Source organism: Vidua macroura, chromosome 1, assembly GCF_024509145.1.
Source record: "Vidua macroura isolate BioBank_ID:100142 chromosome 1, ASM2450914v1, whole genome shotgun sequence".
NCBI lineage: Eukaryota > Metazoa > Chordata > Aves > Passeriformes > Viduidae > Vidua > Vidua macroura.
Genome location: NC_071571.1, coordinates 107,344,516 through 107,488,694, shown reverse-complemented (window position 1 = coordinate 107,488,694; position 144,179 = coordinate 107,344,516). Strand labels below are relative to the sequence as shown.

The 144,179-nt window shown below is 42.0% G+C and overlaps 2 protein-coding genes and 1 long non-coding RNA gene across 7 annotated transcripts in view; 1 reads left to right on the top strand and 2 right to left on the bottom strand.

Moving 5' to 3' along the window:
• The window catches only part of TMEM241 (transmembrane protein 241), a 54,776-nt gene extending 10,377 nt beyond the window's left edge, over window positions 1-44,399 (top strand). The window contains exons 5-16 of one of the 5 annotated variants that reach the window (XM_053987126.1): window positions 2,601-2,678; window positions 4,071-4,096; window positions 5,759-5,810; window positions 6,556-6,604; window positions 8,629-8,674; window positions 9,685-9,720; window positions 15,901-15,935; window positions 17,263-17,332; window positions 20,022-20,115; window positions 40,588-40,652; window positions 41,211-41,234; window positions 43,681-43,731. In XM_053987126.1, the coding sequence (XP_053843101.1) occupies window positions 2,601-2,678; window positions 4,071-4,096; window positions 5,759-5,810; window positions 6,556-6,604; window positions 8,629-8,674; window positions 9,685-9,720; window positions 15,901-15,935; window positions 17,263-17,332; window positions 20,022-20,115; window positions 40,588-40,652; window positions 41,211-41,220 (561 nt within the window). In that variant the 3' untranslated portion in view covers window positions 41,221-41,234; window positions 43,681-43,731. Of the gene's footprint in view, window positions 1-2,600; window positions 2,679-4,070; window positions 4,097-5,758; window positions 5,811-6,555; window positions 6,605-8,628; window positions 8,675-9,684; window positions 9,721-15,900; window positions 15,936-17,262; window positions 17,333-20,021; window positions 20,116-40,587; window positions 40,653-41,210; window positions 41,235-41,263; window positions 41,345-43,680 lie in introns of those variants that run through there. The other 4 variants (XM_053987119.1, XM_053987110.1, XM_053987101.1 and 1 more) reach the window with 4 other exon arrangements.
• LOC128812630 (uncharacterized) lies at window positions 30,562-32,925 on the bottom strand. The gene is made up of 3 exons (XR_008438778.1): window positions 32,820-32,925; window positions 31,706-31,843; window positions 30,562-30,833 (listed from the first exon to the last, which is right to left on the bottom strand). It is a non-coding gene; the product is annotated as an uncharacterized LOC128812630 (long non-coding RNA).
• Window positions 44,400-58,821: 14,422 nt separating the features above from the next.
• On the bottom strand, window positions 58,822-129,359 carry CABLES1 (Cdk5 and Abl enzyme substrate 1). Its single transcript, XM_053987079.1, has 10 exons — window positions 128,833-129,359; window positions 95,535-95,606; window positions 93,177-93,269; window positions 86,358-86,435; window positions 76,443-76,542; window positions 74,770-74,926; window positions 73,862-73,965; window positions 64,237-64,343; window positions 63,128-63,335; window positions 58,822-61,584 (listed from the first exon to the last, which is right to left on the bottom strand). The coding sequence occupies exons 1-10, from the start codon at window positions 129,357-129,359 to the stop codon at window positions 61,444-61,446; spliced, it is 1,587 nt and encodes a 528-aa protein (XP_053843054.1). The 3' UTR covers window positions 58,822-61,443.
• Between the last annotated feature and the right edge of the window lie 14,820 nt (window positions 129,360-144,179).

Below are 144,179 nucleotides of genomic sequence, written 5' to 3'. Positions count from 1 at the left end.
TCTTCCCTAAAAAAAGTAAAATAAATTGGGGTGGCATTTATTTTTTTTAAATAACAATATTGCTGCTGTTATTCAGTCTGCAAGCTCAAATCCTGCACTCGTTCCCTTCTGCATTCTGTCAATATATCTTAATGTAACTCCAAAACCAGCTTGCCCCTGTCACTTCCTCAGCCTTAAGGAGGATCAAAAGGGACTTTTTTTACCAGATTCTGATTGTAGTGATCCCTTGAAATCCCAGTAGAGAGAGCAGAAAAGAACAGGAGGTCTCTGTCCTTGTAAGCAAGGTTGGGGGCCTTATCTTGGACACAGATAATCTTGGGAAACCACAGGCATGTGCTCAGAAGCGCCATGCTCCCAGATCAGTTCTCTCTCAGTGTGATTGCATTTACTTCCTCTTGCTTCCTTGTCAAAGAAAGTTCCACTGGGCTTCTTTGGTGTAAGGTAAGCAAAGTCCCACAAGGAAAGCCTTGTCTGGAAGCCTTGGCAGCAGCATCTTTTCTGCTTGCTCACATGGGTGGTGGAAGAGCTAAAAGAATCACATCCTTTCTGTTATTTCTTCTTACTTCCTGGTCATCCTGAAAGTTACTCTATTTACCTCCTGCTCCTGCTCTGGTCATTCATGAGTGAACTGTACTGGAGTGGCAGAAGGGCTGTGAAGGATTTTGATTTGTATCCCAAACTTTTCTTAAGGTGCCTCTCACCTTAAGAAAAAAACCTTAATGGTTTTTGTTGTACGTGAAATGGGAATTTAGAGATCTAATTCTGTGGCCATTTTACAAGGTAAGACAAAGTGAAGAGCAGTCTTAGGCTATAATTATTATGTGCTGCCTTGTAGTGGAGCTAAATTCAATTCTATGTAGAAGCTTTACTTACAATAACTTTGTCTACAACAATTTTATGACAGTGAAAATGAAAGTGGACTCTTCCAAACTCATAGCTGAATTGGCTCATCTCCACAGCATATTTTAATTAAGTGGGCAGAAATTACGTGTACTTTTATTATCAAATCCAAAGAGACCCACTTTCAAACACTCCTGTATACTGGCAAAGCTACAACTTTAGTCTCTGTTTGTGCCTCTTCCTAGAGGTGCTGGCAATCTCTCCAGACCAAGGATTTAGGACTAGAACTGGAGGAGGACTGCTTAGCTCTGGACTGTGATGATTAAAAAAAGTATGCAGAGCCATGACAGGAGATTTGTTCAGAGTGCATTCACCCTACCTTTCTTAAGCATTAAGCCCACTCACAAATTTAAGAAATACTTGTATCAAAGGCAATAGACATATGGAGAAGGTTAAGTGGGCTAGGCAAACTGGAGCCATTGTTGGCTCCAAAACATGTTTAGAAGAGCCAAAAGCAGAAGGGAGGAAAGAAAAACCCAACAAATTGGCTTTCACAAAGGGAAGAATTTAAGTTTCCTGTCAACTTTCCTTGTTTATGGGTATTTCTTGTATTTCCTGTTACTGTGTCAAGCTCAGAGTACTTTTATGTTTAATACTTCTGGGTTTATGTTCTCAGTTATCCAGCAACAGAGATTGGTTTTCAGTACTGGTGAAGCTGGGTCCAACAACTTCATGCCAGTTGTGTTGGTGTGATTTCCATTCTTATTTTGGTGTGCCTGTTGTGGCTATGGACCCACCCCAGTTGTCATAATGACTTAAAATGTTTAATGAGCAATGCTTGTCTGGCTTCTTTTCTTTAACATCTAAAGAAAATTACAGAAAATATACAAATTCCCATTTGAGAGATATTTGTGGGTTCTATCACCTGGTACTTAAAAGTTTGGACATCACTGAGAAATCAATCCATTCTCTGCTACTGTGATTTAAATACCATACACAAGTAGGGAAATACTGCTTCCTAAAATGGCTTAGTCTTTAGATTATCTCAATCAATGCAGAGAATTGCTTCTGTTTCAACTGTCTGAGAGACCATCGATCTGATTTGGAGGAAGTATTATGAACCACTAATTCTAGTTGGATTTGCCTGGGGCAATGGGTGTTTGATTCATTATTGTTATCATTGGGGTTTGTTTCTTAATGATTTCATGTTGGGATGGTGTCCAGATACCTCAGTGGGTATAATTTCAGCATCATTTGTGTATGAACTATTGCATTTCTATCCTAATTTTGGGCAGCTCTTCCTAGCAGTGACTGAAAGCAATCACCTAAAATTGTCTTGCCCACAAATCTGTTGCTAGGAGTCACACTGTATTCTTAGTACCAGCAGAGAGAGATGGGACAACAAATGAGAACTGTTTGCTGTGATGGCTGAAGATTCTGGATCAGAGAGGGAAAACTAGAGGCCAAAACCTGGAGCAAATCTCACTGGGGTATCTGGGTACAAACAAACTGACTGAGCACTCAGCAGTGGGAGACACAGCAGGCAGGTCTGCAGGAGGGTCTGCATTTAAAGATGCCTGTGCCCATGTGCTAGTGATTCAAATGGGTTAAGTCTCTTTTAGGTGATGTGGCATGGGTTTACAGCTTCAAAAACAAAACCCCAAACCACAGACATGTGGGACAGCTGTTTCTAGGAGGAGTGCCTATGTGTGTGACTGCTCTGGGTTGATTTGAGCATTTTTGTTCTCTCCCCATGGCAGCCAATCCCAGTGTTCCTCACCGTGCACAATGCAGCAGAAGTCATAACCTGCGGGTTCCAGAAGTTTGTGCAGAAAGAGGTAATTGATCTATTAGTCAAGGTAACTCCTGTGATAGAACTGCCCCAGAACAAGATACCTAATTTCTCTTAATACAGGCATTGGTGCCATGTACTTTTGTAGACTCACTGTAATAGCAATTCATTAATGAGACCCTGAGAGAGCTTTTTGCTGTTGACAAGTATCTATACTGATGTTTCCTTTCCCCTTATTTGATGACATACTGCAAATACATATCACCAGCCTGATCTGCATTTTTAAGACTGGCTTGGCCCTGCTTAGTTTTTGCTTTTGAAAATTAATATTTTCTCTCTCTCTCATGCCCCACATATAAATCTCATTGTTTGAGCTGAGAGGAATGAGGACTATGCCCTTAGATCTAATCAGTATAATAGATCTTGTGTATTGTATGATTACAGATAGGTCACATCTCCACATAAAATGCAGGAGGAACGGTGCATTTTTGAATTTGTTTTGAATATTTGAGATTCTGCCCCTATGAAAGTCAGGAGAAAAACTCTTGTACCCTTTTGTAAGAACTGGAGGGTTTTTTTTTTCTTACAAACTGTATTGGGGAGCCTTCTTTTTAGGCTTTTATTTGAAATGTTTTTCTAACTGACTACAGAGTTGTTGTGTGAGCTAACACTGGGAAATCATTCATCACAAAGTTGTTTCTACAGTGGCCTCTGGCTTGCTGTGAAAGGCATCTTCCATTCATTATAACTGTTTTCTGTATAGAAGACAGATAAATGAGTGTTTACTTCATCTAACAAACAAAAGAGATCACTAAGGTTATGCCTAAGGGACATAGCAGTGTGTACCATGGCATGTCCCTGTGTCATTGTCCTCTGATTAGTGTCCCTGTCAAAGTGTTTCACATTTTCCTTCTATGTCACAAGCTTATGACTCCTCTCTTTAAAAACAAAAGCACTACAGATAAGGATAATGCAAACACAGGCCTAACAGAAAGCTCCTCAGGAATAATTTCACATCAAAAAATTGGGAAAATTTCTATCAAATCTTGAGTTTAGATCAAGATTTGTTTGTATGAGGTAGTACCCAATTAGGAAAACTCAATATTTGAGTACATATGTTACACAATTTTGGTACAATTCAAGTCAAGTTTGAGGAGCAGGTATAAAGTTCGTGTCTAGCTTTAAGTTTACTTGCTGGTAAGCAATCTGAAAATATAAATCAAGGTGAAGTAGGCTGATCTATAATCCTGATTCTTCTTTATCAAATTAAATTTTCTAAGCAGTGCTCAAATTTTGAATGCTGTTCATTGCAGATTTTATGTGTATGGTGCAGTAAGATCAGCTGTCATCACTTTCCAGTTTTTGGAAGAAGAAAACACTATTTTACCATTTTTATCATTAAATTTTAATGTTTTAATCATGCTTTCTTTTTTTACAGCAGACTTCTCATCTGAAAGTCTGTAGGTAAGCTTTTAAAACGACTCAGATTCAAATTCAGACTTGTTTTGGCTCCAGCTTCTGTATTTGCTTCAGATAATGGCACACCAAAACAATGAAGAATGTAAGGCACATTCCTGTGGGCAGTGAGCCTAAATTGCAACATAGGAGTAATTCAATATTTAAATTTTTTTTAGCAATTGCTTGAATAGTTTGATATGTTTTTTCCCCTTACAAAAATGAAATTAATGTTAAAACAGCCTATAACAATGCTTTTGGAAAGTCTTGGAAGGTTTGAACTTCCAGTGGGTAATCATAAACAGTAAGAGAAAGAAAATTAGTGTGTTAGAAAGTAGCTAAAAATTTCCTTCCTTAGAAATGAAAGGTAAATGAGATCCATTTCTGCTAGAATCATTCATAGGAGGTGGGAGTCAGTCTCTTCTGCCATGTCTCAAATGAAGGGACAAGAGGAAGTGGCCTTTAATTGCACCAGAGGAGGTTCAGATTAGATATTAGAAAAAAAAATACACTACAAGCGTGGTTTGGCATTGGAATAAATTGCCTGGGAGATGGTGGAGTCACTATCTCTGGAAGAGTTTTCTGGATGTGGCACTTGGGGTGATTATGGTGGCACTGGGTTGACAGCTGGACAAATGATCTTGAAGATCATCAACCTTGATGATTCTGTGATATTAAGCTGCACAACTACCAGCCCTTGGTGGCCCTGGTAGTTTAGGCTTCAAAAAGGAGATGGAAAGGGACAAACAGAAATCAACCAATCATGTGTTAAAATTTCGATTCTATGCCCCCACATCCCCTTGAAGAATGGATATTTGCTGTCTTCCACATCCTGTAATATTTTAGCTGTACTTTAGAATGGATAATGTTGGGTTATTATTTAGTGTACTTAGAGGTATTATCTTCCTAATTTCTTCCTGTTGTTTCCATTATCTGACTATGTGGCCTTGTCTTCACCACTGGATTATTGTCAAGGATACAATTTAAAAAATAATCTTTATTCTGTCTTTTCCCATGCCCTTAGAGAGTAGGAAAATAAGCTGCAAAACATAAATTAATATGTTACTACTGACAGTCCACTGAAATTCCACAATGTATTCCCCGTAGCTTAAAGAAATACTGACTCAGCCATAGGTTAAGAATTTATTTAGCTTAAGTTGTTGGGCTAGGAGAGGACTTGTGCTGTCCTTAAGACACTTCCAATGTATACCAGTCAATTCCACCTTGCTCTGTGCTCTGGAGTAACAATGTCACTTGTGATGGACTCACATCTGCTGGAATTGCTGTAACAGCCAATTAGTCTCAATGAAAGAACTTTTTGGTAGTCATTCAGCCAGAAATTGGCTGATTTTGGCTTTTTGAAAAAGCCTAGGGAAGCCAGATGGCTAGTGAAGAAAAATACTCTCTGCCAAAAAATCTTGTTTTTATCACTTCTGAGGTGTTTTGTGCTGCTTCTCTTCCCATAAAACTTTACTGTGTGCAAGTTATGAAGAATGCATTATGTAAAAATTTTGGTGGCAGAAATTGTTTTTTAAACATAGAATAAAAAAAATTAAACAAGTGAAGTGTCAGTGTAAAATTGAGTGGAATTGCCTCTACTTTGCTGGGAGTAGAAATCCAGGTTGAAAGCTTTTGGTCTTGCTTTATATTTTTTCTTTCTCTTCTCCCCAGTGTGTTGTTCCTCCTGGCAGCAGCAGTGTGCCTTCCTTTGTGTGACACACAGGTGAGATCTGCTTTGTAAAGCAGCTTGAGCTAGGCCTTGATGCTTGACATCTTGTTAACATATGAGGGATGCAGCTTTTACTGGTAAGCTAGAGTAGGATTCCTGCAAGGGAATTGTAAATGTTTCTTGTTGCTGTGTTGTAGTCTTGCTGGGTTTACTGTGATTGCATCATGGTAAAACCTCTGAACAGTGTGGACATACAGCTCTTTGGTGAAAGTGGTGGCTGGGGAAACCACAGTTTTACTTCTTAATAGTGCTTACAGCAAATCACTTAGTTTTGAATTAGTTGTGTGTACTTTCAGGAATTCCCTGAATTAGTTTTGCATTCACTGTACACGCTTTCTGTAGCTACCTGAGAAAGAAAGGAGGTGCCTCCAGAGAGTGCTCCATTCAGGAAAGATCTAATCATTGGAGAGTCTCTTTTGGAGACCTAGGAAAGCTGGTTCCTTGCTTTACATACCTCAGTTAATATCTGAAGTCAGATGAGTCTGGAAATTGGTGTACACATCCGAAATAGAATTATCTTTGCTGAGACAAGCTGAGAGCCTGCATAATTGGCATATGTCAGGTTTCTGAGTGTGACAGGAAGAATTTCAGTCTTCCTAGTGTTCTTTAGTCATCTTCCCTTTCTTTGTAGCACAGCTCCCACTCGCTGTACTTGCTTTGCAAAGCTAACTGCAGGGGAATTGCAATATGTATGTATACACGTTCGTGCTTTTGTTTATGTAGATGTTCTTTATTGCAGTTTGATCCAAATGGATATTTATGGGCTCTAATTCACTTGATCTGTGTTGGTAAGTAATTTTCTTCTAGAAAAAGAAATATGAAGAGTAAATGTGTTGGAGAAACCAGCTTTTTTATGAAGTTACTGATATTTGAGACTCTATACGTAAGAAATACTTGGAAAGAATGGAGATCAGTAAATATAAGAAAGTGCATTCTTATTATAGATTTTTTGTTCAAAACAACAATAGAACACACTGCATATTGCAGTCTGTTAACTGTGGGGGAGAAAATGCACATGCAATTTTAATCAGCACTAAGCTTTTCTGGTTGTTTTTTGATGGTTGCCTATTGAGAGAGACTTCTTTCTGAGGGGAGAAGAAACATGAAAAAAACAAGCAATAACTTGTACTTGGAGCTTTATTGCACACACAGATTTTATTTGAAAACTGTCAAAAATATACTAAAATATCATGGACTATGGTCCCAGAGGAAGGATGTTGAAATGTTGCAGTTTTTTAGGCAATCATACGCATTAAAAAAAAAAAAAAAACACAACTAACAATGAGTTGCATAACCTATCAGGTTTTCTTTTGTCTTTTTTTTTTTTTTTTTTTGAGACCAAACATTGATTTGGATAAATAGTAGCTGTTCCCTGAAATGCTAGAAACAGTCAGACTAGAAAATCTGAAGAAAACAAGAGCAGTAATATTTAATAGGAGATTTTTGGGTTTTGGAGTATTTTGGTGGATAATAAGGGACTTGTATTTGATTCTTATCTGTCCTATATACTGAGTGACTCATTCATATGTTAAGTCCTGTCTGCAGATTAGAGATATACCTTCTTTATTTCTTCTATTCATACTGTAAAATTTTCTGGGCAGAGGTAATATGTTTATATGTATTCCTGTCTAGGAAGGTCTAGAGATCCCCATCTGAAATGTTGTTAACATACAAATAAGAAATCGTTTTGGTGTTTTTTTGAGAAATACCATATGGTAAACATTTGCTCATTTATATGAAAGTAAAAGCCATGGATTTTCCACTTCAAATACTTGTTTGCTGTGATGAGTGATGTTCTTGCTTTCTCAAAGCCAAGGAGTCGCATTTGTAAAGCAATGCTTGGTCATGGAGGTGGAAAATTGCTTAGAGAGTTTTCAGAATGCTTCATTTGTGTGTTTGAAATGTGTAGGAAGTGCCAACAGAATGTTTCTGCTCAAAATATAGCTGCCATCCATTTCTCTTGGTTTTGAGAGTTGATATTGCTATTGGGAGTTATTTGTGTAATTAGATTTCCTATCAGCTGGAATGAAGTTGCTACAAGAGAGGGCAAACAGATGAATTAACTTACTGCATAGTAAATCAACACAGATCATTACAGAAAGGACGTGTGTTCTACCCTTCAACTTGTGTAATGGAAGCAGAATTGAGGATATCTATTTCATAGTGTTCTATTGGATTGACTTTTTATATTCTGGTTTTCTCTGTGAATCAAAAAAATTACCCCAAAGCCTGGAAGAAAATATCTGAAAAAACAGAGCCTGAAGCTGTGTCATTTCTTCCATGAGTGCTCAAATCTTTATCCAGGACAGAAATGGAAGCTAACAAGAGGTAGATGGGTGGGTCAAGAATGTAAAGAACCTGAAGACACTAGAGCTGAGAGAACTTTAAATAGGAAAGATGGCTCAGACCCAACAGCTCTATGTAGATGATCATATATATCATAGAACTTGCCCTCAAAATGGTGTGGGCTCAAGAACCCATTCTGTGGCACCTTTCTGTATGTATTTACGCACAAAACCATGCACAATCACACAGTCTCTCCTTTGTTGTTGCTGTGAGCTAGGAGATGTCTCATCTTCAGAAAGACTAGCAGAACCACAAAGCGTGACTGTGCTCAGAGCTGATAACACTTTGAAAACCATTAATTTGAAGCAATAGGTTCATTTTACTCATGGTTTAGGAATCCTTTGTGCTGTGTTGCTAAACAGTAATTCAGAGGGGTTCCATGTCTGCCAGTACGACGGCCAAACAAGCTGTTGTTTGTCAGAACGATCGCATGATATGGCAATTACACGTGTCATTTCAATTACAGGGGCTTACAAAGTATTTCACAAGTTGTGGAAACCTGGATCTTTAAGGTAATGTGTTTTCTTACTCTTTCATAAGGGAGATGACTGTGATGTAGGGAGCTCTGCATGATCAGCAGGAGCTGGGCCACTCCTGGTTAATCATTAATGACTTCTCTTGCAAGACGAGCCTTATTTATTGTTGGTAGTAACAGCGTGTGGTTATTGATAGTTATACTGCTAACTGGAACATGGAATTAGTTTTAAACAGTGTATTATCCAAGGGTAATGACTCAGCCCTGGAAAAAGAACCCCTAATTACTGGCACAGGTGTTAAGGGGAAACATTAGTCTCTGTTCACGTGGAAAGCTACATGGTTTGAATCTGTCAGTATCTGCCTTTGTGACAGTCTCAAAAATGTTCAGCAGCTGGTGGCTTACCACAGGATGGAAATGGCTGAGTACCTTAAAAACCTTGGAACCTTGCACTAATCCCATGTGCATGTTAGAACTGCAACCACACAGTAGTAGTCTTGGAATCAGGTGGCATTGCATGTTCACAGTGCCTGTAATCTGCAGTTTTCTTTACTGATGGAGATGGGTATGTTGACACTCCACATGATGGATAATATACATGCATGGATAAGCTTATTTATTTCAAAACCATTTTCCATTTCTGGTTAAAGGGTCTAAATTTTAATCAGTCTTACTTTATCTTCACTTTAAATGAAACTCCTACTGACAGTAACAACAGAAATAATGTGTTGGTTAATTGTGGCAAGCACATTTCTCTCTCTCTCAGGATTTTTTATTGAGGTGCACAGAGAGAAATGTGCTTGCCACAGTTAATTGATAATTAATTGATTGGTGTTGATAAAATTATTACTATGTTATCTTTATAATGCATATAATGATAATATAATGTTAGTATTACCTAATATTAACCTTGTTGTATATTATATAAATTCATATAATGTAATATTACAGAATTAATGTCTATTACTGTTTAATATACTGATCTGTTACACCAAATGAAGTGCATTGCTGAAAAAAACACCTTTTTTTCTTTGCCTCCTCTCCCAGTGATCTGGACCAACAGTACATCAACTATGTATTCAGGTAAAATGAATAAGTCTTTGATACACCAGAGCTGGTTTTATGTGGTATATGTTTTCATTTTCAACCTTGGCTTGTTGAAGAAACTCATAGCTACCACTACTTAAATGCATTTATTTAGCAGGACGTTCACTGAAAGAGCAGTGCTAAGCTGAATGGCTTAGCAGCTGAATTTTTTTGGCTCCAGTTGTAGATGGACATGCCAATATACACCTGAGGAGGTAACGAAGTGTTAATTATGAATTTCTAAATACCGTGTGCACAAGCGATCTATCACTTCCAGAAATAATATTTACAGAGTAACTCCCTGGCAATACCCCACTTCAGAAAATAAAACTTGTACAAAATTGTACAGAAGAGGAGGTAGTGATTACAAAAGTACTGTGTGCAAAGAACATGAGCAGTAACTGATTGTTCAGAGTGCCATTAGTGGGATTGAGTAATTCTGACTTTCAGTTGTTTTTCTGATTTGGAGATAGAAGAGTGGCTTGTTATTTTGTAGCTAGTGAAAGAGTCTGAGTCACTGACCAGATTCCCCTGCTTTTTTAAATCCAGTCCTTTCTTCAAAGAGCCACAAACCAGGACATTCAGAGTACATGGCTTCTGCTAGGTTTTTGTGAGGCTTTATTTCAAGTAAGGTATCTAGAGACTTGATTCAATTCTCTTCCATCTGAAATCACGTCTAATATATGTTGGCCTCTTTTCTTGGGTTCATACCTAAAGTCATTTGGGAGCACAAAGTATGAATAATGAATTCCTTCTGTGGTCAAAAGGAGTGAAAGAGGGAGCAGGAGTTGGGAATAAGCATAACAAAAGTTAAGTTGTGCTAGTCTTTTTGATTAGACTCTTGTCTGGCCGCATGAAAAATCTTTGATAAAAGTACATCAGGGACACCAATGTGTGGCAGTTGCTTTCCTTCAATTCCCATTTGTCTTGTGAGCATAGTCAATATGATAACTCTGTATCTCTTTCTGTCTTAGTTCAATCATATCTCCTATTTCCGTAAATAAGTAATACAGGCCTCTGCCTTTGCCTTTATGATTCACCAGGGCCCCATTAATGGACAATATCTGGATATCAGTTTGCTTGAAGTAGGCTCTTGTTTAAGTCAGTTGTTGTTTTCCATCTACTATGAAATGCAAAGCAAATCAATTTTACACAAAAAAGGTAGGTGTGTTTATTGAAACTTTGGAAGAATTAGTCATGGAATTGGCAAATATGCTGCCACATGCAGAAATAACCTATGAAGTCTGGAATGAGATGTAGCTGTGTTGAAGGGAAATCATGAACCAAGCAGTAAAATCAATTGATTTTCATTTGACAGCTGCCTGACTGTTTCTCAGTTGTCATTTTAGTTGAAAATTGCATCTAGACCTGAATTTTTAAACTCAGATTTTGGCCCAAGGTCTTTCAGCTTTGATTGAAAAGTCAGGCCTGGGCTGCTGCTCTGTTAGTTCATGGTCTTGGTCCTTTGAAGTCTGTGAACTTGTGTCCAGCAGAGAGCAGGAGTCCCACATTACATCAAAAGTATAATTTATATGGAAGCTTTTGAAAGGGAGAAACTTCTCGCTAAGGAACTGTGAGGTGCAGGAATATATGTATTTAAAACTGTTCTTTTTACAGAAAAGAAACTAACAGACAATCCAACAATGGATTTATGCAAATTGGAAGATGGCTATTTTCAGCATCTGTTTAAGAGCAAAAATTTATTATCAAAGCTTCCAAAGTTTTTCTCCAAGAAGAGGCTTAAAGGTCAGCGTAGCTCATAAGATGATGGTGCAAAACAACTTGCTGGAAAGCAGGTGGTTTAAGGGAGATGGCAAACTGGATGCTTATTTGTTTGGTTTGGGTCTAACTATATGTCTATGTGTCTGTCTGTGTATACATGTGTCAGAAAAGTTCACAATCCATAGAATTTGGATCTTGCCTAGGGAAAACAAGCAGTACCATGGACAATGGGATAAGTGGCATCTGAATTCTTTTAGAGTTTTATTTTGTCAAAATAGTTAATGATGTTTGAAAGGGTATAAAATTTGGCAGAAATTCTCGTCTGCAACCTCCATGACATGTCACCTCCAGTGTCTAATGGGGCTGGAATCCTGCTGCAGGAGGAACTGGCAGGGTGTGCCTCTGTGTGAGACCCCTGCACATGTATTTATGTCGGAGACCACCGCCACTTCCCAAATCTGGATGAAGCTGTTCAGCGTGTTTGAGAGCTGTGTGGAGCTGTGTACACACAGCTTTACTGCACAAACTTAATTTCTGTAGAAAACAATCAAAACTGCTTTTAAATATCACTGACTAAAGGAATGTTCTCTGAATGAGCACTAGCTCCTCACAGGCAGCTCTGGGTCAGAATTACTGTAGACATGGATTATCTCTGTCAGAGGGTGCCCAGCAGTAAATTTTGTGACCTAGAAGGTGTTAAGGTATATGCTGTTTCCTCTTCTCAGGCCTTCTCAAGGACTGTTCTGGCCATGACAGGATCAGAGTTCCACCTCCAGGACAGGACAGTTTAATGTGTACTGGAAGTCTTGTCTATACAAGCATGATTGTATGATTCTATGATTTATGAAGGAACTTGCTAGTGTGGTATCAGTGCAACTTTATCCTCTTAAAATTATTGTCAATAGGTCTTTAAAGCTCTTTATTTCTAATCTAGATCAGACATACCAGACATGCAGCTGTGTGGACACAGCCAGATAGTGTTTAAAATCATCCAGTCTTTTAGGTTGGATAAGACTCTTAAGGTCATTGAGTGCATTAACCAAGCACTACCAAGCCCACCACTGAACCTTGTCCCTAAGCCCCACATGTCTCTTAAATACCTCTAAGGATGGTGGCTCAGACACTGCCCTGGGCAACCTATTTCAATGCTTGATTCCAAGGCCTTTTAGTGAAGAAATTTTTATTAATACATAGGGGAAAAAATAGAATTATTGTAATAGAGGCTGTTCAAAGTGTTTCTCAGTTCAGTATGAAAGCACAGTTGTACTCTACTGAGTGTAGAGACTGCCTGTATGAAGCAGATTAAAAGATCTGCCACAAATTACTGGGTGTTAGAATATACCAATATGTTAGAGGAAAAAAAAAAAAAAAAATATATATATATAAAGAAAAGAGAAGGCTCTGTTGGATGCTTCCAGAAGTGCAACTGAAATGAGCAGTTTCCTAACATATGCTGTCCTTACACATCATGCACTATTTCTTGTTCTGAAATCTGGAACAGTTTGGAAGAAAAGAACACCCTAAGTAAATGTATATGAATGGGAACTTTCCAGAATCAAACAGATCTGAAGAAATATTTGCTGATGTTGAAAGTCTGGTGTTCTTCTCACTTCATCACTTCCAATATGATTATTCAATGGCTTTTAAAAAGGGAGCCAGGCCAGGAACAAGTGTAGGAGGGAAAGCAGAGCTGTGCTATGCAGAGAAGGGAGGGGTAATGTTGTTTCTCAATGCCAGTTCATCCCTCTCCCTCGTGTTTAAGCATCTGGGGCAGTGAGGCAGAGAAGAGAGTCAATGTACTTCCAAGATCCTGCCTCTAATCCTCCAATCCTCTTGATCCCACCCCCTTTTTTAAACTGAAGTATTGTATTTCTCTGTACTCTGATTTCTGCATTAGTGTCCTACTACCTAGTGGTTTTTTTCTCGTAATCTTATATTTTCTTTTAGTCCTTCCTGTTCCCTCACTTTATATAAAAGGGGAGCCAGATTTCTCCCCGTTAGCTGGTGAGGGGTAGCATGAGAGGAGGAGTAGTAATGCCTGCCTGGCATGTTGAGGGAGACATAAATGTCTTAGAAGCAGGTTGTATCACCTCTTGGGCTTTCTCCTGTGCTGAGGCAGGTAGAGATATTTCACTTCATGCTAAGAACCTGCAAGAAAGTTTCAGTCCATCCCAATACCTGTTCCTGTCTGAAATTTGTTCACAAAGTCATGCCTAGATGGCCTAGCAGCCATTGGTGAGGAGAAAACAAATACAAGAGAATTTCAAATGAATTTGAATAAAGGGCACTGACAAAGTCATGAGGTAAAGGCTCTGCTCTATGCAGCAAAACTACATCTGGCTTCTGGAAGAGCTGCTAATCTGTCACTTTTGTGAATTAAAAATGCTGCAGTAGATTTTCTGCAATAGGGGAGAGCAGCTTTGCAGGCATAAATTGCTTTTCTTGCTGACAAAACCTGTTTTTATCCAGAAAGGAAAGCACGAGTGACCCAGCCATCAATATTGAGTACATGGGAAAAAGAGGAGCAGAGAAATCCGGCACGCAGAATTTGTTTTTGCTGCAGCCTCATATCTATCCAGGCTGTCCTGCTAGAAACCTCTGAATCCCTAATCTGGTTTTACAGCATCATCGTGTCTTTTTTACAGATGCTTCATTCAGAGCAGAGCTCCAGAGCAGCTGTAATGCCATCTAATCCATTTGCCTTAACCTGCCCTGCACTTCACAATTAAGGTTTTTTCTTCTCCTGTTATTTTGTTTGGACCAAAACCTGGGATGTCTGTTAGGGTTATCAATTCCTCTTGGTTGCAGAAGGAAATTTCTCTCTGACTATTTCCCAGTCTCAGTGGGTTTTTGTTTACAATGTAATAATTCAAAAAACAAGTGGAGAAATATGGTTTAGACCTACTTCTCATCACTGTTGATACAGCTTCACTTTCTCTGTCAGTCTCCTATTTCTCTGTTATTCAGTCAAAAGCAGTAGACCTTTGCTTCCTTTTCTCTCTTTACCAGGAAATGGAGGAACTGAGCCTGTTTATTGTGAATTACTCTTGGCATCCCTTTACAGGGAGAGCATCCATGTGTGGGGAGGAGGGGTAGGGCAAATTACCTATTGTAAGTGATCTGCTTTGCCTTGTTTAATACCTTTGTGGCAATAACATCTTTTAAAAACATATGTAAATATTGAGAATGTGAATGTACTATGCCATCTGATGCCTTTCAAAGACTTACAAAGTGTGAAGCATAAAATACCTGCCTGTCTGTCCCTCATAAACCTTTTCTTCCTTCAGCCTATTGTGTTCCACAGCTGATTTCAGTGACAAGCTTCCCCCCAGGGCTTCCTTGGCCATGGGATTTCCCTGCTCTTTGCAGTTCCTTTTGCTGCAGGTGATTCTGTGACTGGTGCTGGGGTCCACTAAAGGTTGCCAAGGGCAGGTCACCAAGCGTGGAAGCTTGGTCATGTTGGGACTAGCTGTGAGTGACCGGGTTTGGAAATGGTAGCTGTGTTAACACTGGAAAAGGGAGTTGGCCTGGAATGCTTGAGCATTCATAACATTAATGAATGTCTTTTTACCTCTGTAAGTGTAGTGCTTGCTGCTTACCAAAAAGCAAACTATTGAGATACTCTTTTCTTCTTCTCCTGCTTGTCCTTAGTGTTTGTCATGGATGTATGTTGTTGGTAACTGGAAGAAGCTGTAGCTCTACAGATGTGCATGCTTATCACATCTCACAGCACCTTGGAATGTTTTTGTAGCCCTCTGACCTTAGAAGCTATTTGGAATGAAAAATGTGAAAAAAAAAAAAAAAAAAAAAAAGATAAATTTACAAGAAGAATCAGTAACAGTAAAAAAGGCTCTGTACAACCTATAGTGGAAATTCAAAAGGGTGAGGTCTTTGTAAGACCTCAGAAAACTTAAGTGATAATACTTCAGATAAAGAACTGATCACTGCTGGTTTTCTTGTTCACTTGTATCTGGAAAGTGTGAATAATTTGGGCTGGTACTTGGTTTTATTTTCATGTGTTTTTAAGCTTGTCTACATGCAATATTCAGCATAATATGGAAGAACAACCATACATTGCAATTTTGGTGGTTTAAAAATGGGACAGCAGGAAAAACTTCTTTGCTGGGAGGGTAGAGTGGCCCTGGCAAAGTTACCCAGAGAGGTGTGGAATCTCAGTGCTAGTAGGTTTTTGAGAAATGCCTTTTTAAGACAGAACCAGAGGGCTTCATCAAATATTCATGATAGTCCTGCTTCAGGTCAGAAATTTTATTAGGTGACCCCAGACATTCCTTTCCAATCAACTTGTGTTTTCTTTTAAGTGGTATTTGTGTCTCAGTTATTCTACTTAACTGGAATAAGTTTCACCATGAAAAAACAAACACAAAACTGTCAATTTATAATCTTCAGCCCATGTCATATATTCTGTAGCATCCAATTAATTTTTCTTTTTTTTAGTGTAGTGCTGTTGGCCTCTGCATCCCATCCAGCAGGTACAGTGAACTGAGTTCTTCCTTTCTTAGGTTTCCATGTTGCTTTTGCTTTCTGTGCATGTTTTTAGCGACCAAACCCTTAGGATTTTAGCCCTGAATATGACCAATAATATGTTATCATGTAGGAAGAGGAGAGAAGGGTATATAACTTGGTGTAAGTTGCATGATATTTCCCAATACCATTCTTAGCTGTCCTTTGCAAACAAGCAGTATGGGACTGACAACAAAGAACAGTTTTTGAAGTGGTGCATGGTAAAGAACAAGGATTCCCTAAGCCAACATGTCCTCTTCAGCGCAATGTCCCAGCAGTCCAGATACAACTGAGTTTCCTTCTCTGCATTGTCACCATTGCTATGCAGAGATTTTTTGTGTTTTTTTTTTTTTTTTTTTTGTGTGTGTGTTGTTTTTTTGGTTTTGTTGTTGTTGTTGTTGTTGTTGTTGTTGTTTTTTGTTGCTTTCATAACACTGATCCCATTGCTTGGGCCCATAGCAGGATTTGAAGTAGCAGCACATCAGGTGGTAAACATTGAGAAATTTAGGATTTTATGGTGGCTACTATTCCTACCTTCTGGTGTGTTCATAATTAGGAGGGTAAAGGTGGTCATCTGTTGCTTTTGTTTGTTCAGACAGAAAAACAAAGAAGGAAGCATTTAAAGAAACATAAATTCTCCCTTTTTCCTGGTGGTGCAGACTGTGTATATAGGAAACCCCCACAGGACAGACTTACATGTTAAGTGAAACAGTCCTGCATTTCAAAAAGTTAAAGATGGAGCTTCATGCAAATCTGTAGAGCCTGAAGGCCAGAGAGCTCCTGGAATTGTCACTAAGAGCACCCAAGCCCAGGTTCCTGGAAATGCAAGTACTCAAGAGCTCTACTTAGACCTAGGAGAACTATTTAAACCTCTCAACATGCTCTGTGTTACAGAGTTCAAATGCCAGAGGGGGAAGCAGCCACCATATGTCTGTGTTTCCTGTTGTTTCAGTAGGAGCTATCACATGCTGCGTAATCAAAGAAGTGGATATGATACATGTCTGTCCACTGGCAACTGTTGCTTAAGCAGGACCTTCTGAATACTGGAAAAGAATAAATACTCTTAGGTATCCCTTTTCCCTTTTTCAACCAAAGGCAAGAACTGGCTAGAAGCAAGGTCAGAGAGAAATCATTAAACACACCAGAAATGTGGAAAGCATCATAAATGAAAAGTCAGCCAGCTGTAAAGGCTCAAAGGAATGTTAAACTAATAATGTTAATGTAATTGCTGTTGCATTGCTTGTAACAGTGGGTAATTTTTTTCCTACCTACTGAGTGTATTGCTTTGTCCCTCAGGTGATCTCTTCAGTGCCTTGGATTTTCCATTTCTGTACTTCTACAGGTTTCATAGCAGCTGCTGTGCCAGGTAACCTCTCTATAACAGGTCATGTAAATGTTTTCAAAATAAGAGATTCAATTGAGTTCCAGCCTATACTCTCAGTTAAAAACTTTGTAGCATGTAAAGCCTTATACTAGTTTCTACTGCCATAAGCCAGTAGAATTGCAAAGAATAAATCTTTGCATGTCTGTGGGTAAGCATTTGATGGCCTGAGATTCAAATGTGCTGAAAGTATACTTCCTTGAGTGAGTGCATTCTGATCGCGAGAGCTCCCAGTCACCAGTAAAATAATGTTTACCCAATGTAGTAAAGCTTCGATACATAGCATCTCTCAAACACTTCTGAAGTCAGATTAGCCCAAACTTGCTGTTTGCAGCAATTACTAAGTATCAGTCTTCAGCTGTATATTGGTGTCCATGGATTTATTTGCCTGTACATCTTGTTATTTGGCAGAATGTTGTTTTGGGTAAAAAAGAAAAGCTTTAACAAGCATTCCATTATTTTCAGCAGTAAAATTTCACTGCATATTGGCATAATTCTCACAGGACAACATAAATATGTTTCCTATAGATCTTAATTTTTTAAAAACTTCCTATCTTTCCCCCCCAGTCTTTTACCAAATTAAAGTAATTTTTTAAGAGTGGGGAAAAGATATTTTCATGCTAACTAATGGCAAAAATATTTCCTGAAAGGGATTTTCTGACTTGTATCTGAATTTTCTGTTGAAAGGGTATATTGAGAATGATTGTTAAATAATTTCCAATGTACATAGGTTTTTGTTATGTTTTGCCAAGTGTAGTCTATCCACACTACAAGTAACTTGCAGTTAGGTATTCTGTAGGTAGGTGAAATCTATTTTTGTTGAAGGTGAGGTCTAACTGCAGGCTCCAATGGATATCTGTCTAGCCCAGATATTCTTCTCATTCACTTCATTAGAACTTTACCTCTGTGGTAGCTTCCCACTTCTGTTTCCATTGGCCCACCTTCAGTACGTGTGTAGTAGATAGCACTGTACATTACAGGAAGGGGAAGGAATGGTTAGATGGAGAAACAAACATCTCAGTTGCTCTCCTACATTTTATAATCTAGTGTCTTTGTAGATATATGGGATTTGGAGGAAATACTGTGCAATGCAAGGTAAGGGCAATTCATGCAGCTAAATCTACTGCCTCTGCAGAATGTCTGAAGCATCAGCAGTAAGGTGCAAAGTGCTCAATTTATTTAATGAAATAAATTGCTGTTAATTGTGGCATCAATATTTTAGGTATTATATTTCACTGTTTCACCTTTTTATCTCTTGAGTTGCACTAAATATCTTCAAATCTCCATGACTGAGAGCCCTTCACAGCAGGGCAGAAGATCTGAAATAAACTTAAGCTACTGAACTCTTAAAAGTATGGGCAATGTTGGTTCATTGAAGTCACTCATTTCTCAGAGTGTAATGCTCTACTGCTCAGTGCTCCATTCTCTGCAACAGGTTGCTGAGTTTAGGCCTATCTTTTGTCATCAAAGCAGCATCTACTTCCTTGGCTTCAGACTTCACATACATCCCAAAGGATCTTGTGTTATGGCTCAATGCAAAAATTCCCAATGCCTTCTACTTCTGGGAAGCTATCTTACCCTGCTCTTTGGTGCCTGTATGGACATGCAGCTGAGCTGGAACTTGGCCACATGTGTTACACAGGGAACAGCACTTGGCTGGTATACTGGAGCCCAGCACAGAACATCTGACCTGAGGAGCCACCATTTTCCACCCTTTCTGCTGCTGTAGAGAGTGGACCAAGTGCATGGCATCTCTATCCAGAACATCATACCCTCTGTGAACACCAAGGCACCTTTTGCTTTACAACCCGTGTGCTGTGTTGATCCTATCTCCTTTCCCATGCAGCTTCCCACAGCACTTTTTAATTTCTTATGCCTCACAGTAATTTGTGCCTTACATATTTTGAAGCCCCTTTCTGTTCCCTGCTTGCTGGTTTACACTGTTCCACTGGTTCACAATCAGTGGGTTGTACGTATGTCACAAGTGAAACAAAATCCAGAGCCACATCTCATGAACTCCATAAAGTCTATTGAGATGTGGAACAAAATTTCCTTAAGGGTAGTCTTGGCTACAGGAGTTCTGGGAACTGCTGTCCTGTAAGACTTAAGAATCAAAATTCCCTTAATTGTCAGCAGAAAACTTAGGAGTATCCTGTTCCCAGCATTACTGAGCCATCTATTTGTTATACAGTAGAGATGTATTTGACTTCCTAATTGGAATTTTGGCTTCATTAAGTTTAAACAGCTTAAAAGCTTCAGGCAGAAACTTTCCAGTGGTTATTTTTTCAGTTCAAGGCTCTGTGGAGGTTGAAGTGCGTTAGTTGCCAAATATGTGTGGTTCCTGCTGAAATTAGCATTGCTGTTATTCAGAGCCATTTCAATGCCTGAAGTTGATATTTCACCTCATGTTTTCAATAATCTCTACTTTTCTGATTATGCAAGTGCATTAGACACCAGCCATAAGAGTGTCAGACTTGCTTTATTCAGATTCTAGTCATTGACTGAACAAAACACTAGGTGTACTGAACATAATGTAAGCTTCTTGTCCACCAGCTTTCATTCTCCAAATGGGATTAACACAGCAGTTCTTCATTAGGAAAACCAAGATGTCTGTAAGAGGTTGTTTAGTTGAAGTTAAGAGATTTTATTAACAAGCTTTCCCCATCCTTTGCAGTGGACTGTTGGGATTCTTTCTGATGTTGCACACAGTGAAGCTAAAAAGCAGCACAACCTCAGGGCAATACGCAGCCTGGAGTTTCCTTGCAAAGGTAAGAGAAAGACCCTCACAGGAACACTGTGCATCTCCCAGGAGAACTGAGGAATTTCTGTATCTCTCTCTTCCTTTTTGCTATTCCTCCTTGATGCTTCCTTGATTCTGTTTGTGCAACCTGCACGTAGAGCTGTGGCAACAAATACCAGGTGTGTAATATCCCAGGATCATTATCTGAGATGAAATACTGTGTGTAGACTGCATCTAATGGAACTGGGATGATTATTGCAGCTAAGGATTTGGACTATTGAATCCCAGTAATACAAACCTATACTTTCCAGAGTTTTTTTGGAGAATTCTTCTTCTGTGACTGTGTACACCAGCCATTTTGCACTGTGTCTTTCTTGAGCCAAGAGTTACAGCTAATTCCCTGAAGTTCAATACCAGAACTCTCACTGTTTTTGTTGCAGGAGAGACCTGAGGATGTAATTTGCCTTGACATTACCAGGGCTTTTGATGGTATGTCTCACAATATTTTTATATAAAAATAGAGTATTACAGTCTGGATGGGCAGACTACTAGAGGGGTAAAAAAAAGGTTGGAGGATCAGGTTCAGAAGGTAGAGGATAATGATTCCTACTCTAACTGGAGTCTTGTGGCAAGTGGAATGGCACAGGAATCTGTCCTGGGTCCTTTCCTATTTAACATCTTCTTTGAAGAATGAGAAGAGTGTACACTCACATTTTCAAGGGACACCAAACTGGAAGGACCTGTCAATAACAGTGGAGAATAGGGTTGCCTTCCAGAGGGATCTGGACAGGCTGGAGGAATGAGCCAACAGAAATCTTAGAAAATTCATCAAGGGAAGATGTGAAGCCCTGCATGTAGGAAAGAAGAGTTGGTGGCAATAATGGAGACTGGAAGACTGCACAGCTGGGAAGCAATTCTGTGGAAAAGCACCTGGGATTTTGGTAGACAGCAAGCAGGACATGATGCAGCAGTGTGCCCTGGCAGGTAAAAAACCCCAAAGTATCCTGGGCTGTACTTATAATAGGATAGACAGTAAATTCATGGAAGTGATCGTGACCTTCTCCTCAGCACTTGTTAGTTGACATCTGGAATAGGGAGCCTTGTTTCAGGTGCCTCAATACAGGGAAGGTATTGATAAATTGGAATGAGTTTGGCAGAGGGTTGCCAGGAAAGTCAGGAGACTGGATGACTTGCATTTTGGGGAGTGGCTGCTGGACCAGACTTGTTCAGCCTGGAAGAGGGACATCTTTGGGAGCACCTAAGAAACAGCAGCCACCCAGTAGCTATGGAGAAATCATCCAGAAGACAGATCCAGGCTATTCACAGTGCTGTGTAGTGGTGTGTGAAATAAACAGAGAGATTCAGATTAGATACAACGGAACATTTTTTCACCCCAAAGACAAGTCAGGCAAGGGCAGAGGCTGCCCAGGAAGGCTGTGCTGTTTCCGTCTTCGAAGATTTACAAGACCTAACTGGATAAAGCCCTTAGCAACCCAGTCTGACCTCCTGAGGTCCATTCCTTCTGGAATTACTCTATGATCTGTGGATCTGGGGTCTGGCTGTACTTTATTTAAGCTATTAACAACTCAGTTTTTAAATTATTGGTGGTGAATGCAGTCAAAAGAGCTTCTCAGACTCCTTTTCTCTGCTTATATTTTACTTAGTTTCGTCACTTTCAGCTAGGTCGTCTGAAAACCACAACCTTCCGATGTGGTTTGTGATCTCACCTTTCCTACTACAGTGAATGAAGCTGTTAAATTATCATCCCCTCACACACACCCCAAACCATAGATTTGCATAATATGCGTCTTTAGAAACTGTAGTCAAATTAGTCTGTTTTTTCTGGGGATAACAAGAGTGTAGTGATATGACTTGGTTTGTGCTTTGTAAGCTGCTCCCCACTGTACAAGTCACATGGCTTTTCTCACTACTGTGAATTCCTTTCAAACATTCTGACTGTGCAGATTTTAGTACCTTAGCTTTCTTCTTACTGCGTGGTAGCAAAGTCAACTGATCTAAAACTTGCTCTTGAGTCTTTTGTTGTTGTTGTGCTGGTTTTTTTTGTTTTGTTTTGTTTTGTTTTTTTTTGTTTTGTTTTTTGTTTAACATTCTGGGGTGGAGATTGTAATAGCTGGCTCTGATAGTAGGTGTTGTGAATGCGGGTAAATGGTTTTACATGTGGTATTTATGACCTACTGGAAAAAAATGCAAGCAAAAATGTGTTGTGAAATATATTTTAAGCATATTTGGGTCCATCCCAGTGGAAGTGGATCAGAGCCATAAAGTCTGGATTAGATCAAAATTTTCCCAGAGTTCAAGGGTTTCTAGATTGTGGGGGTTTGGCCATCTCTTGACATAAGTGATACAAAATTTGTTCTAGCCGCTGTTGTCAATGAAATTATGTGCCTTCATAGCAACTAAAAGCTTGTCCCTGTGTCACTGGAAGAATTTAATCTGTTCTTCAGCCTTAAAAGTGTATGCTTTTTAATGTACATTGTTTAATTATCTTGCTTGGAAGGTTTTTGTAACAGAGCAATTAGTCCTTTTCCTGTTGCAGCTTCTAACCCAGTGCTCAAATTATATGTCTTATCTTAAGTTTGAAGAGGGCAATAATAATGAATACATGGGATCTGTCTGTAGCACTAATAATTTTACCAACACTAGCAGTTTCCTGAATGTCTTCCACTAGTTTTAAAGCTTGCTACTTCACTTATTTTAGGGTTCTACCTTACCCATTTAAGGACCATGAGGAGCATGGAGGAACTGCTGCTCCAAGAGCTGCAATGCAGTTGATTTGGGGTTAAAAGTCAGTGAATGCTTGAAAAGTTTGGAAGCACCATACATCAGTTTTAGAATTGGGATCAAAGCAGAGACAGACACAGACAGGCAGAAAGAAAGAGCTGAGCTGGAGCTTGCCTTAAGGGTAGGGGCTGATCTACTGGCTCCCAAAAAACTCTCCCAAGGAACCTTGTTTCTACAAGGAACTATAAATTTATGTACTGTGCAGTTAAGATTTGAGTTCCATCTGTCTGATCATTAATACTACTTCCTGCAGGTGTTTGAAAATGGTAAAACTATGTACTGATCTAGCTCAGCATTGTCCAGGTATGAGGGCTGTGTCAGTCACATCTTAAATCACAGTAAGTGCAGAAAAGCAGCATAACTAGCACTGTAAAAATCTGCTTAAGTCTAAGTGTCTGGCTCCCTTTAAAAAAAAAACAGAAATGGAAGGAAGTTAATGTGGATAAAGAATAAAGATAGAAAGTATTTGTATCTGGACTTGCAGAATGGGATCCAGTGGGGAAAAAAAAAAAAAAAAACACCTCTGGTCACAACAACAGCTTTGTGTTCCCACATGAGCATTTTTCTTGGATTGAGTAGTGCCCTAGATCATCCTCCTAATCTCTCAGACTGACTGGAGTTTTCACCAGCAGTTGGAAAGGAGCAACGTTTGAGGCCAGAATATGTTTATCTTGCAAATGAGCCAAGAAGGGAAAATGCTGTAGTCCTCAGACAGCAGCACAGGCCTCTAGGGAGGTGCAGGGAATCGGAAAATCTGTTTTCCATTTGGATGCTTTGTACCTATGTGACTGAGGAGCTGGGGCTGAGATCGTTGTCACAGCTTCATTTCCAATAAATTAACCATGAGATCTGATCAGCTCTGCTTTGCACATCCAAGGACACATTCCTTATGAAGCCCACATATTTGGCCTCCCTGCCCTCTAATTTTTCATTCACTTAAAAACTGGAGCTGGGTTGTAACTTGTTGTTATGATCTTTACTTTGGCTGTGGCAACTTAATCAATGCATGAGGTTTTTAAATTCTTTCCTGTAATGATTTCTGACAGCTCTCATGTTAGGGCACTGCTTTGCACAGAGACAGATGAAGCACAGGTTTCATCTGTGTATAAAGTCCTGTGTGATAATTATAGTGACAAATGCTCTCTGCACTTTTTCTGTGAAAGTAAATAGTGTATGTATTATTCATATCTGTATAAATTCCTGAGAAATGCAAGAAAAAAAAATCAGTGAAGTGATCTGTATAAAAAAAAAGTTTTTAAGAAGTCCAAGAAATACTAAATGCTTTGTCATAGCCTTGCGCAGATTTAATCCCCAGAAGAGCAAGGATTTGAAGCTGTACTGAGATTTCTTGTTTTAATTTGAAAGCTGTGTTAGTATCCTGGGTCATGTACTGGAAAGAAAAAACTGGAGATGCTCATATATACAGACAGAAGCATCTGGTGAGAATGCTAATGAGCTCTAACAGTGCTGTCAGTGAGTTTGTTTTGATTAAGGTTGCCAATCTATATCTGGTGATGAAGCATGTTAGGGTCTCTAAAAGTTAAGCAGCAGAAATAATTTAAATTGTTAACAGAATGGAAAAATTGAGCAAGATACTGTTTACTTATGAATTTGTATTCTCGTATTATGTTTAGTGTTTTCCTAAAAAACTTGTACTAGGGAATTCAGCTTGTTTCCAGTAAGAACCTATTGAAGCAGCTTGTTATAAACAGGAAGAACAAAGGGGAAGGTCAGTGGATTTTGAAACATCTTTTTCTTCCTCCCTCACCTGAAGAAAGGAAATTCAATAACTGAAATTAAGTTGCATTGAGGTCTACTGATTTTCCTGTGCATGGGTTGGAAGGAAATATAGAATAATCGTATCAAGTTTTTCTATATTTTCTATATAAACATCCCAGGCACTGTTATGTAATCTATAATTTATCTGAACAGTGTTGGAGGCTCCCTAGTACATAAAAGCATCCTCTGACAGCTGCTTTGGTTCCTTGTTTGTTAACTTTAGATGTGTATGCCCCAGGTCATCCTGTATTTAATGCTGGCTGCCAGACATTGCGAAAGCAGCTTTGCAGGAGTGTCTGAAAGCATCTCTTATCTGTGGGTTCTGTGTACCAGCTGTACTTATACTCCAGCAGGTTTAGTCTTCCCCACAAATGAATAATGGCTGTTCAGAATCCCTCCTGCTATTCAGAATGACTCCTGTAGTCTTTGATTTTATATTTTCTGTCTGTGTTTTTGCTTCTTTGCTCCTCATGGTGTCTTGTAGAGAATGGATAGACTAGATCCCTCTTCATGTCAGTGCAAAAATAATTGATGATATCCATCTTAATGGTTGGAAAAATACTGATGTTTTTATTAAAGCAGAAATTCTCTTTTTTCTGCTTCTAATAAAATGGAGAGCCACAACTGCAGGCCTTCTGGGGCTCCTAGCCTTGTTATGCTCGCTGCACCTCTCTTCACATATAGCATTTCACATGAGAATTTTATCTGCTGTAATTCCAGGGGCAAACCAAAGAAGAGAAATAAAATGAATTCATGCTTTTTTCCACATTGTTGCAATCTTAAAGACTCTGACAAAACATTTGCTTCAATTTGTATACCTCTTAATTCCTTTCTCACTGCTGCTTAGCATGCAAGTGCTAGAAAATACTCTGCTGGGGGCTATTTACTTGCAGGAAAAGAGTCCTGCCATGGGTACTTTCTGAAGTAAATGTCTCTCCCTTGCTCTTCTCTGCCTTAATGGAACAGGATTCTGGAATTTAAAAATCTGTTTAAAATTTTTATATGAATATCATAACCAGAACAAGAATGTGTTTGGTTTTCTGGCACTTGCCCACTTGGTTATAATGTAGACTGAAGTAGTGTCTTTGCATGATGCTGGCTCAGGAAAAAGTGACAGTGAGATTCTTGGCTGAAAATCCCATTTATTTATTGGCTTGGACCTCATAAAGCTTTAGGCAAAAATGTCATAAACTCCCATTGAAATTCCATAAACACGGTGTGTTTTCATGCAGCGAAGATCCTGCACTTTGTGCAAGACTGTCTCAAGATCTCTGCTCACCCAGCCTGGGAAAACTGTGCAGCTGCAAGCCAAAGCCCTGTGAGAGAGGGAGAATTGTGTCCTAGACCCATCTGGACTCTACTGGTAGGAGCTCTTTGTGGCAACAGTGTGGTTAGAAGTGCATCTCTGATCTGAGAGAGGAAGGTTCTGTGACCCTCAAGTTCTCAAGGATTCCAAGAAGGGGTTCATAAAAGCAGAACTGAACTTGTTCCGTCTACACACCTTGTGCACTGTCATGTGTGTGGATGTGCACACATACATGGATAAAGACAATTAAAAATGGTAAAAATCCCTATTGCTTTCTGATTGGTCCTCACTCTATGAAATATGTACATTTATTCTTGCTACATATAGTTGATTCCTGTGAGTCACCATGAAGACTATGCAAATACCTTGGAAAAGAAAATGTGTTTCTCAGCTGAGCTTCAAGCAGAGAAGGCAATCAGTGTGAACTTCACTGCATTGTAAGGGTCTGTATAAAGACTAGTTGCTGAAACCTTGAAAATACCGGTTTAGGGTAGTTTCCATGGAGACATCTTCATAGTTACATTGTAGCAGCCAACACTAATTACGCCATATAATTGCTGGGGAGACGTCAGTCTCCATAACAACTTCATTGTGTGCTGCATGGCCACTAAGCTAAGTGACACAGGCTCCCTGGTGCACTGTTGCAATTTTAGGAAGCTGTCTTGTAAGAACAGGGGAGACTTGCTGGAGATTTTGAATTGCCAGGTAATGGAAAATTTTAATATTGTGAGGGTGGTGTAAATGGCTGACAGTTGTGTATCCACTGAAAAAGCCAGCTACACAGCTTTTGGGCATGACATGGTCACACAAAGTTATGTGTTGTGACTTGGGAGGGGAATCGCAGCACAATTTTCAGCTGTGCTTAATACAACAAATCCAGTTTCAGCAGACATTGAGCCCTAAGAGATGCTCTGAAATAATTTGTTTCCTTTTATCTATTATGATATCAATTTAAAGTGTATGTTTGGCACTGGCGTGTTCTTTAATGTAAAGCTAAAGGCAAAACCGTGAGCTTGGAGTATGTCTTTGGAAGATACTTTTCCATTCCTAGCCTTGACAAACCATCTCTATATGCTTGACAGTACAAAACAACAGTTCAAAAGTAAATTTTTTCGAATCTAGCAGAATTTTGAATTGCAGAGAATGCAGGTTTATTTGTTCCTCTGCATAATAGATTCCTAGTCTCCCATGTTTTTATTTAGTCTCCTGGAGTTACTAGCATATGGAGAGCTGAGGCTGGGAGATGAATCATTATTGTGACAAAGAGAAGTCAAAAGAATGAGAACTGTTTTGGAAGTCATTTCCGTTGCTAATGCACTGATGTAAATGCCAAAATTACATGGGAGAACTGTGCACTCTGTAATATACTAATGTTGAAGGCTCCAAAGCTAGCTAAGGCTGGGCTTCCAAAACCAAGAAAGATATAGCCACATTCTTCTGCTTTGCTGGTTCTCTGTTCTTTTCAAAATGTGCCCTGTTGATTCTTAAATACCTTCATGGGTGAAATGTTTTCAGGCTATCTCACAGATCCTGAGCCTTGACATCTATGGTAGACACTGGGTGTCACACTTCAGGTGGCTTCCTTCAGGAACTTCAGGTGCTGCTCTCTGAAACAGGTCCCTGTGTCTTTCTCTTCCTCCCCAACTCATACCAACTCTTTGCCAAACCTCAAGTGCATTCATTTCTCAGTCCATTCTCAGTCCTATACCTGTTTAAGGATTAGATTTTTGACTTTCAACAAAAGTCAGCAACCAGCCATAGAGCTCTAGGGAAGGCAGACTAAATGGATTATGTTCTGTTCCTGAAATATGTGGTACCCAGGGAAGTTACGTAGGCTTCAGAAAATCTCAGGAGGTGGCAGTGGGCTGTTCTTCACCTGTACACACGTCTTATAGCATGGAGAGGAAGAGTGCAGATTTCAGCTTTCTCTATATGCATGTTGCTGTGCATGGTTGTTCTAAGGGGCCAGAAGGGAATGGACCTGCCTTGCAGAGGCTTCCCCAACTCTTTTTGGAAATGGGGGGCCAAGAGTATAGTCAGCTATAGTCAGTTCTGTCACTGTCTTCCCGTGCATGGGACACACAGAGACTGCTGAGAGTGTAATAACCTTGTGACATTGCTCATAAAAGGCATTGCTCAAAATTGATCAACTGAATAAATGTTTTTAAAAAAATTTTTTTTCAAGTATCATATTTTTTAAAGTTTATGATGTAATATTTTGACCTTTTAAACATTTAATGTTTAGAAAGCCCTGGAAAGGCTGTCATTTTTAAATGGAAAAATAAAACCTTAAAGAAAATCAATTCTTCCTTGCAGTCCGTAGCATAATAACAGTAATAATAGCATGTCACTTTCTTTCCATTACATCATTACTAAAACAGCATAAACACACCAAAGAATGGCAATGCAGAGACTGTGCCTCTGTTATTCTTGTTGGGTAGTATGGAAAGGGGTCAGTAGGGAGATTTAGTTATCTTCTCTGGGAATTTTTTGTTTATGAATTAGGTTTTCCCAAAGGAGCTGTGAGATGGGAAATACAATAGGAAATGGACCTTATACGTGCATAGAAATACCAAAACTGTAAGTGTCATGTGGGAGAGAGGCTGATGGAAACTTGCTATTTTTGCTAGCAGATTTTTTAAAAAAAAACCTTGATTACGCATTCCAAAGTTTCCTATGCTATTTTGATACTGCTGATATCCTCCACAGAGTTCTGAATTAGTCATGGCAGAAAAATGCTTTACATCTGATAATGTTGACAAGGAACATAGGCACTTCAGGTGTGTTTATAGATTTTAACAATGGAAAATTGCATTGCGTTTCTTTTCACTAAAATATTCCCCTTAAGCTGGGCATCCTCGTTGGTTCTCACAGCCCCCTTGAACCTTTTCAGCGGCATTTGGGCTTTCCATACATAAGAAAAGCAGCATGCATAAGGTCTGCTCTCTTGTAGCAGTGACACTGGGGGCAAGGAGGGGTTTGAAGATGCACTCAAGAAATGCACAGATCTTGAACTGACAACAGCCTCAGTCTGCAATGTTCAGCATGAGACCTTCAGGCAATCTGGCATGGAAAAAGCAATCTCTGAGAATGTTGCAGCATCCCATTCAGCACACCCCACTACGGCAAAGGGCTCCAGATGTGATCAGTCTTGGGCTAGTCCCCATCTGGATCTTTGGGCCAGTTATGGCAGTGACTTCAGAGTGCACAGCTGGGTGGGTATTCACCTGCCTGAGGCCTATGTGGAAAATAAAAGTTTGCTATTGGATTCCTGGGTTGCTCAGGGGGCATTTACTGCTCTCAGACTTCTCATCTGTTTTGTGAAAGTTTTATCTAATGTACACGCTGCCTGCTGGAACCAGCTTTTTCTTTTCTCCTGGATGCCAGCTGAGCCACCACTGAGCTGCTGCTGTGGAGGTCATGGTTCACCTGTTTGGAAGTGCATCCTCTCCTGCAAGGCAGTTATAGTAACCGTTCCTGATTGATGCCCACTCATGGGCATCCAGCACTTGGGAAGAAGATAGTCATAGGCAGATGCTGAGCTCATTCCTTCCCAAGGAGCCAGCTCCTTTCTTGCCAGATATACATAGCAAACTGTCAGTTTAGCTGTTAAATTCACCACTTAAGTGTGACAACGAAAATCATGGTTGTTTCATCTGAATTATCTTCATGATCTCATGAGATGAAGAATAACTTGGAATGCCAGAAGGCTAGCTCTTGCTGAGCTTAACATGAAATGAAGTGTATTTTATTGTGGTAGTTTGCAGCAGCAGTACAGCTGACTGCTGCTCAAAACTGAAAATCAATACATCTCAAAACAGATAGAAAAAGTAATTGTTTTACACAGTGTACCATATTACTGATCAGTAAAATTCAGTGTCTGAAAGAGAAGATAATACTGAGACTGAGTAAAATAAAGAGAGGTGTATATTTTTTACAGGCTTGGATCTGCTTAAAAGGTTCCAGGGACTGAAGAAGTAGTAGACATTATATGGAAGTTTTTCATGGAGAGAAAGGGAAAGATTAATAACTTTCATGCCATGTAATGGCATGAGATGCCATTTTTGCCATCATGAGATGCAAGTTAGTATCAGCTAAGGTCAAGATACAAATACCTCCTTTTCTCTGATGTGCACATTGATGCCAGACTTGCTGCATTAGGGGAGAATCATAAATTCTCCCAAATCCTCTGCCATCATCCAATACTTGATTAAACCTTATCTTAGTCCAATCCAGTTTTTGTGTGCAGTCCTAGTAGGTAGAACTTTACAACATGTTGCTGTTGAAATGCTCATTCCATTGCACAAATATTTAATAATTCATAAAATATGAACAAGATGATGAATCACATTGCCCTGTCAGCTTCTGAACTTAGAAGTTTCAGGGAGAGGCTAAATGTCAGGAGCCATTTAAGGCCTTTGCAGTAATAAGGCAGCATATAAGCAAAAGAGCCTCTTTGACAGGCTGAAAAGATACAGGAAAAGTACAGTTAAGCATTATAATGCATGAAGCATCTACAGGAAACAGGTGGTGTTGGATCTTAAATTTGGTGAAATAGCAATAATGGGCAAAATGCTTCTCAGCAAATTCAAAGAAAATCAAATTTATTTGGTATAAAGAAGCCTTCTTGTGTCCTCCATTAAATGACTTCTGTTGTTCTTACTTGACAAAGCTTCAGCTGTATGGATTGTGCCTCTTGTTTGCAGAACTGACCTGAACAGATGCTGTTAGTCTGGAGCATGTGCACACACCTGTTTGAATCATGATTGATTGTGTTTCCATATCAGCAAAGCACACTTAGGAACAGCAATTGCAAGAATTGTGCAGGCTCTTCCCTTTGTGTCCTTAGAACTGGAACTCTGAAAGTAATAACAGTATCTGGATTATAGATGGGCACATTTAAGAGAAATATTTAAAATATGAGCAGAGGTACTGTTAAAATTGGGTTCTGTACTATAGCCACTTTATAGGCTGAAGATTGGTGTCACTGCTCAAGCTCTTAGTCTTAGAAGGGAAAATGGATGTTTTGGCCATTATCTCCAATAGTAGAGGGCAAATTATTCTCCTTGTGGCTTTGCCTTTCATCAGAAATTCTAATTGTTATGTCTGAGTGTGAAGTGGCTAGTTGATGTTCAGAAGGAAATCACTGCAACCCCCATAATTTTCAACCCAATGTGGTATTTTCCAAGAAGCAAAGAGTTTTGATTTTCTTTAAATGTCTCACTTTTTTTTTTTGAGGAAAGCAGAATAAGTTACAATGTGCTTGTAATAGTTCTGTCCTATCTCATCAGTCATGTGTGTTTATGTATTTCTGTGGTGTGTATATATATATAGTACCTATTTATATATAAATGCATATATAGATACATGTTTATACAATGATAGATGTAGGTCTTGCTGAAAAGGAAGAGTCTTGTCTTGCCTTGTTCCTCATTGATCACTAAATGTGACCATGATATCCTGTTTCTCATAAGAGGAGAGTTTTCTTACATAGGTTCTATTAATTACACTCTGTAATCCACATATCCTTCTTTCCTTACTGTTCTTTAACACTATAAGATGTTTCTGCAACCTAAAATAATCATCCTATCTTTGTGGTGGCTGTTGTAAAGTTTAAAAAAGAGAGTGACACTGGAGAGACAAAAAAATTAAGGCCAGGATTCAAAATGGCCATCTATGAGTTATATTTAGTCTTGGTATGGCTGAGACCGGCAAGATAGGTGCCACATACCTCGAAGAGGTGAAGGCAGAGGATTCTCTAGAAGTGATTCAAAGGCAAGAAACGAAAGCTTAATGGTTCATTTTCTCCTGCAGCCAAACTGCTGATGAGATGCATCCAGTGGAAGCACAATTGTTTGGCCACTTTTGTCTTATACGGAATCAAAAAATGATTAATTAATGATTAAGTTAGACAGCAGTTCACAGTTCTTTTGATATTCATATGATGCTCAGGTTTAAAAACTAGTTACTGTAGCATATTAATCTGAAAGGACTGTACATTGATCATGTATTAATCTGGTAAGACAGGATGCTTAATGATTTTAAGGAAGCTTTAAGGATGCAACCACCTATTGGTCCCACCTTGCACTTGCAGGATCAGCATTGTGGTTGTATTGGTCATCAAATACTGGAAACAAAAAGAACTTACAGAAAACAGCACTGAAAAAATCTTCATAAATATGATAGAAAGTAGAGGATGCATACCTAATTCTTTAAATACTGGAACTGCATATAAGTACCCAACCAGCAGAGGATTATCTTCTCTCTAAGCTACAGATATACTAGCTATATATATAGATAGCTATATATATAGACTAGGGCTAATTAAGAAATCTACTTTCTCATAGCAGTCAAAAAGCTAATATATAGAAATACTCGTCTGCAGTACAGAGATTATTGGTTTAGGCATTTGTAATGTAAAAAAGAGCAGCCACCCTAAAATATCTGATGATTTTTCTAGAGGCATGCATTTGTCCTGCTCTTGTGAAAATATTTTCGAGGGCAGGTTGCTGATTGTGTGTCATGTGACCTACCCTCTCCCTCTGCTTTTAGTATGTTCTGTATTTTAAACATAACATGTCGGTGATTTTAAGCTTTGTCAGAATCTATTGCTATGAAAAACAAATAGACTCATTTACACTAGAACTAAGTTTTGTCATTATCATTAGGCGTTTGACTGCTAAGTCATGTTGAAACACTGGCTGCTTTTGAGTCACAATACATGGAATTAATTGTGTTCCTCACCCCTGGAATTTACCATCATTGCTTTTATAATACTAAGAAAAAACATAAAAAAAAGAAAGATAAAATATAAAGAAAGGGCAGAAGAGAGTGACCAAAACCACCTTTTAGAAAATAGATGCTTTAGAGAAGGAGATGAGTGCAGGCATTTGGGCAAATACGAAATAAATGTTCTCAAAGAAATTTACAGTAGCTGAAAAAACTTCTGTGTGGCTGGATCAAAGCTGTGTGGATCATGAAGGTACTGACTGTCACCGTTGCCATGGTGCCACTGTTGCCATGGTGCCAGCATCACTGGGTTATCCTTTAAGGAGCAGCTTGTATTTGAGAAGGGTTAAAGGGTTTTCTTTCTTCAGAAGAGTGGAGCAGAGTCCTCCTATGAGCAATGTGCACCTAAGTATGCTGTAATGCATGAACTCCTTGTGTTGTCTGCTGATTTCATAGGCTGACAGTCTCCAGTTAAGTCTGTCAGGGGATGAAATCCCTCAGGGCATGCCTACACTTTGGTCAGGCTGAGGGTAACACAGCGGATGTGCTCAAGTTAAACTAATGGGCAGAATTGAGAGCGAAGCCTGTTTTGCTTTCCCCTTTCCTCCAATCTATTTCACTTTGAATTGTTTCTTTCCCTTGTTTGGGCTCCTCAGCTTTTCAGGTAGGATCATGGCATTGCTATTTCTTTTGGGAAGAGCCATTATTTTAGTGGTTCAAGGCTAAAGCTTCATTACCTTTCCTTGGAAAAAGTTGTGTGGCTGATTGAAACCCTTCCTTGTCAGTGGATTTACTAGTAGTGCTCCTTCAGGGGCTGCATTATCACCTGAAGCCCTTATGTTAAGCAGCAAATTTTGTCTTGCTTTTTGATTGGTAACTACAGACCCTGAGAACAAAGCTGAAAGATCTCAGACTTTGTTTCATTTTATTGATTAATACAACTAAATGAATATCTAGGGAGAGGAGACTTTAAAGGAGAGTTGGTCGGAGCAATTTTGCCTGACTTTGCTGTATCGTTTTTAACCAGAGATTGACCTTGGTATTGTAAAAATGATTTGTGAAGAGCCTTTGAGCTTCTAAAGATTTCATGGAAATCTTTGTCATTGCAATAAGCAGTATAATTGAAAGCTTCCAGGGAAGTTTTTTTCCTGTAGTAGATCATCCCCAAAGCTGATCTAAAATAAAATAAAATAGCAAATGCTACTTTAATTTTGGTCTGTTTCTGTATGCAGGATTCATTCAGATGCTTAATTCTGTTCACAATGGAGGACATCTGTGTAGAGTATTTGCAGCTGTTAACAGTGCTTTATTTTGTTTGATCACCATAGGAAAAAAATAGGGTTTTTTTCTACACACTTTGTTTGTATTTGTTTTTTCCCTGCCCTAATTGCCAGCAATCCAGTCAGACTTGACATTAGTTCTAGTCCCATCCCCTCTTTCTTGTGAGGGAGGGTATGTACCATGTTTGTCATATTTAGCAGGGGTTTTTGCTGCCAACTCATTGCAGATTTCCAGTGACATTACCAGCCTTGCACCATCAGTGAGCTTACAGGTGCTCCTTGGTTGCCTCTCCTTAAACATTGCTGACTTTCTGCAGCTTGAAACCTCACAATCAGTACCTGCTCTGTAAAAATCTCTCAAGTTTGGGTTATTTTAAAAAAGACTTGTCAGTATATGCTGGACCACTTCAGTTGGGGTTTGGACACCGGAGATCCCAGTCCCTCAGTGTTCTTCCATGTATTTGTCTGTCCCAGTCAATGCCTTGATCTGCTGATTCAGCTGGTTCTGTAGCTGCTGGATGTCTGTGAATGAAAGTGTTCTTGCTATGGTGCAGAGAATTTACTCATCTGGTAATGTTTCATTGTCTTAAATTTGTATGAAGGAAAGTAGAGGAGAGCTAGATGGAAATGGTTCGTAGACTACCTGAGATGGAAAATGTATGTAAAAAAAAGAGAAATTGTATTAAAAGCTTAGAAAATTCATGTGAATCAATGAATACAGAGGATGGCATTAAAATGTTAGTTGTTCTTTTTTTCTATTCTGAAGATTTTGGGGTTTTTTGGACATATTTCCATTCCTGGCATGGAAACATTTTGTATGCTCATGTAACATATACTTACTCTGAAGTAAACATATATACAAAAGAGATATAACTCTGAAATCTGTGAAATTATTTCAGTGCCTCTACCTCAAGAAAAAAAAATTATGTGTTGGTACTGATGTTTGCCTGCTGTAATTTTTATCTTTTTGGTAATACTGGATTATCTTGATGTACCTGTTTTCAGTGGCACTAACAATGATCCATTTCCCTGGCGATTTTTGATGATTATCTTAGCAGCTGGTTAAACCATGCAGAAGAGTGACAGAACAAACATTATGTCTATAAAAAGTTTGATATTACTTTAATTCCGACAGTTGAATGAAAACAAAGGTTATGTACATCAGAATCTTTTTCCTGATGTTTTGAGAAGATGACCCCGATGGTAAATAGAATGATTTATTTTGAACAGTGAGTGAACTTGATGAGCTGTTTCAAAACACTCTCTTTGGAAAAAATACGCGTCTTTGTAAGGACAGAAGTTTTGGCAGTTTGGGGAAGTGAAGTTACAAGGATTGGCTCTGTGTACACAAACTAAAGAAAACTTTTGTAAAGTATTCTGTGTTCACAGTGAAAACGATGACATTTAACTTCTTTGCAGTTTAAAAGTTTCAGAGAAAACATAGTTTTATATGGAATGTACAAGTAGAGTGGTAATATTAACAAATCACGACTATGTCAGGACTAAATCCCCATCTTTCCATTCCAGATAGAAAGATTAAATCAGAATCTAAATTTTGAAAATGTCCTCATCTGTGTTCTTGGCTATATAAACAATATCTTCCTGAACAACTCAGAAATGCTAAATATTCAAAATCTACAGCCAGCTTCTGCAGCCTGAAATCTTTCTCTGAAGTGATTGTGAAGTCAGGGCTGAAGGAGATCCATGATAGCTTGGTTAAGAATGACACTTTTATCTGGCCTGTGATGTTTGGTTTGAACTGATCGAAATTGGGCACTCCAGAGTCTGTGGTATAACCACAGCTGGTCAGTGGAGAACTCAAGGCAGCAAAGAATGCAGACTTCCACATTCCTCTATCTCCCAGGATCCAAATTTGTGCATTGCCAAGGACCAGGACCCCTTAGGATGCCATCTCCTGTCTTCAAGCCACATGTCAGACTTATCAGAGTTTTCTGATGTTGTATGTTCAAGAAAAACATCTAAGAGGGAAGCTGTTATCTTACCTGTTCTTAAGGTCTACAGCAAGAAATTCTCCAGACTTTATTTTTTATTTTGTTATCTGTAAACTAAATTAATCTCTTGTTCTAAAATAAATTCAATTTCCCGTCCTGTTTTCTTGAAACAACACTTATGAGACAAATTTTACTTTCTCTTTGGAATTTTTTTCATATCTGACCATAAAGTGATAGGGAGAAAGGAGGAAATCATTCACATAATGAGTTGTGCAGTGGTCTGTCTGTCAAAGTTCCTTGGGAACCCTTTAAAGCTAGTGGCAATTGTGCCTCCCTCCACTCAGGAATCAATAAAGCAGATTTAGAAAAAGCGGCCGCATCGGAGCACATTTTTTCCTATGCCTACTTTTTTCCTGTGCAGATGTGATTTTAGGTGCTGAATTTATCCCTGCTGTGCAAAAGGTTCTTCCACACATTGGGATATTTCTGTGTCATGGATCTTAGTCTGTTACCCAGCATTTCAACGATGCCATTCTTTTTCTAGTTGCCACTAATTCAGCCTGGTAAGGGGCAAACTCTAGAGCTCTGGAATTGAATTAATTTCTTTTGATCCCGAGGTTGAGTGCTGTGTTATCCGTGATAGGAGCTTATTAAATGTAAATGGCAATGTAAGCAATGTGTGGAATGTTTTATGGCACCTGAGCCTGTCTCTGGTTCCCAGAATAATGGGGACACCTGAAGTTTTCACCTTTTATGTGGGCACCTGAATTTGGCAATCTCCTGTAACCAATAAGTTTGAAATCTCTAACTGACTGAGTTGCTGTTTGTTTTTTCTCCTGGTTCCTGTTCAGCCCTTGTACAAGAGTATTTATGTGAAGAATACTGGAGTGTTTATGTGTTTTGTTGCCTGACTATTCAGGCCCAATCTCTTGTGTGGAGGGGATCAGCCCACTCCCCTCAGACTTAATCCCAGATAAGTATCCACTACAAGGATACACTTATTTCCTGCAATGCTGATACACATTGTAAAGAACTAGAACTGGTTTTGGTTGAGGTACAAAGCACAGTTTGAGATGCCAAGATTTTTGGTTATTTTTTAAATTACTTGTGAATAACTCAGTGATTTGAACTACAGAAATAGCTGGAATCAAGACAAATAGGTGTTAATAAACTGTTCCTTTAAAATGGGTCTTATTTTTGCAGTACAATGGAATGACAGAATAAACTTAGACTGATTTATTTTAAGTAACAATCTTGAAGGGAAGTTGTTTTGTTTTGTTTTGTTTTTTCATGCAAGGAAGGGTTTGAAATGATTTCTTAGGAAAAATCTCAGCTCACATGGAAATGTTTTGTTAAGTTATGCTACGCTTAAATTTTTTTCCTAATTGTCGAAAGCTGTGTCAGAATTTTGTAAGAAAATTTCCGGGTATGAATGTTTTTAAAGTAGCTTTCATAATACTGTCTGATCACAGTTCCTTTAAAAGTAGGCAGAGTCCATGCAACTGTTCCTCTTGTCAAAATAGTTGGTGTTCAACCATCCAGCCTGTATAATTTGATAGAATTAGTGACCGTATGTCAAAATCTTGGGGAGCTTTGTTCAAAATAGGCATATTATAGCTAATTATAATTTTCTTTTCCACCTCTTAGTTTCACAGATTCAGCATCAAAATATATTTGGAAATCATTAACTTTAGTTTGCCCTTTAACTTGCTTTCTTTTGTCTTGAAAGCTCATTCCTTTTACTAAAGTATCTAAATGCCTAGGAGGACAACTGTGACCTTTAAAGTGAAGAAAGAAAGATTACTGCACTTAGCTTGTTGTGAATTTATTTTGTTGGTTTTTCTTTTTTTTTTTTTTTTTAAAGGCCATTCAGAACATCAGTGTGGGTGGGGTTTTTTTCAAACTAAATGTGCACTTAAAACACTTCAGATAATACTGAAATGTACTTAAAGGAAAATTACCTTCTCTACTGTGTCCCTAGGATTTAGGTTCTTCCCTTGGAACAAATTACATTGTTAGCTTCTCTGAAAACTTGTTTTTCATTTTAAAACGTGTTCTTCTTTTAGATAAATCATCAAAGGTAGACATTTTAGCAATGTCTTTGCCTTTTGGTTTGTTTGTGATTTGTTTTTTGTTTCCTTACACACACTTCATGCGCTCTTCCGACCCACATTTTGTTTGTCTTTGGCACTGAGAGACTCTTACATAATTTCTCAAAAATACAACAGTGTTCAGCTATAATAGTCCAAAAGGCTACAGCCTGCATTTTTGCAGAGGTTTGGGATGATCACAGTAGAATGGTGTATTGTTTCTGATAGGGCCTGTTTTTGGAGGTTTCTTGAATGCCTGTTTCTCTGCCCTTGGCTTCTTCTCAAGTTTCTAATAAACAGGGCTCAACAAGGGAGTGGGTGACACAACTTTAACTTGTACCACTTCTCAAACACAGCACTTCAGCTTCTTTGAGGAGGTGAGCTTAAGGAAAAGAACGCTCTGTGCGTACCACAGCTGCCATCCTTTGTTAGTTTCTGTTTACATGGTCGGTAATAAGTATTGTATATTTTTATGTAATAATTTAGCATTAACCTAAAATAAGCTCAGTACAGTTAATTCCACAAGCATTCACACCAGAGTAAATGAGAAATGGCTCTTTGTAGGTCAGTGCATCTGCTGCACTCTTTGTTAGGGGAGATCCCAGCCCTCTAGAACAAGATGCAAACTATTTTAGAGCACTGGTTTTGAACTAATGGCTATTCAGCCTCACAGCTGGTTTTTAGGTAAAGTGCATGAAAGATTCAGCTCCTGAATAGTTAACTTCCACTGTTTAGAGTAGGTGTCAGCTCTCTCTGGCTGCAAATGAGACAGGCCACTGAATGTGCACAGTTGTAATATGATCTTGAGTTTTGAAGCATAACTCTCTGTTTGTGACTTGTCTCTGTCCTCTGTCAGTCTCTTTTGGGTGTACATGTTAAGTTGTATGTTTGCTTACATATATAGATACAAGGCAATAGATGTAGATACGTATCTTTGATTTTCCCTAGCAGTAGGAGCTCACTTTTTCTGTTGGCTTAGACCTATACAGCATTGCCTGTGCTGTACACTGCTGTGGCTGACAGTGTGAAAACACTGAAGTCAGATGAAGTTTGTATCAGGAGGTGTGTCTGTGGTTGGTACCAGCAATCTGGTTGCTGGGCAGGGATGGAGTGGGCCTGCAGTCCTGTGTTACCCTGTCTGGATCAAGTCCATCTCCTGCCTCATTCCTCTGACAGGGGCCTGGGCTACAGGCACATGGAGAACAGTCATGGTGAGTTATGGTAATATCTAGGAAGAAAAAAGCCATCTGCATGCCTGAATCTCCCTAAAGTACAAAACATCCCCAAAGAGGCCAGAGGAGACACTCCTTGTGTAGTCCCCACTGAACACCTTTGCTCCTGTGCCATTGCATGGTCTCACTGCTGCATTTAGATTGTTGTCCCCTCTCCACCTAACTCATAGAGTGGGACTGGAGAGAGGATGCACAACCTTCTCTTCTTCACCTGCCACTCCTGCATGTGATCCTGCACTGATTACACTCCAGGCAGATTCAGAGCCTGCCTTTTAAAATGTGGCCATAACAATTGTAGCAGGCATTGACTAACACACTGTTAGTCCAAGCTCTGGTGCACAGAATCTACTCTGAAATGGCATTTGCTTCCCCACTGCACATGTAGTAATGCTTTAACAAGTAATAGATTACAGAATGAAGTTTCTGCTGTCTCCCCTGGGAGTCAAGTAGGCAAACAATGATTAGGAAATCTTAGCTGATAATTGTTTAAATGTTTTGTTTCTTAATTTCATCTTTTTCCTTGGGCAATTTTGTATTAACCTAAATAGTTCCTTTCATTCCTCAGTGCTTGTGTTTCCCAAGTTTTTGTAAACCACTACCAAGTCTTCCTTTCCCACAGGCATTGCTTATCCTAACTGTTGACTGAAAATCAATCCCCCCATCTAATGACTCTGTCACTGTTCTTTGAACTCTTTCCATTTTACATTATCCATCTGGCAGCAAAACATCCAAAACTGCACGCAGGCTGCAGATGTGGTGGCTCCGTAGCTGCTGAGGCAGGGATCTGTTACAAACCATTGTACATCAGGATCTAGCTGTTTCTGGGATCAGTACTTGGAAAGCATAGCCATTTGTCTCTAGTTTCTCTGCCCAGGACACCTGGGGGTAATGAGAGACTTGTAACATAAACCTACTGAAGTTGTGTTGTTTTTCTTAACCCTGTACCCTGTTAATTTTTGTTTTGTTTTTATACACCTACAAACACATTTCAAGTTCTCGTTCTCCTCAGAAATATAAGGCTTTCCAAACCTGGGATCTGACTGCTCTCCCCAGTCTGCTGTCAACAAGTAAAAGCCAGCAGGCTTCTAGGCCAGGCCTGCTGGGATATGTGAGAAGGTTCCCTGCTCTGGTTCCCTGCCCTGCCTCTGCTGTGTCCTGGATTCTGTCTGAGTCAAAATCGAATTGTGATGTGTGACTATCGTACTATCTTCAACTAAAAGAAGAAGATACGACTGCACACATGGAAATTGAATTTCAGCAAAAATATTTTAGTTTTCATTTGTGATATCACAAGTTCACAAAGTGTTTTTCCTTCTTTTCAATTTAACAGGTTATCACAGCTAGCTTATCACCGTTCTTCTTTGTCATGACTGCCAATGTACTAACCATTTCTTGGTAAGTGCCTACATGAGCTTTTTATTTAACAGTAAAGATGAATTTTCACACAGTGCTTCATGTGGAAATATTTTTAAGTGTCAAGTTCTATTGCTGTCAGTATTATTTTGCATGTAAGGAGAACCAGGTGTGCAATGATGGATGCAGTACAGTTCAGCAGAAGAGTGTTTCTTCTGCCTCTGTGGGAGAACATGGACATTTTGGACATTAAGCCTCACCACAATTCACTCAGCACATTTTACAGTGAGCCAGATGGATCCAATAGGCAAATAAATGACCCATTCAAAGTCATGCTGCAATTTGGTGGTGGAACTGGAAGTAAAACACAGAAGTCAAGGTTTGCTGACAGCATCTTTTTAACCAAGAGGGTGCATTCAAGTTTCCCTAACACACTGTGCACTGTGAATGCATAAAATTAAACTGGAGAAAAATAATGATGATAAACTTTTTCCAGAGCTGTATCTGGATTTTGTAATGTGTGGCCACACAGTACAAATCTCCAATTCAGACTGGCCCCATTTACTTATGTGTTAATATGGATTACTATCTGTATTTTAGGTATGTGTAGTCTCAAATACTGAAGTAAGTTGTGCATTTTTTTTTGGCTCTAGGAAATACATGCTGCCTGTGCATGTCAGAGACTTAACCAATGTCAAAGCACCTACAAAGCACTCCTAGTCTAGGCCATTAACTTGCTGCTCTTCACCATGTTTTGCATGTGCTTGTGCAGGTCTGTCACATGTGTGCTAGAGGCAGACTTTGATATACATCTGTATTCACTGACATGTGCACTAAAGATAAATGTGTCCCTTTATTAATGTGTACCTTTGTTAATGTGAGCACACGGACCCATAGAGTTGCACACATGCCACCTGCCCTGTATGGACTGAAACTTCTATAAATTATGAACACATCTGTATGCTTAAAAGAAAATTTGCTTTAGCCCTTGGACCACTGTTACACTTTGATTGTCATAATTAAAAAAGAAAACAATTTTTTTTTTTTTTTTTTAAATTTTAATTTTGTTAGTGCTTGTGCATTGGCAGTGCCTTGACTTAGCAGCAAAGCTCTGGAAATAGTTTGTTGGATGATAGCAGCTGCAAAGTACTCATGAGAACATTAATCACTGAGGATTTTAGTGCTGCTCCAGTGTGGTCATGGACAATATCATATGTTCATTTTTGAACTATGGGCAAGTGCAGTTAGCTGTCACCCCACTATAAACAGAAGCTGGAGGGTTTGCCACATGGGAAAATGAAGGTAAAATCAAGGGCTGGCATTTAGCCGTGCTTTTTGCTCTGCTTCATCTTGAAGATACAACAGTGGTTTCCATTTGCCTAGTAATTTGGGCTGCATGGGCATGTGGATCCCAAGATTTCAAATCCTTCAGAAAGGGATTCTTCTTCTCTGATGTAAGACATATGATATTAAATAACAGCTCTGGTACAGGCATCTTTTTACAGAACAAGGCTGGGCAGTTTATTATCTTTTGTACATAATTGCCAGTCTCATTTTTGAAATGGTATGTCAGAGACAGATTTAATCTCTGTTAAAAATTTAGAAAACAACACAACTATAGAAACAGGAAAAAATTTCTAAGGTCTTCTGTATGTAGTGTTTTGTTTTGTTTTTTTTTCCTTTAGGACAAAGTGTATATTATCCAACCATAGATTCCAAAGGAATAAATGCATAGTGTTTATAACTGGAGCTGAAATAAGATATGGGGGTTAACCCTCTCCAGAAAAAAAACACTCAGAAGTTGTTACCAACTGCAGGTGGCCAGACTCAGTGGTTTAGATCCTTTTTGAAAAGCTTGCAGCCCTTGCAGTCTTTTGCTCCTTGTTGGTAATTCCACACCAAAGCTATTCTGTCTTCCCAGTGGACGTCACAGACTGTCTGTAGCACCTACTTTCCAGGGCTTTTTACTGTGTAATTGTAGGATGTTGTGCTGTTGTTATACAATATTTTTTTCCTCTCAGGAACAAGGGCAATTATGTGGTTTTAAAAAAGCTCACCAAAGCTAAGATTTAAGTGAATGTAATGCTATTAGACCAAAGAGCCTTCAGCTTTACATGCTTTTTTTTTTTTCCAAGGAAAAAAAAAAAAAAAGTACTCTTAGAAATGAACTTAACAGAAGTTTGTTTTGTTTATAAAGTTCAGTAAGGAGCTTTTCTGTTTCATAAGCTAATTAAGCCATGGGGCTAAGATGAAAGGTCAGTACACTTAGCTTTTCACTGTTCTAAAAGGGGAGAAGAGTCGGCATCTTACCATATTCCTGTCAGCTGTGAGAGATAACAGAGGACACTTGGGGATTATTAACTATTGCATGCATTGAGTGGGTTGATAGCAAATTTAAGTGAAGGTTTTTGTAAAACCATTCATCCTGACTTGGAGCCCTGCTCCTAGGCTGACTCTTGGGGAGCAGCCTTAGTGCCACGGCTGTGCTGTGAGCAGCACAGGAAAGAAGTTCTTGGGCACATGTGCCTTTTTGGCTGGGGCAGCTCCTTTCACCTCACCAAGAGAGGCAAACACAGCAATTTCTACTGGCCTCACTATGCCAATGGGATCACCCCAATATGAAAATGTTTTCCCAGATTTCACCTTGTCCACAAAACCTAGGCTTTACATCTCCTCCTGATGTTGTGAACTGGAAAGTTTTCAGGACAGAACACAAACAGAAGTTGCAAGAGGGAAGCAATGTGCTAATAAGGTTCAAACTCTCTTTCCTTCCTTCCCTATTCTTGCAGGTGTAGGGGTGTGCAGCTATTCTTGTAACTAGGGGCAACCTTCTCCATTTAGATTCCTGTCTTTGCATTTTGACTGAATAGCACCAGCCCAAAACCACAGGAAAGGTAGTTTCTGATGAGATCATTTAAATAAGATATTTTGGGTTTCAGCATTTTCTTAGCAAGGCAAAGGAAAAAAATCACCTGGGTTACTGTCTCTAGGTTGGAATATGTTTAGATGTTTTTTGTATCAAGTAGAAAGACTTACATGATGCTAAATTTGTGATATACTTTGTTTACAGCCTTGTGATCGGTGGAGTTGGAGAAGCATTGCTTGTTTACACTGAAAGGACAGGCACATAAAGAGGAACCAGATCTCACCAGCTGGAAAAGAGCTGACTTGCAGCCTAGAGACACTATCATGAAAAAAAGCAGCAGCAGGAATGAAGAAGTGCAACCAAACATGAGGAAAGGGATCTTTTTTTTTTTTTTTTTTTTTTTTTTTTTTTTTTTTTTTTAATTAAGAAAAGAACCTATGCTATTAATAGTGCTGGTTAGTGCTGGTAAGGGAGCAGCATAGTTGGCAAAGATGGTAACGAGCCTTTGCCTCAAAGCACAAGACCAACTATATCAGAGTGATGTGGTAAATAAAAAACTGCACTGTATCATGCTGATGGCTCTGTGTGAGCACCACTCAGTAGCAGCTTCTTACACAGGGAGCTAAACTCAGGAAAAGCAGCATTCCCCACGGGATGCCCCCGGTGTTCTTTTTTTTTTTTTTTGTTTGAAGCAGACAGCAGGTCATACCAAACAATGTATAAATTCAGGATCTGGAAGGATGGATTTTGCCTCCAACTGTTCTGTAAGCAGCAAGCTGCCACACACAGATCTCTAGTCATGTTGTCTGAACTGGCACAGGGACTGAGGCCAAAGGGCTTGTGGACATAATCCCCTTCTGGAACTGTGGCGGTTTGACAGTCTTTCAGAAAGGGAAAATCAGCAATAAATCTCAATATCTGTAGTGATTCTCTTTGTGAATTTTTTTCTCTCCCATTCGCTGAGATTTCTCTTGAACTCTGCCAATTTTTGTCAGCTGGAGGGGGTGGAGGAACACGTACTGTTCCCAGCAGTGGTTTGTCTCTTAAATTATTGCAAGAGGAAACAAAGAACATGAACCTTGAATGAATGGAAAGGAAATTAATCTTGAGGGTTCTTAAAGTAATTTCACTTCTGGTTGCTTAATGGCTGTTAGAAATTAGTCTTGATGTATTAGAGCCTGCAATCAATGTGAAAGTAATATTAAATGATGAGTTTATATTGTGGGAAAGGTCTACATGGTAAAAGGAACTTGAGAACACATCTTCAATGAGGAAAGGGACTTGTCTCACTTGATGTTAGATATGTAAAGTGTAGTCCCTTAATCTAAGTTGACCAAGTTTCCTTCATGGTCAATGGAAAGAGGGTTGCCCTCACAGAGATGATCCTTCTTGAATAGATTGCTGTGTTAGGAAGTGCATATTTCTCTGTAGATACAAACTGGCTAGCTAGTCTAGACAAGACAAGTGGTTTCTACAGAGTTACAGTTACCGGAGGCTTCAATCTAACAATTTCAACCAGATGGGCTTGAAAATATGGCTACATTTTAATTTCAAATAAAACACCATAGGTTAACAAAGAAGGTAAATTTTACAAATGTTTGCAGTCAGTTTCTATGACTAGAGAATTTTAGAAAGAGATTAGTTGGTTTTCAGAAAAAAAAGTTGCTGCAAAGAGAAGCTTATGAGAGAAGTGCTCTGGTCAATATTGTACCTAAGCTTATCTCAGTCTATCACAAAAGATCTCTTCATGTGGGTGTGTTGTCTGTGTACGTTGGGTCTCACTCTGGCTTGAGTTTGGCGTGAGCCATTGTCCTAGTTTAGGGCAAATTTGGGAGAAAATCTCTGGAAGGAGCCCCCAAAGCAAACCCCCCACGGCCCCTCCCCCACCTGGTTTGGGAAGAATTTCCTGGGAGAGAAGTGGAAAAAAACCCTGTTTACACCACAACACCAGGTGACAAAACTCTTTCACTGCTCTGAAGAGATGACAAATTCAGAAAGTCTCTCCTGGGAGTGGTCACTCTGTTATTGGTCTCCGGTGCTGGGGATGGCTACTGCAGGCCACAAAGTGCAAACTCTTGGTGTTTCTTGGTGTTTCCCAGGTCCCAGTGCTGAGCAGGTTTGAATGGTATTCAGGAAAGGGAAAGAAAAAAAAACAATCCAGGGTAAAAATTGGACTGCCTAGCTAAACTAACTAATAAGCAAAAGCAAGGGCAAAGCAAGCAAGCCAGCAGGCAAGCAAGCCTAGCCTCTCCTAGACACAGACCATGGGGGAAGATGAGCCAGCTGATAACAAGACAAAACAAACCTTCACTTTTCAGAGTCAGTCTTGAAAGGTACAGAACATAATATCAAGCATAAACAGAACACGATTGGGGATACAAGCACCATACCGTCACCCTAGGACAGCCGTTTTTTTGCCAGGTGGTAAAACTCAGGTTTGAGAATAAAGGGGGAAGAGAGGGACAAGCATGAAAAAATAAATGCTTGAGCTTGAGCACTAGTCCTGAAACCAGCATGAGCCACATGGGCAGTTGGGCTTGTACACCCAGTGAGCCATGACACAGCCAGCCATGGGTCCTCATGGCATTCCAGTCTGTAAATTCAGACAGTGCTTGGAGTGATGGCTGCAGTATTCTGGCTTTCCCCAGGCAATTCTCTCTGCCAGCCAGTTGTGGCAATGCAGTAGGATCCTTGCTGTGCCACCTTTCTGCTGACTTTGAAGTGAATAGTGACCCTAGGAGACCTCATGGAAGAGTCCCTGCGTGATTGCTGGGGTTTTGCAATCGGAGCTGGAACCCTTGCTGTGGGAAAAGCTCATCTTGTACCTCTCTTCTTGCATAACTTTCAAGGGTAGGCTGCAGTCTGGTTTTTTTTTTTTCCTTCCTCTATCTTGTCTGTGCTGTTCATAGCAATGTGCAGAACACCCATTTGCTTTCTTGCCGGTGGTCTCAGTGGAAAGGCAGAGGCCAAACCAGCAGCCAGGGTTGCAATAGCACTTTGATCAGAGGGCATCTTGGCATGGCTGCAGGAAGCTTGTTTGGCTGCAACAAGTATTTCTGTTGTCTGGGCTCTGGGGGAATTCACTGCCTGCAGATACTGCATTAGTATCCTCATGCACAGTGAGCCAACTGCCTTTTTATTTAACTCACACATGTTAAACAACACTGAACTGCTTAACTTCTGCTTGCATTTTTTTGTGCTTTAGTGCAGCATGTTTGCATTTCTGAGACTCTGCTTGAGGTAAGTAAAAAGTGCAGGTTTAAACTGATTGCTACATAAGCAAATCAAAGAACCACAGTTAACCGTGGAGTTGGGCTCCTCTGTCAAACACGACTGGTTCAGCACCCTCTGAACCAACCCCACCTGCTTCAGGTGAGAGTGACCTCTGCAGAGCAGCATGAGGCTCATCAGTCTTGCTGAAAACTCAGATTAGGGTGGAAATAGAGCTCAGTGGCCTTCAAAATCCATCTTTGTATATTGGGAGTTGTCTTTAGGTGTTGAAGGCACGGCTTGGCATCCTTCTTGCTCAGGCTGTGGCAGAGGGGGCAGCACAACCAGGTTCCAGTGTGGCATCTGCCTCTGGGAGAGTCCTGTGAGCCAAGGGTGAGTTCAGCACTGCTCACAGTGACATGTCAAAGGGTCAGCCCTGTGGTGGGGCAAGCGGTGGTGGGGAGAGAGCCCTTGGGGGACTTCTGGCTGTTGGAACAAGCGGTGCCTTTCTCAACACGTGTGTGCTGGGTTGGGAATGCCAGCCAGGAACTGGTGACCAGCAGTTGCAAAGCCCCGAGATGGCATCTCAGCTGCCAGTGCAGAGCAGGTCATACAAACCTAAAGGTCAGCTCTGGGAGGGCACCAAGATGACCCTGGCTCTCCATCACTGCCCTTGGGAAGGTGAATGTTCCCACCAGTGGCATCCAAGGGAGCAGAGACACAGAGCTGGTTGGGCTCCCTGGTCCTCACAGCCCTGGGTGAACAGGCAATGGCAGCAGAGGAGAAATGTGGGCAGGGCAGGCACTACTGGCTGCTTGCAGAGGTTGGGGACTGGAGGGGATGGGAGTAGAGCAAACCTGGTGATTTCCTGAAAAAGCAGTGCCCTGGTCTTTCATTCAGCTCTGCCACAGAAGGAGGGATGCTGCATAATAAAGAATACACTTCAGGGTTGTTAAAGTGATCTTCAAAGCAGGAAACCTCAGAAGTTCAAGCTTAAAATGGCTCTTGCAAGACTCACGAACAGTTATGTTAAGTAATTTGAAGCAGGAATATGCAAGGTTGGACCATTTATATCTAATTGACCTTTTTTGAGTCAGTCAAAAACACAAAGTGCCGAACACACAGCTCTGAGGAAGGAGGAGTTCCTTTAGGTTGCAGAGAAGCAATGAGACCGATTAAATGCCTGAATGCAAAGTGGTGGGTCTGTAGCTCAGCTGATACAAAACACTCCACATTTATCAGTATCCAGAATTTAAGGAATTTACTGTTCTTGGGTTGTCAACACATGAGACTAGAGAGAAAAAAATGGAGTGTGCTTGCTAGTCTTTCTAAAAGGCAGCAGATGCTAGAGGCTGTCCCATCATGCCCTTTTCACATCTACTGGTTTTGATCAAGTCACTGACAGAGATGGTCCTGAATCATGTCATACCTTTTAGATCCTACCTTGCTTACACCTATTTTCCAAGTGTCTTTTTTTTTTTTTCTTAAAAACTAATTGGAACAAGGCTTGTGTTATCCACTGCAGTGGCATGACTCATGCATGTGGCTGGCCTTCATCATAGAGAGCATCTGCTTAAAGCCAAGTGCCATCAAAAGAAGACTTGAAGAGTAAAGCTGCTGGATATGGACTACAAGTGGATTACAAAAATGCAGGCCACAAGGATTCTGTTTTGAAACAATCTGGATCCGGCAGCTGTAACATAACTTCCAGCAGAAAATGTTATTAAATTAATTAAATGACCCTGATATTTAACACTGAAGTGAATCTTTTGTTGCTTATTGTTGTGTTGGCAGAGAATCTATGCCAGTCTTTCAATAGGAGCTGAAAATCTGCAGAGCAAGTGATCTTAGCAAAAAGCAATAGAGAAACCTTTAAAATTATTTTTTAAAGAAGCTCTGGACCTGTTAAAATATTTGGTAAGGGATAGAACTGTGATTTACCATTACTCTTTGTAAAACCTGTGTCTGAGTTGGTGGATGAGTGTGTGTATATATATATGTTCATTTCCCACCCTCAAACAAGAAGATCTAAAGAATTCAAGAAATGCGATGTCAACATAGCACATGCTTTGAAAAGGATGCTTTATTAAGTATTGTAGAAAAGTTAGTTGCTGGGAGCTGTGCTGAGAGCTGAGGAAAGGTTTCCTCCAGCTCCTGTAAGCTAAAGGAGATGATGGGTTGAAGAAAACTCATGGCAAATTTGCCTTGCCCAGAGCTGAATGAACAGCTTTCAAACAGATCATCTGCTATTGTGAACCCGGCAACAGGCTCAGTGTGAAACTTTAATCCTGTTCCAGAGGATAGACACAGGGACAGGCTCATTTGGTTTGAAAAGAAGGTGTGGGTGAGGGGAAGGAGACTGGGGGCAGGACTAAAAAAAATTGAGACTGACATACTTTTGTACAAGTAGATAAAATAGGATGAGATTCTGCTTCTGAAAATGTGTTTCTTATTCATAGGTTTGGGGGGGGTGGGGGCTTCAGCTTTTCTTTGTGGGCTTGTTTTGCTTCTTTTAAACTAGGGTGTATTACAAATGCAAGTCTGTTTAGTCCCAAAAAGGAATTAGAGGAGCCTATGAAGGTTGTGTAACTATTTCCATATTATTTGCCTGGTTTGGGAAGCTTAACCCTTTTTTAAACTAAAGTGTCATTGTGTAAGCCTTGATTTCTTCTAGAAAATGGACTGGTTTTTGTAATAATGCTGGAAAAAAAAGTTGCACTCTCTTCTGGATCACCAGGATGGGGAGTATCTCTAATGGGAAGGAGTCACACTGCTCTTCTACCTTTTAATAATTGCCTTGGCTTCCACAGTAGGTGGGAGTAGTCAGCCAGCATGTTAAGTTCTTGATTTGATGGTACACAAAACTCCTTTGAAAGCCACACTGGGAGCATGATTAGTAAATTTTGTCTTTTGTTCTGTCATTACGCTTTGAAAACAGATAGCTCTGGACTTGTTCAGCTGTGAACTTGCTGCCCATATAGAGAAGGCTGTATATAGAAGAATATTGTGAAATGGCTGTCTCTCTCTTTGCGCCCCTGCCAGGCAATGGGTGAAATCCCATAGCTGCGCTCACAGATGTGACTGTGGGAGACCCTGTGACTGCTTGAGCTTTTCTGCTTCCTGTTTGCCATCAGCAGTCCTGTACCTTTCGTGACTCCTGACAAACATCAGTTTGACAGGGAGGAAAACTTACACATTCACAGGTGAAGCTGGTGAAGAAGTGGTTGCTCTACCCTAGGATTCATGCTGGTTCAAGTACTTGAGGGCCAGTACATCTTGGGAATCAAAGGCCAGGCCCATTTTCCTGTAGGAGTTTGATCCCTGTTTACGCTTAAACTTCAGATTTCTGTACCACTGCCGCTGGGGAAAGCTGGTGCACCAACAAGTTTGTTTATGCTGTAGTTGCAGGCAACGAGTGCCTTGTGATACTGTGTAAGAACAGCACCTGCCTGGAGCAAGCTGGCTGAATAAAACAACCAGCATAACCCTTTTGAAACTGATAAGGAGAAGGGTTGATGTTGTTTGGAGGAAATGGTTATTCAGATTGAAACTGGGTCATTAGGCAATGAAGATGGAAAGGAAAAGTGGAGAGCTAGGAATGCTGTTTGCCATGCATAAGCACAGAAGAAGTATCACTGACAGCAGTTAGACTAACAAGAGGGTTGGAGTTTCTGCTAAAAGGACTGTGTTTCAGTCATTAAGCAGAAAGGTTTTGGAGATTTGCAGATGTCCACTGTAAGGACTGTGTGGCTGTAATTAGCAGTCACATTGCAAAAGCAGAAAGCATTCATTGACTGGGATGGGAAACACCTGAAGGCAAATATTTCTTGAATCTTCCTTTGAAAGCTGTGGAGACCAAGCTAGTCTGGGTAATCATCCCCTCTAGCCCTGGCTAGAGACAGAAACCAAAAGGTTTCTGTTTCTCTGTCACATATCTTCTGGGACACCAAGGGATGTGTTTGGCCTCAAACATGGAAAACATCTCTTAAGGAGTCACTTCTCCTTTACTGATCACCTAGAAACTGGTCTGTTCTTTGCCTTGTCGGGGAAGAGGTCTCTGTGCCAGTTACCATCACAAGTTCACAAGTTAAAAAATTAACTTCTTTCAGGTTTGGGCAGGCAGAAGAAATTTTAATTGAGACCCTTTATGCCCATAATCTGCAACCCTGTGGGCAGTCCAATGCCAGGAAAAAGATTATCAGCATGTTGCAGAGGATGCTCAGCATGATCAGCTCTTATGGTGAGTTTTTCCATTTAAGCTGAACGACAGAAGTGACAACCCCATTTCAGTGTCAGTGGAGATCAAGCTGGAGGTAATGCTGTTATGTGACTCTGCAGGCATTGCCCTGGATCTCACCTGCAGCATTTGAACGACCCGATCTACTTGTGCAGGAAGCTTCAGCAGTTAGTAGAGAACATCCCCATTGCTGTAATGTAAGAGACAATACATTTTAGCAGGCAGAAGCAAACAGCCTCCAAGTTCTTCTCAGCTGCCGGTTGTCCCCCTGCCAAAGCCTGAGATCTGCAAATCACTCCCATAATGGCCACTCAGAAAACACAGTTGAACTTTCTTTCAAACATTATGTTCCTTTTGGGTGAAATTAATTGTTTTCCCTCATTTGGTGTCTCCAGTTATGGTCAAAGAATTATGATGTAGGATAGACACAGAAGCTAAAAATTTCAGCAAGGCAGCTTTTATTTCTTTATTATAGTTGTCTGTTCATATTGTCTTCAGCATGGGTGCTCCTTGGTCTTATTATTGATGATGAATAAGAACAGACTGTGCAGAGATTAACACAGATGGTTGTAGCCTCAAGACTTGATGAGCTGTTACCAAAGAAAATAAATCTCTACTTTGAAGGAGAGCCTTACACAACAGAATTTCATGTGGTTCAGCTGTATTCAAAGGGGAATATTAAAATTGCTGAGCAAAGAATTGAATGGCTCCTGTTGTGAATAGCTGTCTGTATGGGTAAGTTGCTTACCACAGTCTCTCAGATGGAAAAAACTCAACTATAGTGTTTTCTTTTGGGTTAAAACAAATAAACAAACCTATAAAACAAACCCTCTGTGATTCAGAAACGTTTGGAGAGAAGCAGCATAGCTCACCAGTGCAAATGCTGAATTGCAAAGGCAGCACCACTGAAAATTTTGACAGAGGAGCCCTTAAACTCCTGCTATAGAATAAGTGTAAAAGCTATAGAATAACTTCTCCTTGCCCTTCAAAATCCCTCTCACGTTTTTTACTCTTCTTGTTTCTGAAAACATGCCACAAAGGCACCATTCTGGTTCAAACCCCTCTTTGAAACTGTAGAAAGTCAGTTTTAAAGAAGTATATGCAGTGGAAAACAGCTGAGATGGCTGTGTAACCTCTTGCTGTTGGAGCATGTGGGGCTCCAACAGATCGTGGGAAATCAGGGAGAGTTTTTAGACTAAAGATAACTTGGGTCTAGTACCATGTTCTGCACCGTGAGCTAATAAGCCAGATCTTTTAAACTGATGCAAATGAAATCTTCTGTGTCAATCATGTTCCTCTCTTCCCTTTGTATGGGCTTCAGGCTAGATACAGCTCCTGTAAACAGATGGCTGTGCTGATGGGAATGTCTTAGGCTGTGACTTCAGCTAGCAGGAGGAAAACAAGGGAATATTATGTTGCACCACCTCCCAGTCCTTGCAATCATTTCATCCAAAAGTAAAGACTGGAAGGGTTTTGCAAGTGTTTGTGTTTTTTAGGGAAAGGAGAGAATGGAACATGCTCTTAACCATATTGGTCTCTCTGAGAGACTTCATGAACTCACTTCATGACAAATTCTTTCATGGGCTGGAGATTTGGCTGTCTTGCCTTAATAGGAAGGTACCAAGTAGCCCAAAGTATTTTTGACCACTCCAAAAATATGTTCCTGCTATAGAATTCTATCATCATTTTCCATGTAACAGTTTAAAAACAAACAATAAAGCAAGACCATGGCATGAGATTTCAGCTAGAGCATTCTTTAAGGTTTTGTTTTTTTGGGGGGGTGTGGGGGGGTGTGGGGATGGTTGTAAAATGCATTAAGTTTCCATTTCATCATACTGGTTTCACCTTCTCCTGTATTCTATGGTAGTTTTATATAAGTAGCCATAATTACAGTGATAGTTTTACTTTATAGCTACACTGTTAACTGCAAAAAAAGAAAAAACAGCATACGAGGACAGTATTGTTATTATCAATCACTGGGTTTAAAAGCTGCAATTTTGCTTGGTTTTACAGATTTTAATGTATTTATTTTTCCCCCTAGGAATCCCATTGCTAGGCTCTAAGCTTGGTTGGGATTTGAAAAGCCTCTTCACTGATTCACTGTCTTCTGCTCCATGGACAGCAGCAACCCAGGTGTAGATTGTTTTCCATGTGCCTTGATGGGCTTCCCCAATGTCTGATCAGGTTTTCAGTAAAGGTGACTTCTCTAAGCTCTTTATTCTACTGACACTGTAGAATGACGTCTTCGAGATTCCTACCACTTTCTCAAATCAGATGGGTGTCGTCAGATATGTCTCACATCTTTAAAAGGTGAACAACTTGGATGGTTAGCAAATGTGATACTGGTTCTATCCTATGTGTTCAGTTTTGCTAAATGTTTGAACTTCCTGCTGGTGAGGAATATTTTAATTCCATAGCCCTGTGGCCTTGCAGACGTTCGTGCTCCCTTCCTTGTGACCCAAGGATCTGCTTTGGGTCACAGACTGCCATTTCTTTAATATCTGTCTGCAATTATTGTGCTGCCACCATCAATTAAATTCTCCAGATATTTTTCTTCCTGGTCTCCTGCAGCTTTAATCTGAAACTTTCCATTTTCCTGTCCATGGACACCATCACAGCCTGAACAGGGTCCAATTTTCCATTAATGGACACAGCAGGCTTTTAAAATAAATCAGACAAAGGGTGGAGTCTGCAGCTCCAGATGCACCATGTGAAAGAGTCAGTCAGACCCAACTCCCAGCACTGCATCAGCTTCTTTCTGTTTATCTTTGTGCTTATTGAAATAATAAAAGGTGAACAAAAATGGGGAGAAGGGGAGGAAAATAAGATGCCTAAACAGCAGCAGTCAAGAGAAAAGTACATAACATGGAATAAAAGAGGAAATGGGGTCTAGTTCTTAATCCATCTGCACAATACATAATTTTAACTGTGATCTGAAATGTTCCTTAGAAAGTACATCTGAATGCAATGCCTCCTATGCTCCACTGACTGGTGGAGGTCTGACTTGGCATGATATTTCTCAGGTTTGAGGAAATGAAAGATTATGTCCTAGACAAAAAAAAAAAAAAAAAAAAAGAAAGTAATTTTTTCTTTTCTATTCGGGTTGTTGTCTTAATTTACCTCCATTCTGTACAGATACACAGGCTGTCCTGGTAGGCAGATGGCAGCTTGCAGAGTCTTGTATTCAGGAGATATGAATGAACAATTTATATTGGGGCTGTCATGGGAGATGAGCACTTTGCAGTTCTTGTGCTGGTTTTGTGTGTGTTGTCATCTTGGCCCATGGAAATAGCCCAGATGTTACTACCACAGTCTCTGCTGTGCATGGGAGGATGTTGCTCTGGAGGAAGGCATTAAATATTGAGCTTTCAAAAACATGCTGTGCTTTTGGAAGTTCTGCATGTAAATGATGCAAATGCCTTGGGGTTGCTTATTAAGCTGGAGTTGGTCTAGCTTTGACTAGAAAAAATATTCACAATTAGAAGAGACTGACATAGTTGCAACCTACTGATGTTTGGAGTTGTGTTGGACTTTGTCCACCTCAAAAGTGTAAGTCTGTGTTTTGATGTTTTGCTGAAATGCTTGTGTTCCATGAGGAGCCCCAGTGCAGTCAGTGCCTGGCTGCATTGTGGAGGTCAGAGCTCAGACTAAGTCCTCTTCAGACCTTGAAGGCAGAAGGAAGGTTGCTAATGGTTGCACTTCGATCATGCTGTTGATTCAGCAACCTCTCAGTTCTCTCACAGCTGCTGGGAGAAGAGAGGCTCACTTCTTGAGATGAAGATGATGCTGACTATATTAACAATAATGATGACTGGGTAGTCACTGCTTCAGTTCTCCCTTCTTCTCCCTTTTCCTCTAGGGATGTTACCGTGGACAATTGTGGTGATGATCTCTTTCTTCCCTTCTTGTCAGTGCTGTGGTTCCCTTTTCAAGGGAAGCTGAATGGGTGTGGGTGGTTGCACAGCCAGGTTTTATCCCAGCATGCAACTAAGAGGCAGCCAATGTATCCAGGTGGGAACCAGGCCCACTGTGCACTCCTGCCCTGCACTGAGGACAGAACTGCATCTTTCCCAATTAAAAAGGACTGCATGAGGCAGTTTAATTGACAGGTTATAATTGCTTCACAGTCTTAATTGAAGCTCTGAGCTGTGAGCTCTCACTCATAGATGCAGGGCAACATGAAGAAGGTGTCTGGGCTTCAGGCTTGTAGTTACAGATGAGCTGCAAGTGGCAAGGGACTGGGGGAACAGTGTGGTCTAGACCATTCATCCAACTCAAATGGTAGCAATTCAGTCTTTTTTGACTGAGTGGGATGAGAGCAGTTTAGAAATAAAAGTGTCTTATGTGTCTTTTTAAAATTTCACAGCTACTGTTTCTTCGGTATTTTTTTTTTTTCTGTTTAAACAAAACTCCCACCCCAATATTCAGACTTCTTTGGTTGTCAACAAAAAGTACCACTAGAAACCACAGCCTCCTGTTGTTTTCTGCATTATTTATATTTTTGCAAACATTCCTCCTTCCCTCACACAGCCTGTCAGACTCTTCAGCTCTGCAATTCTCCTGAATCTATTCCTGGCATGTTATCTTTCCTCCCCATCCAGAGTGGCTGTTTAGTTAAGAGCATGTTGAATTGTGAAGGGCTGGGGGAGGCCATCACGACTGTGCTGCTTCCCCAGCCAGTAATTGCCATTAGCATTCCTTGCAAGAAGGGAGCAAACCAGCATGAAAGTCTTTTGCTTACTGTTTGGTGAGCTTGCTCTTTTCTTAGCACTCTATAAATATGTTGAGATTTGCCATCTTACCTCCTTTTTATTTTAATTTGGATGTATGTGATGATTGGAGAAGTGCAAGATGAGGAGAAAGAGCTGAGAGCTCCCGGGAGAGCTGTGCACTCCCAGGGATTCCTGATACACAAATAGATGGGAAGAAACCTGGGGACCAGAACAGGGCTGGTTCTTTTAGTCTTCTGGTGTGGGAGTTTAAAAGCTGATGTCGTGCCTGTCACTTTTGTGCTGTGAAACACTGCCACTGTCCTTTGTAAAAACCCAGCACAGTTCAGTCCTGTGGGCAACATAAATGGTACACCAACAGGGGAAGAACAGGTGGCTTGAGTTAGTCTAGATGTCTCCAAACCCTTCCTTGCTGGAAGGCTTCAGCCTAAAGAAAAGTTTAGCTAAAGCTCTGCCTAAGATCTAAGAGAAAATCCCAATATTCCTCTCCTAAATCAATGAACAGAATCCATTCCTGGTAAACCAGTCTTTGTTTTTGAACATGGGTGATTTAGTACTGGTTTGTAAATAAACACTTCTGCCTCTTCATCCTTTTGCTCTCCCGGTTAACTCTCAAGAGTAAAAATCCTCCAGCTGCTGGTAAAAGGAAGCAATGGAGAAGAGGGAAACTTGCCCTTTGGGTGAAAGAAGGGATAGAAGGGTATAAAGGCTTGCTCATGGATGCTGCTGCATTGAAAATGAGGGAAGTTTAGGTCTTGTGTCAGTGTTTCTGAAAACCTGACTTGCACAGCTTCTTCCCCGGTGGTTGTACCCATTGATGTTAACCAAGAGAACACTTCACTACACATGGAGGCCCCTGGGAGAGGATTGGCTTTCTTGCCTCTACTTTCTCCTTTCAGTGTCTTGCTTAACTAAATTCCAGAACTTTGTTAAGGATTGCTGCTAAGGAGCACCACACCCCAGAGTTCACTTAGGGGAAAGATTTCAGTTTCAAGTTAGATGAAATACTAACATGAATTCAAAAAGGTACAAATTGGTCACCAATGGAATCTGACTGCAAACTGGAAGACTTCAGGTTTGAGGAATTAAGTCCTGGAGCATCTGTCTAAACAGTGTAACAGAGGCAAGGGACCTAGCTGTCTTAAGATGATGTTTAGCAAGGTTATGGAAAGGAGTGTATGACAGGATAGATGAATGTGTAGGGAGGGCAATTTATGACAGCAGCCAATATTTAGGTCTTGTTAAGGGCAGGATGTGTTTGCTGCTCAAGTCAGCAGCAACTTCTTGGTTCACCCCTGCCTTGCTTTGAAGGTGTGCAAGCTATAAGCACTTCTCTCTGTCTGTTGGTCCTGGTATTTGCTGCTGGGTCTGGGCAGGGTGTATGTTTGTTGGTTTTTTGCAGGGACTGCAGAGCTCTCCTCTGAGCTCATCTGGACCATCAGGTTCCAGGCGGAAGTGGGGGCCTCTGCCTGTTACTAGTTCTCAGGAAGTTGGTGTGAATCAGTTTAGGATTCCGCAAAGACCTTTTTGCTTTGCACACAACGTTCTGTGAAAGGATGCACCTGATGCTTTTTTCCCTCTTTTTTTTCCTCCCTCTTCAGTAGAGTTTACAGTGGCAGATGAACAAATTAAGTTCAAATCTTCTTCCCACACTCTCCTCCCTTCCCAAAGGTGCAACCTGGGACAGATTTCAGTCTCAGCTACTGATGTTGGCATTGTTACTCCGATTGCTCAGTCTCTTGCCTCGCTCAACTACTTTTACCTTGTTTGTGTGTTTTTACATGTTTATTGTGGGGCCTGGTGCCAAAATCCTTTAGCATCGTGGGAAGGTGCAATCATCTCTTAGCAAACCACTCCTCACTGCTTCCACTCAAGTCTCATGCTCTATATTTTAGGAGGCTGGAGCAATTAGCTGAAGTTGTGTCATTTAGATATGCTACAAACTATCCCAAATAAGCCACTGCAAGTTAGTAAGTAGTTTAGGAAAATGATTGCCAAGTATTTTTCTGTATGTTTGCATGTCCTGGAGTCTGTGTAAATCATGGCAATTTTCATATTGTCGCAAATATGATTTAAAGCTGTGGGTCTCCGGAGCGATGGGTAAAGGCAGGGAGGCAAACCTTTCCCATAACTTTATTAACATGGAATGAAAATACAAGTAAATGGGTGTGTTTGATGAGACCACCTAGACAGGCATTGGATTTAGGGGGTGTCATAGGTGTAAAAACATAGCTTGAATGCAAACACATGGTGGGCAATTGGGTGTGCAACACATGAATGTCCAAAACACAACTTTCAGCCTCCAAAGAGGAAGCAGCTGCTTGTGAACTACAACTGGCACATGGGCTGGTTGTAAGTTTGACCATCACCTGGACTAACCCCAAGCAGTGTATTCCAAATTCTCTTGTGAACAAGGGTGTCATGAGATACGGACAATGCTGGAGAGCCTGCCTGTGCCTCATCCTCTGGCATACTGACAGCTGGGACTCAGAGACCCAGCTTCTGGTTCCAGGTGCTGCGAAAAAAGAAGGGCTTAAAATCCCAACAAACCCAAAACAGTGGTCTGGGAAGAATGTTATGATCTTGAATGGAGGGAAAATGTTTGAAGTGAGGGCTCTGCAGGGAGCTGAACACCATTAGATGGCCAGAGTCCTTTGGCAAGCCCACCACTGGCTTATTAATAAGCAGCTGTGTGTCCCAGGGGGAGACAAAACCAAACTCCTTTCCCCATACAGATGAGAGACTGAATAATTTTACATACTGTCACTGGTGAAAAACAGTCTGTGTTTTTCAATTTTTTTAAAACTTTTATTCATTTTGTTTTTAGAAAAGGAATAAACTCTTCATGGTAGAGTGTACGGTATATAATTTCAAAACAGAACAGGTTATATGGAATGGATTATTTTCCCAAACTATTTAAAGTTGAACCTAAAATCATTTGTAAATCAACACTCATTGCCATGTAAGACAAAGGAAAACAATCAACATGTTTTCTGTTTGGTACAGATTTTCTCTACCTCTTCAGCCTAAATTTTCCCAGGGATGGGCAGAAAAGGGGGGCAAATCCTGCCCATTGTCCTAATCATAATTGTACTGACCAAGCTTTGTGCTCTGAGATCTAGCAACATATGGCTTTATATACGTTCCTAAGTGAACAGTGCAACATCATCACCACCTTAAGTGTTTATTCCACATTCAAACTGTAACTGAACATCACTCTGAAACCCTTTTCCACCCCCAAAACAACAGCGATAACAATGAGAAGCAGAAAGTCTCCAGCAATCAGATTTCATCCAGAAATCTGTGTAAACTGTAGATCAGGGTTGGGTAGCAGCACAGAAGGCAAAAGATATGACAGCTTGATTCAGTAGCATCTCTAAAGACTACTGTAAGACTGTCATTCTTTAGTCTGCATCTTGCAATCACAATTTGCTTTTTCCCCTGCAATGCTATAAAGCAATATAAGAAAAAAATGAGACTCAAAAGCAAAAAGTAGAAGCCTTCATGGAAAGGTAAAGCTTCTGCTTAGCCTTGAGTGGTTGCTGTTAGAAACAGATCTCCACAATCAGAAATAAATCTTGAATGTATATATACAATTTGGGTGGAAAAGGATATGGCCAAGGGTGAAAACCCTCCTAGCTGACCCACTGACTGTTTTGGATCATAGGTCCACACTACACCCTCTGCCTTTTTGGTCTGAATAAACCAGCAAGGCAGCCACAGGCTCCAGGTGCGCTCCAGGCTCTTGGCTCCACTGCTCCTTGGCTGTGTGGGGGCCAGGGGAAGGAGGAGAAGGAGGAGAAGGGAGTAAGATTGCTGTAAGGGCCCCCGTCCCCTCACTTTGCAGCTGGCTGAGTGACGCATGGGTTGCAGCGACGTGGGACGTTACACTGGGAAGGTTTAAGTACACACCTCCTCCTCCACAGTCCTGTTGGAATGTATCTATATCAGTAATCTGGTAAGTATTACTAATAACTGTAAGGTAGCATAGTCACCCTCCCCTTTAGAACTGGGGGGGAGCAATAGCATCAAACAAATTCCCATTTGTCCTGATGTGTAACCTTTCCAGATCCTGTAGAGCAATGGTATGCAGGCTTTTTTCATACTAGAAATTAAAGGACTCAAAGCTGGTAAAGAAACTGGATGTTTCCTGGCTTAACTGAAGGAAATAATAAAACTGATTAAAGTAAGAGTGAAAGAAAGTAAGCATTAGTGTGTTCGCATCCTCTGATATGTCCCACTTCTCTATGTTCTGCTCACAAGCCCTTTTCATACTCTGAGCAAGCATTCCCAAACTTAGAGAGGTAAGGCTTCAGCTGAAATCTCACAGTTGAGACTATTATTTATTTTATAGTTACCACAAATGTAATAACTTGACTTTAGCAGATCCATGTGGGGCATGTTGAGGACAAGGCTTGTTAAGTGAACCAGCACAGGAGAAGATTGGACAGGAGTGGAATCCCACATGATAACAGCAACTGAACAATATCCATCAGCACGGCATTAGCTTAGTGTGGATATAGCATCAGGAGCTTGGATAAAGCCTTTAAGCTTTCTGGGTGTCCAGTCAGAACCAGGGAAGCTGCAAGAAGTTTTACCATAAAACTCCAGCACTGCAATGTCTAAAGGAACTGAATCTCAATGGGCACAGATTTTAGGTTTTACACAGTCAATCCTAATTAAAACCCCAAAAGTATAATGGCTGATGCCCCTGCTGTTGGAGCCTTAAGACACCCGTTACACTGCTGAGCCCTACACTTTTTTTTTTTAATAAAACACTGTTTTAAGATAAAGCACAATAAATGTGCTTATTACGCACTCTAACATAGAGCACAGAAATACAACACTACAGAGTGCAAGTCTAACCATCTCCACAGTGGGAAAAGTGCGAAGGTTAAAAATATGCATGTGGCTTAACACAAGATATTTTTAAAAAACATGACACGGAAATCTTATACTAATGCTTTCATCTTTACCACAAACATGACTGAAAACTTAAGGTCAGTTGCTGATCCTTCTCTCGCAGTAGCAGTAGTGTAATCCTTTCAAAGTTGTACAATGTTGGAAAGATCAGAGAATAAAAAACCCCAAACGTCCAAAAATGATCCCATTTACCACTTTTCCAGTAGTTATGTTTTTCAAGGAGTAAACATGTAAGGTCACCTTGATCTTCACCATCAGTAACTGATACACTTGGAAACAGCTAAGCCAACCACCTCGACTGAGATCAGTTCGGTGTCGCACACACACACACACACACGGATACACACACAAATACCCCACAGGAAAAAGTGCACTTTCAATTGCTGATACAAAAATAGATTGGCACATTCTTTTTGACACAGTGAAGATATCTTCTTTAAAAGCTTTTTCACTTTAAGAAGTTCTCTTGGAATTTGCAGCAGGTCTGTAGAAAAAGCGCTACGAGAATGCACTCAGTGGGCTTCCAGGGTTTGTGTGATGGAGAGAGGGGTGGTCATGGAGGCTGCCTTTCTAATTTTTGCCTACTTTTATAGCTCTAGTCCCTACAGGTAGGGTCAGCTGCCACCCAGTTTCAGCACGTGAACTATTTACCAACAGCTCAGTCTTCACCTGCTTTGAGAAAGTAACAATACATAAATTTGTCAAAGCCAAGAGTCGATGCAGTATTTCCTGTAGCCAGAAAAACTGTTTTGTGGGGGAGAGAGAGTGAAGTGTTAGGAGTCTGATTTTGCATTTCCAGTAGTAACTGCGGCTTGGGAGAACCAAGCGGGAACAGTCGGGAGCCCCTTCCCCGCCGGGCAGCCAGCGCTAGGAGTTCTGCACCAAGCGTCTGTAGTGCGGCATCACTTCGTGCTCGGGAAGGTGGAGAGCAAACTCCAAGGCCACCAGCACCGGGAACTCAAAGGCGATCAGCTCTCGCCTGTTCAGCCGGAACTTCTCTTCCAGTTTCTGCAACCACAGCCGAGGGGAAAAAAATAAATTAACAAAAACGGAACGAGGGTTTGCCTTTCTAGAGCTTTCCCACAAATGACATTATTCAAAACACGCATGCTGCTGTCATTAAACTTCTGTCCTGACGGACTTGCATGGCTCTAGGTTTAGAAGATCAGAGCTGTGTGAACTGGATGTTCTGAATCCTTACTGTGAACACATAGAGCTCAGACAGCCATGCTATTTCTGACACGTTTGTCACTTCACTCTTTCCACTGTGAGCAGATACATCTTCTAACGATCACAGTGATTACCACTGCAGCAACAGGAAATTCCTAGCTTCATGCAAACATCAAAATCACTTGTGTAATGGAAGACATGCATCTTGTAATTGTCCACAAACTTCCTGCACTGCTTGAAATCACTAGTTTTCCTTTCAGCATTAGACTGTGCTGCAACGCCCTGATGGGGAAATTATTTTGCCACAATTTGATCTTAATACCTCAGAGGCAGAAGGTGTCATAAGAACAGTGAGAAACAGAAACTGCTATCCTCAGGGGGATGAGATGGGTTTTATAGTTGTTTTTGTGCTGTGCTGTACTAAACCTTCCATATGCTCTGCTGTTTTCACTGGATTTGGATGCTACAAGTAGGCAACCAGTTGCTCAGGGATATTTCCTCCCCTCATCCTCTTAGGATCTCCCTGGCTTGCTACTTCTCTGCCCACTGGGTCTACTGCAAAGTTCAATGTCTTATGGACCAACATTTCAATAATGCAAGAGAGGCCAGATCTTCCTATTTCCACTTGGCTGGTTTTTTTTGTGATTATTCAGAGGGCTTTCTAACAAACTGACTGTCAGCCCAGCTCTGAGACTGTGGGAGGAGGGCATGAGTTCAGTCCTGCCCCTATCCACGATCCCATGTCTCTTTCATTGAGTGAGCTGGTTGTAGCCAAATACCAAAACACCAGCCTAACTTTCTGTAGCATTAAATCAGATTGGTATCTCAGTGCTTGCAGAGGATTATGGCATAACACCCGCATGTTACTGCTTTCATGTGGAGTGGGTAGAAGACCAAAACACCTTACTCTAAAAAACACATCTGGAATGAGATGTTCTGATGGGAACCCCTCCTTCCGTTTTCTTGCCCAAAAGCTGAACTTGATAAATATAAATGTCTATTGGACTCCATCTGAAACTAGTATTTGCATTTAATTCCCAAAGGAGAATCCTTACTGAAACTCTTGAAAACATAATTAAGTGCAAAATTAATTTCCCGAGGGCTCACCTGTTGCCTTGTATTGACAAAATGATGGTCAGATACATCTAAAACTTCACAGTATCTGACAGCAGGGCCTTCTATCCCATCAAACAAGCTTCCCATGCCTCTGCAAGGACATTGATCACTACTACTTCCACAAAAATGTGTAACAAATATAGATATTTAGCTGGCTGTACATCTGGAAGCCTAAAGGAGAGCATGTCCACTGACAAATAGGCTTGCACAGACCACACACTGGCACTTCATGTAGATGGAACTCTGGAAACCTATGGATACGTACATCTATAAGATGCTTGACTTCATGTTTTCTGAGGTCACTGCCAATTTTGGCTGCTAAAAGAACACAAGCTCCAGCACAAAGCTTTCTATTCTGCTTGTTCAGCTTCCCCTTGAGAGCGAGCTTCTCAAAGTAGACAAAGGCCATGGCCACTGTGGGCTCTTCAAAACCACATTCTTCTTGAGCAAGCTTGCGCATTTCTCTCTTCAAGCTGAGTAAAGAGACCAGACAAGTATGCTGTGAGATGAGTTTTAAAGCATTTCTCATTTCACCCTAAGAGCCATGCTTTCAGAGATTCCTGCTTAGTCAAATGGAAGGGAAAACATAATTTACTGGGCAGATCTTTTTATGCTGTTTTGGGGGCACATTTCATGGCACACTTTTACATCACCAGTCACCCTCACTGCCCCCAACAGACAGTTGTGTCAAACTATAAAAGCAACCAAAAGAGCTCTGACAAATTTAGCAACAATATTTTATCAGAGGTCCTATGCTGCATACCATTTGTTTGGATTACTGGTGCTCTGTATGCAGCTTCTGCTGCTGGTTATGGTTGGTCAAATCCAAACTGACAGTTCTGTCCATGTACTGCAGCACTGGCTGGTTACAGACCAGTGTGGCTCAGTGTCCTTCTGGCCACAAGGGTCAAATGAAATTGTCATTACTTCAGTGGAGCAGTATGTCTAGACTGCTACACCAGAAACAGAGATGGAATATTACAACTTTGCTGTGAAGACAACTGCTCTTTTTGCTTCTGGCCAAGGCACAAAGCAGCACTTCTCTTTCCTCAGTCTCTTTTTAAGCCAATTGCTATGAGCTTAGAGACTCTGTTGTGTTATTTTTCTGGCTATTTTAATATAGTGCATGCCCAGCTCTCATCCTCGTCCCGTTAGATGCTGTGTTTAACACCTGACCAGTGTGTGTTTGCACATTCCTCTATCCTGTTTACTCATCCCAGTAATCCAAGCAGTCATCTGACTTACTCTGCACCTCTGCTGGTCACTGCTCCTGGAAGATCAATCAGTGCTGTGCTTCCCCTCACAAAGCAGGAATTGCACTGACATGTGAGACAGCTGCATCACATTGCAGCCTTATTGAGCTTTGCCACGTACCTTCTTATTTTACTGAGGGTAAGCTTGATGTGAGGGAACTTCTCTTTAAATGTCTCATTCATGTCCTTCTTGAGATCCGATGGCTTCACGTAGTCTATGACTGTGGTCTGTAATACATGTCAAGAAACAATTACTCTTTTAGTTTGTAACAAAGATCACTCAACTCCCAGAAAGAAGGAATACCAAACAAGTGCCAGTCAGTCCCAACTCTTTCAGCAGACAGGAAAATTAAGTCTGAACTAAGGCAACTATTTATTTGTGATTAACAAAACAAGTGACCTGTTCAGCACAAGCCTTGAACAATACACACCTCATTATCATCCTCTAAGTATTGCTAAGAGTGAGTTTAAGATAAGCATGGCTGGATGAAACCTACCTGAGAAGATAAAAAAATTCATCACAATAACTGATATGATGACCAGATTTTGGGGCATACCTCCATGCGGTTCCGAGACCCACTGTAAGTTTCTCTCAAATTGATTCTTTAAAGAAACCACTGGTACAAACTCTCACTTGCTGTAGCATACATTTATAATAAAATAAGCAACCAGTTTATATGGCAGGTCACTCAGTAGAGTGGAAGGCAGTAATGCTGTGTTAAGGCAGTAAATGGACAAAAGAGTCAGGACAACATTAAAAGTGTACAGTCTATTCCCTTTGAGCTTCCTATTCCTTTTTGTTACAACCTAAGGAACCTCACCAAGTTGCAGAGGGCTCTCCTGTCCAACACAGCCCCTGCATCTGTGAGTGTCCAACACTTTTCTTGTTCCCTTAGTCTCTGTTCAGGTAGCACTTTGCCCAAATCCTCTGTCACCATTCACCTAGCCAAAATCTAGCAGCTCTACAACAAAACAACCTTTATTTTGGGAATGTGTCAATTCTCTACCAAGCTCTGGCAGTTCTGCCCATTGGACAAAAGTGGAGAGGAGTCTCAGCTTGGGCACCTGAGGGATAGCCTGGTCCCCAGGCATACAGCCCCCTGCCAGCTTCAAGCATGTAAGAAAGCAGCAGTGGATAGTGCAATGCATTATCCTGATCATAAAATAATATTTCACTTCTGATTTCTGGTTTTGATTAATTTGTATTATGGCAAAGGGCTGTTAATACCAAACAAGAGGTGGAAAGAGGTATGCAAAACCCTTGCTGCATGTTATGCCTTTATAGAAGGTGGAGCTCTGCTGTAATGTATCCTCATGGGAATTGCAATCAGCCAAAAAGACTGACTGAATATGCCTTCAGGCTTTTTTTCTGCCATTAAAATAATATATGGAAGGGCTTGGGGAATACAAAGTGCAATGGCTCTAGAGAGAAAGCAGACAATTCCCTTTATCCAATCATGTTGTTCTCTGTTTCCAAAATAAGCATGAAGGAGAGTAAAACACACCAATCTTTTCCTGCACTTTACTTATGAGATATGGTACTGAATTATTAGGAAATTAAAACAGAGCAGAGCATGTGTTTCCTCTGAACAGTGCCCAGCAGTATTTGATGCAAACATAATAGAGAGGAAAAACCCAGGTTTTTGCCATGGGGTGTTGTTATGGTCATGCACATGCTTTAAAACATGGGCCATTCTGCCACATCAGCACTCTTCAGCCACACCTGCTTCCCTGCACGTGTATGGATGAGCCTGACTGCAGGTTCAGGCAGACAGTGCAGTGCCTCTGAGGTTAAAAATTCATAAGCTGCCTTGATGCTGAAGCAAGCCATGTGCTGCCACACCTGAATAAAAGGAAGAGAAGAGAAGACAGGAAGGAGAAGCCTTGCCCTACCCAGGGATCAGTGAGAAAGCCCTCAATGGAATGTGTGGGCCTGCCTGGTTTTAACCCTGCAGAGGTTGAAAGGATGTATGCATGCACCATGCAGCCGAGGCTCTTCACTGCAGACAGCTTCTCACATGCTTCATCTCACCTGGCAGGCTCAGACCTCTAAAGCAGAAGAATTAAGATCTTAACAACTACCCTTTTTCCTTTCTTTCCCTGGAATGTTGCAGCCGGCCTGCCTACTCCTTGGTATTGTTGCCAAAGGATCATCAGCAAGCTGGGTGTGCTGATGCACAGATATGCTGGGAGTTTTATGCGTTAAGAGGCTTCCTCTCAGTACTGCTACAAGAGAAACAAGCCACATCTAACTTAGACCACTGCTGTCTGCTGCTCAGGGTCCATAGAAACATGGGTCCTTGCTGCTCTTGCTTATAGAGCCAAGAGACACTAACCAGATACATCCTATTAAATGCAACGATGATTTTAGTTACTACCAGTATTTTTTGGTTGTCTTGGGCAATCCTATAAATAGTGAGTTCAGTGTTACCTTACAAAGCTACCTGACACCTTATTTCATGCTTCACTACAAACCTAACTGCCCATTGGTTGTTCTTTATTACCACAGAGCTCATCATTTTATCTTAATTAACTTGCCTTTAGCTCTCTCCATGTTATCTTCTTCTTTTGCTTCTGTGCACAACAGAAACCACTTCCCAACTGAAAGGGCACAGCAGTGGAGAGAGGGCCTGTCCATCCTCCAGGCTCAGCTGAAGGGCTGCACAGAAGTTGTGCCAGACAGCAGTTTCAGCTGCTTTCACCTCTAACAAGTCAGGGTGGCTCTGGGGGCCACTGAGCAGAGGGGGACTGAGCCCTGGGCTCTGCCACTCAGCAGCAGCAGCAGCCCCCTGGGATGCACCTTTCCCCATGACTGCTCTGCAGGCACCGACTTGTTTTACCTGGGACTCCTCCAGCCTGTGGGAGGTTTGCCAGAATTCAGCTAAATTCTCTTCAGAAGGAGAAAAGCTCTTTTTAAAAATTTCATTTAAAGCAAAGCGCTCAGAGGCTTGAGACAAAGCAGATAGCTTAAAACTGAGAACAGTAAAGAGGTACAGTTATTTTTAAACACAGAGATTTGTCAGTTTTGTCCTGTTGATAAGGATCTCCTCCTCTCCAACTCTGAATACTGCCGCTTCCTGCGAGACAACAGTCTCTACGATACAAATCACAATAATGAAATCCAGATGAAAGCTGGTGTGTGCTGGTTTTGATTCATGTAACAGGATAACAGCAGCATGTTTGAACACACTGGCTCTAAGGCAGCTGTCTCATCTTGTCAGTGCCATGCTGGAGAGCTCAGCTAACTGCCCCTATGCTCAAGAAAAGGATTTGTGCAAGTTTTCTTTTGTTTTGGTTTTTTTTGTCTCTTGATTTTTTTTCCCTTCATAGCTGCTGCAGAAGCTGGACTTTGAGCAACAGGATGCTGATACCTACAGAAATGCATCCTGTGCATTCAGGACCCTGCCCAGCAGGGAGGCAGGCAGAAGATACCCCCTAAAAAATATCTGTTGAGAGGTAGTTTAAAAAACAATGTTGGATTAGTATCTGTGAGTGATCAAATCAGCTTCCCTTTCAAATGGTTTCTGACCAGGCACCTGAGTACCCCTGTTGTTGGGACACAGCACTCATGAGGCTACACAGAAATCTTGGTCTCCAACCCTGATCCTGCCCAGGGCCCCTTATGCACCCTGCAAATAGCTTGCCACAACCACCAGCTTGCAACAACCCCCACTGCTGCCCCTGCCCACAAGTAAAGGAGTGGAGCAAAGCCACAAGAACCAGCTGGGATCTGACAGGGGAGGGCTTGGACACGACGCCATCCTCCTCTGCCTGCTCAGTGTTTATGCTCCTCTTCTGTTTTAGGCCACGCCACTGCCCTTGAGCTGCCTGCATTTCCCACATGAAGCTGCCATGTGAAGAAAAACACATGACTGTCTGTCCAGGACAATTCTGGTATTGCTTGTGTCAGGGATCTGATCAATACTGATGCTCCAAAGTTTTATGAAGGGTTTGCAAATATTTCTCTAAAAGGAGCACAGCTTTTCTCCATCCAAACATACTTTCTTATACATAATATTATTTCCTACCAGGCAGGCACTCTGTACTCCCAGAGCTGTCAGACAGAAGAACAAGGCACTGGGAACTACTAAACTGTCTCTCTCATAGTCTAATCTCCAATGTTTTTAACTTCTGTCATCCAGAACCGTCTGTCTCGTTTCTCACAGCTTATTTGCACAGAACACGTTTCAGTTCAGCATTCAGCAATTCTACTTCGTGGGCTCTGTTACGTTCTCAGTATACAAATCTGTGTATGTGTATTTTACTTTGGCAATGGAAGCTGCAGAAGACAAATGAAAACCTTGATATATGGTAGCTGACAGATGCCTGGACAGTGTGATAAATGCTTCATCCCAAGTCTCTACTCTGCACACTTTTTGCTTGGCTGGCAGTTTTGAACTTGGAGCTCAGCTTGTGTGTTATTCACAAGCATTTTCAAGCAGCTGCTTTCTCATAGGAAAGCTGTATATATAGTTTCATAAATATGGGAGGAGAGAGAATGCCTGAAATGGTTGGTAAGACTGGCAGGATGAAATATTGTAGAAAATAAATCCTACTTTGGCATGCAACCAGTAAAAGATGATCTAGCCTTGGATGCCTCTATCTCTCAGCTTAAGAAGGATAAAATCAGAATAAAATAGGTGAATAAAATGAAAGCTGTATGATAGGCTCTCTTAGCTGTTGTTACTGTGTACCCCTGATAAATCTACTTCACAGAAAGCAGACGGAAGACTGATACCTGAAACAGACTTTTGGCAGGTCACTGATAAGGTCTGAGCCACACAAGAAGTGAAAAGAAGTCAATAACTCTGCACTCTCTGACTACTTTAATGCATCCCATAGGTGACCAGCTACGTACCTATCAACTGCCAGTAACCTAATTCATATATTTATGGCTTATGATGCATACAATATGAGAAATCCTGATAGAGAAGAGACTTCAAATGAATGTATCTGTGATGGAAAATGGGAGTGATTCCGAATTATAATTAAAATTCTAAAAAAGGAAGCTAGACTAAAATAAGATGTTTCTGTTGTTACAAAGTTATTAACATTCAAGGATCTTAAACTGCAAGATTTTGAATTTCACAAGGCTAATAGTCTCAAAAGTGCCTCTTTGAAATTAACTACATGGAAGGACACCAGTTTATTTTATATTGTTAACACTCTGGAATTATTCTCAAAATAGTTATTTATTGGAATCTCAGCCAAATATAGAATCAAATGCATAGAGCACAGGATTTATATATGATTATCTACCACTGCTATCCTCTGCTCCCTGAGACTTTTGGGTACAAGGTCAGTAGCTGTTAAAAAAGCAGTCTGGAGATACTTAATATACAGCTACAGAAGTGGCTCAAAGAATAGGGTGACAGCACTGAAGGACGCTGGCTATAGTGGAGTCTGCCTGACCTTGGTGCTCCTTGTGACAGGCAGAATGGGGGAACAACAGACCAAATGCATTATATCATCATGCAGGGCTTTTGTTAGACCAAAGGGCCAGGGCAGCAAGCAGTTCTAATTTTAAAATCACACTGGAGGACTAATATTAAACAATGCAGCCTGGCTGTGCTCGCCACTAGCACGGTACCTGGCAAGTGCAGGCTGGCAGACAGGCACTGCAACAGCTCTGCAGAGTTTTGTGACCTGCTTCTTTTATTAGTGGTGTGCAGATGTCAATTTATTTTTATATAATTAAACAAACACACTGACATGGTAGCTCAGTATTCAAACCTAATTCCACATGTATCCCTTGAGCACATATAGATGGATATTTCAGGGATGCGACTACAGAATGGGTCACTCAAAGTCAACGTGCTGCTGATCTGGGCTTTTCTTCTTCTGCTTCAAGTTTTGGCAGCACACAGTGACCAGCTAACATGCTCCTGTGTTTCTGTGTTACCAACAAAAGCAGTACTGCAGGATCAGTTGAGCCTGTTGAGAATGAGTTTTCTAGTTCAGCACAGAAAGAGTTTCTTCTGGAAAGAATGCAGAGAGACCAGGGGGGCATTGACGAGTCTGTACATATGCTAGTCAACATGAGATTTGAGGAAAGAAATTAATGCTTAGTCTGGTAGATAAAGTTCCTGTTCTAGAGAGATTTAAGAATCTGCACAAATTCCTGTTTTAGCAGTATCAGCCAGGAAGACATCTGTTAACTATGACATGATGTTTCCCTTCCCCCCCCACCCCCCAGCATGAATTTTTTCTACCTCTTACTGTTTATACTGCAGCAGAGAGTGCAGACTCTCCTACAAAGACAAGACAAAATGAAATAATTTCTTCAGGGCAGACTAGAGTTTAAATATAACTAGTACAATTAATAGAACCCACAGAATTGGTATTGGGAAATTATTGAAGAATACTTTCCAGAATTGTCCCCTGACAGGCAATTTGTGGGTATTGCTTCTAGATATGCAACAGGGAAGTGTATGCTCTGTTAAGCCTGAGACTTCACTACAGAAAAAACCAAACCAAACCAAACCAAACCAAACCAAACCAAACCAAACCAAACAAGAACAAACAAACAAACAAACAAACAAAAAACAAAACAAAAAAAAACCCACGCAGAAAAACGCCAGAAAACCAACAACAAAAACCGACAAGAAAACCCCAAAAAACCCAGACTAAACCAAAAGTGCTTCTGCTTCCCCAGACCTATCCTCAAGGATGAAGCTCAGCTTCTCCTTAAAAACAGCTGGGGACTTGCAGCTAACACTTCTCTCCAAGAGTCAGGGCTAATTCAGCTCTGTAAAATTAAATACTATAAAGTCCATGTCAGTGATGATAAACTCAGGCGCCACAAAAGCTGAGCACACGGAGTGCTAGTTGCACGTATTTCTGAGTGAAGTCTAAACTGGACCACACATTTTGTCTGTCCTATGCCTCGGGATAAAGCCTGCAGTGTTTACTGATGCAGCATTCACACAGACCTCAACAGAGCTTTCCCAGCGAGCATAGAAATCCTGGCCTACAAAGCACAAGCCAGGCTCATGGGAGTAATAGCACTGCATGCAGCTCTATCCCGCAGGCAGTGACGCAGCCCAGCATCCACTCCTCTTCCACACCTTCCCCCCATTAATTGCTCTGACATCCATAAGGAGGGGTGAGGGGAATATCGACAAGCTTGCAGCTGTCAAGCATTAATGCTAAATCCTGGCCAAGTAACGAAACTTTAATTACAAGCTGCAGCTCTCCACACACAACAAAATGCTGGGCGCTGACATCAGAGCCGCTCTCAGCTGCTCCGGCACTTGCGAGAGGCAGCAATTACAGCCACGTTCCGCCCAGCACCGGCGGCTGCTCCGGCCTCTGCGGTTCTTTGGTGGAGGTCTGGCACTGCCGCAGTGGCTGTGCATGGCCAGGAAAAGACCACAGGTCTCTCGCTGGCCCCAGACTGCAATTTGCTTTAATTGCAGCGTGAGTTGATTTTTATATTTGGGGGGGGAAGAAAATGACTTGAAATTATAAGGCTATTATGCTCCTTCTCACACTGATGTGAACTGCAGGGAGAAGGGGAGGGAATGTCAGGAGAGTCAGGAAAGTCTAAAACAGATGTGAGTAAAGTCTCCTACATAGCCAAAATGGCCTTATAATCAGCTCTGTGCACAAGCACTTGCCCAAACTGAAAAATCCTACTTAACCTGCAAGCTCCCAGGACACTCCAGCACTACTTTTTCTCCTGTCTCTTGGCTGAAGGAAGCACCAGCACCTTGTAAAGTCTTTCAGCTGAGCACTGAAGAACAACCATCCACCCCTTAGTTTCTTGCAAAACCATGCAGCTCCTGCACAGGATCACAGCTATGTTGCTTTGGCTGTTGCCAGGCAAAACCCCTGCCAAGAGAGCCCTTGGCACCTGCCTGTGATCAACCTCAACAAAAGCAACAGAGCACTTAATGTCCTTCAACCCTTTCTTAGATTAGTGCCTGCCTTCAGAAAGGGAATCCCACAGACTCTCAGATAGTGCTGAAGAAGTGATGTCTGGAAGGGTACATTCAGGAAAAAAACCCTCAACTGTCAGAGAAGACGTTATTTCAGACACAGCAGTAATTAACCCTAGAGAAAATTAAAAAGCAGGGAGACCCCTGTCAATGCAAATATATTCTAGATAAACAATGACATTGATTTTAACAACTGTCCTTGAAGTAATTTTTCACCTTTAGGGCATCTAGTCATACCCCTTGTCAAATCCCCAGGCAGCTTCTTTTTACAACAGAAGTACAAATATACGACTTTGAAATGCTGTGGTCGACCAACATACAGAGAAGAATGGCACTGAATACGCGCTCCTGGATGGAGAACTGCCTTGCAGGATGCCATCCTGGCTGCCTCATTTTTACTCATTTAACCATGTCCATAAGAACATGAAGTTAAAAGGGGGTCAAAGATCTCAGGTGATTCCAGGGGACTTGTACTGCCTGGCAGACACTCGTGGCCTGAGGAAGGTCAGAAGAATAGCCACAACTGCTAGAGCTATGTTCCCTTTGGATGTTGGCTAACAATGGCTTTCTCCTTGAGGGAAGACAGTTCTCTGTCCATGACAGTAACCATATCAAAACCTGACAAATATTTTCCCACACAGATGTAGCTGCTATAAAAGGTTGTCACTTTGTGGGTTGGCAGCCAAAAAATAACTCACCAACCCTTAAAGGAAAACTGGCAGCAGGTAAGCGGAGGACACTCTGGACTTCCCATTTGAAAATCTAGAATAAACACAGCCTTAGAACTCCATTGAGCCTTTATGTGCAACAGACAGAACATTCCTGTTAGGAAGGAGATAATCTTCCGTCCACATGAAGCACTTAGAGCTTATTTTGAAGAAGGAACACCCATGAGCCAAATTACCCCTGGGGTGGAGAACATACAAAGGCTGTATCTTTACATACATTAGCAGTTTCTTAAATAATGTTTTCTGCTCCAAATGAAACAAGAACATGGACAACACTTTAGACCTCAGTGTTTCCAATCCTATTATATCTGTAACAGATAAGAGAAGTAGGTCACCACTTTGGGGGGAAAAAAAATATTTTCCCTACTGCCTACCCTGGATGTAGAATCCAGACAGATACATGCTCACATGTGTATGACTGAACTGCATTTAGCAACAGTCCTGCTAAAGTAATCTACAGACTTGGAGCAATCAAAAAAAAAAAAAAAAAAAAAAAAGGCTACAGAAGTATCTCACCACAGAAAACATTTAGTCAGAGCACAGACCACAGAACAATTATGTCTCTGTATTGTTAAGGATTGTATTGTTTGGATATAGTGGGAAATATACAGACTGTGCTTGTAATTGCTGCAATTAAAGGAAGGACTATCCCATGGTGAAATAAATACCTGGGAAACCAAGCTGTTCAGAGGAATGAATGATTAGCATCAAAACACAGTGTAGCTTCATGACTTCAGAAAAGCCCCAATGGGCATCCTCCTATTTTGTAATAGGTGCCAGTTTGAGGAAGTATAAATTTTCCTCTGAATGCCAGAGAATGAGTGCATTGTTTGAACAAGCCTTTCATCTAAAGCATTTATGAAATACAGCGGTAATAAAAGTGTTTGCTTTTGTAATACGTCAAAGAGTTTGTTTTAACATGTCTTGAGAAGTAACTGTCATTTAGAACAAAGCATTCTGAACAGCTCTTATTAGTAGATTAAAAATAATAACAGTCTTCTTAAAATATGGCCAAATGAAACCTCAACCTTCAGAATTTTGTTACGGGAATTTCTCTGTCCTACACAGAATCACTTACCATATATGAAGGAAATATTAAAACCCGCTTATGTTTGCCACATGGCCACTGAGGATCATCTAAAAGATTTGGGTCGTATTCAACAAAGTCTCCCAGGTCACTACCTATAAAACAACAGTTTAGAAATAGAATTTTGAAAGGAATTCATTACATCAAGACATCTCTGGACTTAACAGAAGTGGCAAATGAGTTCACAGATAATGCACAATATTATCTCCATGCAATATTTTTTGAAGAGATGAAAAACTGTTCTAAGTCTTGACAACTCTAAATATTTCTATATTAATGTGATTTGCCAAGACATAGAGGACCTAGAGCTTACAAATTACCTGTTAAATGTGAATTTAGGGCTTAGAGAACTGCAGAATTATATAAAGCTCCACAATGACTTTTATTCCCAGCAACAAGTTTTCATCTGTTCAAGCAGATGTTTTGATTTGTTTCATTTATCATGCCAAAATATTTTAAGCATATAGTGCTTTGGCTTATGTTTTGTGTCCAGTTTTGTAAACACAGCCCTTTCCAGCCTAACAAAGGTCACAAGTGGAATTTACACCTTCAGCTTATGACTACTGTGTTGCCACTGTAAATTTTCCATAGCAAAGGAAGGTAAGGACAAGCCTGCTGCAGGAGGAACAAGCAATGTTGTTGACAGGAGGAGGCACGCTGGGTGCCATCGGGGCTATCAATACCACGTCCTTGTCAGTACCAATGTGATTGTTTATTTAACTTCCATCCTCCACAAGCAAGCTTTCTAAGCAAATATGGAATAAGCTGTGTTCTTCACCCAGAACAGAAGACTATTTTATTTATTTAGTTTAAGCTAATGGAGGGACTAAAACACATGCTGGTCCTTTGCAATAACTGCCTACCATCAGGGTATTAAAAAGAGCTACTTGAGAAGTTACCTGCATCAATGCTCCCCTGGGTGCTGTTAGCTCTTCCCAAAGAAAGGCTACGATGGCTTGCATTGCGAAATTGGGAGAAAGATGAGGTGGAGTCTATTGTGTTCCTCCGAGTTCCCAGAGCATTGGTGGGAAATAGGAACTGTGTATAAGAAACGGTCTAAAAAAAAAAGTCAGAATGGACACACAATTACTTTCAGCCCAGCTTGGATGCAGTGGGATGCCTTTGGTGCAATCCAACTGGAAGCAAGAGAAGCCAAATTAATGGAGGATTTTCTGGATTTAGTAGTGAGGCACAGATGAATATAAACCAGACACCTACATTTACTTCAGTGCAGTCAGTTTATCTATGCAAAAAATGCTTTTGCGAAGGCATTAATTCTTCAGCAAAACAAACACACACACACACAAGCTCTAATACACTGGATTTACAAAATCCTACTCAAGGGTCAGATTTAAAAATATATCAGTTTGGTCAGGTTTCTTCCAGTGGGCCTTCTCTGTAGCACATTTCAGCAGCTTCTTTACTGAACTAGCATCATCTATATGGGTCCCTCAGCACACAGCTGCCAGAGGCAAATCACTTAAACACTGCTAAACTGAAGCACTTCCTCTGCTATTTTTCTTTCTCAGGACTTTGTCTGGCAGAGTCTTATTGATGTAATAAGTGAGCTCCAGTTCACAGCAATCGTTGTGGGAGATCATTTACTACCCCCCCCCCCCCCCCGCCCAACATGGACTAAGTGTGAATGAGTAACTTGTGACAAAATTATTTTTAGAGTGCACTGATTCTCTGCTTGTACCCCTGGCCAAGAAAAAGCTATGTCTTGCTTCTTGTTGGCTCATTTTCCAACAATAACATTGCATTGAAGAAAAAAAAAGAGTTTGAGACTCTAGACTGGTTTACGAGGAGGTCAGAACAGGTATCAAATAAAACATGTGGCATGTGAGCTTTCATTATTTATAAGCAGACAGATTGTCCTGAGGAATTTACAGCCTGTGGTCTGGCCTGACACCTGGTTAGGTGAGCACAACATGTGTAGCGGCATTGACCCAGGGCCTTTAAATCCATAGATGACAGCAGACTGAGTAAAACTGAATTGTAGAAAATAAATCAGGCTTTCAGAAGAAATGTTTTCTTCTATGACTAAAACTGCCTCTCCTCTATATATTTATTTAAAATCGATCAGTTCCCTAAAGATTCATATTTGCCTATTCTATTCAAGTGAATGAGCTTCCGTATTTTGAAAAACTCATCAGCTTTGTGCCACTGTCTTCCTGCTCTCTGGAAAAATATTAAGCAGAATGTTATTAAATACAATTGAAAGCAAACAGAATTACAACTACAACTCTCACCAGAAATTATTCTCAAGCTCCTGACAGTATACATTGCAGTGATACATCCTGCTAGAGCAAGGGGAAGGCTGTGTAATTCAGTAATGCTTTATACACTCATATATTGCCAGAGGCAAATTTCTTTAAGGATACAGAGTTGCCTACGTTGACAGCTTGGGCAGTCCTCATGTATTTCTGCTAAGCTTATTTACAGTTGCACATACTATAGTGCTTTAACTACTGTGTTACACTGCGTGTTGTATTTGCACTTGTTATTAGTTAAGCCATTTTCTCCCCTTATAACATCAAATCTAAGGGAGTAGGAACTGAAGCATCCCCACCTTCCCATCTGCTCCGAGCTCCACACCTTCAAGACCAATTATCTCTTTCAGACACACTCCAGTAGAATGGCACTGGCGTCCACCATCCAGCTTCATATCCCTGGGAAGCAGAAAGAAGAGCAGAAACAGCTCTTAATACACACGCCTTGTTCACCTTCCACCACCAAATGCTGAAACAAGGTGCAGCATTAATCCAGACATGCCAATGCAAAGCACATACCAGACAACTTTTCCTACGGGAAGCACTTTTGTTGTCTAAAACACTTTATAGAGAAAACCCCCACTTTGTTCATGGTTGCAGCTCATACCCTAGCCTATGGCGCAGAGCAAGGCTCCCCATCGCTGGGTACCTCTGACAGGACCTGGCACTGGGAAGGAACTGGAAGTCATCCACACTTCAGGTGAGACACAACAATCCAGCCTGAACTCTTGACTGCCAAGCATCCAGCAGGCAGGTGTTCCCAGACCACACACCCACGTTCCCCTACATGAAACGGAGGTCATTTCCTGTGGAAGATTCCAGGAAGGATTCTTGCTCCTTCGAGAACACAGGAGAGTGGCCAAAGCCCAGTGGCCCTTCTGCTGGAGGCTGACAGGAGAAAGCCAGTTTTCCATGACCCTGGAATGGAAACTCGGGGATCTACTTTAGAAGGACTGACCCACCTGGCATTTTCCATTTGGAGATAAATGAGATGCCTGAGACAAGCAGACTGTATCTCATGCTTTAGCATCATGATCAAAATGTGAGCAGAGGTAAAAAAGACTAGGAGCAAATCTGTGCTTCACAAATAACAGCTGTACAAAACTCCATAATATTTATTTTGCAATATTCTCCTGGCTGTTTGCTGCTAGGGTCCAAGTGTATGCTCAAAATTTCGTGTGGGAGAGATGCTGACATGGAGGTCAGAAGCCCTGCAGGCTCTTCACCCAGTTACAGGCTGGGCTATCTCCTGATGTGACATACAATACACCCTGTTTCCAACCTATCACACATTTTATTTCTCTGAAACGTGGCCATCCTGAGCCTCCAGTAATTCATATATCTCACTGCTGGAAAAATCCAACATATCTATCTTCTGGAAAACATAGTTCAGTGATAAAGGAAAAGACTGTATCAAGTTTCTAATCCCAACAAAGTCCTCTTAGTTTCTTGATTGGAGTTCACTTAGCACAGAGTCATATTATCATTCTTGTTTCCTGATATCATGTTACTGAGGGGTTGGACTAATAATTATGTAAAAATAGCTCTCCATCACAAGCATGGTATTAGCCTCTCTGCTCCTGCGCAGAAAGTGCTTAAAGGAACTATTTCTCACAGAGATAAATGCCAAATTTTAACTTTTTCAGCAGTTATCTATGAAACACAGACCCTGAGGAAGCCCCTGAATCCCAAAATGAAAACAAATATCTGAACTACCTGAAATCAGAACAGTGTAGTTTCTTTCCAATCAAGATCCTACAGATTCAGAGCAAGAAATAATGCTGTTACAACTCTGAAGACACATAATGGAGAAATTTTTTCATGTAATTAACAGACATGGATAGATAATTCTGCCATTCATCAAATGGAAATCCATCACCCTTTGAAGGGTCAGCACAGCAGCTTTAAAAAATAAAAAGCAGCTCTGAGGACTGGAAAGAAATTGGCTCTTTTGAAGCAGGGAGCAGGGTCAGCTGGCAAGTGCAAGCACACACAGGAACGATTCCTGGACATTAGCTGAAGATTGATGGACACTACTGCCTCCATTTCCCATCTTTCTGATGTTTCTAAAGAGGATTCTCCTTTAAGGACCCTGTGAACAACACTGCAGTAATTCTCTCTGTTTTGTGAAAGTTACTTGGGGTGTTCCCTTCTCCACATACGCTCTATATTTCTAGAAAGTATATGACTGCTTGTGTTGTAAAATGGAGTAATAAAGTGTTACTGTTTGGAGAAAAATCTGTCCATAAAACAGAGAATTAAACTCCCTCTCTTGAGGAAAATCAGTATAAACAATATGCAGTTTCTTATGAGCATATAAATGGAAAGGCTCATCCTGGCTTATACACATCCTCTTCTCTCTTGTAAAAGATCTTGGTTAACACATCATAAGGAATTCCTAAGCAACTTTACTGTATCCTTTTTGAGTTCCCTATCAGTATGATCAACAGCAAGCTAATGAAATTTTTTGCATGACAAGCCTTTATTTTTTTTGCTCACTCCTATTAAAGACAAAGAGCACAAGAAAGGTCTTGGCAAAGCTCTTGCTGGGAAAGCAAACCCAAAGGCTGCCAGCCCACTGCTGGGGGGAGCCCCAGCACAGCTGCTTCCTCCACACAGCCCCAACATCCCAAGAAAAACTAGGAAAGATATGGGGGATGTTTTCTCTTAGACCTCCCCAAATGGGTGAGTCGTGCCTGGGGAAGGGTCAAGATGGTTGTTTGGGTACAGCCACTGCACCGGTGTGGCCATCCACTGCCACCAGGTTTTTTAGGACATGTCCTTACAATGGCACCAGAGTCAAGGGGGCCCACAAAGCAGGAGCATATGGAGGACAAGTACTTCAAAGAAAAAACAAATCAAGCTTTCACTGTGTTTAAGTTATTTAAATTACTGATGGGACTGAGGAACTGCACAAACCACTATCCAGTAGTAAATGGTGCTTAGAAAATGCAGAGAAGGAACAGCAATCATTGCCAAAGAGGCATTTAAGTAAACTTCCTTCCTCCTCTTCCTCAGTTTTGATTTTCCTGCTTTATTTCCAAAAGTGCTTTTTAAGAAACTTCAAGGAATTCAAGCAGACACCCAAATCCAAAAATAAACCATGGGAACCTAATTTTACTACCTTCACTTTATTTGAGCAGGGAAAGCTTGAGAAAATGAGAAGATCAGGGATAAGATTTCCTTAGGAGGCAAAATACTAGATCTCAGTTTCTGACAAAGTTTGGGGAGTTACCCTGATTTACATCAATGTCAAGCTCTAGGTATTCTATTCATGGATACCATTTCTGGAAGATTGAGCAGCCTTAGAAACTACCCTCAAAACTAAACATATTGTCTCAGTTATTCATGTCTGCAGAATGTTGAGGAATATATGAGGTACAAGTAGCCGGGCTCACAAGCTGCAGACTGAGATGCAGATTGAAATGTAGAGCTCCAGACAGAAGCCTGAGAAGAGAGGCCATGAAATGCCAGCCTTTGGGATAACACAGGGCATGATGATGGGTGACACCAGCCAGGTGAAGGGACACTGGGAAACACAAGAGAGCTGGGAATTGCAGCCTTTTGGGTAACAAAGGAGATGAGAACCAGTGAGCCAGCAAGGTGGATGGACACAGAGAGGGGGGCGGGAGCCAAAGACTTGGGAGGAAGAGGAGACTTCTGGAGACTGTGAGGGTAAAAATGCCCAGCGGTTCCTTGGTTGGGAACCCATTTCAGAGGCACCAGCTCAGGCTGTTTCTGTGTTACTGCACCAAGAATAAATGGCTTTATGGAACGAGACATCTGAGACTTTGCCATGGGAAACCTGGGGTCAAACTGGTGAGGAAATCTGATCTGAATGGGGTGTGTGAGGAGTCAAGTGGGGACTCATTGGGTCACTGGAGCCACCCATCAAGAAGCAGCTTCAATCCCAGCAGTGAAAGTCTCTGGCATTGGAATGTGACCAACAGTCTCCTGAGTAGTGAGACTGGGTAGTTTCCTTAGCAAGAAAAAAAAAGAAAGTTTCTCCATCTAACAGAGTTCACAGATTTTCTAGGAACCATACCAGGTGACATGGGATCCCAGATTTGCTGTCAGATGGTGAAAAGTTTTACTGAGCAGATAGATAAAGATCAAAACAAGCAATCTCATCATGTCTTTTATTAGCCAGGCCAGGATTAACAGAGTATAAATTGGATGCTGTTACCTTCAGAAGTGTAACACTTCTTTAACGAACCAAATGTTATGCTTTGACGTGATCTACAAAGTCCCATGCAACACTCCTGCTGGGCATTGCTCTTTAAATGACAGTAACAGTTGAGCACTCTAACTTGTGAATAATTTAGGAGTCCATGAAATATTAAACAGACTTCCAGATACATGAAAAAGCCTTCTGCTTATTGCAAAAAGGAATCTGATAATTGTTGTTTAGAGATGTCAGCCCTCTGTGCCTGTATTTTATGCTTAGCTATTCCCCCCACACTGCTAAGATTTATTCTAAAAGCAAAAGAGGTTCATGAGACATCAAGAAAATATGCCATTCACATCCGTCAGTGTAAATAATTGTTACTTATCATCTCTGTTTATAGAGACAAGGACAATGAGAGCTCTGGAAAGGATGCACTGCTAGTCAGACCAGCAGCAGATCTCCCACTGCCTGAGACTGCCTCCTATAATTGATCAAGAGCTTTCAGATCCTAATGCCATTAGTGTTGCCAGAACAACTCCAGCTGCAATTTCCAGCGAGGAGCAGCAAAAAAACTCCTGGAAAGATGGCTCTAATGGGTCAGCCTCCTTTTTCTCTCTCCAAAGATATTTAGCTGTCAGCATGCCAGCTCTTCCCCTGATGTTTTGCCCAACACAGGGTAAAAGTTCAGAATTAAACTTACTAGCTTTTGGACATTCATTGGCCAATTTCAACCTAAGGGAATGGGGCAACTCACAACAAAGCGCAATGGTAGCTCTATAAAATTCATACATGAGATAGTGAGTTTTGAAATGTCCTATTGTGAGAAAGAAGTTTCAGATTTATGTGTCTTTCTGCAAAGCTAATATGTGCTTGGTTTCATTTTTTGTTCAATTTGTGAGAAGCAGGGAAAATAGGCAATAGTAAAGAAATACAAGGATATTTCAGCTTCCCTATCACAGGCTAAAAACAGATAGTTGTTCTTCCCCAGGCCTACAGAATGATACATGCTCAGGAAAAGCACTCAAGATTGATGACTTAATCAAAATTTCCTTACATACAAAATCTGTTGGCGAAGAACAGCAAGGAACTTGGTAACAAATCCGAAGGATGTAACAGAGTATCCTGCTTTGCTGTCTGCTACTATCCATATGGCAATTTAGATGCTCTCATTTCTCCTGTAAATATTGCCCTGTTTTCCACACTCACTAACTTGCCAAATAACTGATGGCAGCAAGACAAGTCCTTCTTTTCACCTCATTTTGCATATGGCTTTCTTACCCAGTTTAAACACTAAATATGAATAAAGATTGCAGAGTTTAGGAAAGAAGGCTGTTGGGAATGCCAAGTCCATGGACAAACTGATCATTTCGGTTAGATATTTATTTAGGGTGATTGCATTGAAAACTTCTTGATCCTGGCATCATTGAACATATTGTTCTGGCCAGCATTTAGATAAATCTGAAGTTAAATTCAGCAGTGACTTATCTTTAGAAACTGGATGAAGCTGGTTAGTAGCATTTCTGAGGAGGACAAAAATTCTTTTTATCTAGTGACTTGCTGCTTTACTTCAGAAGAATTGTCTGTTTCCTGGGCTTCAATCCATTTGATTACTCATACTGCATTATTTCCTTTAGCTGGAGGCAAGTTTTGTCAGATGAATACCTGTATTTTTGCCAAGACAGCAATATTCAGCAGCTATGCCTCCTGCAGGTAAATTTCTAGCCACTTAATGAATTCAATGCAACGAAGAAGAAAAGATGAGATTAACTGGCCATCTTTATAAGAATGTGTACTATCTGATGTTCTGAGTTTTCTGTTCTGTAGCTCATCACCTCCAGCCCTGCTGTCAGTCAGTCACTGCGAGCCCAGGTCTGAGTGCTCTTGTAAGACTAACCAGGCTGCAGTGCTGCATTTGTGTCATACTGCCAGTTCTCCTCCTCCCCCAGGACCTCCAGATTCATCTTCTGGACAGGACTTCACAGAAACTTGGAAGCTCTTAAAAGAGTTCTTACAACATCACAAAAAAATATCATCAGAATAGGTACAATTTCAACCTGTGGACACTTTTGCCATTGATAAAAGCAAGCCTAAAAAGTGCCTTTTCCAAAACAGATTTTTAAATCATGAAGCATAATGGTGTGTGCCAAAGATAAAAACCAAGTCTCATGTCAGAACTGTAAACCCAACTAACTGCAATACCTTTTGTTTTTGGAGTGAAATACAACATGGTACCTTCTTCCTCCTTTATAACACCTCTAACAGTGACAGACAAACATTGCCATTATCCTTTTTTGAAATTGCTTAGGCTATACTAATGAGGACTGGATTGTTCTCACTTGGCTGCAAGCGTCTGCAGACCATTTTTTGCAGGCCACCACATCCTACCGGCCACATGGAGCAACTTTGACAACATCTGTGAGCACTGCCAGAGTTGTACCATCTCCTTGGAAGCTGATGGAGAAGTGGTGCCTAGAGAAGCTCCAAGAACAGACAAGCAATGGAGAATTCTCCCCTGCCCAGGATATCTGCTTTTTCCAGAGAAGGGAGAGTTGAACCTGCTTCTTCTCCATCCTGGCTGGGGCCACATGGTGGGTCCACAGAGTGCCCTTGCACACACCACACTGTGGAGTGGAGTGGGCAGAAAGCTTCAGGAATGTTCCCAGAGAGTCTGGCTATAACAGCTCCTCTTTAGGGACTCAAGTGTCCGGAGCATGACCTCCCTAATGGCTAAAAGGATAATATCTGCTGTGTCTGATCCCCGTCTCCTGTCTCAAAGGGCTGAAATCCTCAAACCATCTGGAACCCATCTCCTTCAAGTCTTATTTAATCCATCTGCAAATGGCTTCACTCTTTGGTTTGCCATGACACAAATCCCCTCTGAGGGCCCAGAGCAGGTCGGCATGTGGGTATACACACCTGTGCTGAGGGTGCGTGTGGTAGGACAGCTACCTGCTGCTGACCTGAGGCATCTTCCCCTGTCCTGGAAGTGGAACAGTATCAAGGCTCAAGTCCATTTTCTGTGAGCTTCCACAGGGACAACCAACCTCTGACAGAGGTGTGTGACACAGCAGCTCAAGGGGATGCATAAGATGCACCTCTGCTAAAAATGGGAGGTCAACACCTCCAATTTTCTGCCCATCTACAGAACTAGATGGGGATTAAGGCTGATCTGTGGCAAGGAAGATAGTAAATGAATAGTGAGGCAGTTTCAACACCGTTCACAAAGCAGATCTTACATCTTTTGGAATATTATATTTAAAGAAGAAAGAGGAACCTGATATCCATTAAGGTTTCCAACACATTGAAAAACGAGAGGCAACTGCACAACCCAAACCTGCAGTACTAGCACTTGCCTCTAACCTGTGTATCACACAATGACTCTGTATCTTATAAAGCCAAACATTCAGGCAACCTTTCTGTGTCTGTCCAATTAAGAACGGAGACAATAACACTGTTTTTTCACATCACTACATGACTCCCCTTAGCTACCACTAAGGTAGCTGTAACATCAAGAGATACTGTAGGGCAAGGAATACCAGCAGGCAAGATGCTCAGCATCTCCTTCAGCTCCTGACTTGCAGTGAAGCTTTCCTTACATTGCTTTCACCTGGCTATATCTGCTCTCACACTTGCTCTGCTGGTCTAGATAGAGGAAAAAAAGTAAGCATTTAGGAAACTTATTCCAGGGGTACCTCAAACTTCATCCCCTCACGTACAACTACATTTCTCTCCCCAGACCTCCATTTGTATTGGTACAACCACTTAAAAATCATTGTTTAGAGGTTTTTTGGGAGGATTCTTGCTGTTGTAGTTTGACTTCTGCATGGAGAACAGGCAAGTGAGGGCCACAGTCTAGAATACACTTCTTGCACCTCACTGGTGAGGGGTGATGCTGCCCCATCCACACAGGACAGGTATATAGAGTTGTGACTTCAGAAGGTGCCTTTTACCATAATTTTATAATGGATCTGTTCTTGCAGACTGTATCTACCAGCATTGGTAGAGTACAGCTCTTCTGCACTGCCTCGAGTACAACATGGGCTGGCAGCCTCCACTAAACAGCTGTGCCTGGAGATTTCCTCACTGGCTACAGTGCCTGTGAGTTGGAGCAGAGGTGGAGAAGCAGCAGCAGCAGCAGCTCCACTATGTGCTCCTCTCAGACCGAACAGTTCCTCCTGCCTGCTCATCCATCCTACCCTCCCACTCCTGCCAGGGCTCTCTTCAGTTCAAATTTCAGATGTGTCCATGGCTCCCTGCAAGGACCTGCTTCTTTTCATTAACTGTTCAGTGATATTTGCAGAACAACCAGTTGGGACATCTTACCTGGGGACAGACATCAGCAATCCAGGGATTCAGAGAAAACAAAGCTAAAGGATGCTGTCATTACAGTACTTCATAAGAGTATCCAGTGTCTCTCCCCCCCTCCTACTTCACATCCAAAATGTGCAAGTAAGCAAGCAGCCTGAACAGAGTGGCTACAGTTTGTGCTATACTGCCTCATCTGTTCTTTGCACCAGCTGTTCCTGGAAGGAGGTGCCACTGAATTGTTTCTCTCTTCCTCTGATGCTCTGGAAGAAAGACAGAGGGCATTTTTTTAAATCTTGGCTTTTTAGCCAAGGGAACAGGGTTGGATTGTTGTGTACTGGCACCTGCTACCTTCTCATCCCATGCTCTTCTTGCTGTGCAAGCACAGTACAAGACATGACATGCTGAAATAATATTTAGTTTTGCAGCAGGGCTTGTTACTGCTGTAATTTAGAAGGTATAACCAGTCATCAGAACTTCAAAATGTGTTCAATTTTCAATAAAGAGGCAGTTTCCACAGGATGATGACCATAAAAGAATGACAGTGTACTCAAGAACAAAGAACAAATCTTCCAGTCTGTCAAGAATTCGCCTGATGTGTCATCACAGTTTAATTAAGGGAAAAAATTTACTGTAAGTGTGAGCAGAAAGAGTCAACCTTCTGACAAAGGTGCTTCCTTTCCTTTGTGCTTTAAAAATAATCTCCCTTTGTTTTGGATTACTGATGCACAAGGAGATTGTGACAAATCACTCTCCAGAACTAAATAGATGGCTGGAAAATATGAGCCAAATTTGTCTTTTATACAGTGGAAAGATTTGACTGTAGATGATTTGTGGATCTTTCAAAACCCCCTCAGTGTATCAACTGACTATTTCCCACACATTTTGTGCTCTGCAGTCACTGAGTCAACCACAAGGACTTCTCAGGTCTCTGGCAAGTGAGCATGGTGGCCATGCTATTCCCCCCTGTCCCAGGGTCACAGAGCTGCTGCCCACCAGCACTGCTGATCCCAGCCTTGCACTGCACCCAGCTGGCCATCAGAGTCTGCCAGGCCACGTCCTCTAGCCAAATCCAGTTTCTTCCACTTCTGTGATTTCAGTGGAAGAGCTAAAAGCCTTCTCAGTCTATGGAGAACTACTTCGTTCCAAAGGAACTTTTCTATCAGAGTTACAGTGTCTCAGCATGTCAGGGGATGTGAAGCAGCTGCACAGACAGCTATGAACCTGTGTAAAATCATCACCAAAATAATGCTTTCACTGACTGAATGATCTGACCAGTGACTAAAAGTAATAAATAAAAAAGTATTCTGTTTGAATCCAAGTGTTTCTTTATGGTTCGGGAAATCTAGATACAATAGCACTATGTTTGCATAGGAGAAAGAGACAGTGAAGATGGCTTATGCAATTAAAGTCATGCTGTCTCTGGAGTATTTGTTTTGTCAAAGATGAGTGAAGCCAGAAGAAACAATAAAAAAGTGCATTTTTTCAAGAACATTGATTTCATGGGGGTAATTTTCTCCAGCTTAATAATCAAAGATACCACAACACATATAAATAAAGTGGGGACTGAGAGCTGTAGTTTTAACCTGGTAATGGTCCACAAAGGAAAATACACCTAAGAGCATTTATCTCTTCTCGGAGCAGATATGTAAAAGCATTAGCCTTCATCATGCTGTTGTCTGTTATCAGGTCTACATGCAGGCCCAGAAAGACTATGCAGTACATGTATAAGTATACATACCCGACTTGGGTACAGTCTCGATATGGCAGCACTGAAAATATGCTACAGAAGGATCTTCTGCTGCTGATAAGGACTATTCTAAAATATAAAAGAAAATAAAAGAAATCAAAGACTAAAATTTAAAAATCCCACCACAATAAGCAAAGCATTAGATGTTACCATTGAAGAATTTGCAATCATAAAACTTCCATAGTGGACGATTTCTCCGTCCTCTTTTACATCTCACAGATATTGTGCTATGGAGTATTTACAGAAGTGCTGAAGCCTGTGCCACAGCAAATGAGCAGTGAATGAGTAGTAGAGCCCCATTCCCTCTACAGGCTTTCTGTGAAGACTATCTTGACTATCTTGGAATTCAGGACAGATGCTCTCCTAGTGAAAGAAATCTACCCACTGAAGCACGGGACCATTCTGTCAACTCACTACAATGGCTGAAACTCAACAGACAAACCCAGCAGCAACTCAGGTGATATACACCAACAAGTACCTCTGAAACACACTCTGGCTGCTGGTTGTGACCCTTCTCTGCTGAACCAAAGGATTCCCTTGATTGTCAGCTTCTTGTTCCTGAAATAGGCTTCATCCATCAACCAGGACAGGTTTGCTATTATGTTAAATTTTCAGATCCTTTCACTGTTTCCAAGCTTCCTCTTTTGAGTCTTCTCCAGTTTTGCCCCATCACCTTTCTTTCTTGGTCTCCAGGCATTATCCCTGACCTCAGAAGTTGCACATCTTCCAGTCTTACCTTTAAAATCAATGTCTAGCCATGACACTCTGCCAGCCTCTGTGCTCAATAATCACATTAGCCCTCTTGGTTATGATGTTGCATTGACACTCAGGCATAACCAATCCCACAGCTTCCTGCCACATCTGTCTCAGTCAATGTCAGGGCTGAATCCCTCCTCCTCTAAGCATGGCTTGCCTTTGCTCCTCATAGGCAGTTGGCCAAGATTTGGCTACATGAAGTCATACATCATCTGCCTGCAGAGAGCTTACCTCAGAATCCAGGACACTCTTAGAGTAGATGCCTTGTGTTTCTAACCAGTCTCCAAATCTCTGCAACATCTGCAAAGTCACTGTGTCATACTGTCCTGGTTTTGGCTCAGATAAGAGTTAATTTCCTTTAAATCAAATAGCTTGGAGCAACCTGTCTGTTACACAGCCACACTGCTGCCTTCAGCCATCAGGCTCTGACATATTAAACAACACCAAAACCACCCTGAAGTCAAGACCCACTTCCCATAAAACAGAGCGGGATGCCAGCTACATTATTAAAGTTCTGGGAGATACAGACATGCAAGAAGCAAAGAGAAGCTTGGTCAAGAAGTAAGATATAAAATGGCAGTAAGTGCTTACAAATGGACACTTTTTCCTTATTACCTTCAGGACACCGAAAATTGTACCATTGTACAACTGATCCTTCTTCCCTCTAAAGTTGGCTAACAGGCTGCACCATGTCAAATTCCTCTAAGACACAGTGACAGCAATTTGTGATGTTTTCTGACCTGTTTAGTGTTAGAATTTACTGATATTTTACCTTTCTAAAAATCTCCACTTGTGGTGAAAATGCTAGGACCTACCACTATGTTGGCTGTCAGGGCTATTGCACTTCCTTGCTCCGCTCTCCAAAATTGATTTTTCTGACATTGTGTCCCACAGATCTGTATGTGAGGATTTAATCTGAATCCTTTGTCCTGCACTGGTCAAAGCTGGACAAAAACCCAAGCAAACTCTTTTGCTCTTTGCTGTCTGAAAAGCAGCACAAGCACCTATGAATCTCATACCAGATACGCTGTTATTAGAACACTGTTTCCTTAAGGGACCAGCTTAGTCATCGTTCTTGGAAAAGGTTTAGCTCCCCAAGAGAGCTGCTGCACGTAATCCTTGGAAAAATGCAGAATGATCGATTTTCCTTCTCCTGGATTACTCCGTTATAGCAATCCTATTTTCTTCCTTAAAATTCCGTTTGAAAGCAAAGAGGGATTTACCCTTTCATGAAGAAGGGTTTCTAATAATAAACACACATACAGCTTTAGGAAGTTCTCCTGCAGCAGATGAAGTACAATTTCATTGTTGTCTGAATGCTGTAACACTCCTTACCTAAGTGAAATTTCAGATCCTTCAAGATGGTCTCACGGTGCGGCACTGAGTTACAGAGCAGGGAGGAATAATTTTTCCCATTTGGGAACAGCAATCCACAAGCAAAAAAACCCTGGCATATGATTAATTTTGTGCTTGCCACTGCTTACTGCTGAATGGCTGCTACTCACAACAGCTTGCTTGTTCACTGGAAGCCTTGTTTGCTGATGTATGAAACTTGGCACAGGTTTCGAGGCTGACATCAGAAAGCATCTTTGAATTCGGAAAACCACAGTACCCACTAAGCATATTATCCCCCTCCCTCTGGTTGCTTCTGGAAATACAGCTCTTCCACCAACGCCCTACACCTCCCTAAAAATACCGCTCAACTCTTAATACTTAAAAGAAAAACAAACTTGTGCTTCCATGTCCACAAGCAAAGACAACAGTAGGAAGTTACCATAGAACTGTGTGTATCAGAAAGAATCAGACAAGAAAGGAAATAAAAAGCACCAGCCCAGCCTCTATTTTTTTCAGATTTCTTTCCCTTGGGACCCAAGTATTGCCCCTCTTTCCATAAATCAGCAGATCCTCTTTACACAAAGATCTCCCAGGCAGAGCATGAGAGGAACCCACGGTGTCCACTGCTAGGATGCCACAAAACCTCATCTGCAAAGCTGCCAGGGGAGAGTGATGCAAAACAGCTTTAGGAGCTGGACTGGAAAGGAAGCAGGGAAAGCAGTGGCCAAATACTCATCATGGAGGGATAAAACAGCATTTTATGTATAGGTCTGATGACATGCATAGAAGCAAAAAAATTTCTGAAGGCCTGCAATGGTTTGCTGGGGCAGAAAGTCCAGAAACTTGCCACAAAGTATGCTTTGGAGAAGAAGTCGTGGTGGAAGTCCATTGCTGCTCAAGAAAATCAAATTATTGCTTATGGGAGAATAGTATTTTCTTGGATTTCAACTCTTCAACAAAGGGCATCTACGATCCTGCACACCTCTGAAGGAGCTATCTCAGAAGCTGTGTGAGAGTGTTTATATGCCTTAATTCCAATTGTGCCATCTAGACATGTTTAAAACCACTTCACAAAAGGTTTTCATTCTTTAATTCTCACATTTCACTGAAAAGTTGTGCTAATTATTATAGTTCAGAGTAACCATTATTTTGCAAGAGAATTCTGACAATGTGCAAAAGGTTATAAAAGCTAATCTTCCAACTTCTTTATGAAGTGTATACTGCAAAAAACCTTAATGAGCAGGAAGCTCTCAACAGAATCAGTAATTTGATAGACTTGAAGAATAATGTCTGCTTTCCCCAGCATCTGTCTAGGTTTCATTGTGTTGCTCCAAAGGGCTGCCATCAGACAATGTGATGTATATCACATATACCATCCACACGTGGAATATTGCAGCCTCTTTTCTCATTCCTGAATGATGATTTTTGACTGCCAGGGCTCTGTTGCCCCGCACACAAAGGTGAACACACAAACCATGGATGCTGTCAGGGTAGCAGTCCTCATTTTGGAGTCTCAAAAGTTCAAGGGCAATTAGAAGTTGGCTGAGAGTTCTTATGAACTGTGAGGGTGCCGCCAATCATCAACCTCTTAGTCTGCATGTGTGTGCAATTAAGAGGGCAGCAAAAGAGACATTTCATGATGGTGTCTGGCTTTCACTCAGATGTGTTTACTAACAAAAAAACTGAGAAAGCAATGGCATGGGGGTGGGAGAGGAACGTTGTTTTACTGCTTTTTATACCTGCTATTACATAACTCTCGAGTCCTTCTTGTCCCATTCTCACCAGTAACTGTTCAGCTGGCTCATGTTGCCGTTTTGGTGGCTCATTTTTGCTAATCTTCTGCTTCAGTGTTTATGGAAGATATCACCAATAAACCTGCTGAGTAAAGTGGGTAAAACCATATGCTGGTGCCTACCTGTGCTAGTTTGTATTTCAGGGTTGACTTGTCTTTGTCTTTAAATGGGAAAATTTATTTTGTGCCGTTTTACAAGACTGCTTTGCTAACATAAGTCTAGGAACCCTAATTTCTAACTCCTTTAATAAGCCACGACCTAGAAATCCAAAGAAACCGGTTTAACCAGTGATCAGAACTATCAACAGGAAGCTTTACAAGGACTTGCTGATTAAGCTCCAGTCTGTGTATTTTTCTGTATGAGCCTTTTCTCTGTGCTAAATAACTGAACTCTTATTTTAACCACAGTGGGTCCTGCCTTGCTGCAGGAGTGCCAAAGGCTGGACCCAGAGCATCGCTGCTCAACACATGTCATCCCTGAGGCTAAGAGGGGAACAGCTCTCAGTGCCACAGGACAAGGACACATCACCTTACAGGCTGAGAGATGCAAAGGCAGCTACTGGAGAGAGGAGCCCTGAGCTATCACTCACACTACAGTTTTCTTTGCTGTGACACAGTCACAAGCCAGTGAAACAACTTCTGAAAGTGCTGGCTATTTTAAAACCCAGTCATGAAATTCACCACTCAAAAATACATTCAGTGTGGATGTTTTCAAAGCTGGGTTCCTCATCTTGAGTGAAAGACTGACACGCTGTGACAGAAGGGTCAGGGGTTTTGGAGAGAGCTCAGAGCCTGACTCCAGCCCAGCTCAGCACCTGCATCCTGCACAACCATGCATGAGCCACCTGGGACAAGGTCTCAGGCACATGGAAAGGAGCCCCTGGAGGGTTTTATATCCATTACAACACCTGTGCCCCTCTGTGTCACAGGCAGCTGGGGAGGACACCAGCTTCAGAAGTCTTAACACACTCAGAAACACTGTTGATTTTAGGATGAATACACAAAGCAGATCCACCTGTATTTCTAGAGGTCCTTTTCATCCAGAATGCCTATTAACTCCAGTGACTACATCCAGACCCCCGGGAAAACCAGAGTGCACTCAAATTACTTACTGCTAGACATAGGGGTGACACAAAGTGTTAACTCTGCATTTTATTTTTAGCTAGCATCATTGTAGCTCTACAACCATAGGATGAAAACTATTGCCAAAACTCTGTCTCTCATTCTTATTGTATTTGTATTCTAGCTAAAGAGATCTTTATTATGATTGTGGAAATATTCTGGAAAACTGTGTCTGCTGATAAAGATAAGAAGCCAGTTGAATAACGGAAGCTTTCTCACAGCTTTCTTAGCAAGAAAAATATTCAGTTATATTGTCAGACATAATGACTGATCTTTGAATTAAGGTAAAATGTTGCATATATGCTACAAATACTTCTTTGCAAAACATCAAGAAAGGAGTTTACAAATCAAATATTTATTCATTCTTTTGCAGGTATTATCTCTGTCAAGTCTATGCCTAGATCTTATATACACATCTCAGAAATTTTTCTCTGTGAAATTTGCATAATACCTTTTAAGTATATTCTACTGTAAGAAATTCCCAGAGCATCTATCTACTTATGCATAAAATGGACTAAAATTAAAGGGTTGCTTTTCAGTGCTTGATTCCACATGTATTTCTTATAAAGACAATAATCAGCAGCTAGTCAGACAATAGTCAAGTCAATAGTTCTGCATGTGTCTGTTTGATACTACAGCTGGGTCTAAAAGCTGTTTCTAAAATCTCTTAGGGCCACCTTGCACAACATTCATGTGGATTACTACCTTTCACTGCATTCAATTGTACGTGTGAGAGTAAGTGAAGAAAATTTTTCTTGAGCCAAGTAACACCTATCAGAATTCAATTCATAAAACCTGTGGTTCAATGCAGTGTCAGAATTCCTACTGATGTGGTTCCATGTCTGATGGAAATCAAAGGCTACAGGCACAAATCAGTCCAACAGAGCATACATGTTTCTCAGCCATGGCAGTTTTATGAGAACAGGCATGTGCAAGGGTCAACGCTCACTGGGATACTTTAGTCTACATGCACCCTATTCAGGTGGCCTAGTTCAAAACTACTCAGATTTGGAAGAACAAGAAAAAAAAATCACGAAGCACAGGGAGAAATTGTCTTTGGAAAAATCAGAGAGGACAGATATGTTCTTTATAAGCAGGGAGTAGCCAGTTTCGCTTCTGAGCTGGATGGCACCGCAGTAGAGAACCCATTTTGCTGATGGATACACCTTCAGCAGATGGGAATACATCTTTGCAGTAAGCCAGGTCTCAGCCAATGGCTGCTGTACAGGTCCCACCAGTGCCTACGGCTGTAACCTGGGCAGTCCACATCCCAGCTCAGGGCATGCGGCAGACACATCCCCTGGAAGCCTCTCTGCCTACATGTGCCATGGAAACTAGGATCCCATGCCTCATCTTGCCATAACCATCCTTGGCTGTGCATTTACCAGCATGCTGTATCCACTAATAGATGTTGGCAGTATCCTTGAACCATTTCTAAACTTGGTCCAGGCAGGCAGGTTCAGCTGTGTTCCCCTCTCACACTTAGAACTTGGCATCATCCTTGAAGAAATGCAACCAGATTATGCCTAGTTTGCTCCAACATCATCACAGATTTTCCTTTTTTGCAGGTTATTTTGCATTAAGGAGACACAGGTCTTAAAATCTGTGGGCTAGCACTTCCATTTACACATACTTCTCTAGGGGACGGAGCATGCACTGCAGCCCGCACCCTCAGAGATTATTTGGCAAAGACCATTAGGTGGTGAGTGGCAATGGCTGTGCTCTTGCAGGGGGATGCTGATCCTGCCCCTTCCCTCACAACCCATGGGTTGCCTCTGCAGAAGCAGCCTTTGCATGCACAGTACCTGCCGTTTCTGGTATCGTGTTGCCGCATGTTCTTGATAAAATGAACCTTCTTGAAGTTCTTTGGTCTGGGTGATCCTGAGAGTGTCCGACATCTGAAAAATAAATCAGTTGCAAGGGAGGGGAGGGAGAAGAAAAAAAAAGTTCTCAGTTCCCTGCTGTACCGCCAAGAAGTCTACACAAAAGCAGGAAGGAAAGACGAGACAAATGATTCAAGTCACCCTGTGCTAGGAATCAGCAAGAACAATAAAGACAATAAGTCTGGAAACGCGACAGCTCAAACAAAAAAAAAATATTTAAAATAATAATGAGAAAAGGCACCATCCCCCTCCCTTCATGCCAAAAAAAAAAAATCATTAAAAAATCTCAGCAAAGTAAAACTTCCTGTAATCTGCCATGACAGCTTAGCCCAAGCTTTTAGAAGAAAAAAAAATTAAACCAAACCAAAACCTAGTAAATATGCAATTTTCCCCACTCACACCAACACCCATGCTTTTGTATGCTCCTCAGCTATTGATAAAGGAGCCATTGTGGGAAGTTCTTTCTTGTTTTAATTTTAGAAATATTTTAAATCTCCTAATTGCAAAGATAATTCCTATTTGATTTTAACTCTAAATATTACTTTTCACATTCCTGACAGTATACAAAACAACTGAAAATAAAATAAACTACCTCAGGAAAAAATAATCATTCTTCAAAACATTAAGCCTTAAATCTATTTTACATCTGAATGCGCTTTATAAATTGCAGTTACAGAAAGAAATTGCCAGAGGGAGGAGAGATGAGACAAACAGCAATATCCTCCCCCTGCCTTCCACCCTTGCTCTTTTTAATCAGCTGAAACCACAGCGCATGTGAAAGCTTCTCTGTTTCATCTCAGGGCTGTTTTGTTGCCAGGCGAGGCAGAGCTCGCAGGCACTGGAGATGAGTCCCGTGCTTGCAGCGCAGCCAGGGCTGGACCGTGGCTGCTGCATCCTCCTACGGGACGAGCATCCTCTGCCAGTGCACGGGACCAGCACAGTCCCTCACTGCCGAGCTTCCCTGAGCTTCCCTAACCTTTCGTTTCCATCCTCTCCCCTGCACAGGCAGAGTTCAGCAGCTTCTCAAGCCCATGAGGTTATTATCTTGGACTGAAACCACAGACCACTGTGCCAGTCCCTACCACTGTACCCAAACACCATCGTGTGGCACGGGCAGACCCCGAGAGGGGCACCCCATCACTTTGCCATTTCTGCCTTTCTCCTGCTAGTAAAGCCTTGAGATTCCCTCACCCTGTGATTGCAATTAGCCTTGTTAGCTTCTTCACAGGAAAATGGCACCAAGAGAGACATTCTACCACCAATTCTGCAAATTAGCAAGTAAAAATACTGCCTAGCAAACCATACTTTGTTTATATCTTTTACCAATTATACATGTTTGAATCACTTATGGGAACACTTCATAACATGCTGGTAAGCATGCAACAGTGAGCTTTGTAAAAATAATCAAACTTTGGTAATAAGCCAATTGGTACAGCCTCTGCTATCTTTGCTTTGAGGTAAGGAGAGACAGCCAATCTGCATGTGGATAAACAAGGCTGTAGGCTAAACACCAATATAAACCAGCTGAACTACAGGTCCTAAGATAAAGAGGCAGTCAAACTTAGGCTGCCGTCTTGCCGAACAGCTGACCTGGAAGCATTCCATGCACTGGTCAGATTACTGACCAGCCAGTTTCTGAACTGTTAAGCAGTTGCTCCATTTTCCATCACCCCCGAGGATTGCCTAGCGACTAATTACTGTGGTCCCCAGAGAAGGAAGCTGTGGTCTCCCAGATGCACAAATCAAACCGCACTGAAGTGGCCAATATAACAAGGATGGGAGCAGTTTTATTAGTGGGGTAGCAGTCACAAACCTACCAGCCAACACACAGACAGCAATGCTGGTAATCAAAATAAGCTTGCATGTGGCTCAGAGAATAGACAGTAAAAATTCATTAAAAATACTAGCCTTCAAAAACTTACTGTATTAGACCATCTGTACATACTTTTTAAATGTACCACAGATGTTAGGGTACTACTGACTAGGGACTAGTCATTCACATTGGTGACAACAAAACTTTTCTATTAATCAAATCTGGCATTTTAATTCCTGACATTTTGTCTAAATACTGCCTTTTTGTTTATTGACCTAAAGCCAGGGAATGTGCAATTCATATCAGCCACCACCTCGCAGGGCGTGTGAAGTTTTAACACTTTTACTCACTATGAAGATTATCTTAATGTGAAGACCCAGATACTTTTCAACATGAGGAGGGAGAGCAAGTCTGCCCATGCATGTGCTTTACAGACAAGAAGCCAGAGAGAGAGTAAATAAAATGACCTCCGCAGTGGGGCATTTTCCTCGATATCCTCCAGAGTCTCCAGAGAAGATCGCTGGGAGATCAGCCGACGTCTGCAGAAAAAGCAGAACACAAAACATTACTGCTGATTAGAGGGCACAAGGAAGTCCTCAGAGCTGTTACTGAGTAAAGATCACAAACCGCCCTTTACTAGCCAAGCCACACCTTTGAATACTAATAAATTTAGTTCTGTTCTTCTTATCTTAATCTGTTTGATTCCACCCAGAAGCAAACTTACTCCATATGAGCTGCTACAGCAAAGCAGAAGTTTCAGCTTTTCAACAGCTCCTCCTCAGTTTGTGCTCCCCTTCCTTCAAGGTTTTAACACTCATCTAACACAGTCCTACATATGCTGCAGTACAGCTGGCAACGCTACAAGTACAGAGCTCTGACAAAATAATGCAGACATAGATCCACAGAGACTGCCTGTCCTTCACACTGCCACAGGGACACTTCTCTTTGCCCCTTGCACTTTCTACCAAGCAAGTGCCACTTGTTTCTCCATGATGTCCATCTCATCACTCCTGTGAGGAGTGTCTGACGTGAGATGAAAGACGATAGTGCCAGCAATACTGGTTATAAAACAACAGTTTAAACAGAAGCGCTGACGATCCCCATGAGCAGCACAGGTGAGCTAAGCTCTATTTTATACCATTTTCCTATGTCTGAGTCACATCCTTCCTCCACCTTCAAAGAAATAATTATGGAAATCTTAGCATTACAGGTTTTCTGGCTGGTCTAGCAGGAAGGGAAGATGCCCCAGTACAGGCTTCGTTTTAGCAGCCATTGCTGGTGCACAACCTCCAAACACCCTGACAGCAGCATAAAACAAGAACTGCACCCAACCCTCCACAAAAACACCATAAATACCATAAATGAACGTGTAAGACACAGCCCACCCACAGGCACAAGAGAAATTAAGCTAGCAATCATTGAAGCTACTCCGTCATCGATGGGCGTCAAAACAGCTGCAACAGCCAGCAGAGCCATGGCACTGTGCCGCAGCACCCGGCTGGCAGGAGCTATGCCAGCACCCATCAGCCCCCAGGGCCATGGCTGAGGCACAGAGCACCTCGACAGAGACTTCATGAGTATGAACGACAAAAGTCTTCAAAGACTATCACTATTTCTTGCCCAATTCCCACTGAGCTGCCTTACTCCCTTGATCTGCAAGTGAAGAGTATCAAGAATGTCATGAGCACTCCCATATGCTTGAAAGGTGCTCATTAATTTATTTCTGGTCTGTATTTTCACAATAAATTGTTTTCTCTGTTGCTAGTGTAAGCAGTTTCTAATCCTTCCTGCAATTCCCTTGCCCCTCCAGTTGTGCTGCTAAAACTGTTCCTGCAGCCGTGCTGCAAATCTGATTACCAAAATGTTTTTCAGTTCAAAATAACCCTGAATTTCAGTGATTCAATTTGTTATTAATTCAAACACCAAATTTCTATCACTAACCCACAGACAAGGCATTTCAGGACAATTTGAATGTGCACGCAGCTTCTTGTGTTCTTAGAAAATCATAGAAAACCCCTCAAACAATTTATAGATCAACTAAGTGTGAAGCATAATCCTCTTATGAAAAATATGCAAACGTAAATCCCCTCAGGCTTTGTCTAAACTAGGATTTTAGAAGATTTGGTCCAAGATACGATATATCTTCAAAATGCTAAAAAAAAGAGTCTGCATTTCAGGATGTGCTGGCATAGACAAGGAAGAAGAGACCAAACCCCTGTCTGCAGCACCCATGGGTGCACCCATAACTCCATCCATAATCAGAGAGGACACAAGAATGCTCTTTTTGTGAGATATTCAGATCAGAAGGAGCTCCTCCTCCTTCTTCAGTTTCACTGATCCATAAGCAAAAGCTGGAATTTTCAACTACCAGCACCACTGGTAGGTGACATGGCAGATAATAGCTGTTGGCTTTTTAATATCTCTTTATACATCATTAGCTTAATAACACAAATAATGGCACGCTCCCATCTTGTGGTGTTACAACACCAAAAGCATACTTGGCATGTTGTTAGTCAAAGAGAGATAAACAACGGTACAACCTTGCCACCTTCTTCATACTAAATTTATCAAATTAGTCACTCTGTATCTCCTGTAGATGCCAGGTGCTTGTACAGCACCAGGTGCATATTCCAGCTGCCACTGAAGCCTTTTTCCAAGAGTCTCCTTGCCCAAAGTTATGCACCATCCTCAACTTCATTGCCGACAGTCTCTCAGACACGGGTTTGAAGATCCTGCACTTGCATCTGTCATTAAGGCAGATGCAGTAGGTGTCAGGAACACACACAACTGCATTTCACCAGCTGGTCATCCAGTTGCCTGCTGGAGTCCTCTGGCTTCCCTCACTGCTCTCAACTTCTTAAACCCAGCACCAGGGATGATGCCTCCTGATTTCTGCTTGCTAATCTCAAATGCAGTACAGGCTGGACGGGAATCACTGCCACCCCTCTCGGCATGAAAGACCAGCACTGATTTTGCAGCGTTTTGGGGACCTTACATGGCAAGTGAGTTGGCGCAAAGGAGTGGGGGAAACTCTTTGTTCACCCAAACTTGGGAGAGAAGCACTGATACCTGAGCTCCCTCTCAACTAGGGCATGATACAAGCAAAACTCTGGATAAATCCATCCAGGAAGAAAGGAAGAAAACACACATAAAAGGTACCGACACAGGTAGCAGTGAGAGCAAGGATATCCAGCCCAGACCCCAACCCAGCTGAAAACTGCCACAACCTTTCACCTCTCCCCAGCATTATTAGTTTTAATCACTTCAAGTCCCAGTACTGTCAAAGGAGCACCAGAGAGGTGGATTTGGAGCAACTCTGTTGAAATCAGTTCATACTGTCCAGGAATCACACCCTCTTTTCACTGAAGAAGCTCAGCTGCAATGAAGGATGCACAATTATTCCACTTTATCTTAAATCTTTATTTCCAGGCCTAATTAAGATGGCCTAAATACCAGTATTTTATAAGCTTTCCACAGCTGGATATTATACTAGAAACGCCAACTAATGAACCTACCTGCTGAGAACAAAGTCACATCCTGTGCCACAGACATGGGACAAAAAACAATTCTGGAAAAGGAAAGCTTTTGAAAGGATCTTCCAGGGAATACAAGAAAAATCAGTTTTCCACTGACTTCATTAAGAATTAATCACCTCAACTGGTGTTTAGTATTTAAATTAATCATATTTTTCTCTTCAGGCAAGCAGCCAGGGTTTGTCTATACAACTCCTAACAGGGTTATTTTTCAAAAATTGATTAGCATGCTATAGCAGCTGGTATATAGAGACACTTACATTGAAATAACCCAAACTGCTTCATATCACACATCACCATCACTCTGATGTAAAGCTTTGTTGATACCTATTTTGTGTTTAAAAATGCCCTATTTCAATAATAATTATGGGGAAATCGTTCTACTGTGGAGGAAGAATATATGCAGAACAAAACAAAACAGCAATATATGACACACAGGATTCAGGCTTTGGGTAAGTTTCTAAGCAGAAGCAATTTCAATATAAAATGCTTTTAAACTTTTGTAGACTAGATGTCAGACTAACACGAAAAACACAATTGACCTTAATAATCAAATTAAAGATGTTTCAACAAAAATGTTAATTTCTCCTTGTCCATAGAAAGCCTTAAAAATTCCTCCTAGCTTAATCACCACATCCTAGGTATACCTCAAACTCACCCTCACTCCCCACAGCCAATGCATACAGAAAAAGGCAGTTCAGTACTGGAAAGATGATGACCTCCTCGTTCTAATGATCAGCCCCTGCAGGACAATGGTCACAGTCACATGTAACTTACAAACTTCTTTGTTTAAAAACCAAATAATATCACTTTCCCTTCAATACCTACCTAAAATATTTTTTGTCTGTTTCCTTGCTGCTGGTTCCCTGTGCATGTGCCCAGAAATAACCAATACCCTGCAATCAAATTCCAAGTGCAGACCAAAGAAAGAAACTAAAGAGACATTTGATGCCATGGTATTTTAAATGGCTGTTTTCTAAGATACTCATGACCCTGCTTGCATACTGGATTTATCTTTGATCAGCTCTCTGAATCTCTGTGGAAGTTTCTTAAAAGCTAAAATGTTGTTTTCGTTTCCCCCTCTCCAAAGTCAGATTAATACATGGCTCGGTTGCAAAAATTAAATAAAATACAAGGGCAAAAAAAGAAACTAAATACAAGGAAAAATGAAAAAAGGCAGGTCTGTAGCCAAAACAGCAAATAGCCAAAGCAAGTAGATTGCAAATATATTCACCGCAACCATCCCATCAATCAGTGGAATATTATCTTTGCTCTCAGCTGCTGCAAAATACTCAGCTCAGTTATGTTAAACATACAAAATCTTAAGCCACATAGACAGGAGGTGATAAAAAAAAAGGAAGGAGCTGCAATCAGAACACTGGATAAATTCATCCAGGGAGGAAGGAAGGAAGGAAGCCAATGATAATCCAAGAGATAAGGCAAAATAAATCCATGTGTAATGACTTTCTAGCACAGCTACAAAATCAGGAAGAAAAAGATGTACTTTAAATACAACCAATTTCTATGAAAGTTGGGGGTGTGATTTTCCCCCTGCTTCTGTTAAAATTACAAACCTGTAACAGCTGAAGCCAGTGGTGTGGGTGCTGCTGGCTCCCAGAACAAAAGTCACCCCTTCAGGATAAGCTTCTTCACTTTGTCTGGAATAGCTGCATCCCTTCAGAGATGCATTGACATGAGACACACAAGTGCCAACCATCTGAACACCTTCTGGCTGCATTAACGCTGATGGGAGAACTTGGGAGGACAAAGACATTTCCAGAGCTGAAGACTGTTGGCAGCTCCCATGTCCACTGGGCTACCTCCTCCCTTCAGGTGGCCAGGCAAAATGGGCAAGAAACCTCTGGGCCATCAGCCTTCTGATCACAGCTGTGGTTACACTAATGTGGCTTGGAATCATCAGACAAGCACAGGACTGCTTGACACTTCAAAAATGTTGGATTCTTTATTTCCACTGTGCCTTCATCACAAAAAATGTATCCTACAGACAGAAACACTACCCTGGATAGGTGCAGAAGGGGAGTGGAAAGAAAGTAACCACAAACTTACAGTGATTGGGAATGAGATCAGGATACCTGTAAGGATATCTCAGGGCCTGCCTAGAGGCTTAAGTGAAGAGTCTCCCTCTGCATCCATCCACCTCTGAAAGGTGCCAGCTCCAGACTCAGAGAGGTCTTGCTCAAAAGCCAATCTGTCCTTTGCAAGCACTCCCTGAGGAGCTACCAAAACATACCCTGGATCTGCAGTTCCCGGAGGTTAATCCAGGCAGAGCATCACCTTGATCCTCTATGGGAACAGCAGCACTAGGGCTGGTTTTTTTTCCTTTGGGCTTCATATTGTTCCTTCCAGCACCAAAATGGCTTGACCAGTAAAAGGAAAACAAAGAGAATATTCAGTGAGATTTAAGACTAGGTTTCCAGGTAGTAGAATGAAAAAAAAAAAACCAAACCCACAAAAAGTAAATCTTATACATATATATTTATGTATGTATGTATGTATATTATATATTACAATATTATGGCTACAAACATATCCTGCAGGCTACTCTGAGTTTTGAGTAAGTCACCATTTGCCATTCTCATTCCTATCTCCTTTGGAGCTGGATTTGGTATGAACAGAAGTGCAGCTGCTGGCTCTCTCCCCACTCCAGGGCCAGGGGAGTAGGTATAAGCAGAGCTGCCAGACACAGGCCATGCCCCGTCCCCAGCAGCTCCAGCTCCTTTGTCACTCCAGGGAAACTTAAATGCCACGACTCTCCAACTGCTGCTCAGCCAGCCGGCTGAACGCCTCTGCCCAAACTCCCGGCCTAAGCTGCAACAATTAATTCACTCTTATGAAATATTATACAAGACATCAGCTGTGAACGAATCCCCATCCACTTCCTGACCCCTGACTTCATGCCCCAGCATGAACCCAGATGAAAGACCCGCTAATGAGTCACCTCTCACCCTCCCTCTGAAGTTTTTACTGGGATTCTTATGTCCCAGCTCATTTTCTTCCTGTCTTTTGCCAATATTAAAGGAAGACAAACACAGGAAAAACAAACCCTGAGACTATTGAAAATTATTAAGGGAAATAGAATTTCCAGGAGCTACCCAAAGCGATATAAGGCCGTTTTTAATTGTGTGCTATCATAATTATGCAGCAGAGCCATTATCTGCAAAGAACATCAAACTCCATTTAGGACTTCCACACCGTGCAGTGTATTGTCAATGCTGCCCTTGACAATAAGGGAGTTAAAAGCATCTGGCACATGCTGAAAAATGGCTTATTTTATTCATTCAGCAGCCCAACCCAAACACACAGAACATACCGAGAGCCCTCCATTTAGCTGTCACCTGTGTGCAGGCAGGATGCCAACACATGCTAAGACCACAGCTTTCTGCAGTGGGCTGTGAAGAAAGTCTTTGAAGCAGAGATCCTGAGCTAACAGGACTCTCAACAACCCGCTTTCCTGGGATATGCACTGCAAGGAGACAGACCTTCAAATCTAGTAATAACCAGGAGAATAATGCCATGCCAAATGTCTCCATCAACCTTTCGGGCATAAGCAGGAAGATGGACAGAAACAAAGAGATGACAGGAGAGCTATGGCATGAACATGGCTCCATGCTACACACTCCTCCTAAACCAGGGGTACCCCCTGCACTCAGTATTTCACCTGTATTGTCACCCAACTCCTTCTCCAAGCCTCATCCTCCCACAATATCCAAGGCAGAAGCTCTGAAATACACAGTACTTGAACTGCTACCTCCTGACTTGTCTGCACATAACATCTCAACACAAAAAACATTTACACTGCCATCCCAGAGGTAGGATATAAGTAAGAATTAAGTAAGAACAAGGAAAGAAGTTAAGAAACCATGAAGAAAATAAACACAATACCGAAGTATACCACTGACCTTTCACAATGCAACACAATGCTCTGTTCACAAAATATTCTGCAGCTTTACACACATGATCCTTCAATTAGCACACAAAATTCTAGCACAGCCCTGTCCCAATGCCCCAGAGGGATCATCTGTGTCTAGTTAAATCAAATATAAAATCAAGATTACCAGCACTCCAAAAACATAAGGAACCTTCACTACAAGTGCTGAGTAGCAAGCAGATCACTGACAAAGCATTTTTATAGTATGAATGTGTACATGCAACTGTGCAGAAAAACAGAAGGTATGGGAGAACAGGTTTTTTTTTACTTTTGTGCTTTTTTTAGCATCATGCACAATTCAACTTGACACACTATCAGTCTTTCTAGAAGACATGATTTCAAGAAATCTCTAGTGAAGGGAAAACAACTCCCAGTGTTTAGTCTAGGGAGAACAGAAGAGCAATCACCACATGTGTCTAACTCTGGGGAACATTTAATGTTCACCTTCCCCAGTAGGATTCCAAATTCTCCAAAGATGTATCTTATTTGAAACTTACCATCAAGGTTTAGTGGTGGATTTGGCAGTGCTTGTTAATGGTTGGACACAATGAACTCAAAGGTCAATCTAAATGATTCCATGATTCAATGATGCTATCTTCCCTCTGCAGGCAGCTGCCTCTGCACCCAGTCCTCATACTGTTGGCTCTGCCCAAGCCATAATGAAGAGCTACAGCCACAATTCAGTAAGATTCATTTACACACAGCAGAGCTCTCACAGATGCTGAAGCACCAAAAATCTACATCCTGTTACCTTTAACCAATGATTTACAGATTCGCTGTCTTCACTTTACTGACTCTGCAGCAGTGTGATAGCTTTCAGAAGGCTTCTGTGCAGTGATTTATTCTGAGTATGCCCCAACATTGCCATAGTTATATTTTTCAGAACAACCATTACCTCATAACCTAACACACATTATCACAGTAAGAAATCAATGGGCATTTAGAGACACTCAAAACTAGGGAAGAAGCAAACAACAAGATTAATCACCTGACTTTATGAAAACAAGGATGCTTGCCAAAGCAGATACAATAGCACTGTAAAAACATACAAACTGTCCATCTTTATGTCCTTTTGTGGCAGTAAAAACCACACCCTAACAGCCTTCTTTGGATTAACATGAATCTAACAGATTCTTCATGTATCATTTATCCCTGACAAAACTCTGTGCATTGCAAAACAATGAATATTTAGTTCTGTTCAAAATAAGTATTTCCCGTTAAACACCACATCCCAGGGAAATGAAGCATCAAATTTCAAACCAAGTATTTGAGAAAACCACACACTGCCAGAATGTGTGCAAGTCTCTAAAGTATCAAATCACAAAAGTTGTATTCCATAACACCCAAAGTCCTGTAATGAACTAAGAAACTCTCTTGCAAGTCAAGGCTAAATGCAGTAGATACCAGAAAACATGTAAACACACTGCATGCACTACTACATCATCTGAAAAAAAGACTTTAATTCTAGCCTGCATACATAACCATGCAATTAAAACTCCAGCCTTTTCCTCCTTTATTTAAGGTGTTTTTTAGCTTATCTACAGCCCAGCCTCATATCCCTGTCTTGCTTCCAGACACACATGTGCTATCTGGGAGAACATATTCCGCAATCCCACATCTTAATATTCTTGGACTTAGAATAGATCTGAATATACAATTAATTGCACTGCTAAAAAAAATAAATCCTAGACACTGTGAATAGTCGGAATAGAGCTCTTGACAGAGAAAGAAAAAGCCCCTGTGTGAGCAGGGCACAAACAACAAATAGGAGAAAGCTTATTAGCATGAGGCATTTTGGGCATGAGATACGAATGCTGGCACAGGTGATGGCAATCTGAGCATTCACTGGTGCATACTTTGCATTTAGTTCTGGCTACACATGCTACACATACCCTTGGGATCAGGCACTTTTCCCAGCATCTCATTACACACCCGAGAGTCAATGCCCGACTTTCCCTGGCCATTCATTGCTGAAGACCAAGCCTATGTATATTGTTCAGAGATTAGCTATCATACTGGACAGCTTAGACATCTTAACTTTTGGATATCTGTGATAAGGTGAGACAGTCCAATGCCATAATTTTAAATATTATTACATCTACAGGAATTAATGCCTTGTTGCTTCCTAGTTCATGCATGGTCAGTTTCAATACCAAAGGCCTTTGAGTATAAAAATATGTGTTTACTTAAAATACTGCAATTGCTTATGCTTTACTAAGAAACATATTTGCAATACAAGAGATATGTTCCTAAAATAGAACCACAAGATCCATTAAGGTAAAGGCAGATCCTTACTGCTCAGGAGAACTACTTCAATGTACGGATGAACTTGTGGACCCGAGTCTTGCAGGGGGAGAGCTCAGTTCTTCCCTGCTTGTCTTACTAGGGACAGATCCTGGAGCCTACTCCAGGATCCTACTCAGCATTTTTCACTCAAGGAAAAGCAAACACCCTCCTCTTTCCCCCATCCCTGCCACCATGTCTGGGCACAGCATCTTCCTGTTACTTGGCCACTGAGTTTCTGCTGGTAGCAGAATCATTTTCTTCTCTCTCTTTTGAGGTCCTTTGCTCAGCATGGCTTATGACAACTGGTTCATTCCCAGTCTGAAGTTACTCTCTCCTGGTACAGAACTCTAATAAAAATTTAAATGTTTTCAAAAACCAGTTTACTCCACTGTGAACATTTAGTTCTGCAAAGGTGAAAGACCAGACTGAACACCATGGTTCAGCCTATCACAGGTGCACCAAGACTGATAGTGGTTTAAAAGGTGACACTTAAGAGCTTGGATCTCCACAAGGAATTCTCGCTTCCCCTACTTGCAGTAAGGAAGTATTGCAGGATTTCTCATAACACCGGTAACATTTGGTTGTGTAGCTGTATCATTGCCCTCTTTGAAGTTACAGTGGGTACAGTCGTGTCCAATATTTAGAGAAGTTGGCTAAGAAGCTTCCCCACCTGTTTTCACAAGAGAGAGTACCCAGCAGTCACCCTAATGAACATTTCATTGACTTGGCAAATGCAGCCTACATCTGCAGGCTGGGGAACTGCCTTTCCCAGGATCAATACGCCCCCAAGAGCACACATGGCAACGGGCAGAGGCCAGAGGCTAGAAAGCACCTCCCTAACTCTCTGCTGGAAACTGCCTCTTTCCAGGGCACCATCCCCACTCACTCAGAGAACACATGCTGCTCTGCCACCCCACAAACACCTGCATATACAGACTTGAAAGGTTCCCAAATTTACGGCCTTTTATTTTCTTATATTCCCCACATACTGTCACAGTGCTGGGTTATAAAATGTAATCTGAGTAATCTTCTGCTTAGTAAATTATGTAATTACTGGAGAACTGAATTTTTGTGGGTGCCAGCAAGTTTGCTGGCTAGGAAATACTCAGCAATGAGATACCAGTTTTCAATCAGTTTTTGAGGGGAGAAAACCCACAAAAACTTCAAGAAATCTGGACAATGCCCTTAACAACATGCTTTAACTTTTGCTCTGAAGTGGTCAGGCAGTTGGACTAGATGATCCTTCCAGGCCCCTTCCAACTGCAATATTTTATTCTATTTTATTCTAAAAGCAGATTCATTAACACATCAGAAGTGAGGAAAATTGCCAGAGCACTCTGTTAGACTGAGTCTACTGATACTTTTATTATCAGAATGATGAAGTAGCATCTCATAGTGACAAAGCTGGCCAACAACAGTTTAGGGGACTGATATTAGAATGCAGCACAAGACAAATTTCACTTTTTCTGTATTTCCCTGTCTTGATTTCCTCGTGTTGTGCCAGAAGGATCAGAGGCAGCAGCTCCGGCAGATTCAAGAGCAGGCAACCTCCTTAAAGCATCACTGATAGCTGTACCAAATAACCTCAGTGATGATTCAGTGACTTGTTCAGTGTCTCAACAGCACACTCAAAAGGGATGTTGCATTCATACTATGCAAAGAGGAAAAGTAGAGGTTGGCTGACCAACACCAACGTGTTCAAAGTGATCCACTTCAAATGTGTATTGAGCCCTCAGTTTGATTTAGTCTGTAGAGGATATAAGCAAATCAATAGATAAAGCAATCATTAAAGCAAAATAATCAACAATTAACTGTAGTTGCAAACCCATCTCCTGGTGGAGATGATTCATTGGGAATGGGGTCACACCCTGACCTTACAGGAAGTCTGGAGGATCTGAGTTACCAAGCTCTCCCTGTGACAAACAAACAACACAACATTAAGCTATGACAAGTTTATATAACCTGTACATTACTTCAGACATCTATACACTCAGAAGGTGGGGGCAAAAAGTCTAGAAATTACTGTAAAGTCCTAGACAGGCAGTTTGATAGTGTATCTCCCTCCTCCTGTTCTGAGGCTCAGGAGAGGCACGGACGGCTTCCATAATCCCACATTTTTGATGAAGGACATCCCCTTGTCAATAGCTTTATAAGAAAACATTCAGGAGGGCATAAAGCACCAGTCAACATTATCAAATCTTCCCAGCAGTCAAAGCTGGCTGCCTGAGGTCTCTGTTTCAAGTGTCTGGAAAGCACAGGAGCAAATCACAGCACCAGACCTGAAAAACACCTGCCATGGGGCCCTGAGCTGATGTGGTGGTTGGTTCTGCCAAAGCTGCAGTGTGGTCCACTGACTTAGTCTGAAATGACTTAGTTTGGGTGATTTCTAGGGTCTGGAAGAGTAATGTTGTGGCTGTAACTGTAGCCATGCTAAGTACAACCTTAGGCAGACCTTTGGATGGCAAATGCCATGACTGTAGTGGCAAAAACGTATCTAATTTTTCTTTAGCAGAGATCCTTTTTGTGTGTGTGTTTTTTCTTGTTGGTGTTTAATTTCTTTATATACATGCACTTTTTAAATAGCTTTAGGAAGAAAAACCACTAAGCCAAGGCAGAAATGGATATATTTGATTTTAGAAGCTCTGCCTATCTACGTGGAACAAATCAATCACATTACCATTTCCCTCGGGTGAACAGGAGGAATACAGATAGAACCTATGCGGATGTATGACTTTGGGTTTTTCTGGTCTCCTCCTCCTTTTCTCTTCTCAAAATCTGTGCTCTTCCACCAGCAGGCTTTAGAGACAAAGGGTCTGTGACTTTTTTTCAGAGTTGTATTATTATGGCCTAGTCCTCCCTCAGTCAGAGGACTTTTCTTGATAACATAAAACAAGGCACTTTGTCATCTGACTCAGTGGCAATTTTAAAGCTCTGCAATGAATTGCAATGAATTTGCAGCTCATTAGCAATGAATTAAGTTGATGAAAGGTCACAAGGAACCAAGGACAATTTTTACAAAGCATCTCCAGGCAGTTTTTCCAGACCATCAGCTCTCTTTTGCTAACCCAGGAACACATCTCACACTCTTTAGAAACGAACCGTCTGTTTCCCCATAAAAAAATCCCGAAGTATTGCCTAATGAAGCACACAAAGAGTCCTTCTCATGCTATGGGAACACATTTCAGGATTCTGCTCACATGTTTTTTACTCAGGCGTGCTTTGATGTAATAGCAGGGGAGAGAAATTTTGAAGGATTTACAGATTAATCAGCCAGAGCATAGATGTAGGTTAGGTCTAAGAGAACTGTGCTCCTCTGGGATATCATCTACAGCTCCACTTACCCAAGATGAAATGAAACGTGCTTTGGGAATGCAAATGAATTGGGATGTCACAAAAAGTAATTCAATTTGCAGCAGTGGGGTTTTGAATTTGGTTAGTTACATACAAGACCTTTATTTAACTGTAAACCTGGTACAATCCTTACTATGATTTCCAATTTGAAATTAATTTTACTGCTACTTTAAAAATCAGGCCTGATAACTACTAACAGATTTTCAGGTCATGTCTCTATTATATGTATGTATATCGCTATGTCACTGTACACTTAAGGATGCTCTGTAACAGATCTGTGCGATCTCACACACATAAAAAAGGGTAAGACTTTCATTCATTTCACCACTGTGGAAGAGGTAAGTGGAACAAGACAGCTAATTAGTCATTCTCCATTTCAATCCTCGATAACCACAAAGAGAACTTGTTTTTTTACTGCAGGCATTGTCTTACATCAAACAATTTGTAGATAAGAAAAACCAGTTTTCTTCCAGAAGGCACATACGCAAGTATTTTGATAGAAAAGATGAAACAGCATTAGAAATTAACTGTAACACTTCTTCCCTTCCCTAGCCACCAGAGTATGTCCATTAGGACACATTGCTAATATACAACTATATTATCCAGACTGACAAATTTTGTGCAGTCTGCTGTTTTGGTATTACAGAGCACAAGCCATTAATAGCTGACTGTCTCATTCAAATGAAACAAGACAATTATCAGCTGTAACTTACACAATCAATACTGCTGCCAGCATTTTCAGCAGAGATTTGATTCTTTTATAGCTCATTTGAAATCTTTAGGGAACGTGCCATTAGTACATCTGTCCTGCTGTAAACATAATTATCATGCTTAATTCCATTTATCATGCTGATCAGGAAGCACTTTCCAACAGCCTTTCAGACTGGGAACACTGATAAACAAGCAAGGGAATTTGACTGCCCCAGCTATGAGGGAGTGTGCTCACTGCCCGGACCACTGCTCTTTCCAGCCGAGCCTGTGGGAATTTTCTGAATAAGCACGAGAGTTGTGCTGACCTTTGACTTTGGGGCACATCATGTTTGAACTTGGAGTACATCCTACTGGACACTGCTTGTTTGTATCATTATTTGATTTTATATCTCCTGTAATTCCTTGCTCCTCTCCAAGACCACGCTCGTAGGTGGTTCAGGCTTCTGGAGCTGTTGCACAGGGAGCAGGGAGCAACTAGATTCACCATGATCATGGCTCTTAATCAGTAGCATAAATCCAGCCCATGTCACAGACAACAGGCAACATCTGCTTCAACAGAGCATCACTTTTAACACACAAAACTGGGCTGGGGCCAGGTGTAAGCAAACATCAGTTAAACAGATGTCAACGAACACGGGGCTGAATTTCGGCTAAAATGGGTATGAGGTTTTAAGAAGTGAATACCATCAAGACTTATCAAACTCTGATACCTTACATGCAGAACAGCCCACAGCTGCAGGCTTGATGTGCAGAGAAACTGCCTTCATGGACAACTTAACCCCCAGAGACCTGCAGAACATCCTGCCATCAAAGTAAGATAAAGCAAAGTAAAGGTCAGCCCCTGCAAAGACCTCCTGCAAACTACAGCTTCAAATTGGTTTAAAACAGCCTCATTTATACTAATAAGCTGATGCTGTGACCAAAAGGCACCATGCTGCTTCAGCCATCACCACCCCTTGCATCACACCAGCAGAAAGTCTCCTGCAGCCAGCCAGGTAAGGGAAGCACACAAATGATTAATGATCAGCTTCTCTTGGGTTTTGTGAGGGAGGAAAAGATCTGCTCTCCTCAATGGGATCAGCACAAAACAGTCCTGAAATCACAAGAAGTGATTAACTGTTCCTGCATCCCAGGAGGCTGCTCCCATAGCTGCTGGCTGTCCTCACGCCTTCCTCCACTGCAGCTATGGGTACCTCCTTCAACTCAGCCAGTGAGCAGCATCTCAAACAGTCACAGGGAATAGGCTGGACTCCTTCAAGCTCAACAGATTAGGTCTGTGGCTAATATTGGTCACATCCAGTCTTTGGAACTTTACCATTTTTTTCTATTGGTTGAAACAATCTTTTTTTCCCCAGTGTTTAAAAATTACCTGACAAGATGTAAGGGACCTGTGGATGCCTTGAGGCTGATGGAATTATACTGCTGCAGCAAAGGGCAAAGGAGAAGGAGACCAACTCCTGACAATATCAGAAAGCAGATGATGTTTCAAAGAGAAATTATTTGACTGCTGATAAATATGTGATGAAGTTATGGGGCTTTTTTTAAATGTGGGAGAAATTCATAAATCTAACTCAATAAAACTGCTATTGCAGGCTGATATTGGTACATGCAGAATAGCTGCATGACCACAGAAACTCATAAGTTAATATATTGAGCCATTATGGATTGTATTTTAGGCAACTTATTTCCAGATCATTCTGATGTTTCATTTAATTGTATTAAGACAGGGCGACTGTGAGAAATGAGGAGCACAGTGGTTACATCAATTACTCTCTTTAAATTCAAGAATCATGCATATCCAGATTGCTTAATTTCTCCCATACATCTGCATTTGCATATCTTTCTTCTCTGAAGAGCTTTCAAAAGCTCAAGTTTTAATCAGAGGACTATTTTTGATTCTAATTTTCCAAGCTGCAGTAAAGCTGCTTCATGACCTAATCTGATGGCAAATGTACCATCATTATACAGTGGTTTCTAGCAAGTTGTACAATAACTAGTCATAATGTTTCTTATTTTTAATCCCTCATACAGCAGGTGCCTTGTGTCTAATTAGAGTTATTGAACTGCAGACATTGCTTTAACTCAGACTGGCAGATGACTTGTTGGAGCAAGCGCTGCCTGGGGTGAATAAATACCCTGCAGGGCAGTGTCTACACAGCAGCCCCCTGATACACACCCCAACACACCAAAGCTGTGAGCCAAGGCAGTCCTGCCTCCTCGTACACCCACCTCTGACTTTCTGCTTTTATTTTTGACACCAATCACAACAAAATCAAAAAATCTCCTATTTCATGGGGAACAGAGCATTTTGATTTGCCCAAAGCCAATGTTTCACTTAGATTTGATTTTCTTTTTGTATACACACAAGCATATATATGCATCTATGATACGTATGATACAAAAGATACGTACTCAGGAAAACAAAAGAATGTTTCCCACTGTTTGAACATGCCCCCTTTCTGAGGAATTTTGCTTCCTGAAAAAAGTTCACAGAGTTTCCTCTGGTTTGGCTTAACAGCTTTAAATGTTGTGCTTCCAGACAGACAGAAAATCTGGCTTACCCACAGCTTCTCCCCCTCCGCTCCACATTTAACAGGTCGCTGTTGTGACCACAAGAAAGACGGCGACCGCTGCTAAAACTTTAATCTCCCCCAAAAGTCGTAATCTTTATATAGCAAATATAATGAGCTTTCTCAGTGACATATTTCAACAATGTTTAACAGGATTGCATAAGCAAAGTTCTGTTTAAATCCACTGAAAATGCAACCCAATTCTCCTCAGTCTGCTCTGGTGATAATTAATGACAGATTTCATTAATATTCTTACCCAAATTTTTTTCTTGTAGGATTGTGTCCCACTAACACAAGGACGGCAGAGAAGAACTGTCTTCTATTAAAGAAGCTCTGTTAGGCATCACAGATAACATATGAAGCGTGGCCATGCTGTTCTCTATCCTCTATTACCTCTCAATTTTATTCTCTAGAAATTGTTTCAGCCACTAGTTCCAGGCTGCAACTAGAGGAGGAGCAGGAGGTATTCTGCCACTGCTGTCAGACAAGCCAATGGAGAACAGAAAAGGAAAAAAAAAAGTTTCGAAGTATTGTGCAAAGTAGTCAAACACTTGGAGGTGGCAAGGTTTCACCAGGGAACACCAAATTATCTATCCTATTCTTAAACAGGAACAGTCAAGAGACACTTTTTTATGTCAATGAAATTTCAGTTTCCCAGGGCAACACACAAGGATGACACCACAACAGCCTGCCTCTCTAGGGCAGGCTTCAGGAATATTGCCTCCAGCTCTGCACTTAATGCAAATGTAGGAAAAACCACATGAAACCATATCCCCCAACCACACTCACAATCCACATCTCACCACAAAAGTCTTGATCCCAAATCTCTGCAGCATTTTGAGATCATCCCAGCTATGGGGGAGGACAGGGAAGTGAAGAGGAAAGTGGGAGGAAGAAGGAAACAGCTGCTTCCCCTTCCCAACCTGGTATTTCTTCTGAAAGCTTTGATCTCCACTTTATACATCGAGTGTAACAGGAGATACTTTCTTTTCCTCTGTCCTGCAAAATGATAGACAAAAAAGCCTTACCCTCCTTTACTCTTGTAAATCATCTACCCTGTCCCTACCAGTTTTGCTGGGGAGCTGACGTGGCATCTTTTGCTGGGCTGCAGAATCCTATGCAAAGACAACTGTCACTCCCAGCATTTAGTTTTAATTCCCATTTGATGCCCAGTGAACTACTCCAGAGCATAACAAAAAGTCCATTAAACTTTCCACAAAAGCAAGTCTTAAATTTCAAAAATATTTATCTTGATCTCAAACATGCTCACTCTAACTTCTGACTCCATGGGCAAATGATTTGACAGATCATACACACATAAAAAATCAGAAACTGAAAGGAAATTCAGTAACACCAACCTCCCAAGCTATGGACTGGGAAGCTGGCCATGGAATTGCCTAATTTCACAAATATTCGTGAGGAAGTACGACTTTATTTCGATTCACAGATTACAGCAACAACTGGAGAGAAATTCTTATAAATAAGGCTCACAAGTTCAAGGGGCAGCTGTTTGTTCCAGCCCGACATTACATGTTGGAACAATCCTGCAGTGCAACTGCTCAGTTTTCAAGGTACTTTTACTATTGTCAGTAAATGTGTTATTGTCAAAGACTGTTAGGTCAAGCACACCCAGGCATTTTAATCAGACACCACACAGCTGGATTCATACCCCAAAGCCAGGACTGTGGGCAGCTGTCAGCCCCACAGCCACCACAAAGCAAGCAGCTGCTGTTGGGACAAGTTTCAGCAAGAGCAGTGATGAGCTACTCACAGGCACTGCTGCCGGTATAACCACAAAACAGGTAATTCTGAAAAAGCTCCAAGCTGGATCTGAACATCTCCAGCCGGAGATGACACCCCATCTCACGACAAGTTAACAACCTGTTGGGGATTTGGCACGCCCCAGAGCAGCTGGCTGGTTTTGTTGTGACAGGCAATAGTGCCCCTGGGTCACATCCAGAAGAAGGTGTTTTTGAAACAGGAGGCAATTGCCTTGCTGCAAAAGAAAAGTAATTTTAAAAAGAAATAAAATCAGAAGTCTCTCCTGATGGACTTCAGTATCACAAGTTTTTGGGAGAAGAGAACAAAAGCTGTCCACACACCCAGGCCTTAACCTCAAATACCACTGGGTGGGTGGGTGGGTGGAGGATGCGAGAAGAGAGCCAAGCAGCCAGAAGGATGCACAGTTCCCCTTGCATTTCTCTACACCCTCTCCTCAGGAACCACACTGCTGATCATTAGGGTGTGGCAGCTTGTTTTCCTTTTTCACATCTACCTTACCCTGGCTCCTGCTGTGGGAGATGCCAGTGCAGAGGCAACTCCCCAGACAGCTCTCCCTGCTCCTGGGGCACACTGAGCTGCCCCAGCAGCTGCATTTTCCCGTGACAGCAGGACCAAGGAAGACACTAAAAGCAGCACTGCAATGGGCACAGTTGTTACCACTTCCATGGTGACATCCAGCATTTTCCAGAAAGCCTCATCTCCATGAAGACATATACAAAAACTCTGCATGTGCTTATGCTACATTCAGTATTCATTGCTGATTCTCTGAAAGTGGAAGGCATGAGAGACCTGTGACTCTGTTTAAACAACAAAAACAAAGCTAAAACATATTAAACATTCATGAATTTCTGTGAATCCTTAATGAATCTTATCTTATTTTCTGCCTTCTGTTATGTGGCTCTTTAGGGGTACTTTTTTTTTTTTTTTTTTTTTTTTTTTTTTTTTTTTTTTTGTTCTTGAAAACTAAAAACTGTCAAGACAACAGAATGCAAGGGGATTAGACTGAGCATCTCCACCTCTTCTCAACAATCCACTGACTTTGAAAAGCCTCTACCATAGACTGGAAGACTCTGGAGCTGGAACTACTGGTATACCTTCCTCTGCCACAAAGATGGAGAAGAGACATAGGACCCTTTATCAGGTCACACGACTCAGAAATGTTGCTAATGCCTCCAACCATCATGAAAAAACATATTAAAATCTTATGCAGAAAGAAAAGAAATAAAATTTGAGTCCCTGAAAATGGATAATATCGTTCTGGCTCCCCTATTCCATTCAATCAAGCTGCAGACTTCTGAAAGCTGAAAAAATTAAACAGGGGGTTATATGAGAGCAGAGGTAGGCCTCTGTGCTGGCTTAATCCAGCAGCTATTTGAGTTTAAGGTGATACTTTGGGTTGTGAAATAAAATCTTGGAATTTTGAACATATTTGCTTCAGTGAGCCTCTCCTTTGGGGCCACTAATCCCTTTAATTGCCCCAAATCAGCTAGAGGCACCTTCAGGCAGAAAAAATCTTTGTTCCATAAGCAGCATTACGCTGACAACAAAACCCTTAAAGGTAAAACCAGCTGAGGAAAGTTTGATAGCAGCTCATCATGTCTTCTTAGATTAAGTATATTAAAAAGAACCTAAAGCATGAAGTGCCTTGAAAAAATATCTCATTTTGACCCCACTTTGGATAAAAATGATTTTTTGTCACAGACTTCAGATTTAGTGTCCAGTACTCTCACAGGCTACATTCAGCTTTCAGTATTACAAGAACACCTCAAAACTCTCCCTCTAAGATTTTAAAATATACCAGTCTAGTAGTGCAAAGAAGTCACTTATACCAATAAATTGTTCCAATCCTGTAAAAACTCAACACACTTCAGTTGTCTTAATGAAGATGCCAAATGCATGACTAAGATGCATTTCTGCAGAAACCTCAGCTGATGGGGCTCATGCTCAAATCAAAACTACAAAACTACTCAAATTTTACTATTTTAGGCAATGTCTTTATGAGTCAAAGGCAACAAATTACCTGGGAAAGTAAGGCTGAACATATCTGCAAGTGTTTGCAGGATCAGGCTCTATTTTTATACAGCCTTTTATCAATGACAAAAGCTAATTTTAAAAATCTCCTCATTCAAGAGATGACACTAAATATAATACAAGGTAGATTTACTTTATAATAGCCTTGAGGGTGTGCTAAAACACAGGAAAATCTATCTTTTAAAAAGGATTAAGGCATATTTTGATGGCACAGACATGAAATGCAGACCGAACAACTCCAGTACAGACACTAATCATGTGAAATGGATAACCTCATAATATCACACATCTTAGATCATCTGACTTGTGTGTCTGTCTGCATATTCAACATCACAGCCCCAAGCTGAAAAAACATAGAAAAAAAGATTCTTGTTTCCTGGTAAAGCTTCTTGCATTAAAGAACTGAATGCAGGGCAAAAGGCCCATTCAACAATGTGTCACAAAACACTTCACCACAGACCTAGGAGCTTTGTTGTGAGAGGAGAAAGGGAAAAAAAAAAAAGGATTTTGAACAATATTGACTAATGGGATTATGTATATACAACAGTTTCCCATTCACAACACCCTCCCGGGGAGCTGAACACAAGCTCAATTTTACCTGCGCCAGTAACAGTTACATCATTTTCTGACAGATATTAAGCCAACAGGGTACAGACCACAAAGCTGCTACCAAAAATACTTAATCTTCCACGGAGGATATCAGACAGGCAATTAAAGTAACAGTAATCCTCCCCCAAACATTACGTTTTATCATCTGTAAATGTACATCCGCAAATCTCTCTGCTTTAAGCCCATGAAACTTACACTTTTGTAGAGTATTTTTGATAATTTAAAGCTTTCAAATTATATGTAATGCAATACCTGGGTAAGTAATACGTAGAAAATAGTATCCTGATGACAATGTAACAACACATGAATACAAACTGTTCAGCATGCCTTTTGAACTTGCTTGCATACAAAATCTTTTCTGTGTTCATGTTAGAGAGTAGGGGTATAGAGAAAGAGGCCCTAAGACTGAGTATTTCTTCCCATCTTTTTAATATATGAACTAATTTCTCACCTAACCACAGCAAGCATACATTCTTTGAAGGTTTTTAAGAAAAATAAAGAAAAAAAATGGAGAATTTGGGAGTAGAACCGCTGCAGCTCTAGACAGGAAAAACAGTGTTTTAGCAACCAAAAAAACTTATTTGTGCACCTCACAAGGAGTAAATACAGCTATGAATACAGAATAAACATCCTTGATTGTACTAATAAGAACAAATATAATCTAGACACACAGCTATTGTTTGAAGAAAAGCACAGCCAAAGCCTTCACAGTGACAACTCCAGCCCCCTGCCATGCTCCATCAGGCACCACACAGCCTTGCAGACTGTCAGGACAATGTCAGCAAGGAAAGGGATGGTCACGTAATGGTCACCACCATGTGCCTGTGGTGAAGTTTTCCAGGGCAAGGAGGTGTCAGAAGGCTGAGGGTCCTCCACAGGTGTTGTTGTGGGGCAGTGAGTAGCGCTACTGGGAGTGGTAGTTGGGATACTCGATCCTGACAGCAGGAAACCATCTCCAAAAATTCAGCAAGTAAAATAAGGGATGCAAGTGCTAACAAAGCAGCACTCAGCTACCTGTGACAGAGCAACAATGAGAACTGTGAAGATTTCCTTTCCTGGAAGGATCTGCTAACTGCTATTTGGATAATACGAGATTCATATGCCTTTATTCTTTGTTTTGAAGCAGCAGGACCTTAATAATCTGTCCAGATATGGAACCAAAACCACACTTCTGTTGCTGTCTCTTCAACTGCCGGAGAACCTGCAACATTTTCCGTCCTTCCCGGTAGTCCCTGCAAAGGAGGAAGGTTGAACAAAGTGCCACTATATGAGGGCCATGGCCCCCACAGCAGCAGGAAAAAAAAAAAAAAAACAGATTATGCAAAACTTGCACTGTTTTGCTTCTGTCACCCTTTGCCTCCTCAGACCTGAACAATAATGAGCTTGTCTTGCATGGAGGAAAGGGTGGAATGGCTTTGTGCTTGGACGGGTCAGAACAGATAAATGCAGAGATGTGCTTGCCAAACCCCACTTGCATCTTGCTGGAATAAGGAAGAAACTCAAAGGTGTTTCTCACAAGGGTGAGAAGCTGCAGACAGCAGCACCAAGAGAAGACCACAACCCTCCCCCTCTGTGCCTTGGTGTGGTTCCCCCGGCAAATCTCTGGAGAGATACAACATGAAGGTTCATTTGGTAGCTACCTACATAGAAGTCACAGTAATAATTTTGCCATATTGCTTGCACTGAAAGTGAAATCAGCTATATTTTTTATAAAACTGGGACTGTTTATTTTCTTTTGATTAAAAAGTGAGCCCCCCTTGCCAGACCACACAAACAGAAACCACTACTTCCTCAGTCACTGCATGTTCACATCTAAAAAAAGCCCTGGACAAGGGTAAAACCATGCTGGGTATGACATCAGACCTCTTACATTGATCAAGCTCACAAACTGCCATCAGCATGTGATGGCAGTTTTGAAATTTTGAAATTTTGGTTTTCCTGTTTCACCTTTTCCACTAAACAGACAGGAAATATGTCTGTTAATGTGAACAACTGAATAAAAAAAATGTAATATCAATTTTTTCAGAGTCTACCACATTACAAAATTAAAATCTAGAGAGCCCACAACTGACCAGTAAAAAGAAAACAGATCCCTCCCCATGTCACCAGGGATGTGAATCAAGTTTTCACTACCATAACCCCTCATCTTGGAAAGTGGACCTGAAGGTCAAGAGCCTCTCAAAAGATAGTTTCTTCTAACATACGAAAATGACACAAAAAAACCAAACCAAACAAACAAAACAAACAAAAACCAGACAAGACCATGTTGAAATATTCCTGGGGAATCATACAAAAGAACTGCAACAATTGCAAGGTAAGTGCCAGTTACACAAAAGAGTGTGCCACCCTTGACTGTTGCTATCACATTCATTTATCCAGTAAGATATTCGAGATATGCAATTGCTCCAAGGGTTGGAAATACTATCTCTGCACTTAAAATAGAAAAGACAGGCCTAATCCTGTTCTCATTTGTACCTGAGCAACCCTGCAATTAATTCAGAGGTTGGTCGTTTTCAGATGCCTTGATTTTTGCAAACAGGCAGAGGCTTACAAGTGCTTTTTCACGCCAGCCTCTTTGCTCTCAGCCCATCCTCCTCAAGGGAGTGAATTCCAATTACAATCCACACCCTTCTGCAGTGCCCTATTGCACTAAACAGGTCTTGGACTTGGGGCTTAGCTCCTAAGGAATATGGAGGAGTAATGGCATTTTGTATAGCACTGAGCACAGCACCGGTACTGCACTGGAAAAAACATCCTTGCTCCTGCTGCAATGCTACATCTTCCAGGAGAAGGAAGCCTGCAAGCTCACAAACACACTGTGAGAAAATACACATTTCCATTCACATCATCTATTCAACCTTCTCACAGAGCGTGAGGGCAGCAACAGAAAACACTGCCTTGGAAGTGCCTGTTCAAGGGTGCTGGCAAATTCATACAATTTGTGGTTCTTATTTTCAAACGCATCTGCTCAAAGCTGCTCCCTGTTGCACCCTAGCACTATCTTTGACTTGAACAGCCTTACATCAATAATGAAACTAATGAACACACAAGAAATGAGTATTTCTAATAATCTCTTTAAAACAAACAGAAGCAAAAAGCCTGGGACAATGAAGTCTGTTCCTCAAAACAAATGTGTGCAGTCACTTGCTACTTGCGAGGCTGCTCTCGAGTTCTGCCATACCTGGAGTGCCTTCTAAAATAGAAGAATATTTTATCTTGAGGCAAGTCATGCACATGGAAAAATACAGATTTTCCAAATAAATCTCAAAGGCCACAATGGAGATACTTGACAGTGGCACTTTGTGTTCTGCTGTAAATAATTCTGCCTTTTTAAGCAACCACCTCTGAGCTGCCACTTCTGGATTAGCTTATGCTAAAAAATGGGATTCTACAAAGCAGTGAACACCACCAATTAAAAATCAAGCCCAGTTTTACTTTAGGAAAACAGCCTCATAAAATTAAGGAGGTTCCACAATGCTGAAGGGAGAGGGTTACGTGAACTGTTTTTAAAAATACAAACACAACCCTTTGTGCTTTAAAGGCCACACTTCCAAGTCTATTAATACCAGATGGAGAGTTTTCCACACCTTTTTACATAACCTGATGCAGCACCTGCATGACACACCTACTTAAGCCATGAAACTGCACTTTGCACTGTAGCACCTGAAAGCTGTTTTGCCTCTCTTCCTATTATCCAAAAAACATCTCCATGTCTTCCGTCAGAAACGGTATCATTAACTAAATTCAGGGAACTGCGGAGCGTGCTTGTAACTACCAAACCTCCTCAACTGTGCCCACGTCCTGAGGTATCAAGATGGGTGTCTTCATTTTCAAGTAGCTGTCACCTAATAAGGACTTCACTCCTTGTTGTGCACACCCACCACACCCCATGGACACGTGGGCAATACTTCTGCCACCCAGCATTTGTCTGGGTGTAGCTGACTGCAACCTTGCCTGGAAAAGGAGGCAATTCTTCTCCTTTTATGTTGGATCTGTAGGTCCTAACAGAGGTGCAGAAGCAACAGGAAAATAAGTTTGACAAAACACAAAGAATGAAGTTGGTGAGTTAAAACCCCAGAAAGATATTTTCAAGACACATTTCAGACCACAGCAGACATCTAGCTTCTGCTTTACGCTCCACCCTTCACTCAGGCTGAGTACAGTGAGGTGGGGACTGCAGGTTCCTAGAACAGGGAGCAATGTCCTGAACAGGGAGCAATGAGAGCTTTATGAACTGTAGGTATGGGCTGCACTTGTGCATATGCAAATGTCTGTACGTGATCCAAGCAGGCCTGAAGGCAAAGGGCCCTACGTGACATTCACCTCCTGGCTCCCCCCTTCTCCATCCCTACATGTGCTGGGGGTACTGCATGAAACCAGACAACCCTCCAGCTGCCACATGGTCCTCCCTCACTGCCAAAGGCATCCTGTCTCCTTGGGGCAGTGAGGCTCTGCTCTCCCCTCCTCCAGCACCATGCACCCAGGAAACTCAAATTCAGCAGCCCTCTTTCTGAGGCAGGCTGGCAAAGCTGTGCTGCTTGCACCCTTCTAAGGGCATACTACAAGGCTGGGGGTAGAATCCACTTCTCTGCTAGCAGCTGCAGTGGGCAACAGACTGCTCCAGTACTGTGAGTTCTCTCTGTGAAAAGCAATGGTAATCATGATGAAATTAAATCCATGCCACTCTGCCAGCATGTACACACACCTCCTGTCAAAAAGGGAGAGAGCTCAGGGTCTTTTGCCTTCTCCTCTCCCCTTTCTGGTATATGAACCTCTGTGTCATCCAACCTTGACAGAGGGCTGGGACATCTCCCTGCACTTCCATCCATGGCAGACCTACCAGAAACGATGGTGGAAATGCTGGAGCCTTCCACATTTGTCCATTCAATTTCCTCACCAGAAGTTACTAACCCTGATAGCCACCTGCAGTGGCTCTTTCTTCATCCTGGAATGGGAAAGGAAATGATGCCCCACAGAAGGAAGAAGATAGAGAGAAACCTGTCACCAGCCTTCCCACACTACAGAAGACACAAGCAGCAAGGACAGCAATGGTGCCTGTGCTTGGTACCTACTGAGGCTGCACCACCACCACATCCCAGTATCACTTCTCTGTCCCTTGTGTACACAAAAAAATCTGCAGGTATGACCTGCACAATCATGGGTGAAGCCACATACAGCAGACAGCACATGGATGGCAGAAAAAACCAGCTTAATGCAAGCAGGCTGCTAAGCCAGTGGCACTGATGAATTCTTGGTGCCCAGCATCCTACCCAAAACCCAGAGAAAGGGAAAAAGCAAGCTCAAGAGCTTCATCCCTGTTTGTTTCATACAGCTCAGTTCCAGCTACATGGTGCAGAAAGAAGTCATCATAATGTCACCTTACAGATTTTTCCTGTTACACAATAAGAGGTTTTCCCAGAAAAAATTATGCTTATTTTGAATGCCTTTACCTACAAACTGATGTGCCTATGTCTGATTTGTCTTGACAGCATGTAGATTTGAAAACTTAATCATATTTACCTTGGTAATATGATTATCTCTAGGACCACAAAATGCAATCCATTGTTGACTGAAAAATTATTATAAACTTCTCTAGCTTTCTATTTTTTAATCCCACCAATACTATAGAGTCAAATCCCTGATATTGCAGAGATTTACTTACTAGCAAAACATCATACACTGGTGCTTGATTTAACTGAGCAGGTTTATATATAAATAAACATACAGCCCAGGATTTTCAGGATCTCTTGTCAGAGAGGACATACCTTCCTCTGTCATCCAAGATGAGTGGAAAACATATTTCAATTGTGGTGAGTGAATCTTTCCCCAAAAATTATACAAAATTGCAAGCCTGATCTATACACAGGGGGAAGCACCACTGCTTGCTAAGAACATAGCAATATTCATAGGTAAGGAGAAAGGTTATTTTATTTTTTTAAATACTTCTTCTAGTAAAGAAGATAGCCTTTGCTTCACTTCTCACTCACTTCTCAATTTTCCACAACAAAAAACCTTCCTTAGGCAAACACCCTGAAACACTGCTTCTAAAAGCAGTGCTGGCTTTGAAATACATCATGAGAACAGAAAATACATTTAGCATTGATGACAGGAAAGCAGTTGCTACGAACAAAATACAGCAGCCCTTGTAAAAGAACCTCACAGCTCCTTAAATATGTATCCCCCTAAATCTGCATATTGCACACTGAAAAGCAAACTCCAAGAGTCCTAGAAGTTTCCCACCGGCACATCACATTTTCTCCAACTACTGTTAAATTTTCTTCTGCTAAACACTCTACCAGGCTCTCTATCCTACCCTTGCAGCAAAAAAAAAAAAAAAAACAAAAAAAACCAAACAAAAAAAAAAAAAAAAACCAAAAAAAAAAAAAACAAACCAAAACAAACAAACCCCACCCCACCAAAAAAAAAAAAAAGAAAAAAAAAACCACAAAAAAAAAAAAAAAAAACAAAAAACAAAAAAACCCACCACAAAACCCCCAAAACTCCTGAAAGCCCTTCCTATGAAAACAAATACCATTCCTTAAATTTCTCAGCATGTTATTTGCAAACGACAGGCCAGCAAGCAGATACTCTCCATATGCCAAATTATGTCATTTCCATTTTCTAGAAAGAATACTTCTCACAGCAAACTGGCACGGGTTTTTTCAGTTGGGTTGTGAAAAGAGCCAGCTCTGTGTCTTGCTGCACCTGCTGCGTTGCTAAGTCTGGTATCTGGTGGCAGCCCCACAGCCATCCATAGCAATTCTGGGTCCAGAAAAGAGTTTGTCATAAAGGCTGAGTACACCCCCAGAGGTACTGGCAAATGTTCAGGGGTGAATTCTGTGGATATTTGCATATAGATTTCTGTAGACACCAGCTTGTCCCATTTGCAAATAGAATCTGCTTTCCCACGCTTCATAAGGGAAAAAGCTGGTGCCTACAGAAGTTTCAGTGCATCCAAGTCCCAACATATAAACCAAACTTCTGCATTTTTAGGTTAAATTATAAAGAGTAGCCTTTTCATTTGTGTAGTGGAGAACTTACACTACAAGAGTACTACAGCTGAAATAAGAGGGAAAAAAATTAAAAGAAAATAAATAAATCAAGATTTGGTTCTTCTCATCTTTACCTTCCATCATACCCACTGCACTACTGGGTCTCCAAACAGCCCACCTGATATCAACTTTTTTGAAACAAGGAAATCACAGAAATAGTAGAGGATTGGGTGTTTTTTTTCTTTTCGGAGAGCACACTTGGCAATCTCATATTTGTGTTTTAGGTGTTTTGAACTGTTCCAAGCTAAGCGGTATCTTCTGCCAGAAGAATTCTCAAAGTCATAATAATTGCAGACTAAAGCATACTTCATATTCAAAAGCTATCATCAAAACTATGATCTGTCATTATCCTATTTATCTACTACAGAACTATGTTTTTGTGATGGTCTGGAGGGCTAGTGACTCACACAGCTGCTACCAATCTTCACCATTTCAAGGTGCTTTCAACACTACTATGGTGCAGACAAAAGCTGTGTAGCAGGCTTCTAAGGAAAAGATCCAGTTTGGCTGCCTGCACAGGAGCTTTGCAGGTAAAGAAAAAGATGAAAAGAAAGATCAAGTAGTGGAAATGCACCCACCACATAAGCAAACCTGCTGAAATTTCCTCCTTCTGCTCTCCTGACAGCTAATGAGGGGTCACTGCACACCAGCCAAGCACCTGCGCGGTATAACCACAGCACCTCCCATGGCAGGGCTGCACCTAGAAAGCTTTGAATTGGCAGCCAGTGAGGGCAAACAGGACTTTTCATATGTTACCAGCTCAGGTTTCCTCACAGGGGTTAATATGCACCCAAACCAGGTATATCCCTCTCACCTGTCCAGCTCTAAGGCTGCCTGACTCTGAAACCTACAGAGTCCTGAGGCTCTGGGAGACACAGCTGCCTCTCAGCATCTGCCCCTCTGTGAAGCTCTCTAATTCCCTAGTACTCATGAACACCATGTTCTGTCCCACTGTTCTACTCTTCAGAATTGACAGCAAAGGGGTTTTTTCCTTGTCTGATGAATATTAACCTTTTTTTATCTGACAGAGATGCTCACTAAACAGTATAATAAGAGCCTAAAATATGCCAGAGCAAATTTCTGCAGGATTTGTTTTTAAAAGCTTGTGTACTAAGGGAACAAGGGTGCTGCATCTATGGTGTCCATCTATGTGCGTGTCATCCTGCCCCAATCACTTCTCAACCACTGGTCAGCTTCAACTAACACCTGGAAGATGACCCCATTTGCACCAGTTTCAAAGGAAGAAACAGAGGGAGGCACAAACATCTGTGCCCTGAGCAAGGGAATTGGCTGGCAGAGACCAGTGGTCATGAAAGCTGGTCCGTGCGACGTGGGGCTGGCCACGCTCAGCATGTGCACAGCTCAGGGAGCCCAGCAGCACCACACCTGCACAGCTCTTGGGGAGCATGAGGACCCAGCCTCTCAGCGTGCTTGTGCCGAAGGACGTGGGTGTGCCCAGCACTCCTCATGTCCTCCTTAGTACTCATAGGAGATCCTGTACACTGTGTGCTCCTTCTGAAACAGCCCTTATTACCTGAGTCTAAACCCTGCTGTTGAACATTCCCCCTTCAGGGAGGCACAGGAATTTAGCCTCCTGAAGCAACAGCTGAGGTCAATATGCATCCCATTCTTTAGAGCCAGCAGCTATCAGTGGTACAAGGTCACACACCTAAGAAAAGACTTTGTTTAGCATTTGCACTTCCCATTGACTTCTCAGACCATTAAATCACTGTTTTCATGCTCTGCTTGTATACATCATGCTGAAACTCAGGCTGCCCAAAGGGCTTTAGGTTCAGTGAATAGCAGAGTGTCCATCACACACTAAAGGGCTGATGTGCTTCCAGCGGCTCACAGGCCACCTCCTGATGCTGGGATGACCCCATGGGGCAGAGGGTGCCCCCAGCTCTTTGTTCTGTTCCCCTTTCAGGACTCCGCCCGTAAGATACTTGTTTCTGAGAGACTCTTCTTTTGTCTCTTACATGATCAGTTTGGAGGCATCTTCTGCTGTGGGCTGAAACTGCACTGCCTGCCTGCCCAAGGCCATGGAGATCTGGATTCTGACCTCTCAGCCCTCCATCACAAATACTTAATGGCAGGATTCAGCATCCTGAAGGCTTCCTCCAGCAGTAACAACCTACTGAACTTTGCAAACCCTAAAAAAAGTCAAGCAAGTCAACCATTCCAGCATCTCCCTTCATTGCATCTCTCCAGAAGATAAATACTGAGGCCAAATGCAGCTCTGTCCTTTCTAATAGGTAGAAATAAATTAAATTTTCACAAGCTTTACTAACTGTAAATTAATTTTAGAATTAATCGGGAAATGAGATATACTGTAGGTCAGTAAATTTTGAAGAAAAATCTATTTGGACCATGATAACCTCAGTGTCCTTCTGAGTGGACCTCTCCTCAGTGATTACTCAGCAGATACTCTCTCATTGCTTCCCAGCACCTGCTGCTCCCAGAAGGAATTCTTCTGCCCATCTGCCTTCAAACCTGATGTAGTGACACAGACAAATGCAACTGTAAGCAACGTTTGAACTCCAAATCTAATCACCAATTTGCTTCCTTAGCAAAACAGTAAAAAATCCAAAACCAAACAACACAAAAAAAAAAAAGAGCATGTGCTTGTTTCTAAACACCTGACCCACTGGAAAAGGAAACTTCACACATGGAAACAGCAATACTTTTCCCAAAGAAAACTACGGAAAGACGAATTCTAGGCGTACACAAAACTGAGTACCTGTACCATCCCCTAATCCACAGGATGTGCAATTATTTTAAACCAGGGTTGCTGAAACCTGGTTTCACAGAACTTCTCACTAATTTCAGATTATTCTATTAAAATTAATTATAATTTTACATGAAAGAAACCCTGGCCCTAGCTTCTAATAAACTAATGTCCTTGTCCACCTATTCACCACAAATTGAAACAAACTCCTGCAGGAAGACAGGAGCCTTTAGCACCAACCAGTCAACTTCTGAACAAGCCTAATTTTTGCCATTTACATATAATTAAATACTAGCCTCCCAGCAGCTAGAAGCTCCATGCTCCTTTTTTATATCGTTTGTTTCTTGTGAATATACATAGAGCACAAACCCAAACCACATTAATGATAACCTTGTTAAATATAAACTAGTATGCAATTAGACCAACTGCTAACACAAACAAAAAAGCCAGGGAACTCTGATTATATGTTCACAATGGTTTTTGAAAGCCAAATAAAAACAACAACATAAGGCAACCTGTCTCGCCTGATACTGTGACAGAAAAAGGTTTTCACGTTATAACTTACGTGTCTCAGCACAAGGACTAGTCTGTCAAACAACTCCTCAAACTCAATTTCAAGCTCACTCACTGCAAGGAGAGTGGAAGGGTGGGAGGAAAGGCAGCCGGTGCACACGTGAACTACCAAAAAAATCTGATTTTCCTCTCTGCATCATCCTTCAGATGAGCTAATGCCTGTCCCTGGGCAGGTGCTGTGACTTTCAGCCTGTCGTCCTGAGAAGGGCTGGCTGTGTGCTGGGGATTTGGCTCCTTCCTCTCCATTAAGAGAGCAGCAGAAGGGCTGCTCGAACCCTCTGTTCTTGGGCTTGTGCCAGCTCAGCGCATGCCTGTGATTTAACTTCTGTGCAGCCAAGGGTGAACCCAGCAATCAGAGCTCCTACCACACCTTTTCATTAGGAAGATGAGCCACTAACATTCTATGCGACCTCCATGGTCTGCAGCTGCCTGGTGTTTGAAAATATATACCTTTTCCAGAACAGAAACACATCTACTAAAGGCAAAGTCTGCTCCGGACTGCACACGTGCAGCATCATGACAGCCAGCAAAGGCAGGGGACATTACCCAGAGCTCTCCCGCACCAGGGCCAGCCTTAAGTGAGTGCTACAATGGAGAGCCTCATACTTGTCAGTGGAGTAATGAAAAGTCCCCACCACAAATGAATCTAGCTCTCAACAAAACAAAACAGCATGATAAAACCAGCAGCCTGCATCACAAGAAAATATACAGCACAAATTACAGCTCTACAGGACTGGAGGAGCATCCTGGAAAGGTTTCCTTAAGTGACTTCCCTTCCCATGGACTTGGGCTATCCATTCAGTTTGTTTGCATGCTAGCAGTGCAGCTGAACTTGCAAGATTCTGGATTTCTAGGTTGTAAACAAGAAGAGAAATTACCTTTCCCTCTTAAACGTCACTCTGTTCTAATGTAATTAAAAAAACCCAAATGAACAAACAAAAAAAAACCCAACAGGTTGTGGAAGGAAATGTTCAGGAAGTGGCAAAAAGGAGCAAGGGGAAAACATGACTGGAAGAGGAAGGGCTAAGTGAAGTGATACCAGTGAGATCTAAGCATCCTTCCCAGAACCAAGCACAGGATCATAGCATGCAAGAAACAAAAACCAAGGATGATCCCTGGGAATCAAGAAAAGTAATACTGGAATCCTGCATCAATAATGAACTCACTAAGTAGAAGTTCGAGAAGAACCCAGTCTCTTGAATGCTAAGTTCAAGAGCAGAAAAGCAATTCCCAAATCATGGTCTGTGGGTCATTTCTCCCCCACAAGGCTGTGGGCAGAATCACATCACAGACTGAAATGCACGAGTGTGAGTGTGTGTGTGACACAGCTGTGCAGTTGATCCACTGAGCAATTAGAGGGTTGTCACTGCAGAAAATGTTTTGAGAGACACATGACTGGGAGAAGAAGGGTGGTAACTCACCAGCAGGCATGCTACTTGGGGAGGTGGGGCTCCCTCCAGCACAGCACCTGAAAAGGGGCTCAAAAAAGCCACCAATACAACCCAGATGGAAAGGGGTGGGGGGGGAACCAAACGACAGTGGGGCATGCAGCTAAGCTTACTTTCCTCTGGAATACTTCCAATTTCTCCAAGCTGGTTGGTTTTGAAAGGGACTTTTCTACAGCGATCTATGCTCAATTACTCTTATAAACCCTTGCAATAACATGTGACTCAAAGTCTACCTATTTGTCCAAGGGAGAAACAAGGAGGGAGTGTGGCAAATGGGGAATGTGGGAGTGGCTGCCGATGTGAGCTTGGGGAGCACAGTCATTTCCTCCAGTTTCTTCCCCCCTCCGTCTTTGATATCTGAGTATGTTGTTGAGGAAGCGAAGGAAGGTGATTTTGTATCCACAGGCATTCACACAGATTTTTACATGATTGCACCTTCTTAGCCAGAAGTCTCAGCTTGAGAGCTGAAGCAGGTGAGGTTGTTTCTTTGGGAATTAAAAGGCAAAAGAGTACCCGGCGGCAAGAAACTACCCAGAGGAACAAAGTGCTTGGAGATAAAGAGCTTATTTAGGGTGGTAGCGAGACGCTGCTTAAACCATGCGCTCACACAGTAATCCGTGGATTTCAATGCAAAGATTTCCTTCCCCCTTGTGGGCTACCAGATCTGGCTACAGCTCACTTGACTCAGAGCCTGTTCTCAATCTGCTGTCTAGAGGACAGGCAGCACGCCGGGCTGAATCCACCAGCAGTCGGGAGAGCGGGGTGACAGCCGCTGCGCAGCCGGGCTGGGCTGCGGCGGGGCACGGCGGCTGTGCAGCCGCACGCCCGCACTGCTGAGCGGGAGAGAAACTTTCAGCTACTCGCGCTCAGCGAGCGACAGGCTGCTGCCGCCCGGGAGGCTCGGGCACCTCCGCTGACCTTCCACTTCACGCTCGCACATCCCTGCCGCTGCTCCCCCGGCCGGACGGCAGCGGAGCCGGCCCCGCGGGGGGAGGCTCCCGCCCCGCAGCTATCGGGCCTCCCTCCCCACGGCTTCCCCCGGCCGCCCGGCGGCCGTGCCCGCCCTTACCGAGCCCATCGCCATCCTGCGCATCCCTCATCCCCGCACGCCGAGCATCCCTCATCCCCGCGGCGCTGCTTACCGGGACCGCTGCAGCTCGAAGGCGGCGGCGGGGCCGGGCTGCCCCAGCTCTCCGCTGCCGCCGATGCTGCCCTGGGGGCTGGTGCGGCCGAAGGGCGCCGGCAGCACCCCCGCCGTGAAGGAGTTGAGGCGGCCGCGGCTGCCCGCCGCCGCGGCGCCCAGGAAGACGGCGGGCGGCACCTGCACCGCGGCGAAGGCGTCCTCCTCCTCCTCCTCGTCTTCCTCCTCCTCCGGGGGCTCGGCGGGCGCCGCCGGGGGGCTGCCCAGCCGCGGCGGCGGCTGCGCCTGGCGGGGCCGGGCGGCGGGGCCGTCGTTGCCCGGCGGCGGGGGCCGCCCGTCGAGGGAGATGCTGGTGAGGAAGGAGAGCGCGGCCTGCCTGCGGCGGGGGTCGCTGCGCGCCGGCGGCGGCGGCGGCTGCGGCGGCCCCGGCGGCGGCTGCGGCGCTTTCCTGGGGCAGGGCTCCGCCGGCGGCGGCAGGGGCCCGGCGGCGGGACTGCCAGGGCTGGCGGCGGTGGCGGCCGCCGCCATTGTCGGCCGGCTCCCCCTCCCCTCGCCGCTGGCCGGGCGCTGCCTCTCGCTGCCGGCCCGTCAGGCGGGCGGGCGGCGGGGCATGGGCGCCGCGGTCCCTGCGGGGTGCATGGGGGTGTCGAGGGGTGCGCTCCGCCCGGCCGCGCCGCGCTGCCCCGGGCCCCTGCCGCCCGCCCGCTCCGTATTTATAGGTGCAGCAGCCGCGCCGCCGAGCGCCCTGTGCAATAACACGGCAATCACGTGTGGGAAACGGGGCGCTGGAGGAAAACAAAAGCCCGGCCAGCAGCCCGGAGGAGGAGGAGGAGGAGGGAGAAGGGTGGGTCTCGGCGAGCTCCCTCCTTTCAACCTCTCTTTTTTTTTTTCTTCCCTTTCACCCCCTTCCCTCCTCCTCCTCCTCCTCTTTTTCCCTTCCTGGATGCGTGGGGGCGGGCGGGAGCCGGGGAAGGTGGAGTCTGTGTCCGTAGTACTCGGCACATGGCCCTCGGAGCCCGGCACAGACCTCTCCGGACCCAGGGCTGCTGCTCGGCTCGGCCCGGCCCGTCTGCAGCACTGGGAGCGGCACCGGGATGCAGCCGTGCCGTGCCAAGCTGCCCTGGCGCTGTCCGCTGGTTTTCCCGGGTGGGGGCTGGTGCCCGGGGCAGGCGTTGGTAGTGCCCGATGGGCACGGAGGACAGTCGGGGACGGGGAGCGGCCCTTGGGGATGCGCTTGAATGCCGACAGTGCGTTCTGCGATGCGGCAAGCCTGGGCTGTCCCGGTACCTGCTGCCCCGGTACCTGCTGCCCCTGCTGCAGTCTGAGGCGTGCGAGTGACTCTGTCTGCAAGTAACATCTCACGGGTTCCCTAAAACATTAAAGCAACCTCCTCCCCAGCCTTTCCTTCAACTCCATCCCCAACCCTTCCCTCTCTCCTGCAGCTGTGAAAGCACATTTGCTTTGCTCTTTCCATATAGCCCAAGCCCCAAATATCTGTATTCGTGTTGTCCCAAAGTGAAGGCTGTTGAGCAGCTGACTGCAGGTCTGCCTGCTGCCTCTGTCTGCAGCTGTGGCTCGCGAAGGTGGGCAGCCAGTCCACCTCAGCATCCAGCTCCTTCATTCCTTCATTACTTTATTGTGATCAACCCAACCGTGCTACAAGCGTGCTTGTCCTGTGATGATAATTTCATCAACGGCTTATGTAAGGGTTGGATAAGAGATACATACAAACAGAGGAGCATATGGTTGTCGCAAGATAGCAACACGCACTTTCTTCATAAAGCATTACAATGGCTTGTATTGCATTCCAGTTATAGCTGGTGGATGACTCACAAGCCATCCCAAACTGTCACAGAATATTGTGATGTCTCCTACAATTTTATCAAAACCTTGCTAATTTGATGATTAGAAAAAAAGATTGATCAGAAAGGAGAACTTGAACCCATTGTTAGAGGAAGCTATGGACCCAGGTATGTGTTCCTCTCAGAAGTGATATTTTGAACATTCAAAGATCTTAGAATCATGCTCTGTGACTTGGATTTACTTCTGAATCTTTGGCCTCTACTAACACTAAGTACCACAACCCCCAAATTTAGGCACCAAGTCTCTGGGGTGTGCTACTTTTTTGGTAAGGGACACTGCATGGGCAGCGTCCTGAGCAGGAGCAGTGAGGAAGGGAAGGGGAAATGATGGAGGAAAGAGATGTTTTCCAGATCACACCTTCTTAGAGATGTAGGTAAGTGCTATTTTGAGATGGACATTCTCATTTCAGTCTGCTCTCTTGGCATATACACTGATTTTGTCTTTCTTATCAGAGGGTACTTCTATGCCTGTCCCTGTGGTATGTCAAGGATGGATCATTTGGATGGAAAGTGGGTAGGCCAGAGTGCTAAACTCTCCTCCCCAGAGAAAAGCCTAACTGACATGTCCCATCTATTGGAAAGATGCTCTGTACCCCTGTGGTTGCAAAGTGGTTCCTTCAAACTTCTGTTTTGGAGAGGAAGGCTGAGGAATTTCAGGCCTGCCACCTTCATTTGATGGCAATGCCTTTTCCTGACCAACTGGCAACCAGTGAGATGTCAGGATACTGATGCACTTGGCTCCTGTGGAGGAGTTCCAGGCTTCTTTTAACAGTTCTAAAAGAGTTCAGGACTTTTTGGAGGAGGACTCCTGGGTCACAGAAAAATGTCACAGCTCTGTAGCCTGGCAGTTGGTATGTTACTGAAGACTTACCCCTGGTCTAGGGACTACTACCAAATGTTAAATAGGTCATAGAACTCAGGCCTCCCACCTTAGAACCGAGTAAGGTATACCCTGGGATATTTTCTTCCTCTTGCATTTCTGAGGGGCAGCAGCAGCAGTGTGTATTTTCCTCTGGAGCTCAAAAACTTCTGTATGGCAACCGAGTGCTGGTGTATATTTCCCAAATTCAGCTTCTCATAGTACACAGATCTGGGAAAGCAAACCACCACCAAAATGCCAGATGGGGTTCCAGAGACTGGTTTAACTTAGGACATTTTTTATGAGTGCAGAAGTGTGCACTCCTTTCACAAGATTACTCTTGTCATGGGATAAATTTCTATCTGTTGGAAGCATTACTTTAAATGAAGCCACAACTTCTGTTCTAGAGCTCCTCTACAGCTGACCCAGAGGGAAATGTTACCCCTTCCCTTGTCCACGTGTGCATCCGAATGATTTTGGCACCTGAATTCTACAAAATCATTTTTTACAGTCTCTGTGATCAGGAACACTTACGTGAATGGTGAGCCTATCAACCTCCTTGCATCAAAATTAGAGTGGTCAGGACAGTCCTAGGTCTTTCCAGGCCTGGCTCATCCAGCTGAGCTCACTTTGTCACTTTGCAAAGTGCTTGTCTGTGCCCACTAGCCTAAATACTCCCATGAACCCAAACAGATGCTCATGGTCTAATATGCACAAGCTGCCTCTGGGGGATACTGTCTTTTCCAAAAATCACACTGAAGGTTGGTTAAAATAGCTCTTCTATTGCAAGTGAAAATATACTAATTTGAGAAAGCCATATACAAGAAGAAAATTACTTTTCCAGTCTGAAGTGAACCTATTTTTGATAATGAGTGGGGTACCACAGTACAAAGATAATTGGCACATTAGAAATACCCGGTTCTCTAGACCTATTTATACATTTAGTAGGAAATTTAAGTTAATGTGCACAACATAATATGAATTTTTTCCAGTTACTTATGTCCTCTTGATCTTTGCTTAGCAAAACTTTAGGTGAAAGCATGAGCTATAGAAGTCTTGTGTGCTGGAGGATATGTGAAAATGTTAAACAAATTGATTTTGCTGGTTGAAACTTTTTTTGTTTGATGGAGAAGCAGTGGTTGACTGGAGGAAATAGCAAAGTTGAAAGGAAAACCAAAAAAGCACATTCTGGAAGCTTGCTTCTGTCACTGTTTTTTCAATCATTTCCTTCTCCAAGTTCTCTTCCAACCAATCAGCTCTACCCAAGTGCAAGTAAATGTTTTTATTTCAGAGGTCACAGGCTTATGTAAGCGGTTGGATGACAAGTGGTAATGGGAGTGATGGAGCATGATGGCTTTTTCACCCAGTGCACCAAGACGTGCAAGAGAGACTCATCGGTTGTGGGTGTTCAGAGGTGGCATGGAATTTGGGGGTCCTGTTAACACAGGTGGTGGAGAGGCTTTCTTTGTTGAGATTGGAGAGGGTGGAGAGTGTTTGGACAAAACACTTTTTTGACAAAAGCTCAGCAGTTTATCTTTCTGAAGAATGGGATTAGAGAAACAGTGCTTCTACATACCTGCCCTCAGAGGAAAGTTTACGCATGTAGAATCCTCATGTTGTCTTTAGTTTAGTTTAAATGGTGTGAGTGCTGCTGCAAGGCAAGTGTGTGGACAGCAGGATATGAAAAGCCAGCCAGAAAGGCCACAGACCTTGAGCTAAAGTTAGGGTCCTGAGTAGTTTGTCCGGACAAGCTTAAAAATACCTTTGCAGGTGAGTTGAAAACTTCACCCAGGATTTGAGTTAGAGGCAAGATTTGTGTTATACTGAGAGTTAACTCTGCGAGAATAACCGGTCCTGAGTCACCAGTGTGAGTCACCAGGCTAGTTCTTGAGTGGCTTCTGCACAGTGCTTGCCTCCTTTGGGGACAAAACCAAGTTTTTTATTGTCACTTGTAATTGTTAAGAGCTGCAAGACCTAGACAGCTAGGGGAAGAAAGAGCAAATGAAATTGGTACTTGTAATTTTGACAGTCTTGTTTTCTGACTGTCAGGCTCAGTCAGGTAACGCTGTTATGCGAAGTTCAGCAAAGATGTCTGGTGATAATGCTCCTGTAGGTGAGAAGAGAGATCATTATTACCAGTGGTCTTGGATATCACTATCAGATCCCCATAGCCAGGCAGAGTGCACGTAGCCTGTGAGTACTCTAATCTTGCTGTGCAAGACTTTGGAGAAACAATTAAATCCAGTCTTTAGAAACACTTTCTTTTTCCTTTACTTTGCAGAAGAGAATTGCACTTCAGAAGGAGAAAGCAGCTGTAGCATTAGAGAAAGATTTGGAATGTGAATTTAATAATCCTTCTGTTTAGAAGGAGTGTCTGGCATAAAAAAAGTTGGGGGAGTTGGAACAAATTTCACTGAGAGCCATAGTTAAGAATGGAAATTGGATAAAGACAGTACAAATTCTTTGTAAAAGACTAATACTGCATCTGGATAGCAAGACCTGTTTTAGTGCCAGGCCCAAACCTTCAGTCTGTTGTAAATTTAGCCTGATTCTCGGAAATGCTAAGTGCTTGTGCTTTTCACTGGTGATTTTTGAGGAGTCTGAATGTTTTGCTTGTTAAGGGTCACCTTTGCTAATTGAAAGGTAGAATTTTGACACTAAGAGTGTCACCTTCTTGGAAAAGCAGTGTTCTTTGGGTAGGATTGGTCCATGCTTGCCTCTCTGTGCAGAACTTCATTTTGCTTGCATCATTCCAGGGTAGGTGCCAACATCACCAAGTTGACATGAAACCAAGTTCAAATGCAGTAGTGAGAAAGTGAGAGAAATCTGTGAGCACCGACCATCATGGTTGGAGTGGTGTGTGTGATTGTGGGGCAGAACCCACAGACAGAAGCAGGTGCCCTCAGCAAAGATGAAACAGTGTCTCCTCAGATCAGCTGAGGCGTGGATGGTCAGAGCACCCAACCTGCCAATTATTTTGGATGTCAGAGGTGTGGTATGCGTGGTGTTTGTGTTTGTGTTGAAGAGTTCCTGAGATCATCAGTAGCTGGTAGTGCACACACAGGTGGTAGAACCAATTTGATAGTTGTTTATGTCTTAAAGAATTTAGGGCATTCTAGTTAAGTCAAAACTGGCCTCTGTATCATTACTCCAACTTATTGCTCCTTCACTAAGGATACTTAATATTTTTCATTGCTAGATCCATGCTAGATCCGATTCAGGTCAAGCATTTCTTGGAAAACTGGTCAAAATGGTTATGCGAGCTCCAAGGGCAAGATCATGAAAAAACATATGCATGCACATGGCAGGGGGGCTGAGGGCTTGCACATCCAGCATGGATTCCTCCTCACTTCCTTCTTACATCCTTGAATTTTTAAAGTTCCTCATTCAACTTAAGCTGGCTTTGAGGTTTTTTGTTGTTGCTGCTGGTTTTTTTTCACTTTATATACTATTGGATCCCTTAAAGATCCACACTACACCAGAAGCTCCGTTTTACTGGGTGCTGCTAAAATACTCTCCCATGTCTCAGTGAGCTTGTAGAATAACTAGACAAAACAAGGAAGGTGGCCATGTAGGAACTGCAACTGGAATGTGGCTGTTGCTGGCTCCTGCTGGCTCCTACTAGAGTGATTAAATGGGAACAGGGCCACATAGCTCCTCCCTCCCTTGAAAAACAAAAACTGTGGACATTTGTACAGAAAACAACCCCTGTTTCTGTTTGTCCTTGTCTTCCTGCAGTTTTCTTCTTTGAAATCAGAGTTTGGGTTTTGGGGTTTTTTTTTAGTGTCATGAGTTAACATAGGCATGAGGTTCAAAATGGAGTCATCTTTATTGAAACAAGGAAGGGGCAAATGTCCTGTTTGCTTGGAAATCACCTTAGGCAGTGGTGTAAATAAAAATCAACTTCCAACTGCAGTAGAACGGAATGACTCGTTGCTAAGAAGAGCTGTTTTAAGGTTTTCATTAAGTGACAGCAATGATTTATCCTGTTCTTTACCATTCTGAGGCAATTTGGAATCAAGTACAGAGTCACTGGACATTAAGATTTCAGAGGGAAGCCTGGAAGAACATCTGTCTTTGTCACAGTGTCTGTTAATTTTTAATTGCCTCAGGATAATTTTAAAACAGGCTGCAGGTTTCTGAAACATTCATGTCAGCAAGTCTTTCAGTTTGCTGGTTGCTGAGGGTAAGAAAAACCTCCAGTTCGCAGGACAGTCAGACCAAGGAGCTGGATGAGAAGGAAAATGCTGTTGGCACCTTCTCAGACATGGTCTTCAGTGAGTAAAAACACTAAATAAATAGAATCTAAAGTTCCCAGAGAGACATGTTGGTGGAGCATTTCAGAGACTCTCCTACAAGTTCAGCTCGACTAGAAATGTTTAATATCCAAGAAAAAGGAAAAAAAAAGGTTCAAACGATTTTTTTTCCTCCTCTTGAAAATATTCAAGGAGTGTGACTCCAAGGGGAACACAGGAAGCAAATGAAAACTTCTGGTGGCAGAAGCTGGGTTTTTGTGTTCAGCTTTGTGACGTTTTCCAGTCTGCAGGCAACACGATATCCCATGAGCACCACACTTAGCTCATTCCAAAATTTCAGGAAAAGTTTCAGAGCCATTTTAACTTTGGAAGATCCTCAGTGGGTAGTGCTCATTGCAGGTTGGTGTGGAAAGCTTGCAGTCAGAGGGGAGAAATAAAACCTGCGCCTGCATCTTTGTGGTCTGTCACCTTGGACCACCTGCATGGGAGTCCCAAGGGTCTGGAGCCACTTTACCTTGCCCCCAGGATAGGGCACAGATCCTGCCTGGATCCCCTAAGCAATATTCCCAGCTAAATATTTGCCACTGGCAAATTTCCAACATGATAAAACCCAGCCAGGTCAGCTCTGCCTCTGTTCCAGGGTGGTCAGAAAAGCTGGCACAAGTGACTGGGCTCCTGAGAAGGAAGGTGAAATGGCAGTGACTTTGGTGGCAGGGGAGTATGGGTCCAGCCTCAGCTGGCTGAGTGGGAGGAGGATGATGGGCAGCTTCTCTCTCCCCAGACCTGTGAAGTTGCCAAAGGCTGTGCACCTCTGATCTGGCATGTGCCTGGCTGCAGTTCTCATCACAGCCAGGCCAAGTCACAGGCTTCCCATCACAGCTTTCCAGAGGTCTTTCACTGCTCCCTGCTGCCCTGGGCCATGGCTGTGGCGCTCACGTGGGCTGCTGCCTCCACTTCCCAAATCCTCCCGCTTGCCTTCATGTTGCAATGGGAGGGAGTCCAGCCACCTGCTGGAGGAGCAGCAAATTTACCTCCAGAGGAATGGCCATGGGTGCACAGTGGGGTCTGCCAGGACCAGGGGGGTGCCTGTGCGGTGGGCATGTCTTACTGCCATTGCAGGGGAAAACAGCAGCTCAGTCCTACCCCCAATAACCACAGCTTGCCACGTACATGTTTTAAATAGTCTGATAGCAATTAAAGCTGCTAAAATTTGGTCTAAACAGGATATATTTTGCATGTTTTGGCAGGAAAGTTTTGTAAGCAACAAATGGAAATTGCATAAATGGAAAGGCAATCCCCTGGCAAGACAGATCCAAAGTCTTCTGCTTTCTCTGCTCAAATTGAATAGCACCTTGGTGTAATAATTTTTATGTTGAGATCAATGAGGTTGTTAAATAAATTAAGCATTCAAGTGTAGAAGAAAGTAAGGGAAGAGAGAGATAGCATTTAACTTGAAAGACTAAAATTCATGCTTCCTTGAGCCCCAAGGAAAGGATAAATCCATTAAGGAAGAGTAAGACCTGGAAAGAATCTGATCCATCCTAAAACTTATGACAAAATAAAACTTACTTAGGGACCAGAAAGGAAATGGAAAGAAATGGCAATCTAGCAGGAGGGTACAGCACTCCTGGCATGGCTTTTGGTACATACTTGGTGCATCTGCAGATGTCTCTGTTATGATTTTTGACACACTGGTAATTCCTTCTTCTAAAGTAAAAGTGAATATTTTAGTTCTAATTTACTGCAATGTCTTTGAAGATGGCTGGTTTTTGGGCCAGTCCCTCAGGAAAAAGAAAAGAAAAAGGAAATAGTTCAGATACAAAGCAAAAAGAATTAACAAGATTTTTGTTCTGTGTGTGTGTTTGTATATATATGTATATATATCTATTTCACTTTGCCCTGTGGGCATGTAATTCCAACTAGATATAATAGGACATAATACATACACTCAAACCAGAGCAATAGAAGGAATACATATCAGAATTATTGTGCTGACTGATTTTGGAAATGTTTGAGCTGTCTCCATGTGGCCAGTGTGGCTGTGTTCCTATGGGAACAAGCTCCTTCAAAGCAAGAGGGTTCTATATGAAGAGTACAAAAATCCTGGCTAAAAACTTGGTGTTTAGCACAAAATTAAATATTCTGTCAATATGAAGTATTCTGCAGTATTCTAACTAAATTCACTCATTTTCAAAGCTAATTGAAACAGTTCTTTTCTACTCTGCCAATGAGGCAAGATGCAATCAGTCACATTCAAACCATCATTAGGACTAATTAGGACATCCTAGGCGGTAAAAGCTTGCTTGCACCCTTCATGCAACCACAATGTTACTTCTCAGAGCTGCAGTCTAGTAATGCTATCCCTTTTGAAAAGCACCTTACTGCAGGAGTAATCCCATAGGCTTTAATGGGACTACTGCTTGATTTAAGTACTGTTCTGTGGGAGGGAGCACATTGGAGTCTGGCTTCAGGTTAATGTTTGCCCTAAAAGCATATCTCTTCTGAAAAACAAGGTCTTGTGTTGCATATTTTAGAGTGTTTTATGTTGTCTTAATGTTGACTTATAGCGGGAACAATGCTTATAGAAGAAAACTCTGGAACTTCAAAGCTCTCTTGAATATTATAAAGCACATCATGGGATGGGTGAGCAACTGCTCACAGCTCAGGTGCAAAGGGTTACAGTGAATGGGGTGACATCAGACTGGTCAATCCCCAAGTGTATGGAGTTTAACAAGGGCAAGTGATGGATTTTGCACCTGGAACAGGGCAACCCTGTATTTGTGTACAAGCAGGAATGAAATTCTGCAGAGTGGTGCTGTGGAAAAGGGACATGAAGGCCTTGGTTGATGGCAAGTTGGATATGAGGCGGCCAGGAGGGCCAGCCATGTCCTGGGGTGCATCAGGCACAGCATTGCCAGCTGGGCGAGGATTGTCCTGCTGTGCTCTGCACTCGGACAGTCTCACCTCGAGCCCTGTGTGAGCACCACAACATATGAAAGTTACAAAGCTATTAGAGAGCATCCAAAGGAGGCTCTAAAGAGAAGGACCTAGAGGGGAAGCTGTACAAGGAGTGGCTGAGGTCACTTGTTCAGCCTGGAGAAGAGGCTGAGGGGAGACCACCTAGCAGTGCAGAGCTTCCTCTCAAGGGAAAATGGAGGGGCAGATACTGATCTCTTCTCTCTGGTCACCAGGACCCGAGGCAGTGGCATGAAGCTGTGTCAGGAGAGGTTTAGGTTAGATATTAGAAAAAAGTTCTTCACCCAGATGCTGGAACAGGCTCCCCAGGGAAGTGGTCACAGCACCCAACATGACACAGCTGAGGAAGCATTTGGATAATGCTCTCAGGCACATGGCATTCCTTTCTTGGTTTGTCCTGTGCAGGGCCAGGAGTTGTACTTCAGTGATCCTTATGAGTCCCTTCCAACCTGGGATATTCTGCAGTTCTGTGATATGCCTTGAAAAGAAGGGATTCTGGGGAAGAAAAACATGCATCTGACTAGTTGGTCAGAGACCAGAGCAATTGCTACAGCTAGCTGAATACTTACTTGAATCTATATTCTGAGTGTTCATTCCCTGAAGTGAAGCTGATCAAAGCTATCTGTGCTTTACTTTTAACTCCGAGCTGCTACAATTGCCAGCAAAGTAGTTTTTATGTCTGTAAGTGATATGAGGGAAACAGAACTTCACCTGCAGTTCTTTGCCAGCATGTAATGAATGAACAGATTGGAAGTTAGAGTGAGACTAGAACTCAGATTTCAAGGCAGGATTGTAAGTTGGGGGAATTACATAGTTAAATGGAGTCAGAAGTCCTGTACATCAAGAGTAGATCTGTAAATGAAACCCCAAGTGTGGTCTCTTTATGTTCCATTTGGTACTAGGAGTGCAGCAATACCAGTTTTCTAATGGAAAGAAATTAAACAAGGATGTCAGAGCTGTGTCTTCCAGTCAGGGTCGTATCACTCCAAGAGAAGACCCCTCTTAACCACTGCTCAAATGTCTTCTCTAGCTCTGTTCTTAGTCCTGGTTCATCTTTATCTTGTCTCTGCTGACATAGCCCTGGCTTGCCTCGCTGCTGCTCTTAAATCAATATAGCTTCCCTTGCACCCCACTTGAGGTTCTGAGGGGCCAGGGTGAGACATTAATATGCTACAGGCATGGGGACCATTTGTGAGTGCCGTTTCCCCTGTCACCCCTAGGGAAGAGTGTGGTGAGGAGGCCCCAAGAAGAAAATCCTAAAGGTGCCTAGGAACCTTTTATGTTTAAGGCACCAGTGAAAACATCCAAGGAGGTTTTTGGTCATGTTGTGGTAGGACTGATACTTGGTGTTGAGAAACCTGAAGCACATTTCAGGAGTTGTCTTCACTGATTTTTGTGGTACCGGTGTTTTCAGCCACCTCAGCAGCTCACAAGGGGCCTTGAGTTGCCACCTGCCTGCACAGTTTCACCTGAGTGATTGTGTATTTTGGGAGGTGTAAGCATGTTTGTGAGAAAAAAAAAAAGTTAAGAGGAACAGGCTATAGAGAAATGTTTAAAAATGGCAGAACTTCAATTAGTGTTGAAATTCCTCTTTCTAACATCAAGAAATTTCCTAGTTTAAATTTCATGCTGCTCTAAACAGTAATGACATTGTCACCTCTCCCTATTTTTGTTCTTAAAAATGCACAGGAATTTTAAACTGTCTGACACCTAATCAGCATTTGACCAAATGCAGTATTTCATACTATATAATGAAGCATATTCTTGCCCTTGAAAAAATCAATTTGTAATTTCTGTCTTCAAAACAACCCTTACAGCTCACAGGAGAGCCACACAGTGAAAACATGGGTGTGTCAATCCTTTCTAGGCTTGATAAGACCTGAATTTGTTTGAACAGCCATCTGCTGGTCTTGAGCCTTTAGTATTTGCTTGCCAATAGAATGAGATAGGTGAGGGATATGTTGTTTTTATCGCTCTGTACAAAACATACCTGGATTGCAGAGAGAAGCTGGAGGATGATGGCCCATAAAGGTAAGAGGAAGACAAATGCAGGTAGGGTAATCGCTCCCAGAACTTCAAATGCTCAAATTCAGCTTGCAATTGTTTCTGAAGTGGACATTTCTAAAGGGCATCAAGCCAAGTAATTTTAGGCCAAATCCGTGGCTATTTAAGGAAATACATTACAGAGCATTGAGTGACTCCCATGAAACACCATTTTAATTGTGCCTGAATCTGTGCAGTTTTGCCCCAATGTCGAGACAGAGAAGCAGTGAGACTGGGCTCTGTAGTGCTCAATGCCAAACAGAGCGAGAGCCAAATCTCCGAGAGTAACAAATCACATTCACGGACAATCTTTGTTTTCCCTTACAAGCGTTACAAAATATAAATTCAATAGCCTCGTGCAGGTGAAACCTAGAAAGAACAAATCCCCGTGTGAAACCTGCCAGCCCATTTGCAGGATAAACCCTGTTTTGTGGCAAGGTGTCCCGCTTTGAACAGGGAGTTTCCTCTCCGCAGACAACACCAGCGTGGCTCATCAGCATTTCCCTGAGGGTGTTTTTAGAGGGGAAGAGGTGCGCAGGTGAAGAAAAATGGTTTGCAAGAGAAAAGGGACGTGGTGCCTGACCTGGGCATTGCTCCCCGCTCAGGCCCCTGCCCTCCTGCTGCATCTCCTCTGGCAGCAGAGTGGCACTGCGTACACAGCAGATGATTTCAGCAGCTCTTTGAAGTCCATCAAAGCGATCCTTAACAAAGTGTGACCAACTTACTACGGCTTTTTTCTTTTGCGTTAGCTGCATGAGGAAGAAAGCACAGCTGTTGGATGCAGGACATGGCAAGGCTTTGTCCTGTGCTGGAGCACGGGAGCTTCATCGGGACCGACTGCCAGAGGAACATAATCTTTGCCCTCTCGTTCTTCCTGACCAGGGCTGATGGAGCTGTTTTTCCAGTGAATTTCCATCTGGGATGTTTAAATAAACTTCTCCCCGAAAGCTTCTGCCTTGAAGCAGCCACCCTGTATCTGCCTTTGTTCTATAACTCTCTGTGGTGTTCATTTGGGCTCTCCTCTCCAAGGCTATTCCCTGTGCAGCTGAAATTAACCCCTCTGCAATCTTGGAGAGCACTAATATCTCACTTCAGTCACACTGTGACACTATTTGAAGGACTTGGAGGCATCCTGCCTTTGTGACAGTCTTCTGAATGCCACCCATCCGGTATATCATAACCCAAACTGGATGTTCTGCTATGCCTCACAAATATTTTGTAATTAAGTCACTAGGCAAGAGGGTTGGGTTTTGTCTTTGTTTTGCTTTGTTTGTGTTTTAACCATCATTATTTGCACCCAAATTCTAAAGTCCATGGTTAGGGCACCTACAGTCAAATTTCCTTTAACTCTTGCTGAGGGGAGAAAATTGAGCCATGGCCTTATGATCTGAATATAAGCAAACAATCTGTTATGACAAACTCACAGGGGGATAAAAAAATATGATGATTCAAGGCAACAATATCCTCAACCTGAGATCATCATTTTCACAAAGGCAGGGGGTAACAGCTGCTTGTTCATCAGAGGATTATATCTTCCTGCTGTTACTGCTGTGACCCTAAATAAAACCTCTAATGCCAGTGCAGCAGCATGGCGGGAGAACGCAGTGATGGCAGGAGTAAGTCTCTCCCTTCTGCTTTGGAAAGGTTTCTGTGGTCAGTGTTGTCTTTCTGGAGCATTAACTGAATTATTTTTCCTGTTAGTTCCAGAACTTGGAGATTCAAATAATATCCCTCCTATCACAGATCCCTTTCTAAAATCATGAGGTGTTCCTATCCTGCTGAAAATGTAATTGAAAGGCATATACAAATGTAGTGTTTAATTCCAAGATTTTCCTGTATTTTGATTAAAAACCTCCTGGATTCTAAAGCTTAGGTTGTGCTAGATATAAAAACACATGTTCATCCAAGAGCACAACATGAATGAATGCGAGCATTAAATTCTGCTGACCATTCACTTGAAATTTTTTCGGCCGCATGTGATTCCAGGACAAATATTGATTGAATAACCTCTGTGTGTGTGTGTGAAGTGTGGTCTAACACCCAGAGCGACCTTTCTCTTCCATGTCTAATCACCAGCGATAGATGTAAGCTTCCTTTTGTATCAAAAATCTTGTTTCATAACCCAGCTCCCCTGCTCTTTGGAACCTGAGTTTCTCCGTTTGTTTGTTCAGCCAGTTGAGGTCTGCTGGGATATTTCTCTGTTTAATTTGCTTGTTAGCTTTGTTGCTGGCTGAAATGGCCCGGGGATGGTTTGTTCAAGGCTTTTGTTTTCTTTTCTGGCAGAGCTGGTGGAGGGTTTTGTTCTCCACAAGCCAGGCAGCATTGCTGCACGTGAGGTTTGCCTCGCTGCCTGCTGCACTCTCAGCCGGGCAGGTGGCACCCTGTCTGTGCACACGCATGGGCTCCGAGCATCGCCCTGGCCTCTCAGGGGCTTATCCAATGGCTCTTCCTTTTTATTTATAAAAGCACCAGCTGATGTTTTGACATGCTGGTTTTTTGTGCCACAGCCTCTCTCTTTTCCTGTCTTTCCTCACAGAGGGGCTGAGCCCCTGGGGCAGATGGAGGGAGAAGTGAGGTCAGGGCTGGTGTTTGTTGAGACTGGCTTAATCAAAGCTGGGGACATATAGGCTGCATCTGAAGAAAGGAGTTTGAGAGAGATACCTGCTTGCTCTCTCTCTGTCCCCCACCCCCCCAACCCCCATCTCTCTTTCTTAGAGATGTTCCTTATTGCAGGGAAAGGAGACAGGTATGATAATTGTCCCTATAGTCACTTTCCACATTCACAGAATGCAGTGTATCAGATCTTTATAGAACATGCATCTCCTCTGAAGGCATCTCATGGGAAATTTGGGGAAGAGCTGCAGCCCCCCTTCATGCTTCTCCATACCTAGCCACCCTCCTTGTCTTCTGGACATGAGCTATGGTGGCCACTGGAGCCTGGATTGAGTTGTCTTCCATTTCTGCCTTCATCAAAACTAGAATAGTTCAGGCCTCCAGTTCCCACCAGGGATGCGTGCATTTGTGTGCACACATTGCTCCCTTCCAGCCTGAGAAATGGTATTATTTATTCTCATGTTAACTAAAAATACTCATATTGGTTTCTCCTAACATTGTGATTCGTACTTCTCTACATAAATATATATAAATAAACATGCACTAAATATATATTGATATATATAAATACATCTATATATACACATACACGCACACACACACATATATATATTCCTTCCCTCCCCTTTCCTTCTCTTCTCACAGTCTGAGCAGTCCCAGTGAGAGGACAGTAACTTTCCATCACAAATGCTTTTCCTGTGACTGTTTTTGTTTTCTAAGCCTGCCACATGAAAATAGA

Excerpts from the sequence above, each read along its gene's own strand:
- CABLES1 (XM_053987079.1), bottom strand. The coding sequence starts at position 129,359 with ATGGCGGCGGCCGCCACCGCCGCCAGCCCTGGCAGTCCCGCCGCCGGG. Across the intron at positions 95,607-128,832 it reads TTCGAGCTGCAGCGGTCCCG|ACGTCGGCTGATCTCCCAGC; the intron begins GTAAGCAGCGCC and ends CTTTTTCTGCAG. Across the intron at positions 86,436-93,176 it reads CACGATACCAGAAACGGCAG|AATAGTCCTTATCAGCAGCA; the intron begins GTACTGTGCATG and ends TTTATATTTTAG.